At 48.7% G+C, this 133254-nt stretch overlaps 6 protein-coding genes across 11 annotated transcripts in view; 3 read left to right on the top strand and 3 right to left on the bottom strand.

Moving 5' to 3' along the window:
- The window catches only part of EGR4 (early growth response 4), a 3332-nt gene extending 803 nt beyond the window's left edge, over positions 1–2529 (top strand). The window contains exon 2 of one of the 2 annotated variants that reach the window (XM_005212481.5): positions 351–2529. In XM_005212481.5, coding sequence (XP_005212538.1) covers positions 351–1666 — 1316 coding nt within the window. In that variant the 3' untranslated portion in view covers positions 1667–2529. 2 annotated transcript variants of the gene reach the window in all.
- A 6273-nt stretch (positions 2530–8802) lies between these two features.
- FBXO41 (F-box protein 41) lies at positions 8803–36895 on the top strand. Its single transcript, XM_002691213.6, has 13 exons — positions 8803–9376; positions 21902–22911; positions 24307–24532; positions 25014–25087; positions 25346–25704; positions 26401–26642; positions 26875–26990; positions 27112–27264; positions 27442–27537; positions 30845–30963; positions 31120–31278; positions 32558–32673; positions 32797–36895. Exons 2-13 carry the CDS (start codon positions 22040–22042, stop codon positions 32854–32856), a joined length of 2592 nt encoding a protein of 863 aa, XP_002691259.2. The 5' UTR covers positions 8803–9376; positions 21902–22039; the 3' UTR covers positions 32857–36895.
- Positions 36896–38272: 1377 nt separating this feature from the next.
- CCT7 (chaperonin containing TCP1 subunit 7) lies at positions 38273–55566 on the bottom strand. Its single transcript, NM_001046171.2, has 12 exons — positions 55546–55566; positions 49844–49997; positions 49109–49215; positions 47526–47651; positions 46717–46769; positions 46189–46360; positions 42663–42827; positions 41763–41951; positions 40936–41033; positions 40245–40377; positions 39553–39759; positions 38273–38624 (listed from the first exon to the last, which is right to left on the bottom strand). Exons 1-12 carry the CDS (start codon positions 55549–55551, stop codon positions 38403–38405), a joined length of 1632 nt encoding a protein of 543 aa, NP_001039636.1. The 5' UTR covers positions 55552–55566; the 3' UTR covers positions 38273–38402.
- A 134-nt stretch (positions 55567–55700) lies between these two features.
- On the top strand, positions 55701–61291 carry PRADC1 (protease associated domain containing 1). Of its 4 annotated transcripts, none has more exons than XM_059891168.1 (5): positions 55701–55776; positions 58853–58953; positions 59503–59612; positions 59883–60050; positions 60909–61291. In XM_059891168.1, the coding sequence occupies exons 1-5, from the start codon at positions 55701–55703 to the stop codon at positions 61153–61155; spliced, it is 702 nt and encodes a 233-aa protein (XP_059747151.1). In that variant the 3' UTR covers positions 61156–61291.
- Positions 61280–73127, bottom strand: SMYD5 (SMYD family member 5). 2 transcript variants are annotated; one of them, XR_236300.5, is made up of 14 exons: positions 73010–73127; positions 68977–69085; positions 68101–68240; positions 67532–67653; positions 67074–67143; positions 66362–66466; positions 65541–65603; positions 65256–65326; positions 64838–64944; positions 64401–64457; positions 63512–63606; positions 62782–62852; positions 62271–62683; positions 61280–61644 (listed from the first exon to the last, which is right to left on the bottom strand). XR_236300.5 is itself a non-coding variant. In NM_001080248.1 (13 exon segments), coding segments are annotated over 13 exon segments (1257 nt in total). In that variant the 5' UTR covers positions 73106–73111; the 3' UTR covers positions 61286–62532.
- A 273-nt stretch (positions 73128–73400) lies between these two features.
- On the bottom strand, positions 73401–81746 carry NOTO (notochord homeobox). Its single transcript, XM_059891595.1, has 4 exons — positions 81064–81746; positions 80578–80697; positions 77610–77824; positions 73401–75334 (listed from the first exon to the last, which is right to left on the bottom strand). The coding sequence occupies exons 1-4, from the start codon at positions 81479–81481 to the stop codon at positions 75176–75178; spliced, it is 912 nt and encodes a 303-aa protein (XP_059747578.1). The 5' UTR covers positions 81482–81746; the 3' UTR covers positions 73401–75175.
- Between the last annotated feature and the right edge of the window lie 51508 nt (positions 81747–133254).

Below are 133254 nucleotides of genomic sequence, written 5' to 3' on the forward strand. Positions count from 1 at the left end.
GCAAGGTGGCTGAGAACAGGGAGGGATGGGGACGCTCGAGCGGTAGGGATAGGGGCGGAAGGAGATTCGGGGTCTTGTGGTGCGCATCCCCAGTCCCACCCACACCGGGCCTCCAGCGCCTCCGCAGGAACCTGTGCGTGTATCGAGGCGTCCTTTTGCTTTTGCACGTGTGTTTTGTGTGTGCATGTTTGTATGTATGTCTTGGGGCGTATGCCGGCTCCTGCTGGATCGGAATGTGCAAAAGGCACTTTGCGTGTGTCAGCGAGCACCGAGGGCTTCTTGGGTAGGGGCTTCGGGCTCCGAGGCTCCGGCTTTGATGTGCGCGGAGCTGATTCCTGCTCCCTCCTCAGCAGGTGATTTCTTGAGCTGGGCCTTGAGCAGCTGTGGCGCCGGGGAGTACTTAACCGACTCCTGCCTCCTGGAGGGGCCTGCGCCCACGCCTCCCCCTGGCCTCGGCTACAGTGGTAGCTTCTTCATCCAGGCAGTACCCGAACACCCGCACGATCCAGAAGCACTCTTCAACCTCATGTCGGGCATCCTAGGCCTGACACCTTTCCCCGGCGCTGAGGCGGCAGCATCCCGGTCTCCTTTGGACGCCTCTTTTCCCGCAGGCTCCGACGCCTTGCTGCCAGGTCCGCCAGACCTTTTCTCCCCGGATCCGGGCGCTGCTGCTTTCCCGGAGGCGTTCTGGGAGGCCTCGCCCTCGGCAGGCGCCCCCTCACAGTGCCTGTATGAGCCTCATCTCTCCGCACCCGACGTCAAGCCAGGCCTCCGGGCTCCTCCGGCTTCCCCTGCTCTGGACACTGCCTCGGCCTTCAAAGGTCCGTATTCTCCATGGGAGCTGCTCTCAGCCGGGGCTCCAGGGAGCTGTGGGTCACAAGGAGGCTACCAGGCCGCCCCGGAGGCCCGTTTCCCCACGACGGGGGCCAAGATTGAAGACCTGCTGTCCATCAGCTGCCCCGCAGAGCTGCCGGGTGGCCCTGCCAGCAGACTCTACACCATGGGGACCTACGATGCTTTCCCGCTGGCCCCGGGTGACTTAGGAGAAGGAGCCGAGAGCCTCCCGGGGCTCCTGACCCCTCCTAGTGGGGAGGGAGGGAGTAGCGGCGAAGGCGGAGAGTTTCTAGATGGTACGCAGCCTGAGCTTTCCCCGCTGGGCCTTCGCAGCGCCACGGCGGACTTCCCGAAACCTCTGGTGGCGGACATCCCCGGGAGCAGCGCTGTGCCCGAACCTCCTGTCCCGCCGCCGGCCCCGTTCCCCCCAGCCAAGGCGCGACGCAAGGGGCGCCGGGGCGGCAAGTGCAGCGCACGCTGCTTCTGCCCTCGGCCGCATGCAAAGGCGTTTGCTTGCCCGGTGGAGAGCTGTGTGCGCAGTTTCGCGCGCTCCGACGAGCTCAACCGCCACCTGCGCATCCACACGGGCCACAAGCCCTTCCAGTGCCGCATCTGCCTCCGCAACTTCAGCCGCAGCGACCACCTTACCACACACGTGCGCACGCACACGGGCGAGAAGCCCTTTGCCTGCGACGTGTGCGGCCGCCGCTTCGCGCGCAGCGACGAGAAGAAACGGCACAGCAAGGTGCACCTCAAGCAGAAGGCGCGCGCCGAGGAGCGGCTCAAGGGCCTTGGCTTTTATTCGTTGGGCCTCTCCTTCGCAGCCCTGTAAGGGTGAAATGGGTTGTAGATTGGGGCGCCGCAATCTGGCGCGCAAGAGAAAACCTGCCCCCACCTTCCGCCCTCCTCCCCACTCCTCTGCCCACTTTTTTCCGGCACGCCCTAGGGCGAGCCTCTGGTCCAGCTTCTAGTTCCCTTGAAGCGCCCGCCGCACACACCCTGTTCAGCACCAGCTCCACGGACAGCTCCCATGGTCTAGGCGCGGTTTCTGAGTCAGCTGCGCTTTGGAGGGAAGTTCTCGGGGCCACCCCACTGAGCAGGCACTTACTTGGAACTTAAAACACTCTTTGTAACTGGCGCACGCCCCACGCCTCCTCGAAGACCCCCAGAGACAGGCTGGGGTAGCGCCGAGCTGGTCTCGCGCGGGATTTTGTACAGCAATGTCGTTTTCAGCGGCCATTGGTTGTAACGTTTTGCTTTGGGGTTATTTCCTTTTTGTTGTTAATTTTTGTAAAGCAGACGCTACTCTCAAGCAGTTGACAGAACTGTTTATTTTTGCAATTAAAATTATTGTGCTAAAAGCTTACTGAATCTGCCATCCAAGCTCCTGACCATCCCTCTCCCCTCCATGAAGATGTGTGCCAGAAAAGAAAGGAGATGTCATGCTCATGGAGTCATTACACACCTACTATCAGGCACAATGGCATGTGATAGGCATTCAATAAATATGTACTGCATTAACGAATGAATTTAATCACAGCTGACCTAAGGGTTCAAGGTGTTTCTGGAACTTGAGAGTCGTTGAGAGGCTTAGGCATTAAACATTGTGCGTATATTATCCTCCTTAGTCCTTGCAATCTTGAGTGTAGCATAAGGAAGCAAAGTATGTAACTTTCTGGGTAACCCAGACAGGGTCAAACTCAGATCTGTCTGGTTCCAAAGCCAATGCTTTTTTCCCAGCTCCAGTATGGCGGCACCTCAGCTTAAAATCACTGTTTGGAAAGGCATCTTAGCAAGAGGTGAAATAGATTTGGCAACTAGAGGGAGCTCCAGGCAGTAGCAACAGCAGCAAAAGACTGCAGTATTTCAGTGCTCCTTGTGAACGCCCAGAGTATTGGTTATAACAACCAGTGCGTTTGCATCTGTATAAGAATAACATGCTGTCAGGGCCAGAAGGGACTCAGCATTCAGGTAGACCACTGATGAGAATAGCCAAGCCCAGTAAGGACAGGATGTTTGTCAGAGGCTCACAGTGAACATTAATTGCTTTTCCCATAGCAGTCCATTTACCACCTAGTCATGCAATGACCACAGCCCCTTCTCCCTAACTCTCCTTCCAGGTGAACATCTGTGGCTTTGCTGGAGGAGAGGGGCAGGCAGAAGTGGGGAGTGGAGCTAGGAGGATGGTGAGGAAATATGATCCTCTGATGGGGAAGGTGGGTAATGGGTGAATCTTGGCCCTCCCTTTACTCCCTAAATTCCTAACCCAAAAGCTTTTACTTTTCCTGGCCATCTTGGGTAGGTGCTGGAGTATTAAAATTCTGCTGTGCACCCCATCTCTCCTCCCTGATAGCTCCTCTCTGCTATGGAAAGGATAGAGCCTGTCTGAGGACTTCTTTCTTTTCTGAGCTGAGCTATTCCTGAATTAAGAGAGTCCTACAGCCCTAAGATGCCAGATCAACCCAGCTTTTGATCCTTTGGCCACTTCATTCCTTCACTAACTCAGATGTGCTCGCCCTCCACCCCCACACTCTGGTTCACAAGAGACAAAATTATCAAGTCAGTGAGTTCTACCCATTTTTCTCCCAAAGTGCTAAGTGCTTTCATGTAGTTGGGTACCTTGTATCTAATAAACCAGTCTGTGGTAAAGGATTCACTGCTCCCTCCTCTAGGAGGGGTTTCCCTAGCTTAGACAGTAAAGAATCTGCCTGCAATACAGGAGACCCAGGTTCAATCCCTGGGTCAGGAAGATCCCCCGGAGGAGGGAGTGGCTACCCACTCCAGTATTCTTGCCTGGAGAATCCCATGGACAGAGGAGCCTGGCGGGTTCGACAGAGTTGGACATGATTGAGCGACTAACAGTTCTAGGAGAGTCAGCACTTTAATAGAGTAGCCTATATAGAGCAATGTTTAGCCCTGTAGTGAGTCTCAAATGGTGGAGCATCAGGCACTGTAATAGGGAAGTGGTAGATCCATGGAGACATAAGATGATGATGACTCTCATTATCTTACTATTTAAGGGACCACACCTTTCACTTTATAGGCATAGACCACCTGACTATACTTCCCATGCAGAGTAGGGTAAGAAAGAGCATAAAGACCCCGATTTCAAGCAACTGGTTTCAAACTACACAACCTGAACAAGTAAGAAGGGCAGAAGGTGAGTGGTGTCTGACCACCCCTCCCCTGCCCCCTTCACAGCAGTCCATCAAGTACTGTCAGCTCCAGTGTGTCCACCTTGTCCTCACACCCACCTAGGCTCAAAGTCACTGATAAGAAAATTGCACCCCAAAGAAATGACTTAGTAGTGGTGCTTGTATCAGGGCCCAGCCTGGGTTCTAGAACTCCCAGCTAAGAAGGCCCTTCTATTTATTCCCAAGAGAAACTGCTCCATTTACTGGAACTTCCCCTAGGAATTTTGAGGGAAAAGAATGTTAGGCCAGAGATGGAAAGGATTAAGTGAAACACTCAGAAAATTGTCCCAAACCAGGACCCAAACATAATCAGGGACAAATAGCTCATTTTCCTTACTCCCTCCTATTTTTAATTTAGTCCTCAAAAATGTGGGTGTTTTCCCAGACTTAGTTCTGAGACCCTCATTCCCCATTTCAACACTCTCCTTGGAGAGCACATCAGTTCCTAGGCTTTCAGCTATCACTGCTACACAGATGACATCTAAGCCAGCCAGCCCTCATCTCTACTCCAGCTGAAGCCCATGACTCTGAATAATGAACATCTCCATATGGGGATGTTATATGGGGATGCTCACCATCATTTCAAATACAATCTGTCTAAAACCAAGTCATTCTTTTGCATACCCAGTTTATGCTAATGGAGACCACCATTTGTTTGGTTCTCAAAATCACCTAAATAACTACAATTCTGTGGGATTCATTTTTTACCTTTCTCTCCCCCACATCCAGGCTGTCAACTCAGACTTCCTGGATCTTACTGAAGTTCAAAAGGGTCTTACACACTCTAATTCATGGTACATTGCTTCCTTTTATGTAGTGTCATTTTTAGCTTGTGAGATCATCTTAAGTGGGGATTTACCTGGTCAGTAATATTCTGTAGCCTGGGTTGAGGGCATGTTTCTTCTGAGCAGTTTTGTGCTTACTTCTGCCAGGCATTCCAGGAATATCAGCTGATGAAGGCCAATCTTTATGTTAATTTCTTGGCTTGGGGTTCTTATATTATGCAGGTGTTGTGAGTTCAAACTCTAACTCAAATAGTTACAGCTTCTCAGAGGCAACTCCCCTTTTCCACCTAGGGCCCAGGTCAGGACAGACAAGCAATACGGGAAGGTCTTCCTTCTCCATACCTCCACAGCACATCTTGTGCTCTCGTCTATTGGTCTCAGCTCCCTTGTTCTGGTCCAAGTAGATTTTCTTCCCTTTCTTGCAAGGTCAGTTGGGCATTTCAGATGTCTGTTATATCTTGTGACTCAGTCCATGCATTCTTTAGCAGGAGGGACTTGGGTTTATTCCACAATATTGCTGAAAACTGAAGCCAGAAGATACAGATTCCTCTATTAAAATATTTCCCCCATTTATCCTGTCTGTGCCTATTGCCAACACCTAAGTCCATGCCACCCGCTCCACATACACAAACACCTTGGCTATGACAATCACGTAATAATTAGAAGGATCTTACAAGAACATCCTGACTGACCCCTCATTGTACGGAGTAGGAAATTGAGGTCCCAGAAGTTGGGATTTTCTTAAGAGCACACAGATGATGAGAGACTGAAGTGGACCTTGAATCTGGGCTTTCCAGGTCCAAGACCAGTGCATTTCCATATATCCACTTGCTTCACAAGTATTACTGAGTGCCTACCATATGTTGGGCCTGTGGTTACCAATTTTTTTCCTTTCCAGTGCACCTGAAGAATTTGACACACATACACATCAATAACAAAGCCTCACTCAGATCCTGGCTCTCATCTTGGAAAGACAGGGAAGAGTAATAAGAATCTTGATGATGTGGGACATGGGGGAGAGTTTGACAAAGCAACTGAGAGTGCTGTTTCCTCCCTCTTCACCCCAACCTCTGGCCTTGTTTGAAACAAGCTTGTACTATACCAGACCGCTTCCTGTGGTCCCTCTGCCTCCATTCTCTCTCCTTCCATTTCACATCGCACAGCACTACTGATGTAATAGTGTTTTATTCCAAACTGACCACAGCTTCCAGCTTCCTACAAAAAATACACTGCAGTTAAAGCCCTCCATATCTGATCCAAACTTATTGTCCATCCTCTTCCGTCTTCTCTCCCTTCGCTCTGTCCTCTCCCCTCCACCCACGTGAATCCTCCCACCAAACCCTGCAACTACTACGCTTCTTCAAGGGCAGAGACCTTGTCTGATCCACACATGCGGCCACCGTATCACTATGCCTTCTGCCCGGTACACCTTAAGTGCCTAATTATTGTGCTGACTGATTGGCCAAAAACAAAAAGGCCTTAGGCCTAAAAGGAGAAGAGGAAAAGAGAAGGGGCCGAGAAAGGAAGGAAGGTGGTTGGAGAGCATGAAACTGGGAAAGGGTCAGGAGGGAGATGGGAAGAAGCGAGACTGAGGCCCTGAGCCAAGCCCAGGGGCCCCATGAGTAGGGCATACTTCTGGCTGGTTTGTGCCTGTCCAGTTCTTCCCGAGCCCATGATTCTCTGCCTCAGCTTTGGGTCCCCAGATGTGTCTGTTATTCAGCTCTCTCTCTCCCTTTTAGTTTTTCTGGCCCACATGGAGTGGGATTCAGTTTAACATTTTTAGAACTGTGGTTCCCATAACAACCAAGCAGGAACTGTTGTCCATAAAATGTAGCCTGGGCACACATGCACATATACATACGCACGTGTGTGTACATGCACACCTGAATACACACTTACACAAGTACATGTATGCCTGCTTACATACACATGTGCATTTACTCATATACACATTCATATGTACAAACACCCCCCCGTACAATGTATACATTCACACATCCATGCACTCACTAACACACGTGCATATATGTGCATATGCACAGATATACACCTGAATGCATATGCATGTATATACACATTCACAAAAACACATGTACATACACATGCATGCCCTAAATTGCTTTTACAGATTCAGAGGAAGCACAGACTGAGAACAAACATCACTAGAACAAAAAATACATGAATATTTTTGGCAGTCTACAAAAGCAGGTGAATTTAGAGAATCTTCAATTTGGCAGCAGAAGGTTGGATGGGCTTAATACAGCCAAGGGGTGTCAGGGGGCACTATATTCAAGCACAGACCTTAGGATTTAGTGAGTTGAGTTCAGATCCTAACTGTTCCTTTTTTGAGCTCTGAACTCCAGCTTCCCAATCTGTATGTGGGTATAATAATAATACCTACTCAGTAGGTCTGACATTTGAGTAATATATACAAAAATGATGTGTAATGCCCAGCATTTGGGTGGGCTTCCCTGGTAGCTCAGTGGTAAAGAACCCACCTGCAAAGCAGGAAACACAGGAGACTCACATTCAGTCCTTGGATTGGGAAGATCCCCTGGAGGAGGACAAGGCAACCCACTCCAGTATTCTTGCCTGGAGAATCCCATGGACATAGGTGCCTGGCAGGCCAGAGTCAGACACAACTGAAGCGACTGAGCATGCAGCATTTGGTTAATAGCTGTTATAACAAGTCGTAAGCAATTTCTTATTTGCTCAATCTAAGAAGATTTTCTCAAGGAGGAAAGAAATTCAGGAGCTTAGGGAAGAAAAAGAAGATGTGGGGGAGGAGGGGAGTTTGAACTGACTGGCCTGGGTCCTTATTAAATTTCCCTTTCTTCAGAAACTACCTGACAGCTCTACAAATTATCCTGTTGCTGTTTAGTTGCTTCAGTGGTGTCCAACTGTTGGTGACCTCATGGACTATAGCCTGCCAGGCTCCTCTGTCCATAGGATTTCCCAGAATATTGGAAATTTGAATGGGTTTCCAGTATTCAGATTATATAAGAATGGGTTTCCCGTATTCCAGTATATAAGAATACTGGAATGGGTTGTCATTTCCTTTTCCAGGGGACCTTCCTCACCCAGGGATTGAACCTGCATCTATTGCATTGCCAACAGATTCTTTGCCACTGAGCCATCAGGGAAGCCCACAAACTATCCCTCCAGATACTAAATGCCCAATGACCCTGCCTTAGCAGAAATAGGATGGGGTCAAGGAGAGTCTCCATCAGCCTCATTTACTGGAGAATCCTGGGGCTATGCTGGATTTCTGTTCTGCTGCTGCCGGAAGACCCCTCATGGTCTTGGCCCTCAACTTTGCCCAAGACAGTTTCTTTGCCTTTGTGCAAGCACTACCCCTAGTCTGAAATGACTTATTTTTCTCATCCAAAGCTCAGTTCATCTCATCCCTGGGCTTAGTAGCCCAAACACCCTATCCGATTTTACCCACTGCAGTCCTATAAACTTCCTCCAAGCTTGGACCGTCAGATTGTTCCTGCTTCATCAGCTGGATGGGCCTCAAGTCAAGGATGGGCCCTCTAGGTGCTCAAGTTCCGTAGAGCCAGGCTTCTCCCCTAACCAAGTTTGAGATGGGAGTGGGTAGGAAGGAACCAGGGGTCTCCTGTCCCTTTCTTCTCCCTCCAGGTCCCGAATAGGATTTGTGACGGGGACATGTGCTCCTATACGGCACCCTCAAGGGCAAGATTGGGTCCCGGGACCTGGTGGAGTCTGGCCAGAGACACTCCTAGCTCCTCTGGGTCGCTGGGGATGCCCAGAGGGGATGGGCCCAGGCATCTCCTCGAAGGCTGTGACCCGACGTCGCTGAGTGCACACCCCAGGCGCGCATCCTAGGCGGCTGCGTAGGGCCAGTGGCGCAGATCTTAGTAGGGCAGCGCGCCGGCCCTCTTCCCGACCCACAGAATTCCGCACCCCAGGGTTTGCCCCGGGTGGGAGCAGGCCCAAACCGGACTGGTAGGATTAGGGCGGAGAGGTTCGGATTAAAGGTGGGCAGCAGAAGTCACAACCGGAGGTGCCTGGGGCAGGGGGAGTGCACTGGGCGGTGCCGAGACCAAGGAAGACAGGGACCCAGGAGGAGCTCGGCCGGAGAGGCCCGGGAACCCCCAGGGCGGCGCCGCGGACCCCTCCCCCACCGAAGCCACCTTCAGCGGAAAACGTGGGGTCCCGGCGCAGCCGCTTCTGGCGGCATCTGCCGCTCCCCAGCTCGCTGGAGAGCCCGCCCCGGAGGAGGGGCCGGCTCTGCCCCACCTCCTCGCCGCCTCCCTACCCCTTCCTTTCCTTTCCTCCGGCCGCGCGCCCCCTCCTCCCTCCTCCATCCTTCCCCCACCCTGTTTGTGTGCCCCTCCCGCTGCGACTGAGTGGGAGGCTTGGCCGCCCCCGCCCCGATAGGGAGGCGGGGGCGCCAGCCGCGGCGGCCACCCGAGGCTGCGGAGGGGAGCGAGATCCGAGGCCCCGAGGCGGCCCTGCATCTGGTCCGGGCACGCGGGGGCTGCCTCTGCACCCCCAGCCGAGGGCCGCGGGGCCTGGCCTCGTCGCGGGGTGGAGGAGGTAAGGGCGAGTCGCGGGCGCGCTGCGGGACCGCTCCTGGAGAGAAGGCAGGGAGGACCCCAGCCGCTGCCTCCTCCCCTTGCTTCTCCCTTACAGCCCTCTGGAGGCCCGGGAGGCTCCCCGACCGCGGGGGACTGGAGCAGGCCAGAGGCAAAGAAGGGGTTAATATAAGGACTTAAAATCAGAACGATTCAAGACCAGGCTTCCCATCCCCCCTTTCGCCATTCGTTCCTCAAGCCAGGTTGGGGGGCGGGGCGGGCTCCAAACCCCACTGGGACTCTGGACCTTGGAGAGCAGGGACCCGAGGGAGGGAGGAGAAAGAGCGCCCTAAAACCCCAGCCCTTTTCACCTGCTTCTGCACAGGGGTGGGGGAGGGGCTTGGTGTTGAGGCCTGGCCGGGCACCTGTGCGGGTGTCTGAGGGTGGGAGTGTTTGTGTGCACGTGTGATGGTCTAGAGGTGTGCATGCGTGTGCACGCATGTTTCCTCACATCCTAGTGCTTCTGCCTGTGACTGTGCCCACAGTGATCTGGATATGTGTGCCCCACTGCATTGCTTTGCATGTCGGTGTATAACACGGTGCCTGTAAGCGCTTGCCACCCTCTCCTGTGAATAGGAGAGGGGCCTGCTCTCTCCTTAGTTGAGTCTGCAGTGAGGGGCCCAGGTGGTTTTCTGGGTTTGGGATCCCGGTGCTGGAGCCATGTGTGTGTGACCTTGGGAGGTGTGTACATGCTTGCAGGAGCCTGAGAGTGAGGGGGAGCTTAGAACGGAAGAGGCAGTGTCAGAGCTACCAAGAAGCAGAGGACTGGATGCAGAGGACCCGTGGGTCTTTTCCAGGTGACAGGGACTACTCTGGGAGGGACAGATGTTGGGCCACAGCCCCAGGTGGAGACAGCCAGAGCCTCTGGCTTCTTGGGGGATTCAGGGGGCAGTCCTTTATTCTCCAGCCACAGGGACACCTCCAGTTGCCTCCCCATTCTCCCCCTCCTCCACCTGCTGGCAGATGGCTCCTGGAAGCACTGAGCTTGGAGTATCATGTCTTTGGCCTATAATGCCATCTACTAATATCCAGGTCCTCCTCATTTCTGTAATTTCCACCGCTCTGCTTTTCTGCATGTGGATTTTATAGGAAAGAGGGAGAAAGAGCTTTTGGGCCTAGAAGGCAACATAGGAGAGAGAAAAGATGCCAGGGGCTAGGTGGAGAGTTGGGGGCAAAGGGGAATGACCATCAGAACCAAACTCTTTGAAATTCCCAGTTTTACCTGATTTGAATTTAACAGAAAAAGATACAGATGGAATTTGGTGACATCCACATACTTATTTCTAGATTTAGGGGATATTTGTTCTTGGAATAATTGTAGTGGGAAAGGGGATCATGGCTGTGGAAAGGTTACTGCCATCTTGCCTTTGAAGTCTGTAGACTTTCCTATCTCTCTGGTAGCCCACCACACCCTTCATTCATTCATTCGACATAAACATATTGAGTGCTACTATGGGCCAATCTATAAATATTATAGTATTGGTATGACATGCCACTCCCAACCAGAAGGAACACAGTGTTGAAACTAAGAGTGTGGTTTTAAAGTCAGTCAGATATTGCAGGGTTCAAATCCTAGCTTGTCACTGTTTCAGTTATTCTCTGGTGTATAACAAACCTCCCCAGCATACAGCAGCTTAAAATAATACTGATTTATTATTCATGATGGTCTGCGGGCTGGCCGTGACTATGGGTTCACTTGGCTCTTCTCAGGTGCACACAGTTGAGAGACTGGCTGACAAGGTGGCTTTCCTCCTACAGTGCGTCTCTACACACGGCATCTAATCACCCAGGTCAAGCCCAAGTTTTCTACATGACAGCTGGGTCCCCAGGGGAAGTTATTCCAAGAGGATAAACTCTGAGCAACTGCTTATCAAACCTTGCTTGCATCAGGCTTGATTAATGTCCCACCAGCCAAAGTCACATAGCCAAGCTCTGAGTCAGTGTGGGAGAGGACCACGTAAGGGCAAGGATACTGGGAGGCATGGCTCATTGGGTGCCACCAAAGCAGCAGTTTGTAACAGTCACTTACTAGTCTTGGACACATGATCTGGATGCTCTGAGCCTCAATTTCCTCATCCTAAAATGATGATACTGTGTACTTGGCAGCACTATCTTGAGCACTAAATGAAAACCATGTTATCTCAGCAGAATAATTGGTAGGTAAATGTTCACTGTTTTGATTGTTAGACTGCAAGCACTTTGACAGCATTGCTGTCTTAGTCATCTTTATATCCTCAGTGCCTGGCATGGGCCTTGTATTTGACATCTTTTTGTTGGGTGGATAAAGTAGAATGAAGCAGACAAGTCCTAAACCTTGGAGCTCTGCTAGAGCAATGGTGTCAAGAAGACACATCAAGGTCTGACCTCCCAGCGGTGACTTGCAGAGCCAGGGAAGAACATGTTACTCAAGGGGATTCTTGGGTTGATTTAAATTGTAACCAAATTCACCCATTCCATGATGATGAGTGGTGGAAATCACTTTGGTTATGTAAATCAATCTGTTCATCCTCCATTATTCATTGTGATTCCTCTAAGAATATACTAATGTCTGCTCTGTCTGTGGAAGGTGTGAGGATGAGTCAGTTGTATTGCCCCGCCCTCCAAATGTATGCAAAGAATAGGATCAGCTGTGCGAACAAGTCCATGACCATCCAGTATTCGATGTTACCATGTGTTCACACCCGTTACCATGTGTGAAGAGCTATGGTGAGGAGTGATTCATGTTTTGATGTGACTTGAGCTGGAGGAGTGGGTAGAAGGCTTCATGGAAAGAGGAGCATCTGAGCTGGGGCCTGCAGAATTCACCAGTTAGTGGAAGGAGTCCTGGAAAGAGGGACCAGCATGAGCCAAGATGCAAGCATATAACATCACATGGCACTTCTCAGTGAAGCTAAGCCCCATAGGGCTCACTAAGCATAAGCTGGGGCTGACAAGCCGAGTGGTGGTCAGATTCCAGCCAGCTTTGAGGGCAGGCAAGGCAGGGTAGGGTTTACCTCTCAGAAGATGGCCTGCCTTCAGACATGTTAGAAGAAGAATCACATGACTGCATCTCTTCTTGAGAAACCATGAAAATTCAAAGCTGGAGGGGTTAGAGACTCCAGTTAGAAGTGGTATAAGCATCCAGATGCGGGGGATAGGAGATCTGGGGCCTTGGCTAAAGGAAGAGCAACAAATAGAGGCAAATATTTAGAAGATAGTATTGACAAAAATCAGCAACTGATGAGATCTGAGGGGGACACTTAAGAATTCAGGGATGCATTGGGGTTGCACACAGGGTACTGAGTAGACAGTGAGCATGTTGGCCAAGATGGGAAACAGGAGGAAGAAGCAGGTTTCAGGGTGAGTACTGTGCTATAAGTTCACTATTAGCCATATTAAGCACTCAGCTGCCTACACTAAAATATCATCCTTTTCGTCCTCTCTGCTTTGCTGCTTCTTAGAAGCAGTTTAAAAAAAAAAAGAATTGCTATAAATTACAGGTCTGAGGCATGTATAACTCCAGGCTAGTGGAAGTGATGGTATAGATTAAAATTAGGTTATCTCTAAGAAGCATTTAAATATGTTCAGGTGTTTTTCGTCTTCAGTACAGTCTGTCATTCTCCCATGCAGCCTCCTCCCCTTCACAGCTGGGCTTTCTGCATCCACTCACTGTCTACCACATCCTCACCTCACCCCCTCCTTAACCCACAGCAGCCAGGCTCAGCAGAGTGGCCCTCTCTGAAGTCCTCAGGGGACCTCTCCCACCTCTGCTCTGACCTGAGTTGTCAACTCCTGTTGTTTACAGTCTTCTGGAAGGCAATGGCACCCCACTCCAGTGCTCTTGCCAGGAAAATCCCATGGACGGAGGGGCCTGGTGGGCTGCAGTCCATGGGGTCACTAGGAGTCGGACACAACTGAGCGACTTCACTTTCACTTTTCACTTTCATGCATTGGAGATGGAAATGGCACCCCACTCCAGTGTTCTTGCCTGGAGAATCCCAGGGACGGGGGAGCCTGGTGGGCTGCCGTCTGTGGGGTCGCACAGAGTCGGACTCGACTGAAGCGACTTAGCAGCAGCAGCAGCAGCAGCAGCAGTAGATGTTAGGAGAAGGCAACGACACCCCACTCCAGCACTATTGCCTGGAAAATCCCATGGGCGGAGGAGCCTGGTGGGCTGCAGTCCATGGGGTCGCTGAGGGTCGGACATGACTGAGTGACTTCACTTTTGCTTTTCACTTTCATGCATTGGAGAAGGAAGTGGCAACCCATTCCGGTGTTCTTGCCTGGAGAATCCCAGGGATGGGAGAGCCTGGTGGGCTGCCATCTATGGGGTCCCACAGAGTTGGACACGACTGAAGTGACTTAGCAGCAGCAGTACTCCTTCCATCCATGACATCCTCTCCCTGCTAAGGTTTCCTGCCAGAATTCCCATTTCTGCTGTTGGTTCTTAGGAACTTCTCGGCTCTTCTGCCTCCTCTGCCTCTCTGAGGATCCACCTTTTCCTCTCTGCTGTCCTCTCTCTAACCCTCTCCCTGGTCCTGTTCATCCACTTTTGTTTTTAAGCTTAAATTGTCAAAACTATATTTTCAGCTCCATATTGAAAACTATGTATCAAATATTTCTAAGGTCCACTGGAACCTCAAACTCATGGAATCTATAACTGAACTCACTGTCTCCCCCATGAACTGGCCCGGACTCATTTTCCCTCTTTACTGAGCCTCATCCCCATCTACGTAGATCCTCAAACCCCAAACCTGAGCCTGACCCTTGACTCCTGCCTTTCATACCCACCACAGTCATTCTGTCACCAAGCCTTCTAAATTGCTCCCAGATCCAGCCTTCTCACAATCTACACTTCTCCTGCCTTGGCTAACAGTTTCTGTGTTGTGTTCCTAGAGCCTTCTTCTTCCTGACCCTGGCCCTCTGTAGGCCGTTCTCTCAACTACATCTAGTTAAGCCTTTGCCTTCCCTTTGGGCTTCCCAGCTGGCTCAGTGGTAAAGAATCTGCCTGCCAGTGGAGGAGATGCTGGAGACACAGGTTCAATCCCTGGGTCGGGAGGATCCCCTGGAGGAGGAAATGGCAACCCACTCCAGTATTCTTGCCTGGAAAATCCCACAGACAGAAGAGAGACTAGGAGGCTACAGTCCATGGGATTGCAGAGTTGGGCACAACTGAGCATGCTCACACGCCTTTCCTTTATTCCATAAACACTTCCTGAGCACTTAGTGGGCACTGTTGTTCAGTGCTGGGAAAATAGCAGGGATCGAGAAAGATAATGTCTCTACTCTTGTGGAGCTTACATTTTCCTCCCAGGGGTTCCCCAACCCCCAAACTCCTGAAGCTTAGTGTAGAGGAACTTCTACTTCTTCTGTGCCGGTCTCCTACATAGCCTTTATCTCATGACTGCACCGTCCAATGCCGTAGTCTGTCCCAGATTACAGGCTACTTGAAGGCAAGGATTGGATCTTGTAGGTTTCTTTTTCTTTTTTTTTTGGATCTTGTAGGTTTGTGGGTCCTCAACATGCCCAGCATAGCACCTGGTGTGGTTCATGGTAGGTACTCAGTAAATGAATGTTGAATTAATTCATGTTGGAATGGTGTTTAGGAGAGAATTCTAGGTTAGAGATAAAGATTTATACGAGTATTAGTTAAGACTTTTGATTGCAAGTGACAGAAATCTAACCCAACCCAAATTATTTTAAGCAAAAAAGGATATGTACTAATGCATATAACTGGAAAAAAAGAGGGATGAGTGGGTCTTGGGCATAACTGTACACAGGTTCTCAAAAATGGGTGAGGACTCTAACTCTGGACTCGACTTCCCTCTGAGTGTTGCCACATTTTTTCCCCACCATACATGAGTTTTCTTCTTGTTATAGGTGGAAGTTGCACAGGGCCATAGATAGCTTCATCATCCTTAGGATGTGATCCCAGAGAGAATTTAGTCTTTCATATAAGACTAAAGGAGATCTCTTTAGTCTTTCATATAAATTCCCAGAGAAGGGTTCAGGGGCTCAGCCTGAGGAATCATCATGACCAAGATCAGGTACTATGACAGGTCAGGTCCGGGACCACCCTACTAGGACTGGCAGCCCTGTCAGAACTCCAGCATGGGGTAGGAAGGGGAACCTCACCCAAAGGAAGATGAGATGTTGCTATTAACAGAAGATGAAGAAGACTTGCCAAGCAGATAAAAATAATAATGCTCACTGCAGGAACTGTCAGTGACCACGTGGTAGTGGAAGCCATGAAAATGCAAGATTATCAGTGTTTCTGGCAGAGTCAACGTGTGAAAATGTGACAGTGGGCAAGAGCCAAAGAAGACACATTTTGAGATGGTTGGTCTTCTTTGAGGAGATGAAACACACACTGGAAGGCCATTAAAAAAAATGCTAATACCACTGATTGAGTCTTCTACTCAAAGAGAACCTTGCACTGGACTTAAAAGTAGACTTGAGATAGACATTTGAGATGGGGGAAGGAGATAACAGGTCCTGAGGATGGTGAAGAGACGGGACCAGGCTGAAAAAGGAGGCGGGTCTTAGGTCTGCAGAGGTTGCTGGTTTGGGGAGACTAGAACACAAAGGAATATGTCCAGGGGATCACAGTATAGGATTGTGGTAGAATTTGAATGGACCACATTTCTGTTTTGCTCTTCTCTCCCCTCCTCCCTCCATCATCTTGCTTGTGTTTAGGCAAAGCTTCATGTTTATGCTGAGGAGGTGGGTAAAATCTAGGCAGAAATATTTCTAAGAATGATTTTTAGTCATTTCTCAGCTCCAGGAGATGGAGGGAAACTGTGGGGTGGGCGGGCCTCAGGTGAGGACCATGGATTCCAGATTCCTGTTCTTCCTCTAGCTTGCACCTCCACACTCAGGCCTGTGCCCCCAGGATTACCCTGATCTTCAAGAAGCCTGGCTAGCAAGGTGCTGTGTAGGCCAGATTCCCCCACAGGAAGGGCCAGCACTTAGCTGGGACAGACAGGCAAACACAGGTGCTCAGACACTGGACTGAACGGGTGTGAAGAATAACCCTGTTCCTGAACAGTTATGTGTGTGTGTGAACCACATTCTCCTTATAATATATCCCTGATCACTTTGCCAACTTCTGCAGTTTTATCTATAACCATTAGTCTAGTCAGGTTTTTAAAATTTCTTCCTGAGTCAATTTTGATCATTTATATTTTCCTAGAAAAGTATTCAGTTAATCCAGATTTTCATAAATTTGGGCCAGGAGTTGTACCTGGTAGCATTTCAGTAATTAAAAAAAATCTCCTCTGTGTCAGCGTTTATATCCTTTTTTTTGCTATAGCACTTGTTTCCCTTCCTTTTCTCTGGGAATAGATTTGCCAGAGGAATATTTACTTTGTTGGTTTTTTCAGAGAACCATCTTTTGGATTACCTCTCAAGGCTACTTTTTTGAGTTTTAATAGACCTAAAAAGACAATAATATTGTGATAATAAGTGACTAACATTTAGTTTTTAAAAGAAGTTTTAAGTTGTTTTATACATACTAAGGTATTTTTAGATGAACTAATACAATAACTTGTATTTGCTCAAAATTATCCAGTGGTGGAGATGGAGGAGGTGTGAAGTCAGAGAACAGTGTACAGATGAACAAAACTGGCCATGAGCTGATAATTTCTGAAGCTACATGATGAGTACATCAGAGTTATCATCATAGTCTCTTTATTTTGGGATATGTGTGAAAATGTCCATAACAAAAAGTTTTTTAATCCCTGTCTCACTATGCATATCAAGAATTTCTAGATGGATGAAAACTCCTTTGTATGAAAGGAAACCACAGATCCTGAAGTATTTGAATGCTACCAGTCATTGTGTTTATAGTATTATGGTGGTTTGTTTAAAGCCCTTAATTTTAAAAACGTTCTGGACTTAAAAAGACCAGGGGCTTCCCTGGTGCCTCAGATGGTAAAGAATCTGCCTGCAATGCAGGAGACCCAGCTTTGATTCCTGGGTCAGGAAGATCCCCTGGAGAAGGGAATGGCTATCCACAAAAGATTCTTGCCTGGAGAATTCCATGGACAGAGGAGCGTGGCAGGCTATAGTCCATGGGGTTGCAAAGAGTCGGACATGACTGAGCAACTGAAAAAAAAGGGAGACCACAAATTACCAAAAGAAAACATAATATAATCCTTGGGTAGGGATGGACTTCCTAAGAATGACAACAAAATAAGAAATCCTAAAGATTTTACTGATGCAACTTTAAAGCTTTAGCATGTCAATAAAGATTATAAACAAAAGTAAAAGCCAATCAACACATGAGAAAAATATTTGCAGTACATAAATGACAAAAGATCAATATTATAAAAAGCCTTTGCAAATCAATAAGCAAAGATGAAACTTCAGTACAAAAATGAGCAAACTAGTACATAGTCAAGTTACCAAAGAGATATAAATGACTGATAAATTGTGAAAAAAAAAGTCCAGCCATTAGTAGTCCCCAAAAATGCAAGTGAAATAGCCAGGCCATTTTTCAAACTGGCAAGACTACATCGAAGCCAAAGCATGAAGCTGTGGAATTTGGCTGCAGTTGACAGATGATGGGCACCACTGAAGGATGGTGAACAGGAGTTATCTCATATCAGAGGCATTTGGTGGTACCTTACAGAGGATGCTAGAGAGCTGTGAGACCCAAGACTGGACCTCGGGGACTTCCAGGTGTGGGGGGAGCATGAAGCACAAGAGAACATTTGTGTTGAGAGCATTCAAAGGAAAAGTCAGCCAGTCTTGATAGTTAGCAGGGAGCAGAATTGAGATGGCCAGGGCTGTGGCTGGCACTGTTGAGGGAAACAAGGATGCTGGGGAGTGTGTCAGGGGAAGTCCAAGGTTAGTCTTTTGACACTGTGGGTCATTGTGTTATTCTAGAGCCTCATTCCTGGCAACCAATTCAAATTGTTTAATCCACAAAAAAATTTTTGCTGCCTCACGCAATTGACAAGTCCTGGGTTAAAGGTTTCAGCACATCTGGCTCAGTGGCTCAGGGGGGTCATAAGGAGTCTTTTTCTTCACCTTGCCCAAAGAGAGGGCAGAAAGGGCCACCGGCAGCTCCAGCCTCACATCCTGCCGGTTTTGCACAGATCCTGGAGGAGCTGTATTGGCCTGGCCTAGGAAACTTGCCCAAGACCAAGTGACAGCTGTGACTGATGAAAAGGCCAAGGTCATATGAGCTCCCCTGGAAAAGCTCATGGAGCCGGGGGGTGAGGTCAGCTGAACAACATTGACTGAGAGAGGAGGGACTGGTTCTCCAAGGGAAAACTGGGGTGTGCACCTATCAAGGGGGACTGGAGTTGAGCAGCAAAACCAACAAATCTCCATTCCCTTCCACCTCTGTCCAAGATCTAAACAGATCCCCCTTCTCATATAATTTAAAACTTTTCTGTTTTATCATCATGCAATTAGCACTCACAAAACTTAAAACACACTTGTCCCATCTCCGGAAGGAGAGGCTCCAAGTTCTCTCCCACTTACTACGTCCAGCCCCAATGCAAGTCTTATCTCTTATGGTATTGGGCTAGCTGCTCCTGGTCTTTCAATTTATGGACAAACTACAACAATGGAGGAAAAGTCCGACAGCTGAAAGAGCAAAGCCTTTCCAGTTGAACAGTGGAGGGGAGGGAGAGCACTCCGGGATCACAGGTCCATAGCCTGGACCACAAGCTTGACCAGTCAGTGTGGACAAGGTGACTGGCCCACTAGCAGCTGCTCTGCTTCTGCTGTCTTGAGAGCCTCCGTTAACCTTCATGCTTTGTGGCCACGTGCACAAGGGGCTTTGAGGGGTCACCTCCCATTGGTACAAATTTGGGGGCAGGAACACTTCTGGGGTTGAGTAATCCCTGGCCTTTGTTTTCCAGGTTTGTGGGGGTTTCCTGGCAATACTATCCCTTTAATCATTAGAAAGCTCTCAGTCAGTCTGCATTCAGCCATCCCCAGAGCTATTAACCAAACCAGAGACCTCATTGAAAGTTATAATTCTTGAATCAAGTCCCTGGTGATGGTGTTGGGGGAGGAGGAGGAGTTGTCTCTTAGCAACAGATCTTGGTGCTCTGCTTGTCCCAGGAGCCCATGGTTCTGTGGCTCTAGTAGGGCTCTGCCGCAGGGCAGTGCAGACTCTCCTAGTCTGTGGTGAGAGGCAGAGCTCTCTGCCCCTTCTCCCTCAAGCTGCAACCCACTGGAAGCCTGCTTGTAATGGAAGCCACGGTGGCCTCTGTTGAGCTGGGAGGAGTTCAAGAGGGCCTGAGGAGTCAAGAGCCTGTCAGGCTCCAGGTTTGTCTCCCTCTGTGTTTCCAGCCTGTCTGTCTTTGCTTGAGGTGACTTTAGCTAGCAGCAGAGAACTGGCTCTTAATTATCTCTCAGCCCTATTGAATTACTGGCCTCAGGCAGAAAGGGCCTCTCTGGGCAAAGCAGCATTCTCTTCCTTTCCTGCTTTCAGATGAGCCCCTTTCGGCCAAAGTATCTCTTTCTTGTTGGACATTTTCCTCCAGGTCCCCTAAAGTTCTAGCTCACCTCTAGAGGCAGCGGGAGAGTTTAGCCACTGCTTTGCTGCTGTGTAGCAGACAGGGGACATGGTACCATCCTGTTTAGTTCAGCCAATTCCTTCTTTCAAAAAACTTTGACTTCTGAATCTAATTTCTGAGTTTGGACTTTTTCCTGGTACAGACTGGCTAAAGCAGAAAAGGGAATCGACTGGCTCACCTAATTGAACAGACCAGGACCTCAAACTGTGAGGAATCGCTCTCTCTCCGTCTCAGTTCTACCTCTGTGTTGGCTTCATTCCCAGGTGGTTCCTCCCAAAGGAGACAAAGATGGCCCTCACAGCTTGGCCCGCCCCTGCGCTTAGAAACCTGAGCCCAAAGAGGATGCTTTCCCCAGTAATGCCAGAGAAGTCCTCGAGAAATGACTCATTGACTCAAGTTAGGTGATCTGTGCCCATCTCAGGACTCTGATTGGCCAGGCCTCTATCACATTCTGACCCCTGGGGGAACCATTGGCTCCCACTCAGACCACATGGACTGAGAAAGTGGGGAAGAAAGGATGGTTACCCAATGTCAAGGCAGGGTGCTGTTGCCAGGATGAGGACTGGGTGCTGGGCTGGCATAGAGAACAGGCATCCATCCATACACCCAGGTGTAAAGCCAGAAGGCAAATGGAACTTAAGAGTAGGTCAGGATGGAGAGGTGGAGCTGAAAGTAAAGGCTTAAAGATATGAGTGAGCCAGACTGTGGGAGTGAACCAGATAGAGGCAAATGGGGCGTGAAGGCACACCTCCCATCAGAAGACAGGACGGTTAGGAAGACAGCTAGAAGAAGAGGTTGGAGAGCCCAAACAGGGCAGCTGCATGGCAGCTTGCCAACATGGAGTGGTCAGTGACATCATCCAAGGGACCAAGTAGGTGAAGACCCTTGATGACAACTACGTTGTCTGATTAGCAGATGGCCTGTGACTTGGAAGGGCACAGTGACAGCCGAGGTTATTGAAGGCCAGTTACAGGGTAGAGAGCCCACGAGGCAGGGGAAGGGCGACCAGAAGCGAGAGCCGAGGCAGGACAGACAGCAGGAGCTGAGGGTGGCCAGGAGTGGGGTGCCAGGAAGGGCGGTGACTTGTGCCAGAAGGAACCTGGAGAAGACAAATATCATGGCCCTTGGAGCAAAGGGCAGAGCAGGGATGAGAGACAGTGGGACAGAAGCAGGAACAGAAAGAGTGACATACACACATCGGTATCATTAAGTGAGGTGACTTCTTGGTCACTGCAGCATGGTACCAGTAGTCCAGCTGGTTTGATGAGTGTGGTTGCAAGACATGGAAATAAGCATTTTTTTGAGATGTAACGTACAGCTGGTACATACAGTACACTAAACTTAAATGTACGTGTGCATACACTGTGTAACTTTATGTATATACCTGTATAGCCACCACTCATATCAAGATAAAGAACATTTTCAGCATCACATAAAGTTGCCTCCTGCCCCTTTCTAGTCCACATGGGTCCCAGAGGTGACCTCTGTTCTGACTTCTGTCCTCATCAGTTTAGTCTGTTCTCCATGTGTATGGAACCAACAGTATGCACTCCAGTCTGGCTTCTGTCATGCAGCATGATATTAAATGGCTTCATCCATGTTCCATGTACCAACAGTTCCTTCTTATTGCTGGGTAACATCCCATTATGAATATAACACGATTTATCCATTCTACTAGTGATGGGCACTTCGGTTATGTCCAGGTTGTTACTATTATAAATAAAACTAATGCTGTCCCCCCCTCCCTCCTTAGAGAATTCTCATTCTTTCTCACTCTCATACATGCACAGCCCTCACGCAGGTACTGGAGCAGGCCAGTCTCCTCTGGGAGGTCTGGCCATTGGTCTCCCCTTGCCCCTCTCTTGTGGGCACATGTTTTCTGGGGAAGTCAGTTTCGTCAAGGGTGGGGAATACGGGTTGGAGGTGGGGAGGAATACCACCCTCCTAAGGCTTGCTCCCCTCTCTTCTAGCCTCCTTGCCCCTGGCTGCCAGCGCCCTGAGCCTGCCCAACCCCTCAGGGGGCCTCGCCCGCGTCCCCCCATGAGCGCGCCCGGCTGACCTCCAGGGCGGCCGCGGTGGAGCCCGGGCGCCACGGGGGCAGCGGGGCCATGGCCTCGCTGGACCTGCCCTACCGCTGCCCGCGCTGCGGGGAGCACAAGCGCTTCCGGAGCCTGTCGTCGCTGCGCGCGCACCTGGAGTACAGCCACACGTACGAGACGCTCTACATTCTCTCCAAGACCAACAGCATCTGCGACGGCGCCGCGGCGGCCTTCCCGCTGGCGCCCGAGCCCGCCGCCCTGCTGGCCGTGCCGGGCGCCCGGCGCGAGGTCTTCGAGAGCACGTCCTTTCAGGGCAAGGAGCAGGCAGTCGGGCAGTCGTCCGCGGCGCCACACCTGCTGCACCACCATCACCACCACGCGCCCCTCGCCCACTTTCCTGGCGACCTGGTGCCGGCCGGCCTACCTTGCGAGGAGCTGGCGGAGCCGGGCCTCGTGCCCGCCGCGCGCTACGCACTCCGCGAGATCGAGATCCCGCTGGGGGAGCTGTTCGCCCGCAAGTCCGTGGCCTCCTCGGCGTGCTCGACGCCGCCGCCCGGGCCTGGCCCTGGCCCCTGCCCCGGGCCCGCGTCCGCCTCGCCCGCGTCTCCCTCGCCCGCCGACGTGGCCTACGAAGAGGGCCTGGCCCGCCTCAAGATCCGGGCGCTGGAGAAGCTGGAGGTGGACCGACGGCTGGAGCGGCTGAGCGAGGAGGTGGAGCAGAAGATCGCGGGCCAGGTGGGCCGGCTGCAGGCCGAGCTGGAGCGAAAGGCGGCGGAGCTGGAGACTGCACGGCAGGAGAGCGCGCGGCTGGGGCGTGAGAAGGAGGAGCTGGAGGAGCGCGCCTCCGAGCTCTCGCGCCAGGTGGACGTGAGTGTGGAGCTGCTGGCCTCGCTCAAGCAGGACCTGGTGCACAAAGAACAGGAGCTGAGCCGCAAGCAGCAGTGAGTGGCCCACGGGGCCCCGTGGGTGGGTGTGTCCGCGAACGTACCAGAGTCGGTGATGGCATCACTGTGTTCCCGCCACCATCGTGAGTGTGGCTGTGGGTGCGGCCGAATTACGCGGCTCTGTGGCCACGGGCATGTATTGGTGGTGCGCGTGGGGCCAAGAGTGGCATGAAGGTGTGTGTTTAGGACCCTGAGACCATGACAGTGTGACCGCGTTCGTGTGTGTGAATCTCTTTCTCGTCCATCTCTTTGCTCCTTGACAAGGCTGTTTCCTGATTGTGACACCAGACTCTTCTCTTCTGCCGACCCAAAGACAAGGCTCAATTCTCTCCTTTCCCTTTCCCTCCTCAGGTTTTTTCCTATCTATTGTATCATTCTTTTCTCTCCTCCTCAGAGAAAAACTTGAAAATATTTTTTCTCCTTGTCTTCGATTTCTGTCCCCACTTTCTGTCTTGAACCCACTCTGATCAGGTGTCCACCTCCATCGTTATTCTCCGTGTCATCAATGACCTTCATGTTACAAAGGCCAAGTCATCTTATTTGGCCCCTTGGCAGCCATTTGATACAGCTGATCCTTGAAACATATCTTTTAACTTGGCTTCTAAGACACTCTCCTGGAATTTCCATCTCTTTCTATTGGCTTCCTCTCAGCCTTTGCTGGGTTTCTCCTCATTCCTCTGGTCTTCAAATGTAGACTCATGAAGTACATAGATGTTATTTGTCCCCATCGTGATAAGCCCCATGGGGGCAGAGATTTTTTTCCTGCTTTGTTCACTGCTGTAGCCCCAACACCTAGAAGGTGCCCATACATGTTGAATAGATGCATGAATGACTATGAATGCATGTGAGAGTAAATACTCAAATGACTCTTTTAAGTATGCTGTGTATCTGTGCAACTCCTGGAGGTTGGTGCAACTATAAGTGTGCTTTTCTGCATCTGAGAACATTTCTGAAAATGTGTGTGTGTGTTTGAATGTGTTGGTAGGACTGTGCCTCAGCCTGTGCATGCCTGTGGATGAACGTTACATGAATATGTGTACATGAGTGTGCGGGGCTGGCTTCTGGGCTGTGTGTGGGCTTCTGGAGGGAGGAGGTGGCTGTGTGTGACTGAACGTGCCTGTGAATACTTCTGTGGGGAGCAGGAGTGTCTGCTTGTGTGCTTGGGTCTGGGTTGGTGGGGTGTGAACGTATGACTAGGGGTGTATACTTGCATTTCTGTACGTGCTGTTGTGTGGGTAGTGTTCCTGGGTGTGCTCTGCGTGTACCCATGTGACCACGAGCAGACACTGTGGCCAGCATGCCCTTGTCTTTCCCTACTGTTCTGGGTCTCCTCCAGTGGGTGGGTGGGCAGCCAGGCCAGGGCACTCGGGTAAGAGACTGCTCTGGGCCCAGGGAGGTGGTGCAGATCGACCAGTTCCTGAAGGAGACGGCGGCGCGGGAGGCCAGTGCCAAGCTGCGGCTGCAGCAGTTCATCGAGGAGCTCCTCGAGCGGGCTGACCGGGCTGAGCGGCAGCTGCAGGTCATCAGCAGCAGCTGTGGCAGCACGCCCAGTGCCAGCCTGGGCCGAGGAGGTGGGGGAGCTGGTGCTGGGCCCAGTACCCGGGCCCCAGGCAGGATGGTGAGTGCCCACCTGCCTTCCCTCCTTTGCCTGCCCAGCTGACCCCTACCACCTTGCCTCACACATGCCTGAATCTCCCTCTGATACTCTGTGCTCCCTTCTTTGGCTCTTCCCCATGAGCAGACTGCAGGCCTGAAGTAGGGGTCCAGGAATAGGGGAGCCCCTCCCTGAGGCTGTAGTGAGATACCATCCAGCAACCCCAGGCCTCAGGCAGGGGCTCACCTCTGCCCATCTCTGCAAATGAGACCCAGGAGCCACAAGCCGGGGTCTGGGGTGCGTGGTGGGTACAGGGAGGGGGCTGGTGAGCCTGCTTCTCCAGGCTGTCTGTCTGTCTACTTGTCCACCTCTCCCAACTGTTTTTCTTTTTCTCTCTCTTCTCCCCCATCTCTTATCTCCATCTTGTACCCTGTTTCTCCCGCTCCTTCTCATCCTCTGGCCTCCTCTGCCTCCTGCCTTTCCTTCCCTCTCTGGGGGCCCACAGCGAGAACACCACGCGGGCCCGGCCATGCCTAGCACGTATGCAGTGTCCCGGCATGGCTCCTCTCCCAGCACAGGGTAAGCCACGGGCCTGGCCCGTCCCGCACAGCCCACCCTCCCCTAGAAAGATCCACTGCTCTGCTGGCCCTTCTGGGGCTTGGCTTCTCCTCCTCCCTCATCGTCCTTGGGTCACCTCTGTCTGCCTTTCCACACTCAGAGGGGACTTTTGGACAGTAGGGTGGGTGGATTGCCCTTGGCCAGTGGTAGGTGGTATGGAGAGTCTGGGCAGGCCTAGGACCCTTTGCTCCTCACTGTCTGGTCCACCCCCCACCCCAGGGCCTCCAGTCGCATCCCAGCTGCATCTCAGAGCTCAGGTTGTTATGACAGTGACAGTCTGGAGTTGCCCCGGCCAGAAGAGGGGGCCCCCGAGGACAGCGGCCCCGGGGGCTTAGGCACGCGGGTCCAGGCTGCCAATGGTGGCTCGGAGCGGGCCCAGCCCCCTCGCAGCTCTGGACTGCGGCGCCAGGCCATCCAGAACTGGCAGCGCAGACCCCGTCGACACAGCACAGAAGGGGAGGAAGGTGACGTCTCCGACGTGGGCTCCCGAACCACCGAGTCCGAGGCTGAGGGCCCCTCGGAGGTCCCCCGCCCCGGGCCTGCTATGGCTGGGCCGGTGAGCAGCTGCCGGCTCTCTGGTGAGTCCTGAGGGGGTGGGTACTAAGAGACTGGGTTTTCCGTGGTGCTGACTGCTCTCAGGGCACGCAGGGCTGAGGCAGTAAATCTCCTGGGCTCCTGCACCGCCTCTCCCCTTGCCCCAGACTTCCCACATGTACAGGGCCCTGCAGGCTTAGGGCAGGAGCTGCTGGGACACAGGTATCCATTCATGTGACATTCATAGGAGAGGAGTTGGGAGTTCAAAGTGAAGCCAGGGGCCAGTGGGGCAAGTCCTCTCCCATATCCATACAGGGCCACATGTGTACGTGGGTGGGTCCGGGGGCAGAAAGCTCACGTCAGGTTGCACGGCTGTGCCTGGTGACTGCTCTGGGCAACCTCACCTGCCTTCTGTTCACAGATGCACGGTTTCTATCCAAACCTTTTCCCTCCTCCAATCGCTCAGTTGCCTCCTCTAGGGGATGACTTTGCACAGTGTCATGATATACGACCTTAAAAAGAAAGTTCACTTGAGGAAGGGCCACCTTTTTCTAATTTGCAAAATTAGGGAGGGGGCTAATGCAGTGGAGGGGGAAGCAGAGGCCCTTTGTCCCTCCTCCCCAGTTTCTGGTCCCCCAGCATGGTTCTGTCATGCCCATTCCTCCTGCAGTTCCGGCCCTACCCCAGCTCCCCATCTGTGTACCCCCCACACTGACCTCTGACCCTGTGGTATTGTGCAGCCCGCCCCGAGGGAGGCAGTGGGCGGGGTCGGCGAGCTGAGAGGGGCAGCCCCTCCCGCTCCAATGAGGTCATCAGCCCGGAGATCCTCAAGATGCGAGCTGCCCTGTTCTGCATCTTTACCTACCTGGACACGCGCACTCTGCTACACGCTGCCGAGGTCTGCCGGGACTGGCGCTTCGTGGCCCGCCACCCCGCCGTCTGGACCCGGGTGCTGCTCGAGAACGCCCGCGTCTGTTCCAAGGTGCCTGTACCTCTCTGCTGTCCTGCTCTCCCAGTCACCCTTGCTGTGACCCCATCTTTTCCCTGGCAGAGTCTAGCCCTGCAAGGTCTTGTCCTTGCAACGCTTACCACACCCCAGTTTCAACCTGGCTCCCTGAAATGTTCTCCTGAGGCCTCCTATCCTGGAGCTGGTTCATCTCCTGCCAACCAGACTCACATCCCATTATGCCCAGATAACTCCTCTCTCCCTGCAGTTTCTGGCAATGCTGGCTCAGTGGTGCACCCAGGCCCACTCGCTGACACTGCAGAACCTGAAGCCCCGGCAGCGAGGCAAGAAGGAGAGCAAAGAGGAGTATGCCCGGAGTACCCGGTGAGGCCATGGGGTGGGGGTGGGGGCACTGCTCCTGGGCTGCGGACCTAGAGTGAAGTCAGGGTGCTTCTGGAAGAGGATCTGGCTGCAGACAGTGCCCTGACTTCTTGGCCGTCCCCAGGGGCTGCTTGGAGGCAGGCCTGGAGTCTCTGCTGAAGGCAGCGGGAGGAAATCTGTTGATCCTGCGCATCTCCCACTGCCCCAACATCCTCACTGACCGTTCGCTGTGGCTGGCTAGCTGCTACTGCCGCGCCCTGCAGGCCGTCACCTACAGGTGGGTCCCCACTGCTGGAGGCGAGGCCTTGGCCAGAGGAATCCCCAGGCTCTGCATACACATACCTCCCCCCTCCCCGCAGGGCTCTGGGGCAGAAGGACCCAAGAGCTCTGAGGCCCAAAGGAAAGGAGCAGAGGCCTCCAGAATGGGTGGCCCCAGCTTTTGTCTTTTCAACAGAAGTGCCACAGACCCAGTGGGCCATGAGGTCATCTGGGCCCTGGGCGCAGGCTGCAGAGAGATCGTCTCCCTCCAGGTGGCACCACTTCACCCCTGGTGAGCCGAGGCCGCGGTGGGGATGGGCAGGGCTGGGCCCCGAGTGGGGCTGAGGACCCAGCAGATCTGGGCCCATTCCATGTGCTGTTTGGGGTGACAGATTCACATTCATCAGTCTATCTTTAGGCTTCAGAATCAGACGTGGGATCATGGCCTGGCTTGCGGGCAGTGTGACTTTGGGCTACCCGGTCGTGCCTGAGTTTCTCAACTGCAGAGTAAAAGTGGTATCAAGGATCTGTGGATCTTATTAAGCCTGCAGCTGGCTCAGACGAGATGTGTGCCTAAAGGCTGCAGAGCCCACAGAGTGTTCAGAAACGCTGGCCTGAGATGGCCAGCTTTGTTTGACACGTGAAAGGCAGTTAGGGAGGTCAGTGTATAATACACAAAAGAGCTGGTTTTCAGAGAATCCATGGTATGAGATCATTCATCGCTCTACTTGGAATTCTCAAACTACCAGGCTTTTTCATTCCCTGCTCGTGCCCTGCAAGACTCTTTCTTCATGACACCACCTCACGGGTCCCCAATATCCCATCACTAATACTCAGAGTTTGTTACTGCTCCCCTGTCTCCATTCCTCTTGCACCTTGTCCTAGCCCCTAACTAGTCAATTTTACAATAATTTCTCTATGTTTCAGTCTACACCAGACTCATGTTTCTTGGGGCAGAGGCTGTGAATGTCCATTTCTGTGTCCCTGGTACAGAGTGCGTGGCAGTTGCTGGGGATTTTTAGTGATGAAGTGTTCAGGGAAGTAGCAGGTTTGCTGTGAGTGGTGGGCAGGGCCCAACGAGCAGTGAGTGTGGAAAGGAAGGCTGGGCCAAGGTCAGGTCTTGCCTAAGAGATTTAGATTTTTGCATTTTATCTGGAAAGCACTGGGAAGCCATTGGGGGACCATCAGATCAGATCTGATCAGTCACTCAGTCGTGTCCAACTCTTTGCAACCCCATGAATTGCAGCACGCCAGGCCTCCCTGTCCATCACCAACTCCCGGAGTTCACTCAGACTCATGTCCATCAAGTCAGTGATGCCATCCAGCCATCTCATCCTCTGTCGTCCCCTTCTCCTCCTGCCCCCAATCCCTCCCAGCATCAGAGTCTTTTCCAATGAGTCAGCTCTTTGCATGAGGTGCCCAAAGTACTGGAGTTTCAGCCTTAGCATCATTCCTTCCAAAGAAACCCCAGAGCTGATCTCCTTTAGAATGGACTGGTTGGATCTCCTTGCAGTCCAAGGGAGTCTTAAGAGTCTTCTCCAACACCACAGTTCAAAAGCATCAATTCTTTGGCACTCAGCCTTCTTCACAGTCCAACTCTCACATCCATACATGACCACTGGAAAAACCATAGCCCTGACTAGACGAACCTTTTTGGCAAAGTAATGTCTCTGCTTTTGAATATGCTATCTAGGTTGGTCATAACTTTCCTTCCAAGGAGTAAGTGTCTTTTAATTTCATGGCTGCAGTCACCATCTGCAGTGATTTTGGAGCCCAGAAAAATAAAGTCTGCCACTGTTTCCACTGTTTCCCCATCTATTTCCCATGAAGTGATGGGACCAGATGCCATGATCTTCATTTTCTGAATGTTGAGCTTTAAGCCAACTTTTTCACTCTCCACTTGCACTTTCATCAAGAGGCTTTTGAGTTCCTCTTCACTTTCTGCCATAAGGGCGGTGTCATCTGCATATCTGAGGTTATTGATATTTCTCCCAGCAGTCTTGATTTCAGCTTGTGTTTCTTCCAGCCCAGCGTTTCTCATGATGTACTCTGCATATAAGTTAAATAAACAGGGTGACAATATACAGCCTTGACGTACTCCCTCTCCTATTTGGAACCAGTCTATTGTTCCATGTCCAGTTCTAACTGTTGCTTCCTGACCTGCATACAAATTTCTCAAGAGACAGATCAGGTGGTCTGGTATTCCCATCTCTTTCAGAATTTTCCACAGTTTACTGTGATCCACACAGTCAAAGGCTTTGGCATAGTCAATAAAGCAGAAGTAGATGTTTTTCTGGAACTCTCTTGCTTTTTCCATAATGCAGCAGATGTTGGCAATTTGATCTCTGGTTCCTCTGCCTTTTCTAAAACCAGCTTGAACATCAGGAAGTTTACAGTTCACATATTGCTGAAGCCTGGCTTGGAGAATTTTAAGCATTACCTTACTAGTGTGTGAGATGAGTGCAATTGTGCGGTAGTTTGAGCATTCTTTGGCATTGTCTTTCTTTGGGATTGGAATGAAAACTGACCTTTTCCAGTCCTGTGCCCACTGCTGAGTTTTCCACATTCGCTGGCATATTGAGTGCAGCACTTTCACAGCATCATCTTTCAGGACCTGGAACAGCTCAACTGGAATTCCACCACCTCCACTAGCTTTGTTCGTAGTGATGCTTTCTAAGGCCCACTTGACTTCACATTCCAGGATGTCTGGCTCTAGGTCAGTGATCACACCATCATGATTATCTGGGTCATGAAAATCTTTTTTGTACAGTTCTTCTGTGTATTCTTGCCATCTCTTCTTAATATCTTCTGCTTCTGTTAGGTCCATACCATTTCTGTCCTTTATTGAGCCCATCTTTGCATGAAATGTTCCTTTGGTATCTCTGATTTTCTTGAAGAGATCTCTAGTCTTTCCCATTCTGTTGTTTTCCTCTATTTATTTGCATTGATTCTTAACAAATGGGATTACACCAGACTGGTGATGTTCTCTGTCTTCCCCTACACTGCGTACCTCTTGGAGGCAAGGTCCATGTGTATATGTCACCACTGTATCCCCAGTTAGTGAGTGAAAGTCGCTCAGTCATGTCCGACTCTTTGCGACCCCATGGACTGACTATACAGTCCATGGAATTCTCCAGGCCAGAATACTGGAGTGGGTAGCTGTTCCCTTCTCCAGGGGATCTTCCCAACCCACGGATCGAACCCAGGTCTCCCACATTGCAGGTGAATTCTGGCCCAGCTCTGTTGTTCTCAGTCATGGCAGGACTTGAGAAGCATTTTGTTGACTGACTGAGAGAATGTGGGAGTGAGTGGCTCTCGGCAGTCACTGGATGAACTGGCAGGGAGACTAGCTGCATAATCAGATGAATGTTGATTGTGGTCTGAGCTGTGGGTTCACGAGTTGTTGAGGAATCAGAATCTGCAGGTCTTGGCAGGAAGTGAAGGAGGAGGAGTCAGGGAAGATCCCAGGTTTCTGACTTGAACAGTTGGGTGGTTGGTGGGGCCCTCACCTTGTGGGGTGGGTCTTGACCGAGGAGCGGGCTTAGGATAGCATGCAGCCAGGGGCTCCCTGACGACCCTCCCTCCACCCCATTCTCCAGCCAGCAGCCCATGCGATTCAGTAACCGCTGCCTACAGATGATCGGTCGCTGTTGGCCCCACCTCCGGGCTCTGGGGGTCGGGGGTGCCGGCTGTGGGGTGCAGGGCCTGGCATCACTCGGTGAGTCTCTCCGTGGGACTGGCATAGGGGGTGATGGGAAGCAGGCGTGGGTGCAGCACTGAAATCCTAGCGGGGTTCGGGCGATGGTGTGGGTGGCGGCAGCAAGTGACCTGGGTGTTTGTCAGCAGGCCCTCCACTCTCCTTCCCTCTTCCTAGCAAGGAACTGCATGCGGCTGCAGGTGCTGGAGTTGGACCACGTGTCAGAGATCACCCAGGAGGTGGCGGCTGAGGTCTGCCGGGAAGGCCTGAAGGGCCTGGAGATGCTGGTGCTCACAGCCACCCCCGTAACCCCCAAGGCCCTGCTGCATTTCAACAGTGAGTGATGGGGAGCAGGGGTGGGGCACCACTGTCAACTCTTACCATGTCTTGTCAGCAGGTCGCGCAGCCAACTCCCTCTTGATCCTGGTCAGCAAACACCAACACTGGGGTCAGGGTGAGCAGGGTTCTAGCCCTGGCTTTGCCACCGGTGCCTTCTGAGGCCAGGGTGGCATTGAAGGCCTGCCAGTGTCTGACCCGAATGGTTTAGTTCAGCCAAATGGACATGTGTTGCCCTGTGCTCTTTCCATGCTGGAAACATGGGCTCTTCAGTATCATCCACCATCTACCCCGACATGAGCCTCCAGCAAAGGGCAAGGGCTGAACAGACGGGTTCCAGAACTTACTGACCTACATGTCCATTCTGTCTTTACTGCTTATTGGCTGTGTGACTTTGGGCAAGTTACTGTACTTCTCTTGAGTCTGTATCCCCATCTTTTAAGTGGAATTCTAAGCTGAATGGGTGGGAAGATTAATGAGATAATGTGTGTTAGCCCCCCAGGACAATTCTCAGGGTGAAGCCTTTAGCATGCCTCTGCTGGCCCCTACCTCCCTCCAGCCCCCACTCCCTCCCTGTGATTCCTTCACCTTCATTAAGGATGCAGGTACCCAGCTTGAGCTGCACATACCCAAGTGAGTCCCTCATCGGGGACCAGTTGGCCCCTGGCAGGACCCCATATCCTGAGCACTGCAGGTTCCTCGACTTTCTTATCATCTCCAGGATCTTCTTCTTCCCTCCCCTTCAATCTCATGGCCCTGCCCTGGGCTGACCATCAGAACTAACTGCTTGGCCTCCAAAATCTTAACTTCTAGAATCCTCTCAGCCTCTTGACCTTCTTGCTCCTCCTCCCCTGACTTCATGGCAACATCCAGTCCCTTAAGCCCTCTGCTCCCAACTAATCTGCTCCCTGCCTCCACTCCTCCAGTGCTCTGGCTGGGCCGAGACCCAGCAGCTGCACCTCAGCTACTCTGTTCCTGTAATTCATCTCCACATGCCCAGACCATAGCACAACGGTCCCCTCTGCCAGCAAAGTTGCTGGAACCCCTGCACAACTGGCTGTCATCCACTCGTCCTCCCAGAGTCCACCACAACCTGTGCTCTGAAACCTCACGCTCTTTCTCTCCTTGTCCAGGGGTGCCCGGAGCAGCGTGGATCTGCTCCCAGTGCTTAGCACGCGGTTGTCCCTCAGTGTTCTGATTTCATTGATTGGTAAGAGGAGAGAAGACAGGCCTCTTGCCCAGGTCAGACATGGGCCCCACCTCACTTACCTTTTCCTAGGTATCTGCCGGAACCTCAAGTCCATTGTGGTTCAGATTGGGATTGCCGATTATTTCAAAGAGCCCAGCAGTCCTGAGGCCCAGAAGCTGTTTGAGGACATGGTAACAAAGCTCCAGGTGAGCAGCTGGCTCTGATGGAGACCCCCAGGGCACTCTGCGGCTGGGACTGTGACCTGGGTGTTTGAAGGGAGGGCTCTGCCTGTCTGCCCTGAGGGGAACTAACTCAGGTTTGGTCCGCAGGCCCTACGGCGGAGGCCCGGCTTCTCTAAGATCCTGCACATCAAGGTGGAAGGCTGCTAACCCGGGTTGGGGGCGGCAGGGCCCCTGCCAGCCCCACGCCAGCCGCGCTCTTTGGACCTCCAGAGGGACCCTGATCTGGACTAGACTTTTGGAGGCTTGGTGTTATCCCTGGTGTCTGGGAGAGAGGTTGTCAGTCTCTTGTCCTCCTGCTGGGACAGCGGGACTCAGGCCCTCTCCAGGGCAGGGGCTTGGACAGCTGTCCCCCACCTCCACCCCACCCCCATCCGGAGCAGCCCTCTAGGCACAGCCAGCGAAGAGTTGAGTCTCCACCAGCACTCGGTGTCATCGCCCTGAGGATCTGCAGTAACCACCAGTGGCTCCTTGGCTGCTCAAGCTGTTGGGGCAGGCCTCCCCTTTGTGAGGCCCAGCCTCCTGGTCGGGAGCCTCTGTCAGGCCCCAGACCAGGGGGGTTGCTCCAACAGGCAGCTCAGACTTGGCCCAGAGGCTCTTCTCTTCCCCCTGCTCAGTCCCACCCCTCTGCGGGGCATCCCCTTCAGGCAGCCTGCCAGGGCTCTGGGTCCATAATCTCCAGGGATAACCCTAGGGGTCTTGGGGATGTGGTCAGCTGAAAGTGGGAAGTAGGGAGTTCAGTGAGGTAGTGGGGTCGGCTTGGAAGGGCAAGACATCTATTCAGAACTTCTCCCCGAGACATCCAGGCCACGCCTCCCAAGGGTGGATATTGCCAGGGTGAGAAAACTTTGAGTTTTTACTGCTGTAGAGAAGACAAGACTCCTCCCAGCCACCACATATCCCATGACACACCAGAACTAAATTCAGAGCTACAAGGCACATGTTTCTATACCTTCTACCAATCCCGAGCCTCTGGAGGGGCCAGGTCCCAGCTCTGGGAAATGCTGTCAGCAGTGAGAAGCGGTTCCTGTCCTCAAGGAGTATACTTCTAATCTGGGTGCTTGGACAGGAATCTGATGGCCTTTGGGTCCCCAAGGTCATGTGAGAGGGAATCATTTGGCTGCCCTCTGCTGGGGCCTGGAGGAGGCTGGAAGAGGGGTGGTTTAGTTTGCTTCCTTGTCCGGCTACCTTGCTGGAAGATGTGGCCTTGGTGGGGAGCCACACCTTTGGGGCCCAAAAAGGAGCCCCAACATCAGACTTGTCCCCCCTCTTCAGTCTCCAGTGGTCCATGGGCTGAGGGCTGTGTTGGGGGGTCTTCTGCCTGGGGCAGTGCTGGGGTCTGAACCAGGATCACTGGCTTAGAGTGCAAATGGAGGCTCTCACTGACCCTTGCATGGTTCCCAAAGGGTCAGGTCCTGGCACTATGGCTGTAAAGACTCAGGTCTTCCGAGTTCCTCCTCTTAGCCCTCCCACAGTGGCACAAAGGCCGTGGGTCCTGCCAACCTCCATTTGGAAAGTTCTTTCAAACGTTAATCTGGTTTCATCTTAGGGTTTCCTTCTGTCTTGCTATAAGATGGGCTCTCGACCCTAAACATTAGGTTTTGGCTGGGGCCGGGCTTCTCTAGTTTCCCAGTCCTTTCCGGGAATCCAACTTTTCTGCTGCAACCTGGCATCAGGACATCAAGACCCACCCTGGGTTTCCCTGCAACAAGGCCTCCAGAGCTGGGACCCTCACAGGCTCAGAAGTGTATCCAGCTCTCCTGGCTCCCCACACAGCCGTGTCTTGCTCTTTTTGTTGTTTTCTTCCTGTGACTTGTTCTGGCCCTATCCTTTGAAGACTCCAAATGCCAAGGGTAGCATGTCGGTATCTCCATCTAGTCCTGCACGAAGCCTTGGCTGTGTGGCATCCCCACCCCAGAGCACCTGGTTCTGTTGGCTCTAACCTCCCAGTTCTGTCCCCAGGAATCATGAAGGAGAAGCACAACTTTCCTCTGTTCTGGGACCGGAAGGGAGGTGGAGGTCCACTTGGCCTGGCTGCCCTGGGTGTGTGTTCTGCTTTACCAGCTGCACCTGCCACAGCCCCTGCTTCCTGTGACCCCAGGACTGGAGGTGCCCTCCATGTGTCTCCCGGACAAAGCACAAAGGGATGCCTTGCTTGGCCTGAGCCTGTCTACTGAGGGGCTTTTTCTGTCCAAGGAAGCCTCCATCCCTGAATACAAGGCTTTGGGCAGTCTCCCTGGGAAGATGTCTGGTGGAATGCCTGCCATCAGTTCTGGGAAAGGTGAGGGCGCACGGGCAGCGAGCTCGAGTGAGAGGAAGGTGGTGCTGAAAGGCCTGATGGTTAAGTCCCTTCTGATCAGCAGCGCTGAGTATCACCAGCACGGGGGGCAGCCGGGTGAACAGGACGCCCCTCACCTGTTGGTGGGAAGTTTTCCTCTCCGTGAGTTGGGCTGTTTCCAGAAACCCACCAAGTCCCCCATCCTTTGTTTTCCAGCTGAGTGTGAGGGATGCATAGTGCGTAGGTCCAAGCCCCTGCCCAGATGGGTCGCAGTGTGTCCCACTGCACACCTGGGACTGATAGGCTTGTGTGCCCCAGCCTGGATGTCTGCCCTGAGGACCTGCTGGGTGTGCAGGCTTCCACAGGTCCTTACCAGCTTGATGGTAGTTTTGCCTCTCCTCAGGGGGATGAGCCCTGAGTTGGGGGGGACCTCATCTTTCACTCACCCAAAGGGGAGTCCTCTTCCATATATCACATCTGATGAGATGCAAAACAGAGGAATATCTGGGAGAGCAAACCAAGGCAGGCCCTGCTCCAGGGGACCCAGCCGGCGTAGAGGCCCCATGGGTGATGGCCACTCGGTGTCCTTACCACCTCCTGCCAGCCCAGCGCCTGGGAGACTTGGGGTGTTTGTCCTAAGGACATCATGCTTTATTCAGGCTGCCTGCCCACAGCACTGGCAGAGAACAAAGGAGATGATGTATCTGGGTCCCTGAGGGAGACAAAGTGGGCCGCCCAGAACCATGGCTTTTACTGGCCAGGAGACCACCTGGCTGCTTTTACAAGGCAGAGTGGAGTTTGAGCCAGTCCTTCAAGAATTGCTGGGGTGGGGCTTGGGGAGGGAAGGCGGCCTGCTTCCCAAGTCCTGCTGCTGCAAGGCATGACTCCATGCTTTGTCTCTGGGTTCTGCATGGCCCCTGGCCCTCCGGTCCTCTGGGCTGTGGGTGGGGAGCCGCCCATGCCTAGTCCCTCTCGGGTGCTAAGCCGAAGATCTTTCCAGAGTGACTACTGGTGCCAAAGACCCAATTCCTGGTGGGCTTGGGGTGAAAACAAGCTGGGGACTGGGTACAGGCCCAGCCCCTGGAGGAGTTAACTCATGCTTTAGGATCTGTCCCAACCCATCAGTCCCTGAGGAGTGGAGCTTCCCTTCCCCAGGGCACTTCTCCCTACTGGTGGCTGTGCTCTCTCACCCAGCCTTTTCCCAGGCCCCGTTTCTGTATATACTGCTGTGTAACGTGTGTGTGTGTGTATATATATTCCTGGACAAGTGTGTTCATCTGCAGCCTTGCCTGAGGATAAGGTTTAGTTAGGATTGGATAAAGATCAGAATACCAGGGCCAACTAAGGCAACCAGCTCCTAGTCTGACCCCAACCCCTTGGGACCCTGGCCAGTCCCAAGACTGCCCCGACAATCAGGCAGGCTTCCCCGCTGCAAGTCCAAGCCTCGCCTGCCACTGCTGGCAGGGGCCCCGGCCTCAGCTCTGCCCTGGCAAAGGCCTAGCGCTCAGGGTCAGGCTCGCCTTGTGGCTGGCCCCAGTAGGCCTGGCTCGCATAACCCTGCTGGCGGGGACCTCCACAGCTGGCCCCCATGCCATGCCTTCCCTAAACAGCCAGGTGCAGTGGGCCTGAGCTGAGAGGGGAGCTTTCCTCACCCCAAACACATCAGGCAGAGGGGTGGACAGCAACTTTTGGTTTTGTTTCTGAAGTGGTGCCTGTACCTCCAGCCCCCAGGGGGCCTCCCCTGGCCCCACTTTTCTGCCCCACCCAGGCACCACCATCCCAGCACTTTGCTCCACATCGCCCATAGATGCCCTTTGCTGAATGTACCCGAGCGTATGTATTTAAAAGGACTCCAATGGGCATCTGAATTTGTGGCTTTGTATCCAATAAAAGATGGTGAAACTGGAATAATATCTGCCTCAGGAAAGTAAATGGTAGGTGGCTACATTTGCCAGTCTGTCACCAAACCTTCCTGTAGCTGAAATGCACTGATTAGCAAGGAGGTGGATGATCTGAATGGCGTCAATGAGGCGAACTGAAGTATTATGAAGACCTGTCTCAGGAAGGTAGGCGTCGCTGGAGGAAGACCATGCGGGTTACTGCCCCCGCCAGAGCTTTCAGGGTCTGCAGGTAGAGCCTTGAGGGGTCATTTCTGACTCTCAGCCAGGAGAAGCCATCTTTAAGGGCAAGCCCAGCAGGAACAGCACACACCTGCCCATCCCCTCACTGGCTTGGGCACCAGAGAGGGCTCCGGCCAGCCAATCCGACTTTCGCCTGACAGAGACCAAGTTTCCCATCATGGTCTGGCTCAACATTCCATTTGACAAAATGGGGTTGCCCCTACTGATTTGATTCCTCAGGTCTTAAAATGAAAATCAGAAAATAGGTATTTAGGCTTAAAACTGTGTGGCTCTAACATCAAACAAGTAGCTGAACACATCCCCACAACTCTGAGCCAGCTATTATCATCATACAGGTAGAACAACTGGAAAAAATTTACTTAAAGACCATCAAGTTAGGAGGGATGCCAGACTCCAATGTGTGGACCTACCACCACCTTAATCTACTTTTGAGTTCATCAAACTCGGAGTGGTTGAAATTCAGATTAAAAAAAAAACAAACAAAAAACCCACTTCCCAGATTCAGGGAGCAGAAGCTTTCTATTAATTAGTTAACTGCAGGCCAACTCTGAGGACTAGCATAGAGGAGGAGGCAGTTAGAATGCTTATTTTATCTGTGCCGGCCATTTTCAACTTTCACTGGTTAGAAGAAAGCAGAAGGGACCCCTCAGGACCATTAGTGGCTGAATTAAGACCAGGTGGCTCCTTCAGCCACCTCCTCAATGGACGCCCTTCTAAGAAGTCACAAGACTTTAGAAACATTGCTTCAAGACTCCTCAACCTCAAGATCTTAAATAAGAGAGATTAAGGGACCGAGTCAAAAGAATATGGAAGTAAAAGGGGTAAACAAGATATAATGTAATGCATTTAACAGAAACCCAGAGAAACCCTAGGAGCAGTGCTGGGCAAGGTCAGGGCCAAATAAGATGACATCAGAAAAAAAGGAAAAAAAAAAAAAAGGAAGCAACTCCATATCTTCCAGCTGCTTCTAAGACTGAGAAAGCAGCTAAAGCAAAACTTCCAGACAGGAGCCACTTAAGTGGAGCGCCTCCCCTGGCCGAGTTCTCTTTTCTACCTGCTGGGTGAGTACACATAAAGCTACAATTCTGAGCCACAGTCATTTATGAGTAAAATTCCTGCACCCAAATAATGTGCAAAATGGATTCTAGGTTTTTTAAGTTTTATTTAAATAACCTCCAGTGAGAACACAGTGGGCCAAATACTACCCCTTCCTTGTAATATCTGACCAAGACAGAGTAAGCACAGCCTGCCGGGCACTCGTGTGAGGGCTGGGAACCTCAGTGAAGGCGGCCACGACCTCGGCCCCGGCCAGCGGCTGGGGAAGCATCCACTGTTGAGCGAGGGTTCTTGATGGTCTCATCGACAGACACGATGAGGCACGCGGCCTCGGAGGCGGCAGTCAGGGCGTTGATCCGCACCATCGCTGGCTCCCACACAAAGGCCTCAAAGTTGTCAGCAATGTCCTCAGTGTTGATGTCCACCCCGTACCACATGCCCCCCTGAAAAAGCAGAACAGAGGGAAAATGATACGGAACTGCTCTCAAATTTCTTCCTGCACATCCTCTGAATGACTGAGATTGAGGCATCCTCAGGCTCTCTGAACCCGCTGGCATCTCCCTAAGGAAGATGGCATTCCAACGGGAGCCTGGAAGCCTCTTCCCGTCCCTGCCCTCCACCACCCCTCCAAACCTGAGAAGTGCTACCCAGGGCCTCTCCCAGGCAAGCTGCTGGGTTTTAGGAAGGCCCCATTCTAACCCTCAGGTCATCTGAGGACTGTATGTCAAACCACGCTTCTCAAGAGGATGACTTTCCAACCCTTGATCTCATTTTATCATCACACTGCTTCCAGTAGCCCCCATTTTACAGATAAGGAAACGGACACACAAGAGAAAGTAGCTTGCTTCAAGTTCTGACACAAGTCGGAAGCAAGGCCACTCACTGAGTACTGTCGTCATCATATTGAGCATTTAACAAATGGCATTTAGCAAACATCTCTAAATGAGTATTGGCTCAACAGCAGATGAACAAATTAAATTCTCAAGAGATGCGTGCTCTACATGGAGGTAGTACAGCCATGGCTGGACTGCTGTCAGCAGGGCCCAGAAGTGCTGGAGGAACCCACGAGGAACCCCATACACACAGTGGTCGTACACGCTTCAGGGAGGAGGCTACCGTGCTTCTTCATTCCCTCAGTGCACCAAAAGGAGTGACCAGACTCTTGAAAGCAGCACTGAAGAAACCCTGGAACAACTAGTCCTGACACCATGGCTTTCCTTTTGACCTCAGAGGAGGCAGTCAGTTGGTACCGGGTTTGGGTCCAGCACCATCACCTGGGCTGAGCACACAGAGCCCGAGTAAGCACAGCACACTCAAAGAATCTAGCCCCATCCACCCAGTCCCTGGACTCAAAGGAAAGGAATAACCCACCTGGGCGTGCCGAGCCCGTAGCTTGTTGAGGATGTTTGTGGCATCAAAACCAGCATTGTCACAGAGCTGGCGTGGGATAATTTCCAAGGCCTTGGCATAGGCCCCAATCAGTAGCTGCTGTTTTCCTGGAATGGTTCTTGAGTAATCTCGAAGGTACTTAGAGAGCTCCATCTCGATGGCGCCACCACCAGCCACCACTGAATCATTCTGCAAAGACCAGACACACCTCTAAATTCAAGGAGCCCCCTGTCTAAACTCCAGCCATGGCCAAATTGGGCCACTCAGTCAACAGGCCCCCTAGACTAGAAGGAGGGCTGGCTCCTCACTCCCTCCCCCAGCCCAAGCCACAGGAAGCCTGGACACGGACCACGCCTAGCACATCCCAAGTGCAATCTGGTGAACCATCCGGTTTCTGACCCTCTTCACGGTCACCTACACCCCGAGGGCACTGGCACAGTGCCGGGGACGACTGACTCCATCAGCTCCACAGGTGCTCACAGGACAGGTCTTGGCTTTTAAGGCAGCGTGACTTATTCTGAGAGACTGAGGGTGTTTGATCTGAGACAACCAGGGCCCACATGCCCACTTGGAAGGACAGGTTATACAGGAAAGGGATCACCACACAAACCCAGGGTCGCATCAGCTCAAGAGGCAGAGTAGGCTGTGCAGGCTGGAAGCCCCCAGTCCAGTACCTTGATGGCCCTCCTGACAATCATGATGGCGTCGTGCAGGGACCGCTCTGTCTCCTCCATAAATTGCTCTGCACCACCACGGAGGATGATAGTGCATGTCTTGGCCTTAGGGCAGCCAGTGAAGAAATTGTACCTACACCCAGGATCAAATTGTATCTGTGAACTCATTTCTGCTGCCAACCCACAGTGTTCTGAAGTCACCAAGTCCTCCCAACACTCAACAGCTGCTCTTCTGTCCCTCACTAAAGTTCTCCAAGCCCACCCTTAAGAGCACGTTCTTGGGAAGGTCTAGGGCTGTACCACAGGGGTATAAAAGACTGTGGAGTCAGATTGTAGACCCGATTTGACCTTCTTTCTTCCTGAAACACTTTATATAACTTAACACTATTCACCCCAAGAGATTAAGACCTCAGAAGACAGTAGCACATGTTACTGTAGCCCGCCAGGCTCCTCTGTCCATGGGATTCTCCACGCAATAATACTGGAGTGGGTTGCCATTTCTTCCTCCAGGGCATCCTCCCCACCCAAGGACCGAACTCGCTTTTCTTCATTTCCTGCATTCGCAGGTAGGCTCTTTACCTCCAGCGCCACCTGGGAGGCCTGTTATATATACACCACGAACCAAAGATGGCAGAAGGCCACCAGGCAAGTCTCATGAGCTAAGCAAACAGAGCCCAGGCCTGCCACTCACCTCTCGCCTCCAATCTGAGTCTCTTCAAAGACCTGGCAGCGGCCCAGAACATCTGACGACAGCGCATTCACACTGGTCTGGATGGAGCCTCCACAAGCCTGAGGAACACAAGACAAAATCATCTAGCAGTGACAGATCACATGAGGTGGGAAGCAAGCATCCTGCCACCTAGTTTTATAGCCAATTCGCATGTTAGACTGCCATGGTGCCCCAGATACACTAATGACCCACTCTCACCCTTGACCTCAAGGCTCCCTCTGGAAGAGGAGAAAACAAAACAGAATGAAGACACATGAAGGCAAACAAGCCCAGTTAAAAAGCTTTACCCAGTACCTTCTTCCCTAAACTAGGGTGCTCTGAACCCAGTGACTGAAGTCATGATCAGTGCTTTAAAACTTAAAGCACCTTGGCAAGATGCTTAAGAAGGGAGGAGGGACTTCCCTAGCAGTCCAGTGGTTAAGACGCCATGCTTCCAGTGCAAGGGTGCAGGTTCCATCCCTGGTCGGGGAACTAAGATTCCACAGGTGCAAGATGCGGCAAAAAAAAAAAAGAGAGAGAGAGGAAACCTGGCCTGCAGCATCAAGACTGGAGCTTAGCCAGCTGATCATAGCACTACTGCTAGGTTCCCTCACAAATCAGCTTTCCTGACTTGTTTGGTTAGATTAACTCTTACATAGTAGTATGCACACTCTGGAACTGAAGTGTTTCATGGCAAAAAGAGTTGAGAAGACAAGCCCAGATTCACACACCACTCCAGTACACTAGGGTACGTGAAAACCCCTCTGGGGCCAGAAAGACCTAAAAGCAGCCCGTGAGAACCTGGTTACCATCATTGTCCTCTTCAGATCCTCCTCCGGCACTCGGCCAGCGCAGAACATGTCCCTGTCAGCAAAGTACTGGGTGGCCACATCCCCGATGGGGAGTTTAGATAAGACGACTTTGGCTCCAGAATGATGGATCTTCTCTAACTTGTCATAAAGAATGTTCCACTCAGCATCAACAATTGCCTGATAATCCTGAAGAGACCCAGAAAATACTAATTTATTAGGGAATTAACAGAGGGTAAACAGAAGAGACTCCCCTCAGTTCAAATAAACAAGGACCCTATAAGGTAACTTAGGAACCACCTAAAATTTTCAAACACAAAAGCAGAAAGTAATCTGAGCACTGGGAGCTACTCCAGAGCTGGTATTTGCTAAGGTGTGAGGCAGTTTGGGCAGCTAAGTTCTAGCTCCTCTGAGGCACTGCAGCCACGGAGTTCCCAATGACAAGCCCTTTCCTTCAAAGGCCATTCTGTGTTCGGGATGCATTTTCCAAGAACAGATGCTTACAGCTGGGTGACAGCCTTGCTGATACCAATGTTGGGAGCACACCGGTCCCAGCAGCATGGGACAGTCTAGAAGGGCAGAGCTCACATCTGCCCAAATAAGAGGAATCAAAATACAGGGCTCATTTTATAGCTGAAAGGCTCCCGCAAGCCCCTTCTCCAGGGCCAAAGGATAATGTTTCAGCAGGTTTGCCCTATCCAAACCTCCTCAGGTCCAGGTCAGAGTAGAGTGAGAAGAGTGGGCCTAGCATTTAGACATCAATACTTAGGGGCATAGGAGGGGAAAGGAGCCCATAAGGTACCTGAGAAACAAAGCTAAGCCCAAGATGACCACGAAGGCCCAAGGCTTTGGCCCAGAATGCTGCCCAGTTTCATGCCGCTGCCAGCTGGGAGGACCTACCTCAACTGTATGGACTCTGATTTCCGCATTATCTTTCTCAGCTTTCAGCTCGAGCTCAACATTTAAAAGGGCAATCATTGGATTATGGTACTTTTTGGGCTGCATTTCAAACCCAGCATAAGAGAAAGTCTTCTTGAATGCGACGCCAGCGACAAGCTGGGACTCCTGTTTAAAAAAATCAGACGGTTCAACAGTTCAGTACTGGCATGAAATAAAATCAAGTTAGTGGTGTGCTGGACTAATGCATGTCCATTTCTGTGAACCTGTAAGGGTTAATTATGTTTTTATTCCACTACTGTAACAAAGTTTTTCCATCATCCTAAATGCTAGGAAAAATATAAAAACATATTTTGTTTGTCCCTTCAGGATAAGGAAAACCACTTAGCTTGCAGAGACTAAGCATGGGAAAAGCCTGTCTGGGCTGTCCTTTAAGACTGACCCTCCAAAGCACACGTGCCAAGGGATGCACTGTCGTTCCAACTCGACACCTCCCAGTCTTCACTGCACATATGTACACACACCCCTTCCTACCCGTACTGCACGTGAGCGCACAAACACCTGTGTGCTGTAGCCTAGATGCTTCCTCTCTTCAGGAGATGAAAACAAAAGGTCATAACAGTCAGAAATTTCCCGCAGTTCTCAAGTTATCATCGTGGCTTCTCTCATCTCAATCCCTCAAAATATGAACTACTACACCACTCATTCCAAAACAGAGCCTGCTGCATGGAAGATTTTACAGAAGGGCATGATGAAAGCACACGGCACTTGGGAGTGACTTTAACACTATGAGAAGGCAGGCTCAACCTGAGACCTCTTATTAAATGACCTGGTCATTTCCCACTCCATAAAGAAGGGTATATTCAGGAAGTGAAGTGAGAAAGAAAAAGACAAATAGCATATGATATAATTTACATGTAGAATCTAAAATACAACACAAATGAACCTATCTATGAAATAGAAACACTCACAAAGTGAACAGACTTGTGGTTGCCATGGGGGTTGGGGGTTGGAGGAGAAGTGCGTTAGGAGTTTGGGGTTGCCATGCAAACTATTACACAGAATGGGTAAACAAAGTCCTACTATTCAATATTCAGTGATAAATCATAATTGAAAGGAGTATGAAAAAGAAGCACAAGCTGGAATCAAGATTGCCGGGAGAAATATCAATAACCTCAGATATGCAGATGACACCACCCTTATGGCAGAAAGTGAAGAGGAACTCAAAAGCCTCTTGATGAAAGTGAAAGAGGAGAGTGAAAAAGTTGGCTTAAAGCTCAACATTCAGAAAACGAAGATCATGGCATCTGGTCCCATCACTTCATGGGAAATAGATGGGGAAACAGTGGAAACAGTGGCAGACTTTATTTTTCTGGGCTCCAAAATCACTACAGATGGTGACTGCCGTCATGAAATTAAAAGACGCTTACTCCTTGGAAGGAAAATTATGACCAACCTAGATAGCATATTCAAAAGCAGAGACATTATTTTGCCAAAAAGGTCCGTCTAGTCAAGGCTATGGTTTTTCCAGTGGTCATGTATGGATGTGAGAGTTGGACTGTGAGGAAGGCTGAGCGCCGAAGAATTGATGCTTTTGAACTGTGGTGTTGGAGAAGACTCTTGGGAGTCCCTTGGACTGCAAGGAGATCCAACCAGTCCATTCTGAAGGAGATCAGCCCTGGGATTTCTTTGGAAGGAATGATGCTAAAGCTGAAACTCCAGTACTTTGGCCACCGCGTGAGAAGAGTTGACTCATTGGAAAAGACTCTGATGCTGGGAGGGATTGGGGCAGGAGGAGAAGGGGACGAAAGAGGATGAGATGGCTGGATGGCATCACTGACTCGATGGACGTGAGTCTGAGTGAACTCCGGGAGTTGGTGATGGACAGGGAGGCCTGGTGTGCTGCGATTCACAGGGTCGCAAAGAGTCGGACACGACTGAGCAACTGATCTGATCTGATCTAATGAAAAAGAATTAGGTATGTGTTAACAATCACTCTACTGAACAGGAGAAATTAACAGAACATTGTAAATCAACTATATGTCAACAAAATAACAATTTTAAAAACTGTATTCCGTTCAATGACCTATGTGTTTTCTCGTAGTACTAATCTACAGTTTTAGTCTACAATACATAATACCGTAGCCTATCAGGGAACAGATTCCTACATCATTCAAATCCATAGCCTCCTAAAGGGGGTGATGCCTGAGCTGAATCTAGATGGATGCACTGAAATTAGTCAAACAGAAAACGAAAGAGATGTCCCCAACAGGCAGAGGCAGTGTGGTGCAGTCAGGGGATGAAAAGCCATTAGCAGTTGCTGGAATACAAAATAAAGAGGGTAGGGGGGAAAAAAGAGGGCAGGGACACGTTTAGGAGAATCTTAAAGGCTCTGCTAAGGCCTGACTCTTATCCTGTGGGCCTGCAGAACCCCAAGTGGCTTCACACACAGAGTGTAAATTGAGGAACCTCACCCTGCAGCAAAAAATAGAACGAACTTAGGGGATGCAAGATTGGAGGAAGGGTGCGTTACCAGGACAGAGGTCTGGTAAGAGAGACAGACTGAACGTACGTGTGGCTTGCAGCCCCTGGCTTTCTCACCAGTTAAAATTACAGTTCTGATCCCTAGTTTAGTGAATGCCAATTTAATCTCAAGGGTTTCTGGAACAGAAGATGGAACACTGAGATCAAAGCAGCGTGTAAAGACAATGTCAGCAAGTCATGACGTAGAGAATGGGCTGAAACACAACCATCTGGGGGCCAAAGGCATGGGAACGGCTCAGATGACTTTCAGGTTCTTCACAGCTTTGTTATATACAGGGAATCTCATCCCCCTCTCATGTGCCATGACAGGAAGAGGAGGAGATGAACAGAATGAAAACGCAATTGTGTTGTGCAAATACAGTAGACACTAGTCACTATTTTAATTTAAATAAGTGAAAAAATATGTTGTTAAATAAACAAAAGTTGCAGGACACTATGTACTACAAGTGAGCATTCGTTTCAGAAAACAATATTTACATTTATACTTATCGACGCACAGTCTGGAAGAACACACACAGTTAATAGTGGTTTCTGGGGCAGGAGTGGTATAGGAGACATTTCTGTTTTCCTTTAGGACTTTCTTTACAGTTTGACTTCCGTATTATCTGTTCAAGATAAATGAATAAAAGAAGGGACAGCCTGCCTGAACCGCTTGGAGAAGAATGGACTGCAAAGTACTTATATTTATTGAGAGGGTTTTAGATAATTTATCAGAGCTAGCCCTGTCCCCTCCGACATTAACACTGAGATTCTGAAAATCAGCCAGTTCATCCTTCGATTCTGCTGACAAGTAATACAAGTCTGTGGAGGTTATAAAATGCACCTACAGGAGACACTTATAGCCACAGTATGAGGAACACAGCTGGCTTCCCGCCCAAGTGCTCTCTCTCTCTATTCCTCTAATGTGTGCTGTCCGCCTACACCAAGCTGCCTACAGGGTCGATGTGAAAGCAAGAGCCTCCCAGGGAGGCCTCGGCAGGCTCACCTCTAGGGCTCCACCTTGCACCTTCTTGATTCCAATCATTTTAAGCTGCAGCAAATCATCAAGCATCATCACCGCGTCCACCACCATCTTAGCGAAGAAGGCTTTCTGCTGGGAGATCAGCTTGGAGCTCAGAGCAGTCATGGCACATTTCTCAAGCAGCTTCCTCTGCTCCCTGGGACACAAGGGTGGGACCTGCATCAGGCCTCGAAAGCCCCTCTTATGGTACTCTATTGCAACGTGGAGATGGTTTCTATCCTAGCCTTTAAATTCAGCCCTCAACACTTTGTCTTCTGAATCTTTAGGGAAGATTACCAGTGACAAATGGTGATTGCACTCAAAGACCTCATGACTGACAGCTCTTCAACTACAGTCTACAGCCTCTCTTGTACTACATGGACTGACTGGGGCACAGCAAGGGGTTTAGCAAGGGCCAAACAGCCCCAGTCCATGCAGGGTATTCCAGCACGCTTCTGCATCCTATCTGGCCATGGGAAGTCAAGGTTCTGACAAAGTTCACTGCAAACTTACACTTTATCTTCCTTCTTCACAGTCACTGCGATCTCTTTGATCTTGTTAACTGCCTGCCAAGAACAGAAACGGGGTGAGTCTCTCACGTTAAAAACAAACTGGAGAAGTGGGTCCCAATCTCTCCTGCTAGTTCCTCATCTGTTTACGCCCAAATCTTAAGTACTTCGACAGCTGAAATAACATTTCTAAGTCTTAAAGCTGCCCAGAAAAATATACATCTCTAGTTTAGAAAAATGCTCTAAGTTAGAAACGTAGAGCAGGCACAGAACAGCACTGGTGACAACCTGTAGTACTTTATACACTAACTATGTCATGTAACACATGATACACATATTTGTATGTTAAACATTGTATCCTTTCAAAGCCATCTTTTTCAAAAGATATCCTTTCATACATACTTCTCACATATGATTTCATTTTAATGTCACCACCCCAAAACAGAGACAGTAAAGAAAGTAAGGTGAGGAGGAACTGACTTACCCCAAGTTAAAGAATGAAAGTCAAAGGTCAATAAAAGCAAGGTCTCAAGATGTGCTATGAAGTACTTGATAAAAACAAAACAGCTCTCACTTACTGACAGCCTGTGGTATGTCTACATCATAGTCTGTGAGGAAACTGGAAGCTTAAACAGACTAAGTAATATACCTAGTCAATAGCTATTGAATGGTAGAACTGAGATTTCTATGGAGTAGAATTCAGAAAATATTCAAGGAATGTTGTCCCCAGACCCTCCACAACCCAATACAGACCATATCCCAAGAGAAACAAAAAGGTGCCCAAGCGGCCCAGCTTCACTAGCACTCCCATACCAACTGTGTGGCAGTGCGGAAGGCGCGGATGATGATCTGCGGGTGCAAACCTTCCTCCACGTAGGGTTTCACCTGTTTCAGAAATTCTGCAGCCAGCAGGGTCACTGAGGTGGTGCCGTCACCGACCTGGAACAGGATGACAGGAAACTCACATCCTCTCATGTTCAGGAATAAAACCCCCAAACTCTGTTTTCTAGGCAATCTATCCATTTAAACTGGGGTGTTGCTGGGTAGATATTCATCCCATCAAATGGTCCTGGGCCACAAAATTAATTCCACAGCCAGGCCCATTCTCCAAAGAGGGTTGGTCTGGACAAATTTTCCCAGAATATGAAATCATATACACAAATTAACCAAGAACTTATTTACTATGGACAAGGTACTATGATCAGTAACACAATATACATGCTTATAATATAATGCTAATATGTCTGATGCTGGGAGGGATTGGGGGCAGGAGGAGAAGGGGATGACAGAGGATGAGATGGCTGGATGGCATCACCAACTCGATGGACATGAGTTTGGGTGAACTCCGGGAGTTGGTGATGGACAGGGAGGCCTGGCGTGCTGCGATTCATGGAGTCGCAGAGAGTCAGACACGACTGAGCGACTGAACTGAACTGAATATGTCACAAATAACAAATAATGGTAGCAAAAGGTATGAGATAAATGGGAACAAATTCTACAGGAGTTCACAAAACAAACCTCTAAGGATCAAAGTCATCTGTATTTTAAACACTATTTGGAATAAGCAGATTATGAGCTTGTTTTTCTTAATGGCAATTTTCTACAATGGGATCTAAACTTTATTTTTAATAAAGGAGAAAAAGAATAAGAGCTTTTTTTCCCTCTGCTTCCCCTTTTCTTTGAGAAAAAAGAGTTTTTTTAGAAAACTGGTTAACCTCTGATATAGAAGAAATTTACTTTTAACTCACTTATGTTTCTGTGGACTGTAAGAGATGTTAGGGAGAAAAAAAGTTACTGTGGCAAAGGGTTTAAGCTGCCAAATTCCTAGACAGAAAGGTATTCCTTTGTTGAAAACTGCCATACTGTTTTCCAGGCTACAGGGTCTTAATAGACCTTTTACTGTAACTTTGGGAGGTTATCTATAACACTCTGAAATGCAAACTTGTCTCTCTCAATAAGACTCCAGTGTTAGAAATGATTTTTAAAAAGGCAAAGACAAGTTAATGTCACTGACAGGAACATAAAATGGCAAATTTTATGTTATGTGTGTTTTACCATTATAAATTTTTTTTTTTTTTTAAGAAAGAAAAAAGTGAACTGGAAACAATCTCCAACTCCATCTTATAAGGCAACCAACAGATGAGAGCGTAAATTATTTACTGAGCAACTCATATGAGTAACAGCCCACAGGCCTGGTTCTGAGACCTGAGCCACAACACAGTGAAACAGAAGGAATTTTAAAGGGCTATTAATTCCATCTACATAGTTTTACAAACCTGTATTTGTGAAATTATGGTTTTAGATATAAAATCAAAATGCTTAAAGAAAGAAGAGCAAAGGAACAAACAGGCATGTGTTTCAATCTCCACTGAAACACATAGACTTGATATTCCTACCTCAGCATCTTGGGATTTTGCAATGTCCACTAAAGTCTTCGCTGCAGGATGGACAACATCAAGGAGTTTCAGAATTGTGGCCCCGTCATTAGAAATTGTTGCTTTGCCTTTAAAGGAACAAACACAAAGTAAAAATGTAAAGATCTTTCCTTAAATTCTGACTTCTAGTGGACTTGGAGCCCATATACACTTTACTGGGACAGGACAGAGGGTCTTGTGGTGGAAATGAACTGATCTTTTTATGGATTTAGCTCTGGGCACAAAGGGCCACCTAAAACCACACATTTCCAAAAACCATGAGCTCTTCATTTTCCCTAATAGCAAACCTCTACTGGATGCAGAAAACATTTTAAAAAATAAGAATGGATAATCATTTAGATATTCTTAACAGTTGATACCCTCGTATTTCACTTGTAAATTAATACATAAAGCATAATGTGGAATTTGTCTCAGCAACATGATACAACAGGAGTGACTACAGGCAACTTCGGAAGGTTCTACTTCATGTTTTTAGGCCAAATCTCTCTACAAGGCAAGATTCCTGAACCTGGCTTCTCCATATATTCCCAAGAGGCTCAGCATTCACGACAGTGTATGAAAAGAAGTAGCTTCAGAGAGAGCAATCCTTCAGCGATCTTAAAAGCAGAGGGATTTCCGTTGCCAAGCTCTGCTGGCCCCAAACACTTTAGAGGAACCTCCTCTTCTGCACACTGGTCTGAGAAACTCTGCACTTACCTCGGCCATCCACAATGAGCTTGTCCATACCACGGGGGCCCAGGGTAGTTCTGACAGCCTCAGCAATCACCTGGCAGGCACTGATGTTACTTACAAGCTGGGGGATGCCTTGGGAGCTATCAGTCCCCTCTTTCAACAGGATAACTGGTGTGGGCTAGAGAAGAAAGAGCAATTCACTTAAAAAAAAAAAAAAATCTGGAGGCCCCTTTAAAGCACATTCCCCCAATGTCCATCCACTACATCTATTCCTTAAATAGCCTCTACCCCCAGAGACACCATGCTCTGTAGGTATACCAGAAAATGGTTTGAGAAGCACTGATTTAGTCAAAAAGAACAAATCAAATAATGTATTCTTCAGTGTCCAGTTGAAAAAGCATACCCCTTTCAGCTTCTGACCCTGTTTCCCGGGTTGAGGAGTTAGGCCACCACACAGGAGGAAGCGGGCCATACTTATTGCTCACTCCAGCAAACACCCGTTCAACCGCCTGAGAGCTTAACCGCAGAGGAGATGGGCACTGATGCAGAATGAGATGCCAAGAGCTTCAGATGTTGTCCCAGAGATGCCCAGGCAGGTGGTTTTACCAATGATGGTAGCTGGAGTGTAGGGAAATGGCTAGGCAGATAAACAAATGGCACGTTTGTCCTGCCTCACAAAATGACAACTCTAATTTGTACAGCAGTGTTTCCATCTCTCATGCTGGTTCCATAAAGCTTTCTTGTGACTAATCTCCAATCAGATACCCTAAACAAGTTTTTCTCTATTTTGCATTGGTCTCAGAACAGTCACTATTCTCTTATGACTGATTTTATGTATATTAAACAGATAAGTGTAAACACTGTTTCAAAACTTGTCTTATGTTAGTTATGTGTGTGCAATTAGGCTATGTTGTTATTTAGTCCCAAAGTTGTATCTGACCCTCTGCAACCCTATGCTTTGAAATTTATTTCTTACTGTGAATTGCAAACGTAAAGTTTGACAGTCACTGCCCATGTCCACCCCTGGGGATATTTCAAGTGTTTGAGTGGAGAAGACATAGAAAAGCATCAGGCTGTCTCAGTCCAACAAAAAGAGCCAAGAATTCACAAACTAGAAACTCAAACAACCCATGAGGCTGACTCCACATTAACTGAACAATTTCTTTAAAAATTTGACTTCTTTGGCCCGTGTAGCTGGAAGGTAGTGAGAAAGCAAAAGACTGGAATGAGGTTGAAGAAGCAGACAGGAATCAAATCACTACTCATTTGCAGACTACGGTAAGGAGTTTATAGATTTTATTCCTACAAAGAAGGGATGCCCTGGAAAAGCTTTTAGCAGAGTAATGGCATAGTCTAATTTACACTGGGGTAAAACAACAACAACAACAAATAACTGTAAGAGGCAAGATATAATGAGCAACTGCATAAAAACAGGCTAGAAAGATGCACAACAAACTCAAATAAGTAAGAGTGGTAAAGAAAAATTTGAAACTTGGGTATTTTATTTTGTTTCAACTTTTCCTAACAAACATATCATACATTATTTAATGGCTTCTCTGTACTCTCAGAATTCCTTCGGGTCCCTTGCAAGGAAAAATGGGTTCCCCAAAGGCCCCTTCTCCCAGTCCTGCTAAATCATTCCTCAGGGCAGCTTCAAGTCATCTCTGGTCCAACCCTGCCCCAACAGAGATTTACATTATCAATCAAAAACCAACTTGAGTCTTAATCCCTTGCTAGTCCCTTCAACAGAGTCATTCACCCCACCAAGTCTAACTTATCCAATGCTTTTATAAACTTTTTCTCATCTCTAACTCCAAATTATACACCACCTGCAAGAGCCACACTGCCATATTCTACCGAAACCGCTTTCTTCCCACTAGGCCAGCAATTCCTCAGAGCTGCCATTCCTCTCAACAGTAGTTAACACGGGCACTGGGATCAGGGGATCCCAGAACTCTGCTCCTTCTCAAGCATAATGTTTATATTGCCATCCATCTTAAAATACAAGCTTCATAAAGGTAAGGACTACACTAATTTCAATGTGTAGAGTGCCTAGATTTGGCCACATACAAAGCAATATACAGAAGCTTTTGGTGCTGAAAATTCCAATTACATTATCAGTTGAACCTTGAACAGCATGGTTTGAACTGTGTAGGTCCACTTATGCCTGAGTTTTTTTTCAGCAGTAAATACTACAGTACACCACCACCTGAGGTTGGTTGAATCCTCAGATACAAAGAAATCAAGATATGGGGGCTGACTAAATCATATGCAAACTTTTGACTTAGCAGAATCTGGGCCCCTAACTTCGGGAGTTATTCAAGGGCCAAATACACTTGAAAGTGCTTTATACACATCATGAAGTACGGTGGCAACCAGTCCTTATTTTTGGAAAAGCATCAGCAGTACGGTGACACTAAATTCACTGAGACTTCCTAAGTACAAGCAGGAAGGGCTTGGAAGCAGCTGCCCACGTTGTCCCAAGTTCTATGCTGTATAGGCCCTACAGAAATGGCAGGCTGGGTACAGAGATCCTGTGGGGAGGAAAAGGCGGCAGGACTGGACTGAGCCAAGCTAGGTCTACCAGGACGGTGCCTCTCTGTCAGTCCTCCAAGGGCAAGCCCAGCTCGTGTCCTTGTTACTTTCCAACCTCGTTTTTACTCAAGTGAAGAAACAACAGCAGGATCCAATAATCTGCCAAGGGTATCTACCATGAAAGGCTTGCTAATTTCAGCTTAATGATCTTCCTTTTCCTTAATAACTTTTAATAAGCATTATTTAGCTTGATGCTCTATAAAACCACAGGTGTTCATACGCTAAGGCATGCAGTGCTGAACACAAAGGCAAGGATATACCAATACCTTCTGTGTGGCTGTACCGAAGTCACAGGACTGAGCTTTTTGAGGAACCCTCCTACCTCTTTTTCAATCACAATTGGCTTCCAGAGTGTCAGGTACCAACTCAACACCAGGTACCAAACAATAACAGCAAGAGTTCTTGGTGACTTAAGTTTCATACTCAAAAAGGAGAGCTATAAAAAGTCAAACAGCAAGGAAACAGACCAGGGGTCAGTTCAGGAAAAAGCTGAGGTGGTGGGCTGGGGCCTCTTGGTGAAGGGTTTTATCGCAAGTCAGAAGAACTTTGGGGGCCGGAAATATAATACCACACTCGAAGTCATACGTCCATTAAGTGGCACAGTTAATTACAAACATAGGCATTCGGTGTGGCTCCAGAGCCCCTACTCTCAAGTGTTCTACTATGCTGCCACTGCATGAGATGAAGATGACTTCAGGGAATAGGTACCATTGAAGACCGACTGAAAAAGGCAGTACTGGGTGTATGAAAGGGAGAGGGTACACAGAGTAACGCCAGGTTCCTACTGTCTCGGGCACAAGCAGCATTCTCAGGGCATTTGGTAGACTGCACACCTGACAGCTGTCAGTCTGACATATGACTAGGTCAGGCAGAAGTTGAGGAAGCAGGAGAAGAACAGAGAACTGAGCTGGACTGATAAAAATGGACAAGCGACCTGCCAAGTGCACAGGAACCACAGGTCAGGGTTTTACCTCAAACACTTAAGAGCTGGCCCTGTTCAACAGCAACTCGGGGGACATCACTGAGGTTGTTTGGGACCCATGGAAGGTACCTGTAGAGTTGGAGAAAGGGATGCCACAGAAGGGGGGAGGGGAGGGCTACAGACAGCCTCCAGGATTCACCTGCTTCCCTAAAGAAAATGAGACCCAGAATTAGGTGGCCAACTAGAAAAGCCATCTAATGTCACATCTGGAAGGGCAGACAGGGTCAGAGGCTGGGTCTTCTCACCTCTAATGCATCATCCCCACTGCCCTGCCCATTCTCCTAGTTGAGAAGTTGCACCTCAGAAGCTGTACTAGGGGCCTAGTACATTCAGTAGGTACTAAAAGTTCAAACTACCACACAGCAGTGCTTATTTCACATCCTAGCAAGGTAATAATGCTCAAAATCCTTCAAGCTAGGCTTCAACAGTATGTGAACCAAGAACTTCCAAATGTACAAGTTGGATTTTGAAAAGGCAGAGGAACTAGAGATCAAATTGCCAACATCTGTTCGATCACAGAACAAGCAAGGGAATTCCAGAAAAACATCTATTTCTGATTCATTGACTACGCTAAAGACTTTGACTGTGTGGATCACAACAAACTGTGGAAAAACGTTAAAGAGATAAGTACACTAGACCACCTTAACTGCCTCCTGAGAAACCTGTATGAGGTCAAGAAGCAACAGTTAGAATCAGACACGGAACAATGGACTAATTCAAACTGGGAAAGGAGTATGTCACGGCTGTATACTGTCACCGTGCTTATTTAACTTATACGCAGAGTACATCGTGCAAAATGCCTGGCTGAAGCTCAAGCTGGAATCAAGATTGCTGGGAGAAATAGCAACAACCTCAGCCATGCGATGACACCACCCTAATGGCAGAAAGCAACTAAAAAGCCTCTTGATGAAGGTGAAAGAGGAGAGTGAAAAAGCTGGCTTAAAACTTAACATTCAAAATACAAAGATCATGGCATCCAGTCCCATCACTTTATGGCAAACAGATGGGGAAAAAATGGAAACAGTGACAGATTTTATTCACTTGGGCTCCAAAATCACTGCGGATAGTAGCTGCAGCCATGAAATTAAAAGACCCTTGTTCCTTGGAAGAAAAGCTATGACAAACCTAGACAGCATATTAAAAAGCAGAGACATCACTTTGTCGACAATGGTCTGTATAGTCAAAGCTAAGGTTTTTCCAGTAATCATGTACAGATCTGAGAGCTGGACCACAAAGGCGGCTGAGTGCTGGAGAAGACTCTTGAGAGTCCCTTGGACTGCAAGATCAAACTAGTCAATCCTAAAGGAAATCAGTCCTAAATATTCACTGGAAGGACTGATGCTGGAGCTGAAGCTCCAATATTTTGGCCATCTGATACGATGAACTGACTCAGTGGATAAAACCGTGATGCTGGGAAAGATTGAGGGCAGGAGAAGGGGACGACAAAGGATGAGATGGTTGGATGGCATCACCGACTCTGTGGACATGAGTTTGAGCAAGTCCGGGAGTTGGTGATGGACAGGGAAGCCTGGCGTGCTGCAGTCCATGGGGTCGCAGAGAGTCAGACAGGACTGAGCGACTGAACAACAAAATGCGTTTACTTAATGAATGAAGGGATGATCAGCGGAGTAATCTGTTTTCAATGATGCAGCAGCAAGGTGGCAGGGAGCGGGGCAATGAGAGACCACAGCTCTCCTTGGGCTCCGTCCCCATGCTGCCTCTGCCGTTTATAGGAAGCACCCTCCTTCACATCCGCATTTTTCAAGACAGCCAGAGCTTCCAAGTCTGGCCCTGGACCGCGTATGCACGCTCAACCCGCAGTCATTTGACCCAGGTCAAGATTATGGGGGGCTCGGAAAACCGGGTGATCGACGCAGGTTCAAGGCCCCGAAGCACCCTGGGACTTGTAGTCCCCAGCCGGCCCGACCGGAGCCTCCTCTTGACCCCCACAAAACCCTTGCTGAGGGCAGCTGCTCCGGGCCCGGGCCCACCCGGCGGTAGCGGGCCGGGGTCCTTCACAGACAGAGGGTCGGAGCGAGAACCGAGTCAATAAGCAGGAGAAGGTTCTACGAGACTAATCTAGGCCAGGCGGCGCCAGCTACCGACCAGATGGCAGCGGATGGAGCCGGATGACTGAGATGCGACTCACCATCATCTTGTAAGCTTATCCAGTGGCCGGCTACTCCTCTTCTCCGCGCCCGGGACGCCCAGCAACCCCACAATGCTCCGCGGCAGAGAAATCCCCAGAAGCTTCACAAAGCCGTTGGACCGGGAGAGGAAGGGGTGGGCCACTTCCGCCACTCTATGGTTCGCTACCATAGAGTCGGCGTGGCTAGAAGGGTCAGAGGCTGGGCCTCGGTGAGAGCTACGAGAATCGTTGGTAAGGGAAGGTTAGCCGGTTTTCCATGGTGCCATTATTTTTGAGCATGTAGAACCCTTGCTTGGCCGCGTTAGCCACTAACTCTAATTCTATTCCCCCTATCTCCCAAGACCAAGGGATGCAATAAACGCATATATTTATTGACTGGTGACTGAGAGACAGGCCTTTACTAAGCATTTGACGTGAGTGAGCTCGTTGTTACACACTATCGTTTTGGTAGTACCACGATCACGCCCACTTTACAGACGAGGGAACTGAGGCTGAGGGGTTAGGTGTCCAACATCACACGTGGGCACCTGGCCCGAATGCTCGTTTTCTGGTTTGGCATTGTCAGAGCTTCCTCGAGTGTCGGGTACATCAGGCCTACTGGTACACCCCCAGAGCCTACTGACTACGACCGCACAAACGCCAGTGGAACTAGGCAGAGGATGAGCAGAGCAGGGGTCGCCCGAGACCACCTGGGCGCTAGACGAATGCCTTCCCAAGAAGAGGATGGGAAAAAGGAAAGCACAGCTAGAAGATAAATCGTTGTCTTGCGAAGCTGCCGCCGTGAGGATTCGGCCGAGGACGCACGAGCCGACTAGCCAAGTCTTTCGGGGCTGAGGCGAGTCCTGCGGGTCTCCATTCTCCGTTCCCGCGGCCTCCCAGGCCCGCCCTCTGCCTGAGAGGTCCTGCAGAGTCTAACCCAAAAAGAGAAATGCTGGGGCGGGGGCCGGCAGTTGCAGTTAACAATTTAGACCAATCAGCCCTCGGCCTCACTTCTCTCGACCAATAGGAAGTGGGCTAGGGCGTAGGGGCGGAAAATGTGGCTACATAAGCAGGCCTCAGAGCCAATCAGTCCTAGGCCTCATTCCGGTCCGCCAACCGACGGCGTGAGCGGGTCCGGGGGCGGGAGGCCAGAGCAGCTGTCAGGCCGAAGTCCGGCTAGCTACGCGCGGCGGGGTGGCTGGAAGAAGCGCGGTGCCCGGCCGGGCCCTGGAGATGGTCCCCGGCGCCGCGGGCTGGTGTTGTCTCGTGCTCTGGCTCCCCGCGTGCGTCGCGGCCCACGGTGAGCAGCAACGGGCGGGGCTACGCTTCAGGGCGGGGCTGGCGGACCAGCTTGAGCGCGTCCTGGGCCGGGGGCCACGGGTCACCTTGGGGACCCCGCGAATTCGGAGCAAGGCAGGTCCAGACACCGGCACCTGGAGTGGGTGGGTAGTGGTCCCCAGGGACATTAACTGGGCGCGGCCTGAGACTGGGCTGTGAGTCCCCAGCTACCCACGTCGAAGGAAGGCTCCCCCTACCCCCACTAGCGCCGACTTAGGTGGCTGACGGGGGCGAAGAACAAGGAACGCCTAGGGGTACTACAGGCTGGAAATATGTGAGCACTCACATACATAAATGGGACCCTGGAGAATGGAAAGGCTACCCACTCCAGTATTCTGGCCTGGAGAATTCCATGGACTGTATAATCCATGGAGTCGCAGAGTCGGACACGACTGAGCGACTTTCACACTCACAGGAATACTACAAGCTGGAAATATGTGAGCACTCACATACATAAATGGGACCACACGTTGCTATACGTGGGCTTACACGCACTTAGCACATACGCACACACTAAACCTGTTTGCATCTACACGAGAACATAAACATACACCCATATACATACGTGAGCACATGTGTGTATCTATACTTAATTTACACGGATCAGCGGATACAAAGGCTAGGCAAAGATGTGTAGGGAGGAGGGGAATTTTAGTGCTAATCCAGGAAGGCCTCCTGGGAGTGTATCTCTATTTGACTGGAAGCCTTCACTCCCAGGACAAAAGGCTGTATGTGTAGCCCAGTACCAACCAGTGGACCTCTACCTGGTGGCTGATTAGGATGTAGAAAAGGACAGCTAAAGCCACAGTTGATCCCAGCCCTGACACAAGCCCTGACTTGTGGCAGAAGTTTCCACCCTTTCACGCTACTCAATCTCTCTGGGCTAAGGAATCCAGCCGCTTAAGTTCAGGTAAAACATTACACTTAGGTACTAAAGAGATCCACATCCCAGAAAAATCTAGTTGTTCTGGCACTTCCCTGCTGGAAATAGTTGTTCATTCACTCAACAACCTTTTAGAGCACGAGTTATAGTCTAGCCACTATGTTGGTTAAGGTGGACACAGTATGGAATGAAATCACAAACTTAAGTCCTTGTTCTAGTGCAGGAGAGAGACAACAAACAAAAATAATTCCAAATTATGTTAAAAGTGTCATTGGAGACAAAGTACATTTTTGAATGGGCATAAAGGAGGGCAGTCACAGGGCAGGTTTCTCTGAGAAAGTGATCTGATGGATGAATAGGAGTGAGCCCTATAAAGAGGTAGAGGTGTGGTATGGTGAGGGAACTTACAAGAAGACTTGGAGATGTGAAGAAACTGGAGGCCAGTGTAGTTAGAACACAGGAAGGGAAGAGATGAGGTTGGGGTAGCTGCCAACGGCCAGATCAAGCAGGGCCTTGCAGACTAGAGTTTAGGCTTTAAGTGCAAAAGGCAGTCCTTGAAGAGTATTGACACTCTGGCAGTGGTGATATGATCACATCTGCTTTAAGGTGTTTTAAGGAAATTCCTGGCAGTTGTTAGGGGAATGGACCTTAGGGAGCAAGAATACAGGCTAAGATAGACCAGTTAAAAAGCTGCATCAGCTAGGACAAGAAATGGTAGTGACTGGACGAGGGGGGAATGGCAGTGGAACCAGACTTTTTTTTTTTTTTACAACAGCTACCACATCTACCACCTTGAAACTCTAAAGTCTGCTTCAGAGCAAAGATGAATTAACCCTCAGAGAGGTAACACTGGAACTCTCAGTCTCCCTGGCTCACCTGTGTAAGCAGCAGCAGCTGTAAACCTCTGGGGTCACTAACTGTCTGCATCAGCTCTATCCTCCCCAGGGCAGAGACCATCTATACTACGTACTGTGAGGACACAGTTGGCTGAAGCTGGGTCTCTGGGCCCAGACCATAGCTAGCCTGTTGAAGGCATGGGGTCCATGATCTGAACCTGAAACCAGCTTTTCCCCCGGAGGCTTCTCACCTGTACATTTTACCTTTCAGGCTTACGCATCCATGATTATTTGTACTTTCAAGTGCTGAGTCCTGGGGACATTCGCTACATCTTCACAGCCACGCCTGCCAAGGACTTTGGTGGTATCTTTGTAAGTTCAGGGAGGCCCCCTCACATCTGATGCTGTCTCCACATTTCCCCCTACTAAGTTGAGGTGACCTTCATCAATTCAATCAATACCTGAGTGCTGGGACAGAGAAGGGGGCAGAATTCTGCTCTGTCTTCCAGGGGCTATAGAGCCAGGAAGGCAGGGCTTCCGGCTGTTCCTCTGGGTATAATACAGACCTGGGCATCACAGAGGGAAACTCTTCTTCTTAGGGACATGAAGTAGTTAAAAAAAAGCCAAAGGCTCTGCTAGCTCCACTGCTGAACTATTAATACATGACTCTGGGTCCACAGCAACTTCCCTGTGTCTGTGAAAGGGAGGGTGGAGAAAAAATAAATAAAGATTTGACCAAAAAAAAAAGGGGAGGGTGGGATAGGACAACCAGACAATTGTGAGAATTGAGTAAAAGTGCTCAAGTGTCCAGCACACAGAAATCACGCATTTCCTTCTCATTTTGTGAGGAGCTGATATGATGGAATGATCAGCTCAGTCCTAACCTCTCCCCACACTTTCACCTGTTTAAATATCTTTCAGCACACAAGGTATGAGCAGATTCACCTTGTCCCTGCGGAACCTTCAGAGGCCTGTGGGGAACTCAGCAACGGTTTCTTCATCCAGGACCAGATCGCGCTGGTGGAGAGGGGGTAAGGCGCGGACAGGCAGAGGCACCAGGGGAGAGTCTGAGATCAGTGTTGGTGGTGATACTTTGAAATAACTGTTTTTAAATAATTCATCTTTTTAAGAATCTTTTAAGAAATGTCTTAAAATTATCCAGGCCTTTGGCCATTTACTTGTGAGCCTCTATAAAAAAATAATCCTCCATGATTGGTCCTTCTTGCACCCTCCCAGGGTGGTGGTCTGGGGAGGGGATAGCTCCCCTGCCTTTTCTTTGGTCTCATCATCACCTCTTCCAGGGGCTGCTCCTTCCTGTCCAAGACCCGGGTGGTGCAGGAGCACGGCGGGCGGGCAGTGATCATCTCTGACAACGCGGTTGACAATGACAGCTTCTACGTGGAGATGATCCAAGACAGTACCCAGCGCACAGCTGACATCCCCGCCCTCTTCCTGCTCGGCCGAGATGGGTGAGGGGTCCTTGTCTCTGGCTGTATTAGCACCAAACTAGGTGCCACAACTCGGGGAGGTCAAGGGCAATTACTAGTCCCTACCCACAAGCCTCACCTTGGGGTGCCCTGGTTGGAGGGCCAAAAAAGTCCTCAGGCTCTGGAACTCCCAAAGTAATGGGGACAGTGGGGCATGATGGGGTGCCGAGAAAGTGACCATCACCACCTCTCTCCATGCCCTCCCAGCTACATGATCCGCCGCTCCCTGGAACAGCATGGGCTGCCTTGGGCCATCATTTCCATCCCAGTCAATGTCACCAGCATCCCCACCTTTGAGCTGCTGCAACCGCCCTGGACCTTCTGGTAGAAGAGTTGGTCCCACATTCCAGCCATAAGCAACTCTAGGCTGAGAAGGGAAAATCCAGGAATTCTGCTGTTCAGGATTTGGGGATAGCATTTGGGAACTGGTGGAGCCAGGCAGAGGAAAAGGGCTTGGGCCTTGGCTCAGCTAAAGGAAGCCACACCACTGGCCTTTCCTCCCCTGGGCTCCTAAGGTGTCTCATGCTATGGGAAGAGGCAAGAGCCAGGCCCGGGGGCTGGTGGGCTCGGGTCTGAAACTAAAGGGGCCAACAGCAGATGGTTTGAGAGCCATCTGAAAGCTGTCACACCCCACCTGGCTCCAGCCTCCCCACCCAGAGTCTTTCACAGCAATTGCTGGAATGGTGTAAGGAGCTGGTGTTTGAGGACTTAATAAACCCTCAGTGACTTTTTAGCAATAAAGCCTCTCATCAGGGTTGCAACTGTGTCCTAGAGTAAAGCACACAGGGGTGGGGTGGGGGGCTTCAAACACTCACTTGGTCCCACGCTCTTGTTTTGAAGGGAGGAAACTGAGGCCCAGAGAGGGTACAAGGCTTGCCCAGGGTCCTTCAGGACCAGTGCTCAGACTGCTAATCCTGGATCCCGACAGCCTCCTGCTCAAGAACTCAGGAAGCGGTGGTTCAGCCCCCGAGGAAAAGCCTCCTTGTTTTGTAGTCTGGTCCTGGGGATCCACACTGGACCTCAGAGGAGCCCTGCTCTTAGACCTGAGAAACGTTTGCACAGCAGATATAGACGAGACGAGGGATGAATCCAAACTGGGGAGCTGGAGCTCCCATCTCCTGCCGTCACCGCTCTGTCCTATGCATTCTGGGACCATCCACGTGACTGTTGCCTGCTTGTCAAGCCATCCTCCACAAAGCATTCCTGTAAAGGCCTGTCACCATTCATGTTTTATTGAGAACAGTGGGCAGGGGGGGAGGAGGGGGTGCTGGCTGCTCTGAAGAATTAAGAACCCAATAGGCTATTCAGGCAGATTCCACCTGCTCACGATCCAAGAAAGGGCCCATGCGGCGGCACCTGGCCTCCCTAGGATCCCTCAGCAGGGGCATGCGGCAGGCCCCTCAGGGAAGGGGGGCAGAAAAGAATTGCGGGTGACAGGTTACAATTTCCACAGCTTCCAACCCAAGAGCAAGGGGTGGTGCTAATCTGGGGAGGAGGAAGACAGTCAGGGCTAATCTTGAGTATCCAGCCCAGCTCTTCTAGGTTTCTGGAAGACTTGTGTTCCTCTGTGGAGATCCTAAAGATGGAGATTGAGACCAGGAGAGCCCCTCACTGATCAAAGTTCTAGAAGACTCTAGAACATCCTCAGTTAGGGAGCAGAGGTCTTTCACCCCCCAAGTCTCAGCTATGCTGCTAGAGTCCTAAATGGATGAGGGTAAGAGGAGGGGTGCTGATCCCCCCATACCCCTCCCAAGGGAGGCAGACACCTCTTCCAGACCCTGTGAGGCTAGCCACTGTACCAGGGCCTAGAGGAAAGGCACAAGTACAGAGATTCTGGGGGAGGGGCTAATCGCTACTCCCCGATGTCTAAACGATGGGTGAGGTGGGGAGAGGGGGGTAATCCCCGTGGTTCAGTGCTCCCCACAGAGCGCTTAAGAGAAGGTGCAGTGGGGCCCAGTTCCCCACTCCTGCCTCTCTAGGCTGTGCCAGTGGTCAGGCTACAACAGTGGGAGGTAGGGAAGTCGGTAAGGGCATCTTGGCCCCTCTCTTCTTCAGTGGAGTCAGGGTGTTCTCGGGTTGCCACTCTGTTACTGCCCCCCTCCCCCCATACTGAGTTGAGAGGGCTGAAGCCTCAAGCGGATGAGTAAGTGGGGCCATGGGGAAGAACACTGTTAGGCCCTGACCTTGGTTCCAGCCACTTACATCCGAACCTCAGGGGGAAGCCAGTTCTGAGCGGCTCAGTGACAGCGCAGAGCCTGAGCCACGCAGCAGCAGTGTCCGGGCGTGAGGTCCAGCGGGGGGAGAGGGCCTAGGGTCCAGCCTGTCTTACCCTCCGGCAGAAAGAGTGCTGAAATGGGGGGGAAGTGGGCGACAGGAGTGGGGTGTTCCTTCCAAGCCTCTGCTCTGGGGAAAGGCCCCCTCTTCTGCAGGGTTTGGGGTAGGAGTGCTTCTGAGCAGGGTGACATCACACATCAGTCATCTCATCCCCCAGCTCGGCATCTTCCGGCTCTCCCTCCTCCTCCTCCTCTTCCTCCTCCTCCTCCTCAGAGGTCATGTTGGGCTCATCGGCCTCTGCCAGACATTTAGGGCAGGAACAGACGAACAGATAGTTCTCCCTGCAGAGGGCGAGGGGGCACGATGGTGAGGGCAGTCAGGCAGCCACTGGAATGGAGGACCCCAGAGCCCCGCTGCCCACCGCAGCCCCCGCTGGCACCTGAGGATCTTGTGGCGGCTGTGGCGGCTTCGCTCCCGCTGACAGCAGTCTAAGTAGCTGATGCAGATTTCCTAAGGGGCACAAGAGAGGTTGGGCCGATGGTCTTTCTAACAGGTGGGATTAGGGCCTCCCCAACCTCTGCCCCGTGTCCAACCATTGCCTCGTCCCCAGGAGCCTGAGCTGCCCTTTAGCGAAAGGGCAGGCCACCCCAATCCATCCCCTTGTGCTCAGAGCAGGGATGGGACTGTGAGGCTTTGACAGTCTGAACTGGGGGCTATGGTTGGGCCTTTAGGCCATGGCCGAGGTCTGTCTGTGGCTGGGGCAGAGGTTATCTTGCTGTGAAGCTACTTGCCCTGAAAGAAGTATCAAGCAGGCTCTGTGTACTGCTCTAACAGCCAGGACCCCAAACCACATTAGCAACCCATAGTCCAAGCCACAAAGGGCCATTTCCTGTTTCCTTAGAAGCTGCAGATTCCTTGATCAAAAAGCAGCTGGACACAAGAACTCAGGCACACAGTGCTCTCTCAAACACTGCTGAGGCTTTCTGGAGTTATTTTTTGAAGTGAGGTGGGGTCAGAGCACACTCACAGGCAAGACTAAGGTCCTGCAGCATGAAGGGATTCAACCCAACAGCCTGAACCTGGGGCTGGAGCCACTGCTGCTCCTGATTCCTGGAGAGAACTTGCCAGGCCTCCTGCCCACCCACCCCCACAGCTACTTGCCCCCTCACCTCTCCTGGCTTAATATCCTCCAGGGCGGTGACATGCAAAAGGAAGTTGTTTTCTGGGAAGGAGGTCTCTGCATTGGGGACACAGCTGTGGTTGCCTGGGTCATGAGAGGCAGATAATGAGGATTGTTGACTAAGAAAAATAACAGCCTTAACTGTGCAGAGCCCTGGGCCCCGTCTTTTCTTGTTCTCTGATCCCTGTTGGGCTGTGCAGGTCCCCGGGCCCCGGTGTCCTGTCTCCCTGTCCAGCGCTCTTTCCTGAAGAGCACAGGCCCAGATGTGCTCCCACATCACTGCCCTGCCCCACCTGCCATGCCTGGCCCTGCTCTTCTCCTCACTGGTCCCCTTGATCCTCAGCTGTTCCCAGTGTCTCACAAAGGGAGGGACAGGGCTGTGAAAGGGATGCCCGTGCCGGAAACTTAACTCAGGCCTGTCTGTCACTGGTAACAGCTGGGAGCCTAGTTTAGGAAAAGTAGTGTCCCCAGAGCCTGGGAGGAAAGGTCTGCGGTGAGGAGAGCAGAGGGTGGGAGGCTGGGATCTGGAAAAACAGTCTGAACTGGCTCTGTCCCTCCATCAGGTGCTGATGAGACTGCCTTCCAGCCTGAGCTCCTCCTGGGTTCTTAGGACACTCAGGACTCACAGGGCAGTGGTGGGGCAAGACCCAGGGTTCCCTCTGCAAGAATCAGAGCTCTGTGCCCTGCCTTAGCACCGGGCCAGCCCACTGGAAAGCATGAGCAGTCCAATAAATGAATGGAAAGTGATATGGGAGACCAAGCGGAAATCCTCCAGCTCAGCCCTAATCCCACTCCCAGACTCAACTCGACCAGCCCAGGAGGGACCAACAGAGGAGAACTGCAGCGTGAGGCTGCGCCTTCTCAATGCCGGGACTCACAGCAGCTCTGCAGCACAAAGAGGCCAGATCCTTCACAGTTAAGAAACTCGCCGGTTGCTGTAAGACAGTCGTATGCAGATGGTATTACGTCCATGTCATAGGTAGGAAAAGCAAATAGGCTTATAAGGACAGGCCTGGCTCCACTGTCTGCCACCCAGTCACTCCCATTTACCTGACAATGCTTCTCTGAGGCACAAGCTTGCTTTCCTCTTTATGATACCAACGCACGATCTGGCACTCCCCCACCCCCCGCATGAGGCCTCTGCATGGACTGCAGGGCCATTTCTCATGTATGCCCTGCAGACAGGCATGAAGCTTCACACAGGGATTACCTTCCCCAACCATGAACTCAGAGCTCCCTGGGGGAAGACTGTGTCCACCAACTGACTGATGGGGGCTTCCAAAGTCAGGTGAAGCCAAGGCTCCATCTCACCAACCTGCCTCGATGTCCTTGTACAGCTGGTCAATGAAGGCGTCCAGCTGCTCACGGTCCTCAGGCTTCAGCTCCAGAGCATCACAGGCATGGACCCACTGGCTCAGGGAGCTGGGGGTTCCAGGCAGCCATGGTTGGAGAGGAGAAAGACCCAGCTCACAGGGCTCTCCACCTCCAAGCAAGTTAAGTCCATTTCTTTCTCCCGAGAGGGGGTGGGGGTGGGTAGGTGTGTCCTTTCCCAACTAAGTGTTCCCAAGAAAGACTCGGTCTGTCTGACCCTCGCCCCTGAGTTTAGTCCAGCATTCTGGCCAGAGTTACACCCTGCCCCACCCTAGTCTTGAAAGGAGCTTGGCTACTTTTCTCAATCTTCCACCCCAGCCCTGAGGGACAAGTCCAAGAGCTCTGGAACATTCTCTCCTAACCTGGTCCCAATTCCTTGGCCATTGGTCCCAACAAGAGCAAAGAGAGACCGGAATCCATCCGGAGTGAACCACTGTGGGGAGAAAGGAGAAGGGCACTCAGTGGGCAGCCACTTGCTCTTCTTCCTGATACAACTCTGTTGAGGAAGCTTGTTGTGAGTCAGTCCCACCCCAACTCCGTAAGACCAGGTCTGCTCTTGCTTACCTGTCCCAGGCGGACACGCTGCCCTGGTTGCTCCCAGAGGGCTGGAGTGACTGGGAGGCCACTGGTCCCACCTTCCCACTCACCTGGCTGAGTGCTTCTTCATAAAGCGCCTCTGTGAAGAGTCTCCGCAGTAGCTCCAGCTGACCCTGGGTTAGGGAAAGCAGGGAGAGACCTGCAGCTCTGGGGTTTCCCCTTAGCACCCAGGCAGGGCCCAGAAAACCATGTAAGGGAAGGAAAAGGGTGAGCTCTAAAGACAGCTTTCCCAGGGGGCAAAGGAAAGCCATGGAGTTCTGATCTCCAAAGAGCCTTGGCAGTCTGCTGGTCTCTTCCAACCAGGGTAGCAAACCCCAAATTCCTATTTTCTAGCACTTATACCAGCACCACCCTCCAGAGCAGCTTGACGCTCCCCTCCTTTCCCCAGATTCAGTGCAGGAAGGCCTGCCCCAAAAGCCCTTTTACACCTGCCTCCCCCTTCAGGCAGCTCCTGCACAGAACTCTGCTCTCCTCGGGGAGAATGCATAACTCTTTGATCTGAAGCGAGTGCTCAGTACATGGGCAACTAGAAGTCTATTTCACCCCACTTCCTAACCTGCAGACCCCCTCAACCCTCCATTTTTCATTACACTTGATTTGCCCACTGCTATCCGATTATGGGGTCCTGCCTCCCATATCAGGGCACCCAGCCCCTCTATCCTTGGTCATCACCCCACTTTGCAATTTTAAGTCCACATTAGGTTATGAAGTTAAACAGCAACAGAAATACAAGTCTCTGAACAGATTTTTGGACCCAGGCGCGAACTTCTTCCTGTGACTGGGAAGGGAGCAAGTTGTGAAGCTTCCTCCAGGTAGCCATAGACAGCCCAGGCTACTAGCAGGGGTGGGAGGGTCATGGGGGGAGACCAACCTTGAATTTGTCCCCTAGGAGTTTATGGACAATTTCCTCCTCCTCATTAGCAGTTTTATTACAGAACTGGGAGAAGAGCCTGATCCAACGATCCTTATCCTTAGCCTGTAGTGAACAAATATACTTCAAGGTCAGGTTGATACATGCCCATGCATGCATGTGCACAGATGGACTCACAGACACCCTCTTCTTTACTGTCATTCCTGCCCTTGTGGGAAGAGTCGGCTGTCATTCCAAAGCCCCAGCCCTCAGAGAAACACCATCACACATTAGCTTCTAGGTAGACTCTTCCTCCCAGCCCTGCCCATACCCAACCATCTCCCCAGCTGCTGCCAAGCTAGCCAATTCACGACACTTGGGAAAATAGAATGAGGCTGAGGAGCAACAGTATTAAAGAAGGGGTCAGAGCAGCTTCTCTTGCTGTACCTAAAGAGATACAATCCTGAAAAGGTGATGCTTATAAATGGCACGCATGAACTGCTGCTGCACAGGCAGTCATCTCATAGATCAAAGATCACAGGCAAGATAAGCTCCCCTCCCCCTGCCAGATTTATGGTTAGCTACTCCTAAGGTGTACATGCAAGCAGCTCTTCTTTGAGAGGCCCAGAAAGAACTCTGTATCCAAGCCAGAGTCTTAAAGTAAGAAGGAAACTGAGGTCAAGGGTTGAATGAGGCCAGAGTCAGCTTTCTCCGGAAGATCAGGTGGGCTCACCTGTTTCACTGTGGCCACCATCCGGGCCATCAACATTATGCTTGCAGTCTCAGGCGGGTAGTGAACACTCCTGGGGAGAAAGATAAAGGTTTGGCCTAGAAATTCCCTTCCCAGTAGCCGAATTCAGGAAAGCCTGGTCTGACTGCTATAGAGAATCCTTCCTACCAATCCCATTCATAACCAAAGAGGGAAAGCTACTGGCAAGGACATGGGCAGGATTTTATATCTCTATGGGCTTAATGAGGCTCTTCTGGGAGTGTGTAAAATGCTGAGGATGGTGGGGCTGGCAGCTCAGATTTAAGGCAGGGGAAATAGGTGAAATGACCTCTGTTTGGCCCTAAGAATGGAGGAAAAATCCAGGCAGTGGTAACTTAAGAAAGATGGCTGCATCTGCTGAGCACCGCGAAGACACGCAAGGAGGAAAGGATAAAGGAGAGAAGAGAGGAAATGCTACCTACCTCCAGGCCTCCTGCAGCTTATTGAGAGGATGCGCGGGGTCATCCTGGGAGGGGCCTGGGCACAGGATCTGATGGTATTGCTCAGCTGCGGCCAGTCGACATTCTGCACTGCAGTACGTCACCTGTTGGGGGAGGTGGAGGTCAGCACCCAAGGATCTGGCCTGGGGTGAGGCACAGACACCTGTGTGGCCTCACCTCCTCTAACTTCACTCCTCCCACAAACAGCCCCTGAGCAGCAGTCAGTGGCATTATAGTATTATGAGACGAGGAAGCACTCAGTGCTCTGGGGGCATGTGAGAGGAGCACCTGCCCCAGGCTTTAAAACCGTGGGAAGGAGAGACTGCTTCTCGGGGACAGGGAAGGGCCCTGCCAGGCTCCGAGGCAGAGGGCAAGCTCCCAACAAGCCTATTTTCTGGGCAGTGGGACTGGAACCGCGTGGATGAAACTGGAGTAGTACTCAAGGCTTTTCAATGTCTTCCCTCCACTGGGGGCTCTGAGGGCCATGACCAGGTCTGTGCTCACTCCCGTCTCCCCAGCCAGGACTTCAGCTCGGCCCCAGGGCTGCTCACCCGGCAGTGGGGACAGCTCTGGTGCAGGTCTTGGCGCACAGTGCACAGCTCAGGGTGAGGCAGAACCTGGCCTGGTTTCCCAGTCAGTCTCTGGGCGTTTTCCTCTGCCTTCTCCAGTGCCCGAAGACAGTGGTCACAGGCTGGGGGAGAGAGCCAGACATGACAGTGTGTCTCAGAGCAGGGGCTGCATCTGTCCTTTCACAGCAATATCCGCGGGGCTACGACAGCACCTGGCTCACAGCAGATGTTTTAAGGGGTGAGTAAATGAATGACTATGTTAAAGAATGGAGCGAATTAATCAATTTCACATGCATTCAAAGATAGATGATACCTTCTTCCCTCTCTGCAGTCCCCACCCCGCCTGGCAGACTCTCCCTGCTTCTCCATGGGACTTAGTCTATGGGGCTCTCCACCCCTCCCCAAAACTGGGCTTTCCCCACATTCTGGAGCTGACTGACCGTCCTTTCAGAGATTTTTCTCTAGCCCAACGGAAGGGTGAAAAAAGCGAGTGGCTGGAAAGCTAAGAGCATGCTGTTTGTGATCCCTAATGCAGCCTTTTTTGAACAGGGGGCATGTGGTCTCTTCTTGGTAGTGGCTCCACTTTGGCACAGAGCCCTTCAGGATGGCGCTGCGTCCACCTGAGTGACAGGCCTCCTCCAGGGTACCCTTTGGAACAGCTTCTTTGCTACAGGCTCACAGCCCCAGATGGCCTGAGATTAGACAGGGGCATGGTTCTCAGGCACAGTTCTCCAAGAGAAGATGTGCTTTCCCTCCTGACACCGGGAGTCCCAGAGACTATCAGGGATATCTATGCTCTCCTCCAGGCGCCAAGGCTGCTGGGCACAGCGGCCCTCAGAGTGGGCGAGATGAGCTCACCTCGGTAGCGATAAAGTGCATTCCAGAGAAACTGCGCAGCCACCAGGGGCCGTTCTACGAATATGGTCTCCCCCTTCTGGATCAGCTGTGTGGCAAACAGCCCCTTTCCCTAAAAGGGCAGAGAAGGAATAGGATGGCCATAAGAAGAGGCAGAGGACAGAGCTTCAAGGGCTCCTCACCTCCACGTGCTTCCCTCTTGGCAGAGGCCTCTGTCTCAGGAGGGTCACTCCTGGAGCGTCGTCAGCCCCCTTCATAATCACCTCCTCCAGAAATGCAGTTCTACCCTACATTCAGTAGCACATCTTCCAAACTGTCCAGGGCAGAGGGCTGGGATGGGAAGAGAGCCACCATGGCAACCATGTTGGACTACCCAGAGGAGCGTTTTTAGCATGGCCAGAGGTTCACAGCAGGCTGGAGCCTCCAGTACTAGCGAGTGGTATAGGGCCGCCTTCTGAGTCACCCACGTGCCCCTCCAGGATCCTGGTCATGATGCTGCTCCTCAGGGTTGCAGAGAATCCTACACTGCAGGACGGGGAGGCCTAGTTTTCAGGAGAATGTGTCCTACTTCCCTAGTCAGCTCGGAACTCACAGTACCTAGCACAGTACCTGGTGCCCAACAAGTTCTCAGGTGCTACACTGGAAGGAATGACTAACCCTAGCACCAGTCCTAAGCCTAGCTTGCTGTGAAGCGTTGAGCCAACTGCCTTTTTCCATCTGTCTACCATGTGAAAAGCGAGTACTATAATAATACCTACCAGGTAGTTTCCAGGATGTTATGGTACAGCACAGGTGAGGGAACCCCATGCGCCACACTACTCAAAATGAGGTGATGGACTGGCAGCATGGGGATCGCCTGGGAGATGTTAGAACGCACAAGCTCAGGCCCCACGCCAGACCTGCCACATCAGAACCTGCATTTTAACAAGATGCCCAGGTGATTCACATGCATGTTAGTGAGAAGTCCTGGTCTAAAGCACTGCAGACACCGTGTATGGGATGAAAGATGAGAAAACAACTGTTGAATTGCCATCTCTCAAATGTGCTTCCCTGGTGGCTCAGACGGTAAAGTGTCTGTTTACAATGTGGGAGACCTGGGTTCGATCCCTGGGTCAGGAAGATCCTCTGGAGAAGGAAATGGTACCCCACTCCAGTACTCTTGCCTGGAAAATCCCATGGACAGAGGAGCCTGGTAGGCCACAGTCCTTGGGGTCACAAAGAGTTGGACACGACTGAATGACTTCAATTCACTTCAAATGTACAAAGGGACTCAGGAGACAGTTTTAAAAGCCAGGCAGTGACTGGCCCCGCTGGGCACTTTTGTGCACTCTACACTTAGAGGACTGGTGCCCCTGCCAATTGCCCCAGTAGTGCCAGTGAACTGTCACAAAAAGGGAGAGAAAGAAAATAACTGAGCCACCAGTGAAATGTCCTGTCATGTGGCCTCCTGGGTAGCTCCCCGTTTCCTCTGAACTCTAGTGCTTTGGCTAGGCAAGGGCACCTCCCCAGATCAGAGCAGCAGGATGTGTAGACCTGGACAGGCCCATGAGCCACAAATCTCAACCCTGTGAATAACTCTGGGAGCTCCAATAGCATGCTAGGGCAGCTGGAACAAAACCGTTGACAAAGCCGTGGATGCAGCTTGGTTGTCTTTCTAGAAGCCCACCTCCACACTGAGTAACCTCTGGGATCCCAACCTAGCAAAATGAAAACCTGGCCTTCCTCCGTGGGACGCAAAGATATTATGAACAGGGACCCACGCTACTTCTGACAGTCATCAATTTTGATATTGGATAAGCACTAATCTCTTTCTCCCTCTTTCTGGAGGACCAAATGGAGGAAATATTTAGTAATCAATGCAAAGGGAAGAATCAGAGCTGTTCCTCTATGAAACTACACATCCCCAAAACATATGAAGTGTTTCAAGAAAAAAACAGCTCTAATTCATATTACCAAGAAGCCTGGAGAGAAATGAATCTGAACCTGAATGTAAAGGGTACAAACTATGCAAAGTTATTTGCAATTTGAAAAGTAAGCTTATGTTTTTTTTAAAAGATTGTACAATAAAAATTTAAGACTCCAGTAAATAAATTCTTTATTAAATTATTTTCTAGAAAAATATCAATTGCCAAAAGTGAATTGAACAGGAAGGAAGCCAAGATAGACTAACAAGCAACACTAGCACCTGCCTGATGTGTACTACTACAGCATCTTGGTTGACATTTATCATATTTGATTAGGTTTCTGTTGTGACCAGTCATATCCCTGGCATAGCAACTGGCAAAATTTTGAAAATCATTCTTGCCAATATCCATAGAGGCAAAACAGAAAGTGGTAAAAAACCACCCCCACATGAGGCCCCCAGTCTATATGGTTTCATAAATCAGCTCTCTTGAACCAAAGAAGTAATTCTTATGCTATTTAAACTATTCAATAACAGAAGGAAAAAAATGGAAAGTTTCTCTATTTCACAAAACAAACAAAAAACCAAGTATAACTCTGATGTGGTAACCTGAGGAAGATACCATAAAGGAAAAAGAAAAATCACAAACCAATCCCACTTGATGAATACAGATGCAAAAAGGATAAGCCATCTTGTCACCAAGTCTGGGTACATGATTCTTCTGCAGCAGCACATAAGCTGCGGGCATAGAGAGGGAAGCCAGCCCCTTCTTCCAGACCTGGGGTTTTGATGGAAGGCTAGAACAGGACAACTGGGCAAGGAGAGTGGCTGAAGTGATGTAAGAGAGAAGTTAAAAAAAAAAAAAGGAGGAGGTTCAGAGATATGAGCAAAGTGAAAGTAAAGGTGAATATCTCTGCTTGCTAGGAGTGATGGAACTGAAACACCATCAAACTGTGAGCCAATGAGAGCACTGCAGGCCTTGGGGTGGAGATGGAGTTGTGGGCAGTGAGGAGCCCAAGGACACAGGGGAGTTGATTTACCACATTAAGAGAGGAATGCTCCAGACGCCTCTGGAGTGGAAAGAGGACAATGGAAGGTTAGGTTGGGGATCTGTGTGAATACCATGATGCTGAGAGCAGGAGCCACATGACTAGAAGGCTGACATCCAGGGCAGGAGCAAGGATACACACTGCCATTACAAATGATAAATTATTCAACCTCATTAGTAAAGAAATACAAATGAGAACAAAGCAGTATCATTTTGCACATATCAACTAATAAAGATAACCAAGAAAGAAAATACTTAGTGCTGGTGAGAAGAAAAGGATGCGTGCACAGACACTGAGCTTCACCATCTTTGACCTCAGGGATGGAAAACAAGATACAGTATAAAGATCCATAAATGAACAGTTGTTGAGTGAACAGCGGTCCTCCCATGAAAGACTATTACTCAACTCTTAAAAATTAATACCTAAAAGGATTATTGATATTGAAATACATACTGCTGCATCAGAAAGCAGCCTAAAAATATAACTTTAATATGCACATATTTGTACAAATACAAGATTATGAGTGTTTTACCTTTCCTTTTCTTACATGCACTTTCGAATTTTTTCTACACTGAACTTTAAAACACGATAGTAAAACAAAATGTCATCCTCTTGATTTAAACCTTTCAATGTTACCACGGGCTTCGGTCCAAATTCCTTGGCACTCCAAGACCCTTTGTGAAGTGTCCTGGCCTCTCTCCTCAATCCCCCCACCCAAATCTCACTCAGAAAGTTCTTGATGGCCCACGCTTTTTAGTACCGCAGCTCCCTCTGCCCGGCACGTCCCGCCCAACAGCTCTCAGGATCCAGCAGCAATATCCCCCGGCCTGGCGCTCCCCAGCCCAGCTAGCAGAAAGGCCCGGTTCCAGGGGAGGAGGGGGAGCGCAGGAGGACTCCGCGGGCCCCAGGCCACCGCGTGATCGCCCTGGAAGCCTGCACGCGGGTACCGACAAGGAGCCCCCGGGGCCGGATAGCAGAGTCCAAGCGGCAGAGGACCCTCTAAGCTGCAGGCATAGGGTCCCGCGGGGCTGTCTCCAAGGACGGGCTGGGTGGGGAACCCCGGCACGATTCGCCGCGGCCTCACCTTGGCGCTGCTCACAAAGCGGACTTCCACGGCGATCCGGGCCGGGCCCGCCACGCCCACGCAGAAGGAGAACACGTCGCACATGGAGGCCGCCATCTTGGGCGTACCTCCGCCTTCTGACCCTTGACCCAGCCTCGACCCGGGAGGCCCCGCCCCCGAAGGCCCCGCCCTCAGCGTGCGTGTCCCTGAGGCCGCGCGGGTTTTCGCACGAGTGTTTGAGCGATGTGCGTGTAGGTCGAGTGGTCTTTGTGCTTTTACATCTGTGCAGTTTTGCCTGTATTTTCGTGGCCATACCAGAGTTTGTGTGTGTCGTTTTGATGTGTGTATCTGTGTCTGAATTCCTGTTTGTGTCTGTTGTCTCTGCCTCTCAGTGGCCTGTCTTGTCAGTCGCTGTTTGGACTCAGCCTAAGGGGAAGAGCTAGCTTACCACTCTTAGCCAGCCTACGAAGTCCAGCGTAAGATTTCCTATTTCCACAGGCACTCTGGCAGGGGGCAGACAGTCCTGTGAAAGATCAAGCTGGAAGTGTGTCTTACTCAGACGCTGCAGGGGCATAGGGACCTTGTAGCCTGGGGGATGCTGGAGGGTCTAAGGACCATGAAGTTGTATGCGGAAGTGAGTCTGCATATGCATACTGTCCTGACTATGGGAGAGGGATCTGGTCTCTTGCTCAGGACTGACCTGTAGCATCTGTCCCCACAGCCAGGCCTGACCCCCGTCTCTCATTTTGTTCCCTCCTCCCATTGATCCTGTGCTACTTGACATAAGACCTGTGTCCACATCTGCTGTAGTCTCATGGTGACATTTAGGGATTGGATAGAGCCGGTTAACTGCTGAATAGGTAACTGACTGGTGATTTTTTAAAAAACGGGAGCCAACGATTCCAGGAAGAGGCACCTGCCGCTGTGTTCCTTTAATAGAGTTGACTGGATCCAGCTTTAGGAAGGATTTCCTGGAAGACGGGAACAGAAGGTTCTTGAAGCTGGACCGTGGCCTCCCCCCTCCCTCCAGCTGCAGCCTGGTATTCTCGAGACGGTGGTCCACTGCCTCAGGGACAGATGGTTTTCCAAGGACCGCTGCTCCCGCCTTTTCTCCCTCCCTCAAGAGCTCTGAAGAGCAGCGTGGACCGTGCCCTCCCTCGCCACCAGGTGGCAGGGCACACCTCCTTCCACCAGCTCATCTCAACACCCAGAAGTCATCCTGTATTCTAAGGGAGTACCCTCAACAGAGGCCCACCAGGAAATGTGAAGTGCTAGAGAAATTAGCTCTGGAAATGTTGGTGGCAGACTCCACAAGCGGAGGCTATAACATACACTTATTGGAGAGAAACGGAGTGGTTCCCGGGAAGGAATGGAAGCCATGAGAACTGGTTGTGAAGGGGTTGGGGTAATAATACAGCAGAGTTCAAGGCAAAATGCCAGTTTTGGCAAAGGCACAGTTAAATCTCTTTACTCGAAATAAAGATGGCTAGGGGGTCAAGTTGAGTAGCTAGAGGGAAAAAGATGGTGTTCAGGATAGCATGTCTGCTCCAAGGGGGCAGCTGGGCCTGAGTTCCTTCTATGACTGGTAACAGTTCAGACAAAACTAAAAAACTTCAGGAAATTCTGTGAGAGGCAGTGGGCTAAATGGTCTATCCGTCCTTCTTTGCTCTCAATTCCACCATTTCCAGTGGGGAAGAGTCTGCAATGCCCAGATGCTGATTCAAGGAGGCCGTATCTCCTCTACAGCCAGGTCAGGCAAAGATTACTCTCTGGAGAGGCTGGGGCTGAGGTATTACTCCCACAGGTGAAGGAGACCTATAAGCCTTAGTAGTTACTGCACACTTAGTGTTGAGCCTGGCACACTCTTAAGTGTTTTACAGACATCATCTCAGCCCTGGGAGGTCAAAGTTATCAACATACCCATTCTACAGGTGGGGGAAAAAACCCTCAGAAATTCAGTAACTTGGCCAAGGACATAGCTGAAGGCCAAAGTCTGTACCTGTGACTATTTGCATTATTACAACTCCCAGGGGTCAATACAGAAAAAGAGGGCTCCTGCTTTACAGTTCAGATTCTCCTGATGCCCTTTGACCTGACAAGCTCTTCATTAAGAATTGGAACAAGGAGATCTGATGGGTGCTTCCAGGAAGAACTAGCCCAGCCTGGACTGAGCCTTTGTTGCAGTCCTCAGCTGTCCATTCCTGACTCCGCATCTTCTCTCTGGATGCTGGTGTCAGAGCTGCTGGAGGGCTCGTCTGGAGAGGCAGCCATGGCAGATGCAGCTGGCAGTTTCAGCCTTTGCTGCTTTTGATATTTGACCCTTCGGTTTTGGAACCAGACCCTCACCTATAATTGAGGCAGTGAGAAGAGATAAGAATGTGACTAACAGTTCCCACTGCATCCCCCATTCCCACAGTGCCCACTCCTCTCTGAAAATTTACTCTTCATTCTAAGGGAAGCACACCCTTCCCTCTAATTCCAGTACCACTCATTCACCCAAGTATTTACTGAGCTCCTGATCTGAACTCTGGAGAAGGAAATGGCAACCCACTCCAGTATTCTTGCCTGGAAAAATCCCATGGACAGAGGAGCCTGGTGGGCTACAGTCCATGGGATTGCAAAGAGTCGGACACAACTGAGCACTTGTGTATTGGCTTCACTTTAGACATCCACATCTGAGGCAGTGCTGGCCCTTCCCAGGTGATGGTGATAATAGTGAAGTACGAGCTCCACCCTCACAGAGCTCACAGTCTAGTGGAGGGAGACCAAAAACAAATATATAAATACAAATGAGGGTACAAATAGGAGTTTGAGCCTCCCTGAAGAACCAGCACTTAAGCTGAGGCTCAGAGGATGAGAGGCCTGCCTAATGGGGACAGAGAAAAGCAAGCCAGGGCAGGGGAGTCAAGCTTGGAATGTCTGAGGATCAGAAAGGAGGAAAGCATGGCAGACACATCTGAGAAAGGGGAAAGCAAAGGAAGAGAAAGTGGAAGAGGTCAGTGGAGACCAGATCACCCAAAACTGTGAAGGCCATGGATTAGAAGTGTCACTTTTGAGTTTTTTAGTGGGATGTGACATAGTCCTATTTATATCAAGTGAACTGCAATTCTGGCAGTGAGTGAAGAATGGATATAAGCAGATTTGAGGAGACAGCTGGGGAGACTGTTGCAGTGATCCAGCAATAGTTGGGGCTGCACACTCCCTTCCCTGTATCATGAGAAGAACGGTCCCATTTGAAACTGGTGGCAATGGAGAAAAATGAAGTGATTCCAGTTGTATTTCGGAGGTAGAGGTGAAAAGGCTGGCTGATGAATTGGAATTGGGAAAGAAAAAGGAATCTAAGATGACTGAGTATCTTAGATACTCAGATCTAAGTATCTGAACTAGATACTTGAGCAGCTGGGTGGACAATGATGCCATGTGTGGGGAAAGGGAGAGATTTGGGTGGGGGGGTGGGAATCAAGAATTGAGGTTTTGACTTGTTAAGTTTGAAATGGCTTCCCACAAGACACCCAACTGGAGGCCCCAGGAAGGTAGTTAGATGCACAAGTCAGAAAAGAGGAGTGGGTGGAAGATACAAAGTAGGGAGTCACTGGCTTACAAATGGTATTTAAAACCCATGCTGCTGCTGCTAAGTCACTTCAGTCGTGTCCGACTCTGTGCGACCCCATAGACGGCAGCCCACCAGGCTTCCCCATCCCTGGTATTCTCCAGGCAAGAACACTGGAGTGGGTTGCCATTTCCTTCTCCAATGCGTGAAAGTGGAAAGTGAAACTGAAGTCGCTCAGTCATGTCCGACTCTAGCGACCCCATGGACTGCAGCCTACCAGGCTCCTCCATCCATGGGATTTTCTAGGAAAAAGTACTGGAGTGGGGTGCCATTGCCTTCTCCGTTAAAACCCATGGGGATAGATTAAATCATCTAGGGAGGAAAATTTGAGGCCCCAAAGAGAAGAGTTGCCTACAAAGGGAACCGAGAAGGGACTAGAGAGCTGGGAGAAAAACCGAGAGTGTGGTGTCTGGAAGCCAAGAGAACTGTGGGTTTCAAAACAGAAGGAGTGGTTGATTGTACTGAGTGGTGGGGTAAGATGAGGGAAGAAAGCATATGGTGGCTTTGCAACATGGAGGTCATTAGAGACCTTGATGAGAAGGTTCAGTGAAATGGCAGAATGAAAGAATTCACACTGCAGTGAATTAAGGAGTAGACGGGAGGTGAGGACATGGAGAGAACATAGCCAGTTCTTGAGAAATTTGCCTGTGAAAAGAGCAGCTATAATTCAGTCGCGAGGAGAATATAGGGTCAAGAGAATGTTTATTATTTTTAATATTTAGTCTCTTGAATACCAACTTAATTTCACTGTCAGCTCCTTATTTAGCATGGAAACATTATATTAGAAAGTTCTAGATTAACACATGTTGTTTCCATAATGTGATTTCAAATAGGACTATTTTTCTCATCATATAGAGAAGGGAGTGTGCCAGTGGTTAGGGCCCGTATCCCCTATCAGCCTGGCACAGAGAAAGAGGCCCATAAATTCCTCCCAGCCCCAACTCAGGGTTTTTTGAGAGAGTAGTAACTGTCCCTAGGTGCAGCCGAGCCCACAGGAGTCCCTGCTCTCACCTGGTTCTCTGTAAGGTTGAGCTGGGCTGCCAGCTGGGCTCTCTTCTTCCCCACTATATTGTGCTGTTTTGCAAACACTTTCTCCAATTCTTCCAGCTGCTCCAAGTTAAACATGGTTCGAATCCTCTTTGGGGATCTCTCAGTGTCCTGAAGGTCCTGAGCTTGGGCCCAGTCTCGGGGATCCCAGAGGCCTAGGCAGTGAACCAGCTCCAAGCCTGAAGAGCAATTAGCAGGAGGAAAGGTTAGCCGTAACCCCCTACCCTGTCATCTTGGAGGAGAGAGAACAAACTCACAGCTCCACTGCCCTGTCTTACCCTTGGCCAGGTAACAACACAGCAGGCAAGGTGGGAAGAGACTGCGCAGAAACAAAACAAATGAAAAAGGACATGAACTCTACTGAATGTTATGGGGCAGGCTGGATGGGAGGGCAGTTTGGGGGAGAAGGGATATATATGTTTATGTGTGGCTGAATCCTTTTGCTGTTCACCTGAAACCATCACAACATTGTTAAATGGCTATACCCCAATACAAAATTTAAAAAAAAAAATTTTTTTTTAAAAGAAGGGACAGTGTTGTGAGACCGCTTTGGCCTCTATTAGTCAGGTTAGTGGCATAATCTCTGGCCCTAAGAGGAGCTGCCAAACCTCCATCTCTCCTTTCCTTGGCTACTTCAGGAAAACCCTATGAGATGAGCAGAGAAGGGACCCCCTTTTGAACAAAGAGTGAAGGTTCATCTTTTTTGTTCTTTCAAAGTTTTGAATGGGTACTTTGATTCAGGCATGGTTCCAGGACAAAACAGAGAATTCCTAACAGCAAAAACAATAACAACAAAAAAGGCAAATAAGTAACATATTGAGTATGTCAGAAAGTGATTAGCACTAATAAGAATAAAGCAGGGAAGGACAGGGTAAGTGTGCCTGTGTGTGGGCAGGTGGAAGAGTTTGTATTAACATCTTTGGAAAGGGTAGCCACCTCACTCAGGTGACTCTTGAATAGGGCCACTGTGTACAGCTTGTATCCTGCACACAGGTGCCCAGCTGAGACGGTAAGTGGAGTCTGAAATTCCGCCTGCTTTTTGCAAGCCTGTTCTTCCTTCCTGACAAGGTGTCGTGTTTGCATGGAGTTAGGAGGTGCCCTTTTCTAACGCACATAAGGGTGCTATTCAGCTCATAGAGCTGTGGGCCAGCGGAGATGCAGACTGGTCTACCAGGGTCAGTACCTGACTCGTAACTCCAGAGGAGTGAGGAAGGAAGCCATTGGGCTAGCTTGGAAGGAAGTGTTCCAGACAGAGTTCTGGCAATGCAGGGCTAAGACTCCTCCGCTCCCACTAACCTTGGGGAGGGGCTCCAGGGCTAGCAGACAAAACTGCCCCACTGAAAGGAGTGAGGTCTGGCTGCCTAAGACCCCAGCCACTGGGCCCAGCTGGCTTACATAAGCATTAATAGCAAAATATAAGAAATCATCAATGGAGCTAGATTTAAAATATGGTATATTCTTGCAATGGACCATTCTGTGGCATACAGAAGCTCTGTGTGGACTTCTAAGGAAAAATCTCGATACATGGTCAAGTAAAAAGAGTAAGGTGCAGAGCAGTGTGTCTAGTGTCGGGGGAGGGTTAGAAGAATGCATGTGTGTGTATATATATATGCATGTATTTTCACAAATACACATGTGTGTGAGCTCAGACGGTAAAGAATCTGCCTGCAATGCAGATACCCAGGTTCAATCCCTGGGTAGGGAAGATCCGTTGGAGAAGGGCATGGCAACCCACTCCAGTATTCTTGCCTGAAGAATTCCATGGACAGAGGAGCCTGGCAGGCTACAGTCCATGGGGTCACAAAGAGTCAGACACGACTAAGCGTCACACACACACACACGTGTGTCCAAGTATTAAATAGTATAAAATACACTAGAAGAATAAAGAAACTGGTGTCTGGCTGCCTGTGGGGTGGGGAGAACCAGGTGGCTAGGGGAAAGGAACGGTAAACTCTTCTCCATACTGTAACTTCGTAGTTAACATTTTGAAGTTTGATTTGTGTGGCTGTAATACCCATGCAAAAACCAGTGAGGTATTTCCCTGGTGGTCCAGTAGCTAAGGCTTGGTGCTCCCCGTGCAGAGGGTCTGGGTTCAATCTCTGGTCAGGAAACTAGATTCCATGCTGAAACTAAAATATCCCACATGCCTCAACTAAGACCTAGCACAGCCAAATCAATCAATCAATCAATCAATATATATTTAAAAAACTAACTTGAAAATGAGACACTAGTAATACGGAGTAGAAAGTTACAATTCAGACCTCAGGTGTGTGGGGACATTAGAAAAAGGTGGCTTGGAGTGAGGGCTGTGACTCTCATGAAAGTGAAAATGTTAGTCGCTCAGTCATGTCCAACTCTTTGCAACCCTATGGTCTGTAACCCACCAGGCTCCTCTGTCCATGGAATTCTCCAGGCAAGAATACTGGAGTGTGTTGCCATGCTCTTCTCCAGGGGATTTTCCTGATTCAGGGATCGAACCGGCATCTCCCACATAGCAGGCAGATTCTTTGCCTTCTGAGCCACCAGAGGTGGCTCTCATTATGTAGCAAGAATTTGGATAGTGCTTGGGAGACCAGGGTTTCTCTCCCACGTGGGTGGGAGGAATGCCCAACTGAAGGGAGGTGAGGAGACACAGGGTGGGGGTAACCCAAGAAAGATTGTCTTACCAGGATCTTGGTTTGGGTTGATGAGGCTTGCACTAAATTTGCTCTTGTTTCCCCTCATGGGAGCCATGGGGATGCATGAACCAGATAGCCAAAAATGGTAAAAACTCATATAGGTGGATGTTAATACTAGAGGAGAAAATTACCCCAACGGTTAAAGTCTCATGGGGATTTAAGTGACTCTGCTCCAGGGCCCAGAGCCCCAGGGAACCATTCTAAGAGCTGAAGGAACCTGGCTCAGAGCAGTAAAGTGCGGAAGCTAAGCTCACACAGAGGTGAGCAGTGGAGGCTGTAACTCAGTCGGCTAATCCCCGACAGCTCCTCGCTCTGGCTGAAGGGTACCAGTAGCAGCTGCCTCTCCGGCCGAGTTGGCCGCGCTGGGGAAAAGCCTGCTCCACAAAGCATTGTGCAAAGCAGGTGTGGAAGGGAGCAAGGGCCTCTCCCACTCCCTAGACCAGGGAGAGGCCGGGCTGCCTGCAGCCCTGCGCTGATCATGGTTGTCCGAGTCGCTCTCGGGCCTGCCCTCACCTTCCTCTCTGCACACGTACTCACCCACCCCCCGACACACACCTTTTCCCACCTCAGCGGCGGGCCGGATAGTCTCCCACCTGGTCTGGGTCCCTCTCTCCGCCCGGTATCACCCGCAGGGTCAAGGGTCATAAACTTGACATCTACTCCAACCACGCGTGGCTCTCAAACTCGGGGACTTCTCCTCTATCCTGTGCCCGCCGTGGCGGCCGTCCGCTCCCTCGTACCTGTGACGCTGAGACCCTGGAGGCCGCAGAAGTGGGAGGCGAGGGGTCGCAGCGCAGGGGGCTGGGGGCGCGGCTGGTGCAGCCCCGCGCTCAGGCAGGGGGGCAGCCACGTCGGCGGGCACGCCCCGGGCAGAGCCTGGGCGGGAGGCCTGGAGGGCACGTTCCAGAGGTCCCCGTGGGCGCCAGCGGAGACTGACAGCGGGGAGGTGGTAGGCGCGCGGGGGTCAGGTCTGGCTAGGATGGCCTCAACGGAAAAGGAGGACGCGAGGCGTCCGGGCGCGCGGGCTGGGCCTGGATTTGCAGAACCGCGAGGCAGAGCGGGGTACGCGGGCCGGGGAGAGCGGCTGGAGCGCTGGGGCTGGACCCCGGCGCCCGAAAGAGGGAGCGGCCGGCAGCCCCGCGGCCCGGGGCTGGGCATAGCGCGGCCCTTGCTCGGAAGGGCCCAAGAACGGGAGCTGGGGCCTCTGGGCTGTGGGCAGCGCGGGAGGCGCGGGAGGACACCTGCTTTAAATAAGGGAGCGAGCCTTGTCGGCCAGGAACGGTCACAGCTGTCTCCCGCGGCTCTTAAATTGGACAGGGCGGGGCCGGGCTTTTCCTTCCCATCGCCCAGGTGGGCGCCACCTCCCGCGGGCAGGACCCCCCCCCCCCCAACGTTTCAAAGCCCAGGGCGCCTTAGCGCCCTTCCTCCTTCCTCGTAAAATATATCCCCATCCTGTGCAGTAGGGAAAAGAACCCTAAACTCACTGTAGCTTGCTGGTGACCCCAGGCGAGCCACCCTGTAGTGCCGCGACTTTAGGTTTTGGCTCATCGGCTCACTGTCTTTTAAAGCCCTGGCCACATTCACCTATGACTGTGCAAGCCCTTAAATAAAAAAAAAAAAATTTAAAAAAGAATAATTGAAATACCTTGTTTAAACACTGAAAAGTAAAATTCCCACCTTTTCTTGCTTGGAGACACCGCTGTAGTTATCAATTTCTGTTGTGTCTTTTCAGGGACTTTTCTGCACTCTCGCCTTACTGAAGCCCCAATGGAAAAATCTTTCCGGTATACAAAAAAAAAAAAAAGAAGGGTAAGAAATACGAATTTATTGCAAATGCATGGGAGTTAGTGTCCTACAAAACCTGCCTTATGTAAGGTGTAAGGCAAGCATATGCATCTCCCTTTTACAGTTGGATAATCGGTGTTTTTGGATGTCCTTGGGTAAACTGCAAGTTACTGTTTCAATGTCTTCGTCTGTAAAATGGATAGTAATAGTAGGTACCTCATGGAGTTGCTGTGTGGTCACACAAGAGTTAATGCACCTAAACCATGTAGCATTGGCCAGTGAGCACTATGCAGTGATTGCGGCACTGGGAGGAATTCCTGCCTTCCAGACTCCCATGGTATTCTGCCTCCTCAAATCAATGCCTAATGTTGAAGCCACTCGAGCAGGTCGAGGCGCAGTTCAGTGGCGTTGTCCATAGGTGTTAGCTCTTGGAACACCAGTATGCCCTGTCTGCTCTGCTAAGTGAGGGCTGGAGGAAATCTTGCTGGGTTCCTGTCCCTCCCCACTTCCCACTTGAGCAAATACTGGCCCTGCCTTCTGAACAACACCCCCAGCCCACCCCCACCCCAGGCAGTCTGCAACGTGAGATTGTGGGAAAAACAAAGAACAGGTGTCCCATCTGACCCCAGGTCTAGGTCTCCTGTGTTGTGGCCAGAGAATGCAGGGTCAGAAATGAGGGTACAGCAATGAGAGCTCCAGGGAAGGGGCCTGGGTGGGAAGGACTCTCTCTTCCGGTGAGGTCAGATCCACTGGGAGTTGGAAAGTTCTGGACCCCATAACTTTCAAATCTTACATATACTATTTCATTTCTCACCATGTTTCTTTCTTAAAAAAAAAAAAAAAAAAAATTGGCTGCACTGGGTCTAGTTCCCCGACAAGGGATAGAACTCCTGTTTCCAGCATTCAAGCTCCAATCTTAGCCACTGGACCATCAGGGAAGTCCCCCTCAATGTGTTTCTTTTTGAGGAGCTTTTCCTCCAAGAGGTAGAGTCTGTGTTGACAACCACTACCCCTAGGACCACCCAGACTGCAGTGCTAAAGTACCAAAAGTGGGCCTTATGAGGAGGGATACAAACACTGCTTTTTTGGGGCCTACAATGATAGCGACTTAGGTGGTTGGGGAACCGTGGAGCAAGATGATGGCAAATGTGGGTTTTGGAGTTGGATAAACCTGGCCTCAAATCCCAACTTTGTCACTGAACTGTAACTTTAGATAAGTGGTCTATTCACTCTAAGCCTCAATTTCTTATAAAATGGGAATGATCTCTTAAGTGAGAAAATAATATTTACCTAATGAGATTCTTACAAGAGTTGAATGAGATTGAGTTTTTAGCTGCTGCTGCTGCTAAGTCGCTTCAGTCATGTCCGACTCTGTGCAACCCCAGAGACGGCAGCCCACCAGGCTCCCCTGTCCCTGGGATTCTCCAGGCAAGAACACTGGAGTGGGTTGCCATTTCCTTCTCCAATGCATGAAAGTGAAAAGTGAAAGTGAAGTCACTCAGTCGTGTCCAACTCTTAGTGACCCCATGGACTGCAGCCCACCAGGCTCCTCCGTCCATGGGATTTTCCAGGCAAGAGTACCGGAGTGGGGTGCCATTGCCTTCTCATGATAGCTATTGTGGCGAGGAGAGAAGCTATTTACAATAACAGCATGCACCCTGGAATCAGGGGGAGTTGACAAATAACAAGAAAAAACTTGTAAAATAGAAGATGTATGAAAACTTTGTTAAGTCTGTGCTGATTTTTAGGTAAAAAGTATGGTCACTGTGTCTCTAGGTCTGGGTTTTCCATACATACACTGAATTTCAGTACATTGTTATCTGTTTTCTATTATTTGAATTATTTCTCTTCAAACTGTAAGTTCATGAGTATATAGATATTAATATCCCTAGTTTACATACGAGTAAATAGAGCAAGAGAGGTTAACAGACTGCCTAGGTTCAAATCCCCCTAGCTATGTGACCTTTAGAAAAATGTATTTTAATTTACATTTATTTCCCTGAAAACTCTTTAGGTTGAGCTTTTGGATATCAGCCATTCGGATATCCCCTTTTGTGTGAAGCCCCTGTTCCAGCGGTTTCCATATTTTTCCTTTGGGCTACTATCTTTTTCTTATTAATTTGTAAGAGTAGTTATGGATAGAGATAGATATTTTGGGATTAAGCTTTTTATTACAGTATATATAGATGCAAATATTAATATCTTCTTCCACTCTGTGGCCTGCCTTCTCGTTCTTTTAATATTTTCTTTTAATGAACAAGATAACTAATTGTAATAAAGCTTAACAATCTGCTTTTATGTCCTTCCAGAGAAACCTTTTTGCCTAGCTGAAGCCATGAAGGTATTCTTTTGTGATTACTGATAGATATGCCCTTATTGCTATTTTAATTGTTTCCTGGTTCTTTTTTGTTCCTTTTTCTTTTACTCTCATAACTTTTGATTTGATGACTATCTTTAGTGTTATATTTGGATTTCTTTCCTTTTGTGTGAGTTATAAGCAAGTTCCCTTGTATGTAACTAATGCTTTTCTCTTGCTGCTTTTAAATATCTTTATATTTATAGCTAATTATATTTATGTCTAAATATAACTAAATATCCTTCAGTTTTGCCATTTTAATTGCAGCAGGTCTTGGTGTGGACTTCTTTGGGTTCATCTTATTTGGGACTCTGTGATTTTTGAACCCGCATGTGCTTCTTTTCCCAGGTTAGGGAAGTTTTCACTTATTAATTCTTTGAGTAAGTTCTTTGCCCCTCCCTTTCTCTCTCTTTTCCTTCTGGGCCTCTGGAATGTAAATATTAGCATGTTTGATATTGTTCCAGAAGTCTCTTAAACTGTCCTCATTAAAATTTTTTTTCTGTTCAACTTGGGTGATTTCCATTCCTCTGTCTTCTAATTCAGTGTTTCTCTGTATCATCTAATCTACTTTCAATTCCTTCTTCTTCTTTCTTTTTTTGGTATAAAGCAGCACAGATTTATTATATTATAGTTCTAGTGGTCAGAAGTAAAAACTGGGTCTCTTAGGACTAATTCAAGATGTTGATAGGGTTGTCTCCCCTCTGGAATCTCCAAGGGAAGAATCTGTCTCCTTGCTGGTCATTTCTTATTTAATCTGTTCTGTTGCTTTTCTCGAGCTTCTAGAGGCTGCTAGTAGGTCTTTGTTCTTAGCTAGCCTCTTTCTCCTTCAAGTGCAGGAGCATAACATCTTTAAATCTTCCTCCCTTTTTCTGACATTCTTGCTTGCTTTTTTTGTGGCTGTGCTGGATCTTCGTTGCTGTGCGGGCTTTTCTCTAGTTGTGGAGAGTGGGGGCTACCCTCTAGTTGCAGTGGCGTCTCTCACTGCAGATTACGGGCTCTAGGGCACGCGGCCGTCAGGGGTTGTGGCCTGCGGGCTCTAGAGCACAGGCTCATTAGTTGTGGCATGTGGACTTCGTTGCCCCGCAGCATGTAGGATCTTCCTGGACCAGGGATGGAACCTGTGGCTCCTGCATTGGCAAGTGGATTCTTTACTAGGGAAGCCCTTGCTTTCTTCTTATAAGGACCCCTGTGATTACACTGGGTCCATCCAGATAATCCAGAATTATTCCCCCCAACTCAAAATTCTTAGCTTGATGACCTATAACAATTTCACTTCAGTAATTATCTTCAAATCTCATTCATCCTTCTTTATAAATTTCTGATGCCTTATTAAACTTCCCATGGTTCATCTACTCTTTTCCTCAGTTTGTTGAGCATCTTTTATGATCAGTACCTTGAACTGTTTATTGGGTAGATTGCTTATCTGGAGATAAGTAGACTTCATTTAGTTCTCCTTCTGGAGTTTTGTGTGGCTTCTTTGTTTGCAACATATTCTTCTAACTCCTCATTTTACTACTTCTCCATGTTTATTTCTATGTGTTAGGTAGGTTGGTTACATTTCCTGATCTTGGAGAAGTGATCTTATGCAGGTGACATCCTGTGGGGCCCAGAAATACACTCCCCTCTGTCAGGGTGCCTCCTAAGCAGGCTTCATGGGCCTTTCTGGTGTGGTGAGGCTGACTACCATGGGCATGCTTGTAAGCGGGGTTGGCCCCCAGACCAGCTGGCTGCCAGGTCCTACCTTGGGCAGTGGTTGCTGGCCACTTGTAGGTGGAACCAGGTCCTGGGGTGCCTGGCTGTGGGGACTGGGAAGGCTGGTGCTGAGCCATTTTTCAGGCAGGGCTGGGTCCTTGCATGTCTGGCTGCTCAGCCCTGGGGGTCTTGGGACTGGTTCTGACCTGCTGGTGGATGAGTAAGCTCCTAGCATTATAAACTAGACGGGGATTCCGAAATTGTGCTTTGCAGCACCAGTGTCCTGGTAGAATGAGCTCCCCCAAATGGCTGCCCCTAAGGGACTACCAGTCACTTCCTACTTCTCTGGGAGGTTTTCCCAGGATCAGAAAGTAGGTCTGACCCAAGCTCATACAAATTATTGCCATTGTGTTGGATCTCAGACTATATAATATTTTGGTGTGCCCTCTAAGAACAGAGTCTCTGTTTTCTACTGTTGCTGGCTCTCCCATATGCAAGCCTCCAAAGCCAGATGTTCTGGGGCTCATCTTCTGATACAGAACCCACAGCCTGGGGGCCTCAATGTTGGGCTCAGACCCCTCACTTCTTGGGAAGAAGCTCTACAGTTGTGATTAGCCTCCTGTTTTGGCATTTCCTATCCAGGGATGGGGGTCTTGACCATACCAGGTCTCTGCCCCTCCTACCTGTCTTGTGGGTCCTTCTTTATATCTTTGGTGGTGGTGGTTTAGTTGCTAAGTTGTGTCCAACTCTTGTGACCCCATGGACTGTAGCCTGCCAGGCTCCTCTGTCCATGGGATTCTCCAGGCAAGAACACTGGAGTGGGCTGCCATTTCCTTCTCCAGGTTTCATATCTGTAGTTGTAGAAAAATCTTTTCTGCTGGTCTTCAGGTTGTCCTCATAGCTAGTTGCTCTGTAAGTAGTTGTAAATTTCGTGTGCTGGTGACAGGACGTGAGCTCAGGATCTTCCTATTCCACCATTTTGGCCATATCTCTTCAGTGAAAGGAAATTCAGCAATATGGATGAAACTTGAGGACATCGTGCTAAGTGAAGTAAGCCTTTCACAATAAAACAGATACTGTGTGATTCCACTTACATAAGGTAGAGTAGTCAAAATCATAAAGACAGAAAATATAATGGTGGTCGCTAGGGACTAGGTGGAGGGGACTACAGGAAATTTTTATTTAGAGGGTATAGAGTTTCAGTATACAAGATGGAAAGAATTATGGGGATGGGTGGTTGTGATGGTTATAGAACAATGTAAATGTGCTTAATACTACAAATGCACACTTACAATTGGTTAAGATGGTAATTCTTTGCACATTTTACCACAATTTTTTAAGAAAGGGGGAAAAAAAAACCAATGAGGTAGTCTCTTTAAAGTACTGAGAGATGTTAATTGTCTACATAAAATGTATATCCATGGAAACTATCATTCAAGAGAGAGGTAAAAATGAAAACATTTTCAGACACACAGAGGCCAAGAAAGTTTGCAACCCAAAGGCCATTCCTTACGAAACCTATTTAAAGAGTAGTTTAGCAAGGGAAAAAACCCAAGAGGTACAGGTATAAGAAAAATATAGAAGTTGATTAATTATCAACTGTTTATTGTTAAAAAGAATCTTTTTTAATTAAAAAAGCTAACTCTTCACACAGCAAAATAAGATTGAATGCATTATGCAGTGGGCCTCTTAATGTCATTGTCATGTTCAGGAGAAAAATGTAAGATATTGGCTAATTTTACATATTAGTGGACAAAAATAATAGTTAAGAATGTATATTAACTACTTAAGGGCAAAGACTAAAAGAATAGAAATGCAATGCATATCTTCCAAACCAGTAAAGGCTTTTTAAAAGTGGGCAGGATGTATATGGAAAATTTTATCAGTTCTCTAGAAGGTGGGAAAGGTGTCAAACAGAAATTAAAAGAAAAATGCTAAACAGAAAATACAAAAAAAGATAGCAGAAAAAAGTCCAAATAGAGAAGCAGTCACATTGCAACATAAAAGACAGAACTCTTAGCCTATGTTTAAGTGAGATGAGTGTTTATTCCAGATCAGGAGAAAAGGCCAGGATAGCTTTCCTAACTTCCTAAGATGTTTTTGTGAAGAGCTAAAAAGAGAAAGAGGGAATATTGTTCCCAGAATCTGTCTGAAGAATTTACTAGAAAAAAAATTTTTTTAGACAACTAGAGTGGTGAGACAGAAATTAGCATTAATCATAATGGCAAGAATCATCAGTGGCCTCTAACATCACAATCAGAAAGACAACTAGAAATTATGTGCCTACTGGTGAAGGTATGCAACTTTATGTATGAAGTTTTCTTGTCAAAAAAAACGTCAAACATGAATCTGATCAAGTTTTTAGATCTAAATCCCAATTCACAGAACATATAGTGGCCAGATAGAGAAGGCAATGGCACCCCACTCCAGTACTCTTGCCTGGAAAATCCCATGGACAGAGGAGCCTGGTAGGCTGCAGTCCATGGGGTCTCTAAGAGTTGGACATGACTGAGTGACTTCACTTTCACTTTTCACTTTCATGCATTGGAGAAGGAAATGGCAACCCACTCCAGTGGGTTCTTGCCTGGAGAATTCTTGCCTGGAGAATTCCAGGGACGGAGGAGCCTGGTGGGCTGCCGTCTGTGGGGTCGCACAGAGTTGGACTTAGCAGCAGCAGCATATGCAACAATGATACAGTTGAAAAAACCAATAAAATCCAAAATGGTTCTTTGAAAAAGAGAATAGAATAAACAAAACACTATCAAAATTGATCAAGAGTAAAAGGAGAAAAGACAAAATAAGAATTAGTGGAAATGATGGCAGAACAAAGCTAGAAATAGAGATCATCTCATTGTTAGGGATTATCATGAATTGTCAATACATTTGAAACCTTATATAAAACAGACCATTTTCCAGAAATATATAAATTGTTAAAATTGACTTTAGAAAAAACAGAAAACAATATGCCACTAACTGTTCAATTGGTAATCAAAATTTTACAAATCATTTTTCCTTTCAACCTCCCAAATCCAGTCCCAACAGTTTAAGAAATCCTGGTTTTATACTGTTTCACAGTTGAAAAAAGGGCAAGCTACCCAAATCATTTTTGAGGCTAGCATAACCTTGATGTCCAAACCAGAAAATAATATACTGTGAGACAAAAAATTTTAAATCAATTATTCTTATGATCCTAAGGTGGTGAATTGTTAAATAAAATGTTAGCAAATCAAATTTGGCAGTTTATATAATAATAATCATGATCAAGTAGGGTTTGTCCTGGGAGTGTAAGAAAACATCATAAAATCTATTGAGGTGTACACCATATTTACAAAATAAAGAAAAAAAATGTGATACTTTAAATAGATGCAGAAGAATATTTAATAACATTCTATAATCATTTAAAAAATGACATTTTTAGTAAACTTCAGGGTGAAAAGGTAGATATCAAAGTAGTATTCTACAAAACTAGATTGAATAAAAATATAATGATCTTAATAGACACAGAAAAAATTTTTATAAAATTCAACACTCATTCATTTAAAAATTATACACTTTACTGAACTAAAGGTAAAGGATGGTCATTAAAAACCTACAGCAAGAATTATATTTAAAAATGAGACTTCAGAAGCCGTCCTAATTAAAGTCAAGAATAAGACATGCATATCCAATGTTGTAGTGTCTATTTATCATTTTTGTTGCTGTTCAGTCGCTCAGTCATGTCTTACTCCTTGCAACCCCATGGACTGCAGCATGCTAGGTTTCCCTGTCCTTCAGCATCTCCCAGAGCTTGCTCAAACTCATGTCTGTTGAGTAGGTGATGCCATCCAACCATCTCATCCTCTGTTGTTCCCTTCTCCTCATGCCTTCAATCTTTCCCAGCATCAAGGTCTTTTCTAATGAGTCAGTTTTTCGCATCAGGTGGCCAAAGTATTGGAGCTTCAGCTTCAACATCAGTCCTTCCAATGAATATTCAGGATTGATTTTTTAGGATTGACTGGTTTGATCTCCTTGCAGTCCAAGGGACTCTCAAGAATCTTCTCCAACACCACAGTTTAAAAGCATCTGTTCTTCGGCACTCAGCCTTCTTTATAGTCCAACTCTCGTATCCATACATGACTACTGGAAAAACTATAGCTTTGATGATATGGACCTTTGTAATAAATATGGAAAAAGATAAAAGGAGATTTCTTTTTTCAAAAAGGCATAGTTTTATGACCTCAGGATAAGAAGTAATTCCTTAAATACAAGAAACACAATAAATTTTTAAAACATTCAAATGTAGAACTCTATACAATAAAAGACACCATAAACAAAGATAAAAAGACAAATCACAAAATGAGAGAAGATAGTTACAACCCACAGAGCTAACAGGATTTGATTAGAAAATCTAATCCACTAGGGGTGATGTGGAATAAAGCATTTATTATGAAAATCTGATCTTATATAACTATAGGAACTAGTTAAACAGTTTATGGATATTGCTTCTCCATCTAGTACTGAGACTTCAAGTAGGTAGGGTAGGCAGTGAGGAATGAAAGTGGACATGAAGTGGAGAGGAATGGAATCACTGGAACCTTCGAGGAAGAGCTGAAACTCATAAGAAGAAACTGAAACTCACTTTTTTCACTACCTCGAAGCCTCCAACTTCCGTGATGTAAGAGAGCAATAGCTGAATTCATCTCAGAGCTAAAATTGTACCTAGCCCAGGAGTTGAAGAAGCTGAAGAAGGAGATCCAGTGAGACCTAAAAGCTGCAGACTCAGCTCCTGCCTTACACCAGTAAAGTGAACCAACAGGCCCACAGCTCTGTGCTTGAGCTGCAATAACACCTGACCGAACAGCGACCTTCCAAGTATAAACTCAGATACTTCACTTCTACCTTTCATGGAAATTTCTCCTGTGGCCAATCCTACCTCAGAACCACAGAGGAAAGGAAATTCTAGGAAGTATGATTCCAGCTTAGCTAAGGTGACAAAGTACAAAGCCATCATTGTCCACCCTATGTCAACTTGGCATCCTTAAATACTTGTTTTCACCAGACTTAACTTTCAAATGGAGAAGGCAATGGCACCCCACTCCAGTACTTTTGCCTGGAAAATCCCACGGACGGAGGAGCCTGGTGGGCTGTAGTCCATGGGGACGCTAGGAGTCGGACACGACTGAGAGACTTCACTTTCACTTTTCACTTTCACGCATTGGAGAAGGAAATGGCAACCCACTCCAGTGTTCTTGCCCGGAGAATCCGGGGACGGGGGAGCCTGGCGGGCTGCCGTCTATGGGGTCGCACAGAGTCGGACACGACTGAAGCGACTTAGCAGCAGCAGCAACTTTCAAATAAAGATTGAAAGCAAATGACAGCAAAACTGTGTTTCTGCTTAACATGATATACCTATTTCTGTACAATGAAAATATGTCATATCAATTGGGTATCCATGTGGAAAAGGTTCATTTCTAACTCTGCCCTGCCAAAAGAGGATATAAAGTCTACAGGTTCATAGTTTTCATAGTTTGGTGATGTTCACTTCTCTTCTAGCTAAGTCACACTATCCATTACATCCTGTAACAATTAGTGTTAAAATTTTATTTATACAGTAGATGAATTGGAAGGGAAGGAAAATTTTGGTTAAAACATGAAAATATTTACGTTGAAATAAAAAGAAAAATTTTGTCCTTATTCCTGCAACAGTTTGTGTTGTTTTAGCTGGTATTTATAAACACTCCTCCACTCCCCATTTCATATTCCCTGCCTGATAGGGTGACCTTTGTTTCTGGTATGTGCCAATAGCACTCCTTCTTGTATTAGTCTGCAGTAGTTTTGCTATGGGTTTTAAGGTTTGCTATGGATTTTAAGATGCTCCCCATCCCCCACCCTTGATCAGGACCAACCACCCCAGGCAATACAGTAACCTTCTTTGCTTGCTGATTGACTGGCAAGAGAAGCCCGAAGTAGCCAGGGCCAGTCTCAATTTATAGTTCAACGGAACCACTTCTGTGTCTCCTGAGAAAATATTTCTCTTTGGGGAACTAATACTCTAAATAGCCGAGCCCAAAGTTTCAGGTCTTATATGATAAATCGACTGTAGCATTCCAATCTTTCTTAACCTTTGAATATTTTCTTCTACTGTATACCAAAGAAGTTTTGACCTTCTAACTTCCAGATTTCAATCAACCAACTGAGCAAATGGTTGGAAACACTCAAGCTCTCAGTTGAATCAGAAATCTCTACATTAGTAAATAAATATAGCCTAATCTGACTTTATAGTCCTTCTATCCTGATTCTGTACCTTAGGGATCCATATCTATACATTTCCCTAGGTTTCTGTTGATGTAAATTGGCAAAGTCATGCAATTATTTTGGTGTTTATCATATCTTCTCATGAATCATGCTTTGTATTTCACCCTTTAAAGTCTGTCTGGACTTAAGCCTATAAGCAGTGGAGGTAGATCCTGAGAAAAATCAAGACCACTACTTCAGGGAAGGCCATTACAGGCCCCACAAGCAAGGAAGATTCCTTACTGGGGTGGAAGGGTCATTGCCACTGAAAAAAGAGGTTCAACAGAACTTAGGCACTCAAGGTCCCCAGGTTCACTGGAATCTGTCCATACATGTCTCCATCCTAACTTTCATGGTCCTACTCCTTCACAATCAACTTCCTAAATTTAACAGAAGAGGCTTATGAGGCTTATACGAGCCTCTTAGCCTCCTCCATCAGAGGGTAGACAGAGAAGCAAAAAAATACCAAAGTCCTGTAGTGACTAAAACAAAAACCACGTTACAGAAAGTTAATCAGCATGAAAAAGCACAAAGTTATGTCCCAGATGAAGGGACAAGATAAAACCCCAGAAAAACAACTAAATGAGGTAGAGATAGACAACCTTCCAGAAAAATGATTCAGAATAATGATAGTGAAGATAATTCAGCGTCTCAGAAAAAGAATGGAGGCAAAGATTGAGAAGATGCAAGAAATGCTTACCAAAGACCTACAAGAGCTAAAGAACAAACAAGCAGAGATGAATAATACACTAGAAGGAATCAATAGCAGAATAACTAAGGCAGAAGAACAGATAAGTGACCTGGAGGACAGAATGGTGGAAATCACTGTGGCAGAGCAGAATAGAAAAAAAAGAATGAAAAGAAAAGAAGACAGCCTAAGAAACCTCTAGGACAACATTAAACGCACCAACATTTACATTGTAGGGGTCCCAGCAGGAGAAGAGAGAGAGAAAGGACCTGAGAAAATATTTGAAGAGGTAATAGCTGAAAACTTACCTAACATGGGAAAGATATGGTCAACCATGTCCAGGAAGTGCAGAGTCCCAGGCAGGATAAACCCAAGGAGGAACACACCAAGACACATAGTAATCAAATTGATGAAAATTAAAGACAAGGATAAAATATTAAAAACAACAAGGGAAAAATGACAGTATACAAGGGAACTCCTATAAGGTTATCAGTTCATTTCTCAACAGAAACTCTACAAGCCAGAAGGGAATGGCATGATATGTTTAAAGTGATGAAAGGGAAGAACTTAATTGAGAATACTCTACCCAGCAAGACTCTCATTCAGATTTGACAGAGAAATCAAAAGCTTTCCAGACAAGCAAAAGTTAAGAGAATTCACCACCACCAAACCAGCTTTACAACAAATGCTAAAGGAACTTCTCTAGGCAAGAAACACAAGAGAAGGAACAGACCTACACAAAATAAACCCAAAAACAATTAAAATGATAATAGGATCATACATATTGATAATTACCTTAAATGTAAATGGATTAAATGCACCAACCAAAAGACATAAACTGGCTAGATGGATGAAAACCTATACATGTACACACTTCCACTCACTGCATCACTCTACTTAACCCCCCAGATTGTATGTTATTATTTGATATTGTTAGGCTAATCATGTTTCCATTATAGCTTGCAATTGTAATTATCTTTTATCTTTTGTCTGGCTATTGACTGTGAAAACTGATAAATGTCTTCTACTATTGTGATTATGTAACTATTATTCACTTAATACCATTCTATCTTGATTGGTCAATAGAAAATAATAGAATTCTATATCACTAAAACTACCATTTAATAGAAGAACCAATAATCACTTCTTAAAATTCAGATACATATCAGAATTATCTCAGAATTTTTTGAAACATACAAATGTTCAGATATTGCTTTCTTTCTCCAAAGCTGCAGATGTGTTTTTAATGAGCAGCCATGTTTAACTGGACTATAAGACGATCTTCTACTTTTATCTGGTTTGTTTCACTTTTCCTGTTTCATTTCCAATGCTCCTATTTCACTTAGTTTTTTGTTTTCCAATTTCTCCATCTCCTTTTTGTTGTTGTTCTTTCTCAAGCCTTTATCAAGCATAGTAGAAAAACTTTTGTATACATATATATATATAAATAGTGTGTATAATATCAGTTCAGTTCAGTCACTCAGTCACGTCCAACTCTTTGCAACTCCATGGACTGCAGCACGCCAGGCTTCCCTGTCCATCACCAACTCCTGGAGCTTATTCAAACTCATGTCCATCGAGTCCATGATGCCATCCAACCATCTCGTCCTCTGTCATCCCCTTCTCCTCTTGCTTTCAATCTTTCCCAGCATCAAGGTCTTTACCAAGGAGTCAGTTTTTTGCATCAGGTGTCCAAAGTATTGGAGTTTCAGCTTCAGCATCAGTCCTTCCAATGAATATTCAGGACTGATTTCCTTTAGGATTGACTGGTTGGATCTCCTTGCAGTCCAAGGGACTCTCAAGAGTCTTCTCCAACACCACAGTTCAAAGTATCAATTCTTTGGTGCTCAGCTTTCTTTAAGACCCAATTCTCGTATCCATACATGACTATTGGAAAAACCATGGTTTTGACTAGACAGACCTTTGTCGGCAAAGAACGTCTCTGCTTTTTAATAAGCTGTCTAGGTTTGTCATAGCTTTTCTTCCAAGGAGCAAGCATCTTTTAATTTCACGGCTGCAGGCACCATCTGCAGTGATTTTGGAGCCCCCCAAAATAAAGTGAGCCACTGTTTCCCCATCTATTTGCCATGAAGTGATGGGACCAGATGCCATGATCTTAGTTTTCTGAATGTTGAGCTTTAAGCCAATTTTTTCACTCTCCTCTTTCACTTTCATCAAGAGGTTCTTTAGTTCTTCTTTACTTTCTGCCATAAGGGTGGTGTCATCTGCATATCTGAGATTATTGATATTTCTCCTGGCAATCTTGATTCCAGCTTGTGCTTCATCCAGCCCAGCATTTTTCATGATGTACTCTGCATTTAAGTTAAATAAACAGGGTGACAATATACAACCTTGATGTACTCCTTTCCTAATTTGGAGCCAGTCTGTTGTTCCATGTCTGGTTCTAACTGTTGCTTCTTGGACTGCATACAGATTTCTCAGGAGGCAGGTAAGGTGGTCTGGTATTCCCATCTTTTGAAGAATTTTCCACAATTTGTTATGATCCACACAGTCAAAGGCTTTGGCGTAGTCAATAAAGAAGAAGTAGATGTTTTTCTGGAACTGTCTTGCTTTTTTGATGATCTGACAGATGTTGGCAATTTGATCTCTGGTTCCTCTGCCTTTTCTAAATCCAGCTTGAACATCTGGAAGTCCTTGGTTCATGTATTGTTGAAAACTCGCCTGGAGAATTTGGGGCATTACTTTGCTAGCGTGTGAGATGAGTGCAATTGTGCGGTAGTGTGTGCATTCTTTGGCATTGCCTTTCTTTGGGATTGGAATGAAAACTGACTGTTTCCGGTCCTGTGGCCATTGCTGAGTTTTCCAAATTTGCTGGCATACTGAGTGCAGCACTTTAGCAACATCATCTTTTAGGACTTGAAATAGATCAGCTGGAATTCTATCACCTCCACTAACTTTGTTCATAGTGATGCTGTTCTAAGGCCCACTTGACTTTGCACTCCAGGATGTCTGGCTCTAGGTGAGCGATCACACCATTGTGGTTATCTGGGTCATGAAGATCTTTTTTTGTACAGTTCTGTGTATTCTTGCCACCTTTTCTTAATATCTTCTGCTTCTGTTAGGTCCATACCATTTCTGTCTTTTATTGTGTCCATCTTTGCATGAAATGTTCCCTTGGTATCTCTAATTTTCTTGAAGAGATCTCTAGTCTTTCCCATTCTATTGTTTTCCTCTATTTTTTTGCACTGATCACTGAGGAAGGCTTTCTTATGTCTCCTTGCTATTTTTTGGAACTCTGCATTCAAATGAGTATATCTTTCCTTTTCTCCTTTGCCTTTAGCTTCTCTTATGTTCTCAGCTATTTATAAATCCTCCTTAGATAACCATTTTGCCTTTTTACATTTCTTTTTCTTGGGGATGGTCTTGATCACTGCCTCCTGTATAATATAATATATATATTTTAGAAAACATGTATAATATATAATTTTATATTATAACATAATATATATTTTAGAAAACATTAATTTTTTCCCAGCTAAAAAATGTATAACATTTTGATTCCAGTTGTTTGATTAGTATGAATAAAATGCTAGATTTCTAATTTATATTCACTCAAAACTTTAATATAATTGCATGCATTTTGGCATCTACTATTATTGCTAAAATCTAGAAATTTTATCTTAATGATTTAAAAATTGTTTTGGAATGAAGCTTGAAACTTCTAATCCAATTCTGAGAATATAAAGAAATACTGTGCTGTAAAAGAAACAGCAGATGAACATGTGATACAATATTATTAACTAAAGTACAGAGTTTGTTCAAATTTAACAAAATGTTATGCTAGTGTCCATTATTTGGCAAAGAACCTGTCTGCTGATGTAGGAGATGTAAGAGATGCAGGTTCAATACCTGGATTGGGAAGATCTCCCTGGAGGAGGGCATGGTAACCCAGTCCAGTATTCTTGCCTGGAGAATCCAATGGACAGAGGAGCCTGGCGGGCTACAGCCCACAGAGTTGAACACGACTGAAGTGACTAATAGCAACAGCAGCAGAACACACCACCGCAGTAGAGAACTAGTTTCTTTCTCAGGATTGAGGGAAGAAATCTCGCAGTACACACCAACATTCTGAGCCTTAGTCAGGACAGGGCCACTGGGGACTGAGGAAGTTGGAACAGGTATGTTGGGAGGCCCCTTAGCTGCCCTTTCCTCCAGCACCCTTGAAAATCTTTGCCCCTTTTCTCTTTTTCCACCTTCTCTATTGTAGATTCTTTCTCCATCTCTTTTTCTCTTTCATCTTTTCAAAGGGAGACTTTTTCACTCAGAAGAAAGGAGCTAACTGGGGAATATGAAGGTCATTGCAGCTGAAATGCAGGGCCCTCACATATCAGGGCTCAAGTCCAGCCCAGCCTACAGGAAGAGAGAGCCTGAGGGCTACCTCGAGGGAAGCCCCACACCTCCTGTCCAGCTGCCTCAGCTCCCTCCCACACCTGCTTCCCCGCTCCTCTGCCCCTCCCGAACCCCCTTGCCCCTGACAGGCCAAGAGCAAACAAGTTGTTTGTTCCTCTCCCAGGAACGCGCAGCGACACAGAGGGGCACACATTGCTAACACGCGTTGCACTTTGCACTTACCTACTGTTTCCCAGCTTTTTCTTATGCATGCTGCTTTTAAGACTTTCTCTGAAATTCTATGCTCTTTAATTAGACTGGAGTCAACAAACATCTATTTGCTTGAGACCTATTTTATGTGCTGGGTTTACGAGGGCTACAAAGAAATGAGGACTACCATTTGTTCCCACTGGGAACTCCCAGTCTCACGGTAGGGGAGAGTCACAGCTAAGTGATGCAACCGTCAAACTACAAGAGCAGATTCCATGTGAGTATGAAGGACAGAGATTAGTTATAGCTTCAAAGAACTGGGACGTCTTCTCGGAGGAGGCTTTCTTCTGCGGATACTTCCAAAGAGAGGAAAGCCAGCCAAGGCAAGAAGAGGGGGAGATTATGCAGAAAGAAAGTGCTTTGAGAGAAGAGAGAAGGGCTAGCTAGTATGGACCCATGGGGGCTCCCCAGGTTTAGGAATGGGCAAAGGCAGAGGAAGAAGCAGTGAGCAGAGAGGAAGTGCAAGTACCAGGGCAAACAGCCCTAATTCAGGGAACTGGTGTATTTTCTACCCACTGAGAGTACTCTAGAACTGAGGTCTAAAGTACCTCAACTGAGCTGTTGAGATCTTCACAACCAGCCAGTCAAAGCCCTCTGTTGTACTGAAAAGAAGGACATTGAGTCCAGCCCGCTAACTGGGGAGAGATTTGCGCAAAAGGCAAAACTCGGTCCAGGATTGTTTCCAGCTCACTGTACACCATGCCCTCATGACAACCCAGACCCAGTCAGCAGCTTCTTTGTCATTTTACCCACCAGCCACGCCTACCACAGGGGTTACACACATATTTGCTGAATTGAATTCTGTTTGTCCTTTATCCCTCCAGCTTCTAAAGAAAGGAATAAGCAAGAGGCATGGTCTCTACCCAACCCCCTATGTATACCACAGGCCCTGTGTAAGGCGTGTATCTTATTCATCTCCATGGTTTCTGTCATTTCCATTTTACTGATGGGGAAACTGGGTCTTGAAGAGCTAAGATTTGTTTCAGTTAGTGAACTATAAGAACTCAAACCCAGGTCCATCTGACTCTAAATTCCGCAATGAAGTGTCAACTTAAGTGGCTGAAATTAATTTTGTTAAACTTTATTTATGGCTGTGCTAGATCTTTGTTGCTGTGTGCAGACTCTCTAGTTGCGATGAGCAGGGGCCAGTCTTCATTGCGGTGGTTTCTCCTGTCGCGGAGCGCAGGCTCTAGGCTTGTGAGCTTCAGTAGCTGCAGAGCGCGGGCTCAGTCATTGTGGCACATGGGCTTAGATGCTCCACAGTACGTGGAATCTTCCCAGACCAGGGGTCTAACCTGTGTCCCCTGCACTGGCAGGCAGATTCTTAACGTCTGGACCACCAGGGAAGTCCTGAAATTGAACTTAATTGAATTAATTTCTCCTCTCTGCTTCACAGTCCTTCAAAGGGGAAGGATTATTTTTTTTTCCCTTTGGGGGTGAATGGGGGATGAAGTTATAGTAGAAGAGTGTGTGTGTGAGACAGAGTAATGCCTCTAAAAGAACAGCTTGTTTCAACTGCTCATAAGTGACTGAACTTCCAACACCACTAGAAAAGTCGAACAAGGGGATTGGTTCTTTTAAGAAAGTCACCGCCAGTCAGGCTGAGCCCGTCTCTGCATCATCATATTCAAACCTGGTTTGAGGGTCCAGAAACTCAGGGGTGTTGTTGAAATGGAAAAACCCAGGAGGAGTTGGGTTATCATGTGTGTGACCTCTCCAAGTGTCTTGTAAGCAGATGGAGTTGGAGGGGGAGAAGATGAAAGACCGACCTAGAAAGCAGTTTCTGTGTTCAGAAGGAAGGGAAATAGAGGTCATCATTTTGGTGGTGGTGGTGTGCGTGTGAGTCACGGGCAGACGTGAAGGTGTGTTGGGCAGTGAAAAGAGGGCAGACCTGTCTCAGGCCCTCATACCCGCCCAGACCTTCCCTTGTGCCCTTGTAACCGTTTTAAGGCTCTTCCACAAGTGGGCTTCAGGGGTTGTCACCAAGCCTTTGCCATCACCTACTAAGGCCGGGGAGGCCGAGTCCAGGATTGGGGAGACAACTGGGTGGAAAGGAGCACTGGAGTCCTGGGAAACCTCACGTCCAGGCCAGGAGCAGAGGCTGGGTCTTGCCACCAGCTGGTGGTCTAGGGGTCGGGGTCGGGGGGGCTCTGGCTGCCTGTTTGTTCAGCACTGAATTGAGGTTCCTGTTAGGAAGTAACCTTATTTGTGTTCAGACTGACTTGTTTGCTGTTCACACTTGCATGGAGAGCTGCCCCTTGGGGTCCTGACTTCAAACATAGGGGTAGGCGTGGGGTGTGGGAGTACTTCCCCCAGGGTCCAGCGAGTGCTCTGGGAAACCCAGTGTCTACAAGCTCCCGATGAGGAGAGGGAGGGTTGGACCCCTCCTGGAAACTATGCCCTGGCTCCCGGCTTTCCCGAGGGGAGCCATGCAGGGCTTGCCTAGTGAGGAGTCCTAAGCCAGGAAGGGTGTGGAGCCTGGCTTCTTCACTCAGCAGGGGAAGGCGTAGTGAGGAACGAAGTATTCTAAGGCCAGGCTCCCACCCTGAGATGCTGATCTGGTTGGCCTGGGGTGTGCCCAGGGCACTTCTGGAGTGATTCCACTGTGGGGCCAAGGTGAGAAACTCTGTTCTAGAGTCTACCAGCTTCTCGAACTTTAGTGTGCATACACATCACCCAGGAATCTAGTTAAACTGCAGATCCAACTCAAAGTGGGTCTGGGCTGGGTTCTTAGATTCTGCATTTCTAATGCACTCCTACATGGTGGGGCTAGTCTGGGGACCATTCCTTGAATGGCAAGGCTCTATACATGCTTTGAACTCCTCATTCCAGTTGTCAGGGGAAGGGGGTAGAGCCATGTCCCCAGCTTACTGCACCTGTTTGCTCGGCCTGCCCTTTCCTCACCACCTTACTTGGTTAAGCAATCAATTTCACAGCCTCTCTGGTCAAGGCCAGTCCTGTATTCATTCTCAAAGTTTAAGGGGACAAAATAGACCCCCTACCCTACTTGAGACAAACCAATTCAGCTGGCTTCAGCTGGGGGGTTTGGCAGAGGTAGGGAGGGCAGCAGCAAAAGCAGCAGGCAGATCCTGCGGGCCCAGAGGCCACACACATGGAATGAATGGTAGGGTATGTGTTCAAACACGGCTTCTTCCCCACATGCTCTGTTGCAAAGAGGCCTTGCCGTTTCTTCATCCCCTCTTCCTGGATCTGGGTTAGCCCTACAACTTGCTTTCGTCAGTAGAATATGAAGAAAGTGACACTGTGTAACTTCTGAGGCAGGACTCTGAAGTTTTCCCTTTGCCATTTGGGTGCCCGCTCTTGGGATCCAGCTGCTATGTGAGGAAGCCCAAGCTAATCATGCAGAGAGAATGCGAGAGTCCCAGCCTCCCAGTCAAGATGCTAGATGTGTGAATAAAGCTAATCTGAATGGTCCAGTCCCAGCCACTATCTGATCGCAAGCCAGACAAGCTACATAATTTGCAGAGCCCAGGTAGCTTAGTGGTAAAGAATCTATCAACTCCATTGACTCCCCGAGTCACCCCAGGTGGGGGCTGACAAGGTCCTCCACTCCTCTTATTTCTCTAGCCTCATGCGCTACTGTCCCCATCTCACTCTGCTCCAGACGCACTGGCCTTCTGGCCTTCCCTTGACCAAATACACCCCTATCTCAGGGCCTTTGCACTTGCTATTCCCTCCTCCTGTTTGTCCTGCAGCTGTGTGCATGGCTCAGTCCCTCACCTTCTTTTGGTCCTTGCTGCAGTGTTACCTTCCTAACGAGGCCTCCCCTGACCTGACTTTCTTGGCCTTGTCCTGGGGTCCTTATTTCCCTGTACTGCTTACTTTTTCTCCATAGTGCTTATGTGTGTGTGTGTGCTCAGTCACTCAATTGTGTCTGACTCTTTACAACCCCATGGACTGTAGCCCACCAGACTCCTCTGTTCATGGAATCTTCCAGGCAAGAATAGTGGAGTGGGTTGCCATTTCCTACTCCAGGGGATCTTCCCGATCCAGAGATCAAACCTTCTCTTGCATCTCCTGCACTGGCACTTTACCACTGCCCCACCTGGGAAACCATTAGTGCTTATTACTCTCCAATAAATATATACCTCCAATAAATATATATTTATTTATTTTTGTTATGTCTCTCAACAATAATGTAAGCTCCCTAAAGAGCAGAGATTTTTCAAATTTGCTTTGCTTACTGATTTTTCCCTTGGTGCCTAGAACTGAGCCTGGTACAGAATGGTCAGCCCACAAATATTTGCTACATGAATAAATCCATGGATGAATGAGTGTAACTGATGGTTTAGCTTCACCAAATACAGTCCATCCAGTTTGTTTGGATTTAGTAAAATCTAAAACAAGTAATACAGATACAGTTCCTGGGGTGGAGCAGAGGCTCGCGCACACACATTGTGAATGTAGGGGAGTTGGAGGAAGGCATGGCACCCCACTCCAGTACTCTTGCCTGGAAAATCTCATGGACAGAGGAGCCTGGCGGGATACAGTCCAGGAGGTCACAAAGAGCCAGATACAACTGAGCGTGTGCGTGCGAACACACACACACACACACACACACACACACATACACCCCTCGTTGTTTAATCCATTGCCTGAATTTGGGAACACTTTTCTTTTTTAATGATTTTTTTTTTGCATTTTGGACCTCAGGAGCAGAGGATTGAGTACCATTTCCTGCCTCTTCAGGGCCATCGCCGTGAGAGGTCCACACCAGACTACTCTTCTTTTTCGCCTGTCTTTTGCTCTTTGTCCCTGTCCTCTTGCCAGTTCTCCTGCTCCCCTAATAAACTTTTCTCTCATATATTTGTTATCTGTTATCAACTGTTTATGGATCCATGTAAAATATGCAGGGCTGTTTTGTATATGTGTTCTTAATTTACATAAATGGTAATTTTTTTCCCCTTGTTCCTTTTTACTCAAAACTATTTTAAAGTTCTCTCTTTAGTGCCCTGTGGACAGCAGTTTCCTTGCTCTGACAGCTGTTTTCTAGCATCTCACGTTGCAGATGAAAAGTCTGCTGTCAGGCTGACTTGTATTTGTAGAAAACCCTTCTGCTGTTAAAAAGCTTGGAAGACCTTTTTATTTATCATCAGCATTCAAAAGTTTCCACAAGATATCTGAGTATCTATCTTCTTTCAGCATGTCCTTTTGGGGGTACTTCTGGCCATATTGAGGGTTAGGGTCTGAGAAACATCGCTGTGGAGACATCTGACAAGAAGTTGGGTAAGAGAAGGTGTCTGGGCTAGATTTGGGAGTCATCTGCATTTAGGTTCTAGTTTGACAAGAAAAACATGGCTGGATAAGATTAAAGATGGAGGAGAAGTGGTCAAGTGGGGGCGCAGGGCTGCTGAACGCAGGGGGTTATCAATATTAGGTGAGCAACTGTTATCTTCTGCTTTTTTATTATAATAAGGTATTTCAAACACTAAGAAAGTTATAGATAAAAACATGATAAATACCCAAGAAGTCACCATCCAACGTTGTCAACTTTGGCTATGTTTACTTCAGTTTTTGTTTGTTTGTTTTCTTTTTTAAAGTAAAAGTCATTGTGGGACTTCCCTGGTGGTCCACTGGCTAAGAATCCGCGTTGTAATGCAAGGGACACCAGTTTGACTCCTGGTTTGGGAAGATCCCACATGCCGTGGAGCAACCGACTACTGAGTCCCCAGCCTAGAGCCTGCAGGCCAGAGGCAGCAGCTTCTGAAGCCCACAAGCCTACAGCCTGTGTTCCGACAAGAGCAGCCACTGCCGTGAGAAGCCCGAGCACCAGCTTGGAGAGCAGCCCCTGCTGGCTGCAACCAGAGCAAGCCCGCATGCAGCAACGGAGACCCACCATAGTCAAAAATAAAATAAATAAACAAATAAATGTTTTTTTAAAAAGTGTACCATGGACACATATATAGCCCCTTATACTTCTCACCAGTTCCATTCACTGGAGTGAATTACTCTTCTAGCCTGGTGCTATCATTTCCATTCATGTTCTTACAATTCTGCCGCAGTTACTTATCCATAAGCAGCATACAGCGTGAAATGTTTTGCATGCTTCTAAACCTTATATAGGTGGTATCACATTGTACTTGCCATCTTTCAGCTTGCCTCTTTCACTCAGCACTATGTGAGTTTCATATATGTAGCTATAGTTTATTAATTTTCACGGGTTTAGAGTATTCGGACTTCCCTGGAGGCTCAGACAGTAAAGAATCCGCCTGCAACGCAGGAGACCTGGGCTCGATCCCTGGGTTGGGAAGATCCCTTGTAGAAGGAAACAGCTACCCACTCCAGTATTCTGGCATGGAGAATTCCAAGGAGCCTGGCAGGCTACAGTCTATGGGGTTGCAAAGACCTGGACAAGACTGAGCAACTTTCACTTTCTTCAGAGTATTCAAAAAATGAATAGACTACAATTTATTTTTCCATTACGCTGTTAATGGACATTTACAGGTCATGTGCTGTGTGCTAGATATGGCAAAGTCGTAGCAGTGAATCCACTTCTCAACCTATGATAAATTATGAATGCTGTTTTACAGATAAGGAACATAAGGCTCAGACAGGGCAAGCCATTTATCCAGGTGGCACAGCTGGTACATAGCAGAAGGGCACCGTTTCTTCCCTTCAGGATCCTCTGGCCCTGACCTTGCAGTGTCTCTTCTTCCCCAGGGAACTCACAGCTTCAGCCCCTTGGGGAGGGGTGCTTCTGGAGCTTTCCTGAGCAGGGGCTTTTCTGTGTGCTGGGAGCGCACCTGGAGTTGGTTGGGGAGGCCCCTGTCAATGCTCACCACCTGGGCAGGTCCAGCCCAGGACAGAACAGCCACACTCACAGGGCTGGCCCCTGGCCCGCGAGGGCAGCTGACAGGACACAGAATCAGGCCTGCTCCTGCTCTGGGGCTCTAGGCTTTCGGGAGGCAGGACCCTATCTTCTCAGTCTCCGCACAGCTCCTCATACAGTGCTTGGAGAATTTAAGCCCTCTGTTCCCTCAGTGCTTCGTAGAGGTCTGGACTCGCTGTCAGGGAACAGGCTGTGGTTTGCTCCTACGTCTTACCTGCGAAACGTGATGCAGAAAAGTCACTTAGGCCTCTTCCGAGGTGGGATTATAGACTCGGGGGTGCTGTGCCCATTCACGGAGGCACCATTTTGCTTTTTAAATGCCTGGGCGCTGTAGAAGGGGTCCTGGTGCTTAGCTCTCCGACTGAAGGGCCAAAGGGCCCGGCCGATGGAGAGTGTCATTTCTCACAGAGGGCAGCAGGGGGCGCGCGCAGACCGTGTGATGTGGGCACCGCCTCCTCGGGCTGCAGGCTGCAATCGCATCCGCCGGGTCTCGGCGGCTCTGGCGAGAGAGCGCCAGCAGACTGAACAAGGTAGAAAAGGCCTTTTACCCGGGAGCTTAGTTAGGGGTTAGGATCAACTTGGTCTACAGACCCCTTAGAAACTCCGGGAAATGAAGCCCGAGTCGGGAGCTGGTACGCAGCGCTGTGCCCGAGGGCACTAGAGGGGCAAGGACGGACGTTGTGTCCTGCGTCTAAGATCACTGCTTTCCGGCTGGCGAAGTCAACGCTTCCTAACTGCGGGGTAGAGACAAGCATGACCCGCTGGTACAATTGGCTGGAAGAAAACAGCCAATTGCAGCATATTCCCAAATGTCAAAACAAAAACTACAATTTTCGTCTGGCTACCTTCCCAACCTAGGGGCGGAAGGGAGGGAAGGGGAGGAGCCGGAGCAGGCGGGGAGGTTTCGAGGAAAGCCCCCCTCCTCCTACGCAGTCACACCTAGGAGATGTCAGTGTGTTGGTGGGACTCGTCTTCTTGCTAGAGCATAACCCTTGCCAGCCTCAAATGTGCTTCCAGTCAAGACCCTCTGTCCCGACAAGATGATCCATAGACGTATTTTTCTTTTTGAATTCCGAAGCTAATATATACATTTTGCATAAAAATTAAACAATACCAAATTATTAAGAAAATGAAAGCTTCTCTATAATCTCCTAACAAAATAACCACCATTTTTTCAGGTTTACTTCTGTCCCATAAGTATACTAACATTTATTATAACAATTTTTACAAAAAAATCATTGAATCAAAGTATTTTTAACTATTTTAAACTTGCTTTGTTCTTCGTTCAATATATATTGGACACGTCGCTGTGTCGGTATATATGCCTCCATCAAATTTTTCACAAACGGTTGCACAGCATGCAAACGGTTGAGGCAGCCCACCACTGATGGGCTTTAAGATGTTTTTCTCTTTCCCCTCATGACAAGCATCCTCCTAGGTGCTGTGCTCCTTGCAAGCACTTTTCAGGAGAGATTCTTGTGTAACTCCTGGGATGAAAGAGAGGCTCATTTGAAATGGCTGAAGTGGCTGCATTGCCCTCCACAGGCTGCACAGTCGGTCGGGTCAGTATGTCCACCCATGGTGAGGGCAGCTTCCTGGTGGTTTTAGCCACAACCTCTCTAGAGGTGAGGGCTTAACCTCCCAAATCTTGGAACTGGTGGTTGCCTGAACTGATCATTTCTAGAGGTTCCAGCAGCTCACTAAGGACCTCAGGAGAGGGTGAAAACGAAGCTTGTTTAGTTCAGAGGTGTCAACAGCCAGAGAAGGGACTTCATGAGCATTCCAAGAACAGGGGAGATTACAAAGTGGCCTTACCTCCCAAGGGATATCAGTGGGGTGGGGGAAGGAGCAGAGGAGCCAGTTAGAGGAGTGAGGAACTGGGTGGGGTTCCCTGGGAGACAACCTGTGTCACTCCTAAGGGAGGAAGGCCCTCATGGGCACAAGTACCTCCAGGGCCAGCCCACTAACTTTTTAAGCTCCAGCTGTCTGGAGGTGGGGGTGGGTGTGGGCAGATCCTATTCACGGCCAAACTGCTCAGTTCTAAGAGAACATACAGCCCGACTTTGAAAGAGAAAAGAGAAGGCCAGGGCCTACCACAGAGGAGTCTTGAGATGGAATCAGATGCTAAATTGGAAGAGGCTCTGAGTTGGAGAAGCCCTAAAAGGCTTCCAGGAGGAAGAGACTGGATGCTTGTTGTGCCTTGGTGGGTGGTCAGGATTTGGACCCTCCCAGAAACCTGAGCAAAGGCATGTTTGTAGGAATGGCCAGTCTGCTCCGGCAACAGGAAGAAGCAGGGACTGAGGGCTGTGGAAGGGCAGGAGGAACTGTAGCTGGGGCTGTGGCAGAAGCCAGGGGGTGAATCCTACAGCTCCCAGAATTTGTTCTGGGGTCCCAGACTGTCCTTCTGGCCTTTGGGTCCCGGAAGCTCTGGGTTAAGAGTCTGGACATGTCTTCCTGCGCTCCTGGAGGCTTATCAAAGGCTCGCTTCCCAGAGCAGCGGAGAACTCAGACCTAGGGCAGCGGTCGGCGCCGGGCAGCGCGGGCCCCTGGACACAGGAGGCGCCGTCCTCCGCCGCACGGCCCGGGGCTGCGGGCGTCTGCGCAGGGCTGTTCGCTCCCTGCGCTCGCACGGCCAGGGCCCCGCCGCTCCCAGGTCTTCACACCTCCACCTTTGCCTCTTTTTCCTTTCCCATCCCCAGCCGGAGCTCTTTGCCCTCACCCCACCAGGCAGATGGGGAGGCAGGGCTGCGGGGAGAGAGGAGGGTCGGAGGGACCGGCGCCTGGCTTTCCTCCATTCGCCCTCCGTCTTCCCCTTCCTTGTCCTCCCGATTCCACCCAGGTCCTGCCCTGTTATCCATGCCCTCCTTCTTTTTCTTATTCTCCTACCATGATCCATGGTACCAACCCAATTTTTAAGGGAGTTGGTCTTCCACGTGTAAGCTTATTAAGGAGCAAAACTGATAAATATTTGAAGGAAGAAAAAAAAAATCCATCGCTTCCCCGCCAGGCGCAGCTCGGCTCTGCGCCCCGCCCCCGCAGCTCGCGCCTGCAGGCGGAGCGTCCCCGGGAGAGCGCGGAGGCCCGGGCAGGGTAGGGGCCGCGGCCTCCCCTGCCCGCGTGGGCGCCTCCCCGCGTCCCGGCCCTGCGTTGCCGCGGGCGGAATAGAGGACGGCGGATTGAGGCGGCCGCCGCGTGTTTGTCCAGCGCCCGCCCCCGCCGCCGCGGGCCCTAATCTCCGATACTCTTGCGAGTTGGCTTCCTGCCCCGGAGCCCCCACTCCCCGAGCAAACAGGGCGGCGCGGCGCTGCATCCGAAATGCGGCATTTGAGCCCCGCAGTGGAGGAAAGCCGGTGCAGGCCGCTCGGCTGTAATTGCCCTTCTCCGCCCTAATCCTTCGGTCCGGCCCAGTCCGCCGGCTGCGGCCCATTGATCAGCGCTGCAGTGGAGGGCTCCGGGAGGGGCGCCCCACCTTCTCCCCGGGGCCTAGGAGGCAGTCGGGACCCACCTACCCGTCCCCCACCCCTTGTTCTTAGAGCCCCTCTTGCTGAGGTCAATCCGGCCTTGAAGGCGGAGAACGTCCTTGGAAAGGGCATCGAGGTTGCCGGGGGAAATGAGCGTGGGGGGAGGAAGAGAACACCTACACCCTTGGCAGGGCCCGCCAGGCTGAGACCCCAGATCGCGCTGGCCTTCGTTAGGTGAGGGATGGGGTCTGGCTGAGCTTGACACTGTGAGAGTCAGCTATGGAGCTGGGGGGCGTTGAGAGGCCCCTGTGTGCCCCAAACCACCCCCCAGGCCCCAGAGCTTCTGCAGTTTTTTGAGGGTCCCACTTCCTGAAGTCTGCCAGAGAGGCCTGGGCGTCACTGTATCCGCGTTCAGTCTTTCTCCACTGAATATGCAGTGCAGAGTGCCAAGTGCTCCAAGCTGGGAAACAGACATGGTCTCTTGTATTATACGGGATTCCCTGGTAACTCAGATGGTAAAGTGTCCGCCTGCGACGTGGAAGACCCAGGTTCCATCCCTAGGTCGGGAAGATGCCCTGGAGAAGGAAATGGCAACCCACTCCAGTACTCTTGCCTGGAAAATCCTATGGACTGAGGAGCCTGGTAGGCTACCGACCATGGGGTCACAAAGAGTCGGACACGACTGAGCGACTTCACTTTACTTGTATTATACAGGTCCTTAATGAGAGAGATCAGAGCAGGAAAAGAGAGACAGAGGGTGACACAGGAGCCTTTGGGGACAAACCCACTGTGGCCTGAATGATGGCTTCACCGGGACCAGACTCTGTTCCTAGCTAGGGTGAGCTTTCTTTCTTCCCAGTCTCCCATTCAGGTCCCCACAGTGCACCTCTCCCCCTCCCAGAACAGCCATTGCAGGCGGGGTGGGGGGGGGGTAGCGGGGGAATTGAACCTTGACCTTCTAAGACCTCTCTGGGCCTAGGTCCACAGTTCAAAGCTTGGCTTCTCTGTGCAGGAGCAGGGCTTGATGGTGTGGCGGGGGGTGGGGGGGTGGGGGGGGTGGGGGGGATGAGGGGGGTTGGGGGTGGGTAGGGAGCGGGGTACCTCCTCTGACATCCTGAGGCCTAGGGAAGGAAAGCTAAGGCTGGGGCCAGAGTAACTGGGGGTCTACGGAAATGGAGGATAAAAACGGAGACAGACATAGAGGAGAAATCAGACTAGGAGGACTTGATAGCACACTGGAGCCTCCTGCCTAGGCTCCTCCCTTTAGTGTTCTTGAACACAACTGGGATGAGTGTGAGGCAAGGGAGGTGCCACTGAGGGCACAGATTTAAGGGCACTCCCCCGGAGGTTGCACGGCGCAGGGGCGGCTCCTGGGAGGGAGGGTCTCCTTGCTTTGCCCTAGTCCCAGGCCTGCCCTCTCGCCCTAGGAGCCCTCCCCTGTCCTAGGGTAGCCCCAGGCACTGCCCATTACCTCATAGCCTGACACCCCCTTGACATCACCCTCCCTATGGACTAGGTTGGTGCTGACTTTCTCCCAGCTGGGATAGAAGTGGCAGAAGGCAGGGGTCTTCTTCCTCAGAGCACTAGGTAGGCTGTAGATGCTGAGTAAATAAATAGCTGATGAATGAATAAATGACTGTTTCTCCCTCCTTCCTCACTCCCAAGAATGAATTCTTCACTGTAGACGTGGCCAGTTGCTGTGGCCACCCCGGGGTTGCTTGATTTACCTCTAACCCCATTTGATCCTCAGGGTTTCCACCTGAGAGTGAATTTGCACAATTGGTGTGTGTTTGTTCTTACATCCTCTGATACGAAGCCCTGCTTCTCTCTCCAGCTTGATGCTGACTCCTTGAGAGCAGGGACCAAGCCTGGCCTGGAATTCCTTATCTGCCCTGCAGCACCCAGGCCGGGGTGGCCCTCAGTATATACCCAGGGACCTAATGCCTGTCTGAAGACTTTGGACAGTTCCTCCTATTGCTTTATTTCTGGTTGTGGACAGGGTGACCCAGGTCACATGTCTGCAGGGACAGGACTGAGCTAAAGCCTGAGCCCTGCACCCCGGAAGCGGTGGGATCTCCTCCTCCTGCATCTCATCAGGCAGATTACGAAGGCGCAGCTGTCTCCACCTCATGCTTTTCGGTGCGGCCTGGTGGGGGCTCCTCAGCTTTCTCATGTACCAGGTGTATGGCCACCAACTCCACTGAATGTGAGGGCACGTGTGAGCAGGTGGGTGTGCATGTAGTGTGTGTTGGGGGTGTGTGGGTGTGGTGTCTGCTGTGTATGAATGTGTGGGTGCCTGGGAAAGTGTGAGGGTGTATGTGTATTCTGTCAGCAGAGGGTATACATGGCTTTTGTCGGTTATGAGCATAGGTTGGTGGGGGGCAGTGTTAGCTGGGTGTGTGTGTCTGCTGAGTGTGGGTGTGTTTTTGGTACCTCTTGGCTTGTGTCTGTATGTGTGTAGTGTTTGCTGAGGGTGAGGGTAAGTGGTGTCTGTGGGGAGGGATGTGTCGGTGGAGTGTCTGCAGTGTTGACTGGGAAGTGTGTGTGTGATCTCTGCTCTGTGTGCATCATGGCTGGAGTGTCTATAGGTTGTTGGGTGATATTGCCTTCCGATGTCCCCAATCAGTGACCCTGTGCGTAGCCAGAGAATGCTGTCCCTAGGCCTAGGCTGGCTAGGGAGCCATGCAAGGAGGGTCTGGGAAGTTCAGTGTCTCAGGAGGTCAGGAAGCTGAGGGACAGGAAGCTGGTCTACTGTGACCAGAGGCATGGAGACCCAGGCAGGGACAGCAGCTGGCTGCAGTAAGTGGACAGAGGCCAGTGCCTGAGGGCCTTGGCTCCTGATGAGTACAGATGGCAAGGCCCCAAGCTCCACACAGACCCAGGATGGGGGAGAGGTGTGGACACGTCAAGTCTGGGTCTCGATCCAGACCAACACATTCATGCTTAGGACAATTCAGAAGGAGAGGAGCCCTGGGGGAAGGCTGAGCTCAGAGGGTTAGGGCAGGTGGGGCAGAGAAGTGAGTCAGCTCTGAGCCCTCATCCACTTGGGATCCTTCTGGGCAGAGACAGCTCCATGCCAGGGCAGCACAGGACTCAATGAAGGCAGCAGGGGTTGTATTTCAGCCCTTGCCCACCTGGCCAGTGCCTCTGTGCAGTGTGCAACCTGCCCAAGGGCCGCCATGACTCTGGACATTGGGAACCTGCGGCTTCCGCTTGCTCTGGGGTAGAGAAGAAGACAGCTTCCATAGGCTCTGGAGGAGTGGGAAGGCCTGGCTGGCCGGTGGAGGATGGCTTTGCGGCAGGACAGCTGGAGGCCTGTTGCCTGGGTGTATGGTCTCCTAGGTCCTGGGCTGACCTTCACAGGAAGGCAAGGCAGAAGGCACCAGCAATCCAGAGGGCCAGAATGGCCACTCATTTCCTAGGGAAGAGCTATGACAGGAAAGAGATGACAAAAAGGTCAGAGGGCTGACCAAAAAGGGCATTCAGAAAGGAGCTTGCTGGAGGAGAGGAGAGAAGCGTCCCAAACAATAATAGCACCAAGATGACCCACTGACTGGATTCACCACCTCCATCTACCGATTTCTGTCCTCAGTTCTGTCATCTGATTCTGGGAACTGAACTAAGACAACTTTAAGGTTCATTTCCCTGTAACTTTGACCACAGACAGAACTGGCCTGGCCATAGCCTGACCCAGGGACAGTTCACACTAGCTCCTGCCCTCGGTCGCAGGGAGGCTGGGAGAGTGTGTGTGCGGCTCGGTGGAGTGGAAACCCAGCCCAGGGCCCACGGCCCGCTGTCTGGAACACTGTCCTCACAAGTGAACCAAGGCTTGAAAGGATGGGTACAAACTTTAGCTCCAGGGAGAGCTTTGTTTTTCCAATTCTAATCATAGAGTCAAATTTGGAGCTCAGGTCTTCAAGAAAGACTTCCAAGGCTGAGATTCTGGGGAAGCCCAGCCAAACTCCAGAGCTTTTGTGAGTGACCTGCGACCGTTGCTTTGGTCACTGGGGCCTTTAGGACAGAGAAGGGCAAGAGGCAGAGAATTCCAGACCTTTGGATGTCAGGAGAATACGGAGGAGGCGGGAGCCGGCTGCCTCAGCACTGAGGAGGGAGGGGGGCAGTGGTGAGCAAGACTTTTCACCCCTTCAATAAAACAACAAAAAATTATTTCTCCTATTTCCTTCGCTGAGATTAATGATAAACTGTCTATCCCCTAAAAGAAAATGATAAAGACTCTAATTTTACTTGAAGGCTTAGAAATGCCATTTCTACGCAAAACAGGGAACCCATAATCAGACTTGAGCAGGGCAGAGCTTTGATAGAAAATGTTTTCCTCTCTCCTTCTATTTCTTCCCCTCCTTTCCCTGCAAACCAAGATGCCCGACAGCTAAGAACAATGCTCAATAAAGTGAAATAATATTTTAGTCAAAATAGGTCGAGACTGCTCCCAGCCAACTGTAAATTAGCATTTTGAGGGCAAATATGCAGACAATTTGAGATAATGAAGCCTGATTATTCAATCCAATGAATGTTAACTAGGGAGCAGAGGCTCCACTGCCTTATCTCACTCTCTTCGATTTATTTTTTTAATCGTTTCACATTTGAACTCTTTATTTGTTTCTGCTTTATGTGCCCGCTCCCTCCCTCTGTCTCTGTCTCACACACACACACACACACACACACACACACACCCTTGGTCTCCCTCCCTTCTCTCCCGCCTCCACTGCTGCCCAGGCGGCAGAAGAGGCCCCTTGGAGATGGTCAGTCTGTCCACCCAGTCTCCTGGCCTGCCTTCACGCTGGCTCAGCAAGCCCCATGGAGCACCCACTGTGTGCATGGCTCTTTGTGGAGCTGTGGTGTTGGAGAAGACTCCTGAGAGGGAGGGCCCAGGTGCACTGAGCAGTTGATACAGGCCCTGCTTCTCAGAGCCTGGAGCTGGGCTGGATACAGGATATGGGAAAGTCACGCACACTTACAAGGAATATACTGGGTGCATGTGAGGGGGAGGAATCCAAAACAACAGGAGGAATGTCTTCCCAGGCCTTCAGTCACCCTCCCTGAAAGATTCATGGGGAGCCCCCACCCCAATGCCCAGGAATCACTGAAAAACTTTCTTCGATTATTCATCATTCCAGGCAGCACTAGCTTCATGATTTGTGGGCCCAGTGCAAACTGAAAGATGCAGTTCAGTTCAGTTGCTCAGTCATGTCCAACTCTTTGCGACCCCATGGACTGTAGCATGCCATGCTTCCCTGTCCATCACCAACTCCCGGAGCTTACTCAAACTCATGTCCATTGAGTCAGTGATGCCATCCAGCCATCTCATCCTCTGTAGTCCCCTTCTTCCCTTGCCTTCAATTTTTCCCAGCATCAGGGTCTTTTCTAGTGAGTCAGTTCTTCCCATCAGATCCAAAGTATTGGAGTTTCAGCTTCAGCATCAGTCCTTCCAATGAATATTCAGGACTGATCTCCTTCAGAATGGACTGGTTGGATCTCCTTGCAGTCCAAGGGACTCTCAAGAGTCTTCTCCAACACCACAGTTCAAAAGCATCAATTCTTTGGCACTGAGCTTTCTTTATAGTCCAACTCTCACATCCATACATGATTACTGGAAAAACCATAGCTTTGACTAGAGAACCTTTGTTGGCAAAGTAACATCTCTGCTTTTTAATATGCTGTCTAGGTTGATCATAGCTTTTCTTCCAAGGAGCAAGTGTCTTTTAATTTCATGGCTGCGATCACCATCTGCAGTGATTTTGGAGCCCCCCAAAATTAAGTCTCTCACTGTTTCCATTGTTTTCCCATCTATTTGCCATGAAGTGATGGGACCGGATGCCAGGATCTTAGTTTTCTGAATGTTGAGCTTTAAGCCGATTTTTTTCACTCTCTTCTTTCACTTTCATCAAGAGGCTCTTTAGTTCTTCACTTTCTGCCATGAGGGTGGTGTCATCTACATATCTGAGGTTATTGATATTTCTCCTGGCAATCTTGATTCCAGCTTGTGCTTCCTCCAGCCCAGTGTGTCTCATGATGTACTGTGCATATAAGGTAAATAAGCAGGGTGACAATATGCAGCCTTGACGTACTCCGTTCCTGACTTGGAACTAGTCTGTTGTTCCACATCCATTTCTAACTGTTGCTTCTTGTCCTGCATACAGATTTCTCAGAAGGCAGGTCAGGTGGTCTGGTATTCCCATCTCTTTCAGAATTTTCCACAGTTTGTTGTGATCCACATAGTCAAAGGCTTTGGGGTAGTCAATAAAGCAAAAAAAATGCAGAGTCCCATGTTAAAATATTAGTGAGAATTTCAAGATGGTGATGGTAAAGCACTAAACCAAGCATGGAGCCTTCTTCTTCTGAGCATGGGGCTTGGGCAGCTGCACAGGCCATATGCCCATGGAGCTGGCCCTGGCTCCAGGAGCTCCTGGTGGAGGTAATGCAAGAAGGCTTTCTGGAGGAGGAATGAATGAGGCCATCAAGAGATGAGTGCTGCTCCGAAGACCCTGGGGAAGTCCCAATTGGCCAGGGCTACCCCTGGGTGGGCTGCGGAGGGGACAAGGCAGGAACCCCCGGCTACTGAATAGCTGTCAGCGTGGCTCTGTTTCCCCTTGGCAGTGCCTGTTCTCCAGCCCAGAAATAATGCTTACTTGGTGGTGGACAGAACAGCTCACACCTGGGCAAGGCCGCCTTGATGCTCTGGTGATCACCGAGCCTCAGCTTCCTCCTGTGAACCTGGTCCTACTCTTTCCTCACCAGTGCCTGCCTCCCAGTTCCTGCCCCTTTCCCAGGCAGTGCTGAGCCTGCAGCTCCCCTTCCCTCTCTGTCCAGCCAGTCCCCCTCATGGTGTGTGCAGCAGTCTCCTCCTGAGCCTGGACCCACCCCTCCTCCGCCCTTCCCCTCAGCATGCCCACTCCCCACAAGATCTCCTGCTCACTGCTGCCCACATCCAGCACTCTCAGACCCCGCAGTGCCTCTGCTCATGTGGCTTCCTCACCTAGGGGATCTTCCTTCAGCCCCTCCCATCTCCTGTCTACTTTATTTCTGTCTCCCTCTTCACACCTAACCAGAGCTTTGGTGTCAACCAGCCCTGGTTCTATGCCCTGTTCTGCCCTTTTCCTGTGTGTGCTCTTGGGCAGGCTGTTTAACCTCTCTGAGCTTCCGTTTCCATAAGTAAATGGGGATGCATTAAGCTCTGTCTTATGAGGTAGGTGGGAGGCTAGAATGAGCTGTGCAGGAGCTGGCCCCCGTGTATATGTGAATATACATATACCACCCTGGGAGGCCGTAAGGCGAGCTGCCCTCTCAGAACGTCTGTACTATTTGGAGTCCCCTTCAATGGCACCCCACTCCAGTACTCTTGCCTGGAAAATCCCATGGACGGAGGAGCCTGGTAGGCTGCAGTCCATGGGGTCCCTAAGAGTCAGACACGACTGAGCGACTTCACTTTCACTTTTCACTTTCATGCATTGGAGAAGGAAATGGCAACCCACTCCAGTGTTCTTGCCTGGAGAATCCCAGGGACAGGGGAGCCTGGTGGGCTGCCGTCTATGGGGTCACACAGAGTCGGACACGACTGAAGTGACTTAGCATAGCATAGCATCATACCGTGCAGCCTGAGGTCCTGCACTGCTTCCTCCATCTGAGTTTCCCACCCCAAGTGGGATGGTGGACAAGGAGAACGGGCTTCCTCAGTGTCCCATGTCACCTTCCTTTCCGATGAAGAGGCTGGAAAACGAAAACCTGCATTTCCCAGACTCCCTTGCAGCTCAAGTTCTCTAGAAATGAATAGGATTCCAGTAATCAGTTACATCCATGACGTCTGGAAGGTGGATGTGAGGGGAAGGCTGTTTCCCGTCTCTGGTTGTTTCTGGGTTTTTTGCTTGTTTTCTACGGCAGCTTCTCATGGTCTGTTTCCTAGCTTCTGGATTTCAAGAGGCAAAGACAGCGATGATAATGTCAGTGGTGGCTTCATTCTGGTTTCTTGATCTCTGTGTTGCAGCTACAGTGGTTTTGAATGCATTCAAAAGATGAGCCCAAGAGATGGTCTCAGAGGCTGTAGTGTTACTGGGGTCAGTTTAGAATTCTTCTGGAAATCATTCCTGGGTGTTCAGTCTTGAATTCACTATTCTGGCTCTTCCAACAATTTGGAACACATCTAATTCTCTGCACTAAATCTCTCCTTGAGATTCTGTTTCTATATAGAAGCTTGACAGGCACAGGTGCAAACCAGACCTTCTCTTTGTTCTGCACACCCAGAGTGCACACTACTCAGGCCTCTGCCTCTTAAAGAAAACCTCACCCTTCACACCTGCAGACCCAGCATCACATGGGCTTCATGTGTTGGTCATTGTTTGCACTTCCATTCACCTCCTGCCCTTTCTCTGCTCTCCTCTGTATGCATGGAGTTGACCCCTGCAAATTGTGTTTCCCAGGGGGAGCCTGGTGGGCTGCTGTCTATGGGGTCCCACAGAGTCGGACACAACTGAAGCGACTTAGCAGCAGCAGCAAGCTGCTCTGTCCACTGGTTTACTGCTGGGTTAAACGAACGTGAAGCACTGGTGGGTGACTGGAGGGTGGGAGGAGGGAAAAGCTCAGAGTACTTCTTATCCTCTCTCTGCTTCCACTGGCTTCTATTCTGTGCAGTCAGCCTCTGCCAGCACCCTGCCCGATGGCTCCAGCTCCCAGGTGTTGGCCCCTTGGAGTTATAGTTCTGCCCTGGCAGCTCCAGCTCAGGTTCCAGTCAACAGCACCTCCTCCCCTGACAGTCCAGCTCTGGGGTTCTAGCAGCTTCCTGCAACAGTTAATCTTTGAGTTGCCTCACCTTCCCCCGTTTTTATCTCTTCCAGTGCTCCTGTAACTGGATTCTCAAATTAAATCTCCTCTGTGGTGAGCTACTTGGTGTGAATGACTTTTCCTGACTCTAACATTATTCCCCATACATGTCGGTAGAGGGGCTGAGGGCTCCAAGCCACATCTTCCCTCCTCAGGGACACGGTCTGCCTTTGAGACCTGCCCAATCAGCCTGTCCTAGTCCAGGCTGCAGACACATCTGGGCAGAGCGCTACAGGGTCCCTTCCCCAAGCTGGGAGTGGGGGCCAGGGGAGGAGCCAGGGTGAATGGCAGCTTTCGCCAACACCTCACTCTTCTCTTCTCGACATGTTTACTCACAGGCTGTCTGGAAAGTGAGAATCCTCCTTAATGGATGTTTCGCCCAATTAAATAATTAACTCAGAGTGTTGCTAAGCATCCCCAGCATAGCATCTTCCAGTCCTGGAGGGTCCCCCTTACCAGAAAATAGATACTTAACCCCAGGGCATCTAGATTCTCAAATCAGTATTTTTCAATCATTTTGGCCTGATGTCATAGTGAGAAATAGGTTCCCAGGAGATCCAAGTACACACATGTATATATATCTGAAACAGAAATTCCACAAAAAGATGTTTGCCCTTAGTACATGTCATGTACTGTTTTTCTATTAAAAATGTTTTTTCCCTTTAAAAATACTGATTGTGATCCTCTAAATAGATTTCAAGGATTAATGGGTTCCAAAATGCAGTTTTGGAAAACACTGTCTAAACTGTCGGGGGTGCTGGGCTCTCCTAAGAAAGCCTTGGTGGTCAGGGGTCCTGCTAGTCAGGAGAGGAAGCCAGGAGACTTTGGTTTCAAGTCCCGGAGGGAACAGGGAGAAGATGTTCTTTGCTGGCATGACCACAAGGTGGCAGCGCTGGCTGCATTCACTACCAACCTGAGCGCCAGCCCAGAGGTTTGTCTTTAAACTGAGCCATCGCCAACGCTCACCCCCACCTCCAAGAGATCCCTATATTGAAAGACGTTAGAGACAGGCCTCTACATAGAAAACAAACGAAAAAACTCAAAACACTGTGGAGTGTTTTAAGAATGGAACCAAATCCCATCCAAGTTCCAAAGTGGCCTTGGACAAATTACTTAACTGATTTGTGTCTCAGTTTCCTTATCTGTAAAGTGGGCATAGGTTAGGTTAAGGTGTTTTAAAGATCAAATGAGTTAATACACACTGAGCTTTAAGAGGGCTTCGCAGGTGGCTCAGTGATAAAAGAATCCTCCTGTCAATGCAGGAGAGGCGGGTTCAATCCCTGGGTCCCCGAAGGCTCCCTGGAGAAGAAAATGGCAACGCACCCCAGTATTCTTGCCTGGAAAATTCCATGCACAGAGAAGCCTGGTAGGCTGCAGTCCATGGAGTCGCAGAGTCGGACCACTGAGCGACTGAGCACGCAGGCACACGGCGTAAGCCCTAAGAACAGTGCCTGCAGTCAGCAAGCGTGGGTTATTACCACCCGTCTTTCCCTCCTGATTGCTCGCTCTGGAGATGCGCCCGCGGGCGAGCAGTACTTTCGTGGGCAATTAAATGCAGACATGAATGAAATCCAGCAGAGTCCATTTCCACCCTTTCCCTTGGGCGGGGCAATGGGCCGGAGCGGTTGGTCGGGGTGAGGGGAGGTGGAGTGTGGCAGGCGCCGATGAGGCTGATAAGTCACGAGTCCAGCTCCCTCGTGACCCAGCCTGGGGGCCTGGCCGCCGACCCCTGACTCCTCCGCTCCCCCAGCCAGGCCTATCTTGGCCATCACTGCCGCCCCCTTTCCCTAGCCAGTGGGGCGGGAGGCAGACACGCCCCACAGACCTGGAAGCCAACCTAAGGTCGCCTGGAAAGGTGCCCCCTCCATCCCCGCCGCCCCGCCCCCCGCTCTGCTCCTCCCCCCCGCTCACCCCGCCCCGCCCCCCCGCTCGCCCCACCCCCCGCTCTGCTCCTCCCCCCCGCTCTGCTCCTCGCCCCTCCCCCGCTCTGCTCCTCCCCCCCGCCCGACCCCCCCCCCCCGCCCGACCCCCCCCCCCGCCCCCCACCCCACGCTCTGCTCCTCCCCCCCGCCCGCCCCCCGCTCTGCGCCTCCCCTCCGCCAGGTGCAGCACTCCTGCGCAAGCTCCCCTCCTCCAAGGGTTCTGGTCCTCAGGTCAACCTCCCTCCTCAATTCTCTGATCCTGCTAAAAAGCATCCTTAATACCCTGGGCTCCCTAAAGCCCTTTTCCTGACCTGGGTTAGTTCAGTTCAGTCGCTCAGTCGCGTCAGACTCTGCGACCCCGTGGACTTGCAGCACACCAGGTCCATCTTAACTTGGGTTAAGTCAGGCCCGTCTCAGCCGTCACTGGCCCGGAGGCCAGCGGCTTCAACTTCTTCATCTTTAGAAACCCGGAGAAATCATCCAAAAGTATTGGAAGTTACCTTCAAAAGGGCCATGATGGTTCGTTTTAACTGTCTCAACTGAGACAAACAACACAGGGTGGAACAAAGAAGGACCAGAGAACTAGCCCCAGCATTTAAATTGGAATACATTTAAACTTCTCTTTTTTTGGCGTGTAGTTTTATGGGTTTTGACCGCTATAGAGAATCCTGTAACCGCCACCAAAATCAGGATACACAGCAGTCTATCCCCAATTCTCTCCTGCCTCCTCTTTCCTCAGCCTCTCCTCCACCCAGCGCCCTGCAGCCTCTCATTTGTTCTTCCTGGTGGCTTGCCTTTTCCAAAAATGTCACATAAAAGGAACGCTAGACTGTGTAGCCTTTTATATCTGACTTCATCACTCAGCACAGCACTTTTAAGAATCAGTCAGGTCACTGTGTGTATTATAGCTTGTTCCTTCTTATGGCTGAGCAGTATTCCATTGTCGGGGAAGGCAATGGCACCCCACTCTAGTACTCTTGCCCGGAAAATCCCATGGATGGAGGAGCCTGGTAGGCTGCAGTCCATGGGGTCGCTAAGAGTCGGACACAAGTGAGTGACTTCACTTTCACTTTTCACTTTCATGCATTGGAGAAGGAAATGGCAGCCCACTCCAGTGTTCTTGCCTGGAGAATCCCAGGGACTGGGGAGCCTGGTGGGCTGCCGTCTATGGAGTCTCACAGAGTCGGACATGACTGAAGTGACTTAGCAACAGCAGCAGCATTCCATTGTATAGATGTGCCAGTTTGCTTACTCATGACAGGTGAGAGACATGTGAGTAGTTTCTAGTTTGGGGCTATAATGAATAAAGCTGCTATATGTATTTTGGTAGACCGGTTTCTATAAGAACATAAGTTTTCATTTCTCTTGAGTAAATACCTCAGAGTGGGGTTGCTGGGTCACAAGTAAGTTATTTAAAATTAAAGGGAGCAAATCTCCTCCCAGGCCTCTAGCACCCCAGGCAGCCTCCATTACCTTTTTCTCTGTATTTTTCCAAAAACATGTGTGTGCACGTGCACATGTGTGTGTGTATAAAAGAGAAAACATAATTTTTAAAAATAGTGATCTGATAATACACATATTTTGCTTTTGTTGCCTTTTTTACCCAGTGGATCTTGAAGATTATACCCTCTTAATTCATATAGCTCTGTCTCATTTTTTCCTGTGAGTATTGGATATACCATACTTCCCTTAACAACTCTGTATTGGTGATTTCTGATTTTTTTGAATTACAATATTGTAATACATATCCTGCACAGGTTTTCCCCGCTTTCTGAAAATAAAATGTTCTTGTGAAACCTTTCATAAGCTGAAGTGGAGTAAAGCAAAGAAGCATATACCTTAGGATACATCTTGCTAACAGATACACAGATTGCTGCTGCTGCTGCTGCTAAGTCGCTTCAGTCGTGTCCGACTCTGTGCGACCCCATAGACGGCAGCCCACCAGGCTCCCCTGTCCCTGGGACTCTCCAGGCAAGAACACTGGAGTGGGTTGCCAGACAGGAGCAACCTTTCCTTCTCCAATGCAAAAAAGTGAAAAGTGAAAGTGAAGTCGCTCAGTCGTGTCGGACTCTTAGCGACCCCATGGACTGCGGCCCACCAGGGCCCTCCATCCATGGGATTTTCCAGGCAAGAGTACTGGGGCGGGATGCCATTGCCTTCCCCGGATGCACAGATTAAGTGGAGATAAAACACAGATGCTCACAGACACGGTTCAGAGCTGTGGTGGCTGATGCTGAGAGTAGATCCACGGAACGGCCCGGTGTGCCCCTCTTGCTGCTGCAGATGCGAGCTGCCTCCGTAACAGCTCACTGCAAAACAAATGCTGAAGGCTACTTTCACTTCAAAGGGAAACTCCTCTTCTAATTTCTTTGGGTTAGTGGAAGCAGTTACTGATGCCAGTCTTTTGGCGTGGGGTGTGCTTTCAAAAAGTAGAGCACATCTATGTGCTTCCTGGGCCCTGGTTTGAGCAGAACTACAGGATAACTGAGAGGTGGACCTCTTAAAAGAGCAGCGTACAGCCCACTGCCAGCTGCTGCCCTTTTCCGCTCCTGCCTGGCCTGCAGCAGTTTGGCCTATGCCCCCAGCACACCAGTGAAAGGGCGGTCTCCAAGGCCACCACCGACCCTTCACTCTAACCCTCCTCGATTTCTCAGAGGCCAGTGATGTTGCTGACACCACCCTTCTGTTTGAAACATTCCTTTCGGGGTTTCCGATCTTTCTTGGGTCCCTTACTTGTCTGATGATCTCTTCCACGTTTCTGCTTCCTCCCCATGGCCCTTGCACACATTCAGTAAGATGTCCTTGGCTCTCTCTTGTCCCACCTGCATCTTCAGCCACACCTGCTATTAGGCAGCTCCTAAGTCCACAGTTCTGAGCTCTGTTCTCAGCTCTAATCAACTTCACTGGAGTGTGGCCCCACATTGTGAGCCGGGCATCCCAAATCCGACTCAGCATCTCACTGCCCTCCAAAGCTGGTCCTCACCTACCAGCCCTGGCTTTATTTATGCAGCTGGCATGCTTCCAGGAAACTGGGGGACATTGTGTCCCCCACTCTCTCCTCCTACTAATTAGTCACCCAGAGCCGCCCTTCCCATGATTCTTCCCCTTCTAATTCCAGACCAGTCAGTCTGGGGCTAAGCTTCCCTTGACAATAAAGCCTGATTCTTACTGAGTACTTGCTGTGTACCAAGCACAATGCAAGAATTACTAAGCGAATGTGAAACCTCACACTTCAAGAAAGATTCTATTTGCCTTTGAAGCTCAGATTCATCAGCACATTTAGGAAATGGTGAGTCCAGGATCTGGTCTTGAATAGTCCAGAGTCTGTGGTGAGACTGCATCACGACACAGCCTTACTCACTGAGATTGTTTTGGGCCAGAGTGTCTGGCCTCCAGACCTTACCATATCCAACTGACACTTGGCTCACAGATTGATAGCCCTAAAGCCTTACTCTAGCTGGGTCATAAGTTGGATCAAAAGCCTTCACTGCCTCCAAATAGAACCTTGATGCCAGGCTTGCCATACAAGGTCCTCCAGGTGCTGGGCCCAGCCTCCCCATCCTGCCTCCCTAAACCTCCAGCTGTTCTCCTAAGTCCCTCGTTTCTATCTCCGCTCACACATTCCTTTGCTGGGAGTGCCATCCCCTCTCATTTCAGCCGGGTCAAATCCATCCCATCTTTTATGGCTCAGCTAAATTTTACCTCCTCCACAAAGCCTCCCACTTAACAAAATAGTGGCCATAAAAAGAGAATCCTTTCGACTCAAACTTCTCTTTACCATCCTCTGTTCTTCCAGTTCAACCAGCCCGACCCTCTCAGAGGTCTCATTTTAACAACTATGGTGGACTGAAATCAGTTTGATGAAAAAAAGAATATTCCAGAGACATTTAAAATGAATTTTTTTTTTTGGATGATTAATAGCTTTACATTGTACCCTTTATATCTGCAAAGGGTACAAAGTAAAATTCTTCCTCGCCTGTCCCAGCCACCCAGTTCTTATGCTCACAGGAAAAAAATTTTATTGGTATCTTGTTCTTTTTTTTCCCCAGAGGTATTTGGTTGTGGTAGTTTAAAGCTGCCTATAAATTCTCTGATATTCTTTCTCTGAATGTGGGTTGGACTAATTGACTAACTGATGGTAGTGGGAAAAGCTTCCAAGACCAGGGTGTAAGGGCATGTGACCTTCTCCTTGCTTTGCGCTAGTGGATCTAGCTTCTGTGTCACAAGGACACTCAAGCAAGCCCTCTGGAGTGTCCCGCACGATGAGGAACTGAGGCCTCCTGCCAACAGCCGTGAGGGAGCTATGCTGGAAGCAGAACTTCCAGCCTCAGACACGCCTTCAGATGACTGCAGCCCTGGCCCACGACTTGACTGCAACCTCATGAGATACTCTGAGCCAAAGCCACCCAGCTAAGTACCCAAATTTCTGGCCTACAGAAATTATGAGATAATTCAGTTGATTCTTGTTATTCATGTTCTATATAGTCACCAGGAATTATAGTCACACTGAAATATTTAAACCATTGCTCCTATGGGAAATATAGTTAGATTCTGCAAGCTTCTGGTCACATTTTTATCAACTGATCAAGATCAATAAGCCTGTTTTATGTGTGTTTCTATTTAAGAATAACAATATATATTGTTGATTCATTAGCCAACAGCACTGTAACTCATATCTGAACAAAGCTTCTTTAACACACATGCTTTCTCTGTAAAGCACATCACATCCTTTTTATGGCTAAGGAGGCCATTTTAAACAGTGAGATTACCAGTGAAAAGTGCAAAAATACAAAAAGTATGGCACTAAATAGAATAAGAAAAGGATACTTCTTTACAGTGTGTAAACTGAATCAGGGAACCTTATTCAACCTCAGCTGGGAATGCACCCACAGGGGACCTCAAATTTTGCTGCTCTGTTTTATATATATATAAACCCCCCAGCTTCCCTGGGGGCTGAAATGGTAAAGAATCTGCCTGCAGTGTAGGAGACGTGGATTCGATCCTTGGGTTGGGAAGATCCCTTGGAGAAGGGAATGGCAACCCACTCCAGTATTTTTGCCTGGAGAATCCAATGAACAGAGGAGTCTGGTGGGCTACAGTCCATGAGATAGCAAAAAGCCGGACACAACTGAGTGCCTAAGCACACACACACACACACACACATACACACACACACACATATATATACAGAAATGGTCATGAAAACACTTTGAGAATTGATTGTGGGATTATAAATTAATTTTCATGAGTAGGTGAGTTCACAAATACAGAATACACAAACGAGGAGGATTAACTGTAAATATTTGCTGTTTTAGTTCACTAAGAATTGGGGTTTCTTACTCTGCAGCAGATCAATAGTATGCATACCCTAAGTATGTGCACCACGATTCCAGTTTTGCAGAGTAATGATCTATGCACAGAAAAGGACTGAAACAAAAAATTCCAGAATAAGTAACGTTGGGTGTGTCATTATGGGTGCTTTAAGTGTCTTTGTTTCATGGCATTTTCTGATTTTTCCTGAAATAAGTATGTATTTCTTTGTGATAAGAAAACATAATAAAAGAGACATTTAAAATTATATTGTTCAATGTTGTTTGTTCCAATGAGTTACCAAATTTTAGATGAATATTTTGCTATAAATTCCATATTGTTAGACATTTATTTAACCTAAACAATCTCTTTTTGGATATTTAAGTAATCTCATCCCATCTCAAACCAGATTACTTTTGGCCAAATTGTTTGGGGCCCCGTGTTATGTTACCCATTCGACCGCTCCTTGTCCTTTTTCTTCAACTTACTCTCCCTGATTCCTTTCTAGACCCCACTCAGGTTTCTCTCGTTAAGACAAACCCTTCTTTGCCAAGAATTCCTATATGTGCAGCTCTCCCTTTGTCACTCCCAGATTCTCTGTCCACTTTAGTGTACCTGCTGCCTGTACCCATCTAGCAAAGCTGTCCCCTCAGTCTCCTTGTGGCTGAGTCCAATGGCCACCTCTCAGGACCTTTATGACCCTAGGACTTCTGGCTGTTGCCCCTTCCTCTTTCTGAAGCACTCTGGGTTTCCATGTCCACACACCTTCTCCCTACCTGTCTGCCTGGTCCTCTGTGGCCTCTTTCTCAGGCTGTCTCCTCACTCGGCACCCCCGTCTCCAGGAGCCACTCCCCATGGCTGCAGGGCTCCCATCAGCTTCCTGCTGTCACACCTGCGCTCCAGCCTGCCCGTCAGCTGTCCGCTGGGCCTCTCACGTGGAGGTCTTATCCGCACCACCCACTCAGTCTGTCCACGCGGGACCCATCATCTCCCTCCCTTAGCCTTCAAGTCTGTCCTTTCCACTTCCTGGTTCCAGATTCTCACACTAGGAACCTGGGAGTTCCTCCCGCTCTCTGCCCCCTTTCTTCAGGTTCTACACAGTGTCCTGCACTCAGGAACATTCAATTAATATTCATTTAATGATTTTAATCAACCACCACGCCCAGTCAGTCCCACCTTCTGAATGACACTAGGCCTGTTGGTCTCCCTCCACCACCTTCCATTGCCTGTTGTTTGTTCCTTCATTAGACTATGGGACCCACCTCAGAGGTGGCAGAGCTGTGAACCCAGGACACTTTAATCAGATGCTACAGGAGAATGAAGTCCAACCCACAGGCACAAAACTGTGGGACCTGGCATACTGCTTCCTCTCACCCCTCCCTGGCTGCCACCCTCCATCCAAGGGGAAGTGGAGCCTTTAAATCTGTCTTCAGGGCTGCAATCCCTTTCTACACACTCAAAGGTGAGATCCGTCCACACCCAGAGTCTGGTCCAGCAGGCTGCATGTCCAACTAAGCTCAAGGAAAGCGAGGGACTCCTGCTTCCAGGAGGTTCCACTTGGCTGTGAGCCAGGAGAGGTGGGAGGAGGGAAGGGGAAGGGGCAGAGGGGCGGTGTGCCTTGTGGAGCAGTGGGTTCAGGTTGGATGGTCAGCGGCTGGAAGAGGGGAGGATGAGTGACTTCCCCACTGCTCGCAGACCTCCCTGGGGGTGGCCTTCCTGGTTGGGGCAAAGCAACCAAATTCAGTGGAGCGATCCGGTCCAAGTCGTGAGAGCGACTCTAGGAGTGCAGGTGCTCAAAGGAGTTGTAGTTTCTTCAAACCATCAGCAGAGGGCGCCCTCAGTTCACCTCTGCTCCTTGCCGGGAGGGGTGTGCCAGGTGAGATGCGATAGGAAGGTTCCGATAAGCTGTTGAACGTGGGAAGCAAGTGTGAGAGACAGGTGGGCTGACTTCCACATTTCTCGCATGTGTAACATTCAAAAGCCAAGAATACAGGAGACAGCAGTGTGGTGGTAGTCAGGGAAAGTGAGTGAGATTTGAACCTGTGGGGAGTGAGGTCCTGAGATACATCCCGCGGGAGATGTATATTGGGTGATTGATATACAATTCTGGAGCTGGGAGAGATGACCTCAAACATAAAGATCTGAGGTCATCGTTCTGTATGCAATGGTGCAAGACCTGAAGTGACCGAGACTGTCTAGGGAGCATGAGAAAGAGACAGGCCAAACGCAGAGGCCTGGGGAGCCTTAGTATTTAAGGGCTGGGAAGAGAGGAAGTGGACACATCAGAGAGGTTGTAGAATAACCAAGGGATAATGCAATAGATGCAAGGGATGAGACGCTTTAGATGAGTTTCCCGATTGCCAGCCTGGTCCCAGGACCTTTTATGATGCAGGGCCCAGAGAGTGAGAAGAGAGAAACAGGGAATCCCCTAGTGGGTCAGTGGTAAAGCGTGGTGAAGCCTTGCAATGCAGGGGGCGTGAGTTCGATCCCTGGTCAGGGAACTAAGTTCCCACATGTCATGAAGCAACTGAGCCTGCACGCCAAAACTACCAGAGCCCGTCGTCGTCTGCTCTGGAGTCTGTGTGCCACAACTAGAGAGTCTGTGCACTACAACCAAGAGATCCCGCACGACGCAACCAAGACACGAGACACCCAAATAAATAAGTATTCAGAAAGAGAGAGACAAAACCAAGAGGCTGGAGGGAAGGTGGGGCCCCTAGCTTGAGAGACTAAGTACCTGATAAAAAGAGTACATTTTAAAAGTTAGAGAAAGAAAATCCATGTGAGGTCGGGAGGAGGGGGGCATTACTGTATTGGGGCTTAAAAAGTTTTGGGTTTGGAAATGTGAAGGTCTCCAGAGTAGTTCCAGAGTAAAAGAAAATTAGACGAAGGAAAGAAAAGGGGGCTCTTGGAATGTATGTTCTTTTAGTAGGATGTAAATAGTAATTTCTTCTTGATTTCTATTTGGAGGCCAGATAACACATCTTTGAATGGAACACATCTTTGAAGATCTTTGAGATCTTTGAGGATCTCAGCTGTATTAGGATTCATTAGACTTTAGCAAGCTAAAAATGGAAAAAAATATTCTTAACATGTTGAAGGGAAACTACCAGAAATCAATACCATACTTAATGGTGAATTGTTAAGAGCATTCCCATAATCCTAAGACTAAGGCAAAAATGTCCATTATCATTGCTGTTATTCAACATGTACTAAAGGTCCCACCTTGACAAGAAGACGCAAAGAAAGTCTACTTTTTGGAAAGGAAGAATCAAAATATTATTGTGTACAAATGTTGCTATTATATACCTAGAAAAGAGAATTAACTGAAAAACTCTTTTAACGAACAAGAGAATTAAGTGGCCAATACAAGATCAACATACAGAAATCAACAGTTACACAATGATAAGTGATTAAAAAACATGAAAGTCAAAAGATACCATTTCCAATAGGGACTAAAAACTATAAAACACTGTATGTATACACTTTAAAATGGTTAAAATGGTAAATTTTATGCTATTTATACTTTACACAATACAAAAATTAAAAACACTATATCGAGGATTTAAATTAATAAGGGGAAACTTTTATATGAAGAAAACTCTAAAGCATTACGTAAGAGAAAAGAAGAAAAGCTAACAAGTGAAGAGATACACCACATTCTGAGATACTATTGTTTTCTAGTATTTTAGCTATGTTTTTAAACCCCACAAATTAGACACTATTAGAATCACTTTATAGGCAATATCTGTTTACCTACATGTTTACCAATTTCTTTGCTCACCATTCCTTCTTAAATCTCTGACCTTCCTTCTTGGATCATTTTCCTTCTTTCTGAAAGAACATTCTTCGTATAAGTTTATTCAAGCTAAGCTTAGTCTTTGTCATGTATGAAAGAAAGTGTGAGTCCATCAGTTGTGTCTGACTCTTTGCGACCCCATGGTATGTAGCCCACCAGACTCCTTTGTCCGTGGGATTCTCCAAGCAAGAATACTGGAGTGGGTTGTCAGTCCCTTCTCCAGAGGATCTTCCCAACCCATGGATTGAACCTGGGTCTCCTGCATTTCGGGCATATTCTTTACCATCTGAGCCATCAGGGAAGCCCTTATCATTATATATATATATGTCCCTAATTCATCTCATTCTTCTTTTTTTTTAAGTTTTTTTTTTTTTTTTTTTGCTGTGGATCATTTTTAAAGTCTTTATTGAATTTGTCACAATATTACTTTTGTTTCGTCTTTTTGGTCACAGGCATGTGGAATCTTAGCTCCCTGACCACGGATGGAAGCCATACCCCCTGCACTGGAAGGTGAAATCTTAACTACAGGAGTTTCAGGGAAGTTCCCACCTCATTCTTCGAAGATAGTTTTGCTGAGTATGTAATCCTAGCATGGCAGCTGTTTGCTTTTGGTCCTTTGAGTATATTGTTCTGCTACCTTCTGTTTCCCACTCTTGTTGTTAAGCAGTCTTTGTCGCTTAATTGTTGTTTCTTTGTGAGTGATAAGACTTTTCTTTCAGATTGCCTTAAGAAAAAAAAAATTCTTTTTCCTGGCTGCACTGCAAGGCTTGTGGGATCTTAGTTCCCTGACTAGGATTGAACCCAGGACCACCAGAGAATGTCCAGGAAAACTTTTTATTATGGAAAATTTCAAATGTATCCCAGAGAGAAGAGTTTAGTGAACTTCCTCATTCCCCACACCCAGGTTCAGAAGTTAACATTTTGCCAGTAAAGTTTCCTCTATTCTGCCTCCCCTCCTTTTTTTTGCTTTTGCTGAAGCATTTAAAGCAAATTCCACATTATGTATATGGATCAGATTGTGTCTTTGATAGATGAAGACATTTTGCTTTATTTTTATGTAAATTTCTTAATGTCATCTAATTGCTAGGCATGTTCAAATTCCTCTGTTCCATAAAGGTCTTAGCCCCGCTCCACCTCCGTTTATTTGTTGATAAAAACAGAACATTTGCCTGTAGATTTTCCCACAGAATTCGTCTGATTGCTTCTTCAGGCGTCATCTCACTTGTTCCTCTGCTGCTGCTGCTAAGTTTTTTCAGTCGTGTCCAACTCTGTGTGACCCCATAGACGGCAGCCCACCAGGCTCCCCCGTCCCTGGGATTCTCCAGGCAAGAACACTGGAGCGGGTTGCCATTTCCTTCTCCAATGCATGAAAGTGAAAAGTGAAAGTGAAGTCGCTCAGTCTTGTCTGACTCTTCGAGACCCCATGGACCGCAGCCCACCAGGCTCCTCCGTCCATGGGATTTTCCAGGCAAGAGTACTGGAGTGGGGTGCCATTGCCTTCTCCCACTTGTTCCTCTGGACCCTGTATTTCCCATAAATTGGCAGTTATATCTAGGTCTTAATTAGATTTAGGTTAAATTGTTTTGGGAAAAGCTCCCTGTGCATCAGGCCAGGAGGTACACTGTGTTTGGTTGTTCCACTTTGATTTTAAATTCATCTGTTACTGAATTAGGGGCTGTAAAATGGTGATTTCCTTCAAATCTGTGATTCCTTCTCCATTTATTAGCTGGAATTTATTCATCAGAAACTTTTCTTCATTAACTACTTGATTAAAATGCAGTTGATGTGCCCAGAGGTGAGGGGTGTGTATGTGTGAGATTATAAAATTATGTAAGTTTCTGTATTCCATGTGCTTTAATATGCAGTCATTATCATACTGTTTTTTATGCTGAAGTGATCCCATCTTTAGCCAAAGTCCCTTCAAGTTGCCTCCTATGATCTTTTAAAAATTCCTGAGATGGTTGTTTCTCCCTCCTTATTTAACTTATGTGGAGAGTACATCATTTGAAATGTTGGGCTGGATGAAGCACAAGGTGGAATCAAGATTGCTGGGAGAAATATCAACGACCTCAGATATGCATATACTACCACCCTAATGGCAGAGAGTAAAGAGGAACGAAAGAGCCTGTGGATGAAGGTGAAAGAGGAGCATGAAAAAGCTGCTTATAACTCAACATTCAAAAAACTAAGATCATGGCCTCTGGTCCCATGACTTCATGGCAAATAGATGGGGAAAAAATGGAAATAGTGACAGATTTTCTTTTCTTGGGCTCCAAAATCACTGCAGATGGTGACTGCAGCCATGAAATTAAAAGATGCTTGCTTAATGGAAGAAAAGCTATGACAAACCTAGATGGCATATTAAAAAGCAGAGACATTGCTTTTCCAACAAAGGTCTGTACAGTCAAAGCTATGGTTTTTCCAGCAGTTATATACGGAGATGAGAGTTGGATCGTAAAGAAGGCTGAGGGCTGAAGAATTGATGCTTTTGAATTGTGGTGCTGGAAAAGGCTCTTGAGAGTCCCTTGGACAGCAAGGAGATCAAGAGTCAATCCTAAAGGAAATCAACACTGCATATTCATTGGAAAGGCTGATGCAGAAGCTCCAGCACTTAGGCTGTCTGATAAGAGCTGACTCATTGGGAAAAAACCTTGATTCTGGGAAAGATTGAGGGGAGGAGGAGAAGGGGGCAACAGAGGATGAGATGGTTAGATGGCATCACCGACTCAATGGACATGAATTTGAGCAAACTCTGGGAGATGGAGAAGGACAGGGAAGCCTGGTGTGCTGGTCCATGGGGATGCAAAGAGTCAGATATGATTTAACGACTGAACAACAACACGTAGTTGTTTGCAACTTCCTTCTTTATGGCTCAATTGATCTCCTAGGTTTGACTTGTACATTTCTTGGCCTGTAACTGGAATCAGACATTTCTCCAGGGAGCTCTGGTTCGTTTTTATGAGAGATGGTATTCAGAGAGCAAAACTTGGTCACTAAAGGTGCTTATTGCTATTGGATTGTCATTTCTTCAGAGGACAGAGCTGGAAAATACCAGTTTTTCTTTTTTTTTTTTTTAAAGTAAGTCATGAGTTCATAGTGATACTTCCAATTCAATTTCAAGATTATGAGATTTTTAAACTGAACAAAAAATTTTAAATCTCTGGTGGCTTTTTACAATTCTTTCTTTGTCTTTAGTATTCTCCAGTTTCCTTACAAGCATCTAGGGGTGGATTTCTTTTTACTTATCCCACTTGATATTATGTTGTACATCCATCCTGTTTCTGTGGATTCATATACTTCATCAGTTCTGGAATACTCTTCCTCTGTCTCTTCATATATTGCTTCTCCTACAGTCTTGCTATTATGTAATGCCCTACTGGGACTTCAGTTAAACAAATTACAGGCTTTTTCATTCTATACTCCACGACTCTTAAACCGTCTTTCACATTTTCCATTTCCTGTTTATTTCTGCTGCATTTTAAGTAATTTCTTCAGCTCTTTCTTCACTGTATCCCTTTTCAGTTGTATATAATCTATTGCTCAGCATATCCAGTGAAATGCTTTTTTATTGAGGTATTATTTGTATTTTTAAACATATATATTCTTTTTCATTATGGCTTATTGCAGGATAGTGAATACAGTTCCCTGTGTAGTAGTATTGTTGACAGTAAAACTGAAAGAAGATTAAATTCCATCACTGTAAATTATTATATGTATATAGAATGAATATTTTTAAATCATTTACATGATATATATAAAACTTTAAAATTAGTGTACAAAATTATGTTAAACAATTTCAAGCAAAAAAATCAATCATATGCACATTTATCTCAGTTACATAAAAATTATGTACAGAAATAACTAAAGTGTGATCCATTGAAAATAGAATAAGAAAAATAGATAAGACTGTGGTACTTGCAACACAATAGAGCAGTGAAAAATGCAATTCAGCTACGCAAATGAACATGAACGAATCTCATGACTATGAAAAAGCAAACTACAGAAAAATACACGCAATAGGATTTATAGCAAATCAAAACTAAATGAAGCAACATATTGCTTAGAAATGGGTACAGTTTGGACTATGTGAAATTGCTTAATACATATGTGGTAAAACTATAAAGAAAAGTTAAGTGAAAACAACAAAATTGAAAACACCTTGATGCTATTCGGGATGAAAGGGCTGGGATCTGGGAAGGGCAGCAGAGATTTCAGAAGTTCTGGCTTACTAACTGGGTGGTGGATCCACTGATGTTTAAATTGTGTTTCTATTCCTTATGTCTTAAACATATGTAATAAATGTTCTTTTATAATTATTCAGCATTTAATAAGACCATATGTTTAAAAGAGTAAAAGGAAATATATTACAGTGATAGTCATTGCTGCATCTGGGCATTTTGATGATGTGTGATTTCCCCCCCCTCTTCTATATTTGTACGTCATTAAGATTTTGTACAGCAAGAATGTATTACTTTTACAGACGGAAAAATATCTCCCAGCTAAGATGAAAAGTTGGCAGGAAAAAGATGAATGTTTTTAGAAATGAACCTCATATTGGAATGTTAAAAAAAAAAAAAAAAAGAAAATTTAGGTGAGATATCTTACTGGTCCTTCTGCATAAGAAAAAAACAGCATTTTTTTTTTTTTGCATGATGACAATAATATGTACCTCACAAGGTTACTGCAATGATCTCAAAGTGATGACACTTTGAGAATGTTACACAGTGTTCTACAAGTATTATTTTTAACATTTATTATTTATTTAGCAGTGGGTCTTAGTTGTGGCACATGGGATCTTCAATCTCATTTGCTACTTGTGGGATCTTTAGCTGCAGCTTGCAAACTTTTAGTTGTGGCCTGTGGAATCTAGTTCCCCAAATAGGGATCGAACCCGCCACCCTCCCCCCACATTGGGAGCATGAAGTCTTAGCCCCTGGACCACCGGAGAAGTCCTTCTATAAGTATTAATTACGGTGAGAAAGGAATAAGAAAGACTAAGCATAAAACTGTTCAGATAGAATTTATAAAGCATTCTTCAACAGTAAGATTTTGGAGATTTTATAAATGTTGACAAGATAAGTATAATATCCTTCTCTAGAGACTTGGAAGTCATTTATTATGGAAAATTTCAAACACACCTGGGGCTTCCCTTGTGGCTCAGCTGGTAAAGAATCCACCTGCAATGTGGGAGACCTAGGCTCGATCCCTGGGTTGGGAAGATCTCCTGGAGAAGGGAAAGCCTACCCACTCCAGTATTCTGGCCCAAATTCCACGAACTGTATAGTCCATGGCGTCGCAAAGAGTTGGACATGACTGAGCGACTTTGACTTTTCAAACATACCT

This window comes from Bos taurus, chromosome 11, assembly GCF_002263795.3.
Source record: "Bos taurus isolate L1 Dominette 01449 registration number 42190680 breed Hereford chromosome 11, ARS-UCD2.0, whole genome shotgun sequence".
NCBI classification, from domain to species: Eukaryota; Metazoa; Chordata; class Mammalia; order Artiodactyla; family Bovidae; genus Bos; species Bos taurus.

Excerpts from the sequence above, each read along its gene's own strand:
- FBXO41 (XM_002691213.6), top strand. The coding sequence starts at position 22,040 with ATGGCCTCGCTGGACCTGCCCTACCGCTGCCCGCGCTGCGGGGAGCAC. Across the intron at positions 22,912-24,306 it reads GAGCTGAGCCGCAAGCAGCA|GGAGGTGGTGCAGATCGACC; the intron begins GTGAGTGGCCCA and ends CTCTGGGCCCAG. Across the intron at positions 27,265-27,441 it reads CTGCAGGCCGTCACCTACAG|AAGTGCCACAGACCCAGTGG; the intron begins GTGGGTCCCCAC and ends TCTTTTCAACAG.
- CCT7 (NM_001046171.2), bottom strand. Across the intron at positions 47,652-49,108 it reads CAAAATCCCAAGATGCTGAG|GTCGGTGACGGCACCACCTC; the intron begins GTAGGAATATCA and ends ATCCTGTTCCAG. Across the intron at positions 40,378-40,935 it reads ACTCAGATTGGAGGCGAGAG|GTACAATTTCTTCACTGGCT; the intron begins GTGAGTGGCAGG and ends TCCTGGGTGTAG.
- PRADC1 (XM_059891168.1), top strand. The coding sequence starts at position 55,701 with ATGGTTCGCTACCATAGAGTCGGCGTGGCTAGAAGGGTCAGAGGCTGG. Across the intron at positions 55,777-58,852 it reads GAGAGCTACGAGAATCGTTG|GCTTACGCATCCATGATTAT; the intron begins GTAAGGGAAGGT and ends TTTACCTTTCAG. Across the intron at positions 59,613-59,882 it reads ATCGCGCTGGTGGAGAGGGG|GGGCTGCTCCTTCCTGTCCA; the intron begins GTAAGGCGCGGA and ends CACCTCTTCCAG.
- NOTO (XM_059891595.1), bottom strand. The coding sequence starts at position 81,481 with ATGCCCAGCCCCGGGCCGCGGGGCTGCCGGCCGCTCCCTCTTTCGGGC. Across the intron at positions 77,825-80,577 it reads CCTCCACTGCTCACCTCTGT|GCTTGGAGCTGGTTCACTGC; the intron begins GTGAGCTTAGCT and ends ATTGCTCTTCAG. Across the intron at positions 75,335-77,609 it reads TCAACCTTACAGAGAACCAG|GTGAGGGTCTGGTTCCAAAA; the intron begins GTGAGAGCAGGG and ends CCTCAATTATAG.